A 144179-nucleotide genomic window follows, 5' to 3' on the forward strand; every position below is an offset into this window, starting at 1 on the left:
GCTCAAGGAGGACTCAAGGATACTATTCACAGAAAAATATAACAAGCATATCATTAATTTCAATTCAGAATTATTAACAAAAATTTCAAATTATTTCCCTACTATTCATGACCTCACGTGAGAACCGCAACCAAACTGAAGCATGGTCCCTCAATAAGTCGATTTATGAACTATATTTAACCGTACATCTCTCGGTATATCCCCCGCTTATACTCAACATTCACTAACATCCGGCCTGCAATAGCCGCTCAGTTAGGGCTGGTGATAGGTGACCAAGCGACATGTGCCAGTGGAGGCCACTGTCCTTATTAGAGGGCAATTGGCCTGTTGCCTTAAAGAAAACCACGTTTCTACTATGTTCTTCGACTCCCACTGACATTACTGTCCGCTTTAACATCGTACAGCGATGTATACAATTGATGACAGCAATGTTGTAGCAGGAACACGAACGTGAAGCATGCACTCAGGATCATGCTGCGGCCGGGTTGTGCATTCATTGAGTTTACACGGGGGCACTTTTAAGATGACGGGTCGGCGAGCTTCCGCTGAGTCAACGGATGACCTGGGATGTCCCGGTTTCGGACTTTAGAAATTAAGTGAATACAAGTGCCACAGCGTAACAGAAAGAGAGATGTGAGGAGAACAGATTGCATATAAGCTACAAAATGAAGGAAAAAATAAACGGAGATGAACGCTGAAACAATTGTAGCTCATGTCGCGGTTATGCAAACTCTGGCCGTATCAGTGTATGCCGTATCATATGTGACGTAACGAATGCTTTGTCCCGGACATTGTTGAACTCCCCATGAGGTTTTTTCTGCCTTTGATTGATTTTAAAAAGACTAATAATAGCAATCTAACTTTAATAAGAGGTAAACCTTTCGACTCACGCCATCACACTACAGCCGTTCTGATCGTAAGCAGCAGCAGCAGAAATTTCTATGAAAAAACTGACTAAGTAGGGTTACGATATCATAAGTTCCGTACTGACGCTCTTGCTTTTAAAGTCTAAACGAGCTTAGACACTTGCAAAGGGGTATTCTTAATTATTAAAAAGAAAACACGATAAAGTATCAATTACTGTTTTAGCAAGATAATGTTAACGTCTTCTAACCATTTCTATCATTGAATTCAATAATGACTGAGTATGAAGAGGTATTTAATAATCAGGGTACTTCTGCTGACCACCGATATCCTGTCTTCCAGTAATGTGCCGCCAGTTTCTTTCTGCACGCTTCTTTGCGACAAGCACAAGTACCTCCTTTGTGTCTACTTTCTTTTGCCGAAACAGTGAGAGTATGTTTTGTTTCTATACATTTTTAGAAGCAGAACATGTTTACACTTACAAATCGATTTAGAGTTGATAGTTGGTTATCAAAAGTATGTATCTAATTATTTCCCAAATAGTTGAATGTATCGCGTGGCTGACACTTCTATTTTAATGCACTTTGCCGAGAAGCTCCTGAACTTTTGAAGAACGACAAGACTGTTGAAACACGCAAGCTCTCCGATGCTAGCTACATATACTCTAGAGTTCCAGCGAAGTGAGCAAATACTCACTGTATGTGCATAGTGACCACGTATTCGCTTATTCCGCATCGGGCTGAAGCTTCTCAGTGTTACTACTCGCCTTAAACCTATGTTATATAGGGAACGGAGGATTATGACAAGGAGTATGGACCATATTTGGTAACCTTCAAAGCTCGATGGAATTGCTGACTGGAATGAAGCGTATTTTTTTGCTATTGGATTCTCTATATCAAAACTCGTGTGTTGGCGGTGGCAGCTCATCACACAAAGCTTCCTTATCACAATTGCAAGATGTATTGCGAACGTACATGCGGAATATACTCGTCAAATGCATTATGGTTCTAAATCCACGTACGCGTAACAACGGCCTCCCCCGGCTCTTCCCCTGTTCCCCGCTAAACTATACGTGAACGATGTATGTGCGTAACGATCTTCGCAATCTTGCTCAGCCTCTAGTTTTGGCTTTCCTCAAGCCTGCTTGTCTCCTTACCACTCTTTCCGTATCTTTTCCCTATACAACTTAGCAACCGCAACTTTTAGTATCATCGGAAACTGGCCTCAAAGCCAGCTTCCCCAACTTCAGCTTACTATCGTCATCATTGGTTGTGTATAAGTGCTCTATTCGTGTATCGTATATCTTACTCGTGGAGCCATGTGGCAGTATCTTTTTTCTAATATGTAGAGCAACTGACACATCGACTACTGTTATTTGCCTACATCCATGTATGATGGTCTACCCCCGTGGCGATCCTAGGGCGAGTTCCCAATTTATCCCGGCAGATATCCGCAGCAGATATTGTTGCTACGTTCAACTTGATCGCCACTGGCCTCATTCCGTTGCACTTTTTATCGCCTCTCGCACTAGCTTCTCTCGCTAAGTTGCACGGGTGAACTCGCCAGGGTGCATCGCATCGCATCGCCCATCCAAGTGGAATAGCACGTTGAGTAAACGGTCCAGCAGGACGAGCTGGAGCTGAACTAGCACCCACCATCGGTAAGCAGGAAGCCACTCAATAAAATATGTAAACATCGCCGACAACAGGCTCGGGCTTTGTTGTCGTTGTTGGTATCGTCTTTGACCGCCCCTCCACGAATGGCGTCTGGTCCTTGCAGCGCCGTCAACTATAGTATTGGTAGCATGAAGAGAAAACACATCTCGCCTATACATTCAGCCCTCTACGACGCGGCCTTAGTCGGGCCGTAGCATGTGTCGCTATGCCGGCAACGCATCATTCTATATTGCTCCAGCTGTTGGTGGCGGTGATGCTACCGCCGGTAATAGTGGCAGTAGCATCTGAGGTTGGTGGTTCCCTGTGAACCTTCTGCTCCTTTGCCTGAACTCGAGCTACGCCGTCTCAATGTTGTTGCCGTCAACGTTGTCGTACCCATCATCATCATCATCAGGCAGACAGAGCAGAAGGAAATATCGCGATTGATGCGATGTCGCCCCCTCTGCTTGCTCTTCATCGTTTGTCGCATCGTTCTTTTCTTTCTAAGGCCTCCCACTACTTTGTGAGTAAGCATACTATGATAGTCTACGATAGCTTGCCGCTGCTTTCGTCATACGCAGCTGGCTAACAAGCTTGCCCCGCTTCTAGCTGCTGCTCTTTGCTGCTTCCTGCAAGGCTCTTCCTGTTCTTTAGTAAAAGAAACGAAAAGTACTCGCGAGAGCTGGTAGGGGACGGAGTTGGCAGGCTAAACAACAGCGCTTCAAAACACGCTTGTGCGATAAGTGACTCACCCGGTGTGCGAAGGAGAGCTACGGAGAAAGGCCTCGAGGACGACAGATAGAAACGGTAGACAGCCGAGATATTCGTTTGAGCGAGGTTGTCCCCTTTGGCTACCGGGAGTAGCTCGTTCTTCCTCGATGTTCGTAGCTGATTTGTCGCTATTTTATTCGTAGGGTTTGCCATAGAGCAGCGAGGGACGGCTAGCGTATCTAACTATGAGAACATCTTAAATATTTGATTTTGATGATGACAACGAGACGACTTCGCCGGAACCTTGCATCGCTTTTTCATTCGCAGTCGTCCTTTTTCAGTCTTCTCCTCGGTTCCATCGTTTGAACTATCTCTGTTCGCAGTTCGCCCGGTGGTATATCCTCTATCAAATATTGTGCAGTGTATGCTTTCATGCACAGAGGCGGCAGCGTTAGAAACGCTTCTTGTCGCTGTAAAAAGTCGATTCCGGACACAGCTCAATAGACGATAAGGCAGAGAAAGATGGCTGATGAATAACAGTGGAGTGAAGGAGAAAATCGCAGGCTTAGAGGTAAAGGCAAGAATGAAGTTAAAGCAACTTCAGGAGTCAGTGCGGGTATACCTCACGAGTAAAGGATTTTTCGATGATTCGAGCAGCTGCATTGTCGGGTCGACGCCTTCGGTCAAGTGACAACGGAATGCCAGAGGCCTATATCTGAAGTCAACATCGAGTACAAAGATAGAAGCAGGAGAAAAGAGTACACACTGAGAAGACATTCTATGCCAAGTCCAGTGAACTTAGTGACGATTTTAAAGCGATGTAGAAGCAGACAGATGTTTTAGGGTCACTGGCCTGTTTAAAAGCGATTGTTCAAATCTCAAACTGGAGGCCACATTTAATGACTACCTGTCTGACTATCCGTCTGACCACTTACCGATACTCGCTTAGACTTTTTCAAAAGGAGAAAAGAAAACATTCATCATAATTGTTCGTATGTTCGAGGATCCGAGTCGTTAATAGCAAATGAATAGTCAAGTATGCGGCTGCGGTCTTTTTTGCATTGTGTAAACAATGGGTAAATATCTGTAACATGAAAGTACTGAGAGCGGCCTATTCAGGAGTGCAGCGTCAATTTGGAGAACGTTGGTGTGTGCCTCTAAAGTGGGGTATAAGATCGTTTGCAAAGTTCCTTTCCCGCACATCCACAAGTGCTAAGTAAGTCTGTGAATAAATTATTACTAATCATTGAGGCATCTTGAGGACACTTGCTCATAGATGCTCCGTAGGCCCTTGATAAACGTAAGCATTAGTATCGCCGCTGATAGTTTCGGCTTTTGCCCTAACTTAGAAAAGCCCAGCATCTTGAGGTATGTGCCTTTACTTTTTCGCACTTTACATGTATGAAATCTTACGCCACTTTAGCTATTGGACCTCTACCTGTATAGAATTGGCATTGTAAATACACAATGGCTCATTACCGTTCCACTTACGTAATGTGAATGAATGAGCGGCGTGGTTTTCTAGTTTGAACAAATGTAATTCGAAGGTCACTGAGCATATCCAGAACATATGTTAGAGCATATGTTATATAAACATATACAGAGCATATGTTAGGACTCCTGAACTAGTGTTGAGGAATACACTACTGTTTCCAAGGGTTCTCCAGTAAACTAACGATATATTCATGAAACGAGCAATTAAGTAAGAAGGTTATTCGGTAGCGAAGAGATCGCCTTTTACAGAAATTGTTGAAAAATTGATCTAACTATACATATATGTTGTGTTACTTATTTTGACGTATATCAATGACAAACTCTACGTAAGTTAATGTAACTTACAAGTCACAGATTATTAAAAAATGGAACATGATACGGCTAGTCATGTACCATTCATCGCTTAAGAGACAACGCCATGTTGGAATAGTATTTCAGGTACTGTTTTAAAAATGCCAATATGACGATTTTGTCAACTTGGCGGTTGGTGTTGCCATCACAGTGTGGTTTATATTCTTTGGCATAAAATCCAAAAACAGCAATTCCATTTTATTCTCAAAGAAATTTTCGAAAAGTTACCTAAAGGTCCATGAATGACAATATGTAGGCTCCACACTTAAGAATTTATAAGCCCTATTGTGAAAATACAAAATAATTCATCTGTCGCTGTTTACATCGAGATAATAGGAGCTATAAATTGGTGTAATAAATTTAAGGTATTCCTAGATAGCCTTGCAGGCTACAAAACTAGTTTTAGCTGCGATTTTTGCTCATATGCAATTACCTTTGGAAAATATGGGACCTTTGGTAACATGTGCATAGTCTAAGGCTTATATAGAGACTTAGTACCACAATTGGGTTATGGATCTTAAAAAGTTTTCGCTGGAAATACGCGTAGCATTTTATATTAGAGTATAGATTTTTCATTATCTGTTAGAGCTTTTACATATATATATTTGCTATATAGATAGAATTCACTACGCATGTATAGTACGTGTTGGTGCAACTTTTGCAAACATTGAAACTTTCAGCGTTAAAGCCATTCATATAGATTGGTATACATTTGTCTTGAAGTATGAGGGTGGTGCATTTAAATAGGAGGAGGTTTTGGTGGGCTGTTTGTCGTAACCGGCATATTATCATGCCTAGCTCTTGGTACCAGACGAAAGCCAGTGCTTTCTCTATAATAACAAGCTCGTCATGGCCAAAAATAGCGCACAATTTCCATAATTTAAGCAAAGATCAGCTATTACTTAATCTTTACTCGCTACGCGAGACGTCGACGAAATTAAAACCTTCCTCTTTTGACTTAAATCTATGGTCTTGATCGCCAGTTTTCATTTGGTTACATTCAATTAACGCAATCGTCAGGAGCGACACTTTTAGTAATTTTATTTTAAAAAAACCTTTTTAAAAAAAAGAAATTTATTTTCGTTCAAATACAATCTTAACAACAAGGTCTGAGAGAAATTCTCAATTTGGGCACGCTACCTGTCACTACGATATACGCAATGATCCAACCCGCTGAACCCAGACAGACCTGTAAAATAGGCTAACCTGCCCTAAAAACTTTGTATGAGTCACTTCTCCGCATCTTCAGTCGACAAACAGGTTGATCATGTCACGATATGAAGCTCTTTCTAGCCTGCAAGGTAGAGCGATAGCGCGATTAGTACCACGTATTCTCGGTTCCGGTATTTAACAACTCTTCTATCGTTTTAGCGAGTTGCGTGTTTCCTTCGTCGTTTGATCAGTACATACAGATTTAACTGAACGTGGCAAAACACCTGCAAACGCCCCCTGCCGTTGAGAAATGAGAAAACGTGAATGAGCCACTTGAATATGGGCACATGGACTGACACGACGCGCTTCGTCTGTAACCGGACGCCGCGTATTCGCCAGTGGTGCAATATCAGGCTGGCGGTGCGCCGTAACGTCCGAATGAATCGGATTAAACCATGGATCTGTGCAGTGATAGGTTGTTTGCAGACCAACATTGGTTGAAAGTAGACGTTCATACCAAAAAGATAGGTCCGGTCGAACATAGATGAATATTTCATCGCTCAAACAGCCATCTGAATGATCCGTCGTTCACGCATCTTACTTCTTACGACGCGCGACCCGTTTAGAGGGCAGGCTTCGTAGTACACTCTTATGCTTATGACATGCTTACATTCTTATGTACCGCATCAACTGGCTGTATGGAATTCGTCTTATGTGAGCCGGTAAAGGACAGAGTAAGGGACATTGTACTTCTGCACATGCACTGTGAAGGTAGAAAGCGTGAGAAAGTCAATGGGACAAATCGCGAGCATACCCACTTTGAAGAAATGAAATGATGATGAGACAGAAAAAGTTTAGGAAAACTTATCATGGTACTAAACAATCAACGATGAAAATTAGATACCTCGAATATTTTTTAGTGTTTAAGAACTGTAGCTTATGTGAGCGAGAATCAGCTACGAGCTTGCCAGCACATTTCGGGCTAAATTAGAGACAAAAGATTTCGCTTTGACTCAGCCTTTGCTAACATTTTCACAGCATGTTAAGGTATAAACAGTATGTGTTAGTAACACATATCAATTACCTCTCTATGAGTCAACTGTCAGCTATTCGGAATCAATTAGCAATGATATCTAGTCAATATGATCCTATCATTATTAGATGCAGAAACCTGTACGTTGAAGGGTTTGCTGCCTAATGTGACAGTCAGTGACATACAATGCATTCGGCATTTGTTTCGTTCGGCTGACCCTTGAAGCTCCAGACACATCGACCCCAAAAGACGCACAATCAGTGGCGGGCTTTTGCCTTTCTTTGGGCCGTTAGTCCTTTCGTCGGTCCCTCGAGTATAATCAGTAGATCCTCTCCGATCTGCCAGATCGTCCGATCTCTAGGGACGAAATTTTGTCGTCGTTTCCCCTTGGCGGTGGGCGAAATTTTTCAAAAGAGCGTCGTCCTATCTTGAAAAAGAAAGCGAGGTTTGAACGGCCATCCCCTTCTCTTTGGTCTTTTTCGTCCCTGTTCAGCCATCCGGCAGCACTGCCCCGGTCCGGATGAGAAGAGCAAGCTTACTTCCCAGTAGCTTCCCAATTCCTCGTGATGGGGCATAGCATTAAAGGCGTTTCGTACTTCCAGCTCTATACGATGAAAGCGCAGCAGCGGTACCAAGGAAACTCAGCTTCACGGGTGGGAATCGGCGAGTGCTGAAGGGATGGGGGGGGGCAGGAGCGCGGCAAAGGCAACTGTGCAGACAGGAGTCATTTCGGGAATTGCCATCAAAGCCATCGAGACAATCGGCCGGGGAAAAGCAGAAGGCAAAAGAGAGAGGAAAACGCGACTGTGGATCTTCTTCGTTCGTCTTCGCCATCCTTACACCGCAGCCGGCAATTCTACGTCTCCTGGTTTCGTTGGGTGGCCTGGGTCTTGCCTTCGCCTTACCCTGCAGCCTCTGAATCGCTTTGCCTCCGATCATGGTCCCACGAGCGATTCCGCCCTCTTTTGTTGACTTTTTCCTCTTTTTTTCGTCCTCCGTCCGCCTGTTTTGAAGCTAAGGGCATACTGGCAACAACAGCAGCAGAGCAGGCCCTGCCCGACTTTCTTCATGGACTTACTCTTACTGCCCTCTGCCTCTTTCTGATCCCGATGCGCTTATTTCGACGGTGCCCTTTTGCAAAGCTCTGACACCGGCTCCCCGGTGCCCCGATCCAACGGACGGGCTATACAGTTTCGTCATTTTGCCGCCGAAGGCGATGGCGGTAACGGGCGTCGCTTCGATGTTGACGTCTCTTACGAGTTGAAAGAGGTGACGAGGAAAGACGTTGCTGATGGGTGTGGGCGCTACGCTAACGGTACACATGGCTGTAGAGGGGTTTGGGGGAGACGGCACACTATAGATAGTGGAAAACGTAGCGGACGCGATGGCTCACAGAAGAGTGTTGCTGGCATTCGGGCGATGCGCTGGCGACGCTGGCGACGGCCGCAGTGGGAACGATGGCGGAGAACTGCGTTCGTTTTTCGTCATTCCTTGCAGGTTCCAGTGGTGCCGTTCCCTTCGTTCCATCTTTTTACCACCCTCTGCGTTCTTCTCAGACTATTCTTCCCGCGCCCTTCATGATCTGCGTGTTTCCCAGGAAAAACGACTCGTTCCATTTTATACCGTGCACCTTTTTCGTTGCGCCATGGTTCATCTACTTGACTATAATGCTGTAACTTTTGGCTGCTGGTATGCCTTGATGAAGCCAAACAACTAAATAGAATAGGCCTTTTCTACACTTTTATATGTGATTAAATTAACCCTGTTTATCACATAGAAATAGTCGCGCACGTATTTCCAAACCCTTAAAGCTTCTGCTATTCATCTTGAGCTTGTCATGCGCATACACATGCGTGGAATACGATCGAGCATCCACGCTTACGGCAAACTCATGAATTTCGATACTTAGCGGAAACCTTCTCGTGGGAAAGGTTCGTTTTCAGTGAAGATAATTTAATACGGATAAGTTTTTCGGTGCAATAGATGGTTGATTTTAGACAAGATTCCAGCATAAATCGTGTAGGCCTTTATAAACGCCCACGTAATGCAAGATAATCACAGCGAGGCTTTAAAGCTCGCTAAGATATAGCACGTGCCGATAGTAGCCGTCCCAGTTTAGACTTTATTGCTCTTCTTTTCCTTTATGAAGTGACCTTTGCAACAGTGACGTCATGCAGCAACTTAGCTACTTCTCTTAGCCAGCAAAAGCAGCTGAGGGTATACATTGTTTGCGCGTATGTGAGTGTGATGACGTGTTCAATCCCACAGGCGACAAAAAGAGGAGCATTACTGTAATTGAGAACGCTGTCTGCTTCGGCCTTCGTTTGCTGTTTGTGTTAGGTCTTCAAAGCGAAGCACAAGAGTCAACGATGGCAGGAATGCTACCTGTGCCTGTAGTGATTGTTCTTACGCGGCTCCAAAGAGTAGCATCTGAACGACTTGGGTAGCTCTACAACAATTACTTAATAGGATGATGTGGAAAGGGAAGAACCTCAATGGATGCAGATGTGCATGATCGAAGCGCATAGCGATGGCCCTTTCCATAGCATTACTACTTCATGAACGGGCGAAGGACTCATTACTTTGCATTCTTCCAAGTCGCTTTGTTACTTGCAGGTAGCTTGCTAGTAACACAGTCTTCGTCTCCATCCACCACCAGCAATTCATCTCGTATTGGAATAAAATTTCGAGGCCGTTCGCTAATACAACGATCATCGCTGCAACAACGGCCTCAACATCTGCGGGCTGAAGTGTCTCTCCAATATTTTAAGTCCAGGTAGATAGCCTGGTCGCCGATATTTTCATCACCACCGTCATTGTCACCGTGAACTACCTCCTGACCGCTGGCGGTTTTGAGTATCTGGAAAAATCTTCGCCAACAAAAACAAGCAAAAATATGAAAAACCCGTTACCATCAGCAAAATGATTGATATTGTGGTGTGTACTCATTAAGTTGATCATTCTCTCGATGGCTAGCAATGATTCCCGAGCTCCGCTTTGCTCTGTCCTAGATGACCCTATTTTCTTTCTAAGTTCTTCTAGTTGAGCCCGTGGAGATATAAAGTCGCCGTCTGTATGCAACACGGTGTTAAGCAAACTAAGTAATTTTGTCGCATCCTAAAGTCCGTTAGTCCATTGTCGTTCAAAGCTCTATCTTTTACATACAAAGATTAAGGATTTTTTTTTTTATATCGACAAATTTGTCTGCGTCAAATACTTGCTGTCTGGCTCCAAAAAAATAAGAATTGGCAGATAAATTGCTTGGGGGACTGAGTGTAGTTTACTAATTCGCAGTATATAGAAAACAGTCATGTATCTTTGAGCTGATGGCAAATCTCCCTGTTAGGGAGCAGGCAGTGTAGGGCGCGATCAATTCATTTTATGATACTTGTGCTATATGAAGTGATAATAAAAAGTAGTTATTGTGGTCTGCTCCGAAATAGACGAGGTTTTCAACATCGTAGGGCTCATATCGTCAGCCGAATCAACTCCTCAACAGTCAAGATCGGCTTATTCCAAGTCCTCGTTTTATCGATTATTATAGAAATCTTACCAAACAATTGTCCGTTTACATTTAGATTCTTTGGCAAGATTTCATTATCTATCTTTGATCACGAAGTGGTAATCAAATTGCGAGACTAAACCACACTACGTGTTGAACGATAACATAAATAAGTTTTAAGAGAGTTGATTAAGAAATATGAGTATCGTATGCTTTAATACTGAAAACTGAGTGCTCTTTGAAAGACAATACTGTGCATTCTGAAATTTATCAGAAAATTCTTAGAAATACCATTTATAAAGCTTTGCCATGCAAGCAGTGGTTAAATCAATATCAAACGTCAAATTGTACTGCTAATATCCGTATATAGCGATAAAGTCTGCAGCTTAATATGTATCTAGGACTCTTCTTCGTTTATGAAAAGGTATTATGAGCCAGAGGTAAAGGTTTATCTAAAAAGTGGGTTCTCGCCTATCTGCCCGTAGGATCCTATCTACACATCCACGTCGTGCGTACGTTTTAGCGTACTTCGTTATAGTAGATCTTGGTTCCTTTTCTTCAAGGTTCCTCCTCAAGTTAGGACTCTAACTGGCTAGCATAACTTGCCATCTATGTCATTAGAAAAAAATATATATTATGATATGTAATTCCAACTACGTCGGTTACATGTCCCTCCTTGACAATAGTTGGTTAACATGGCAACGTCTTTGGCTATTTTTACTGTCTGTACAATTTATCTGAATCATCAGCATATTCGGTATAGCATCAAGGTCTTGTTTCCACTAAAAGGCCTAGACGATGTTGTCTAACGGAACCGTATAGTTTCATCGGTTCTTCTTGACCTCGTTCGACCTTGCATGTTATTATCTGTACGCGCACAGGGAGTATTTATCTTCTTATCATATTTATTGTGCTAGCCTCAGCCATCTCCGAGTCTTTTCATGCTTTTAACACGCGGCAATGACAACATTTTGAATGGCTGGGCGATCTGATCGGGCAACTGTTGGAGGTTGATGCCCTGAACCGCGCCCATCACCGATAGATTCTAATCGTCGAGGTACCGGCTGTTTCACGCATCAGTTCTTTGCTTTCTTGTTGCTTTAGCCTTTATTTTTCCCTTAAGCATCGTCACTGTCTCAAGTTTTCTACAGACTTTCAGCTGTGTGACCAGATGCTTTCCCCCAGAGACAGCATGACACAATGAATAGATCCCTATCGGTAAGTTAGTCTCGATATAGTGGCTGAACGGCTGATAGATATGAGTGAGCCTTGTCTTTCGTCACTGTGTAACATTTTTTTCGTAGCATAGTAAGGTGCTACGCTCCTGTCGCTTCTCGGCTCGGCAATAATTTCATTTAATTGTTTCTCGGATATACGTTCGTCCTCTACCGCCCGCTTTTGGATAGAAAAAAACGCCGAGTTAGCGGAACTAGCAGAGTTTTTAATGCTCGCACGCAGCTTTCGCAATGTACCATTAGCTGGATACGGGAGCCTCATCAGACTTCGAGATACGTTTGCTTGAATGAGCATTTTTTGCTACGTTGCCAGTTCTCTAGAAACAGAACAATATTTGCTTGAGTAAAATAAAGTATAGAATCTTTTAACACCTATAAAAATATTGCGCTTCTTACACAAATCATAGAAGGATAGGTGTTAATTGTACTTTTACTCAACTTTTAGCAATTTGTGTGATATTAAGTGGTTCAGTACAAAATGTAATGGATTCCAGTTTTTTGGATTTTTTCGACGGACTTTTGCTTTCAATCCAAGTACGCACCATTATTATTATTTGTGACATTTTGCTCTTTGGATAATAGATTAATTATTCTACTATTGTAGAAGCCTGCCTTACAAAGGTTCATAGAATATCGAAAGGAAATTTCGGTATTATGTCGATCTGAATAATTTCGGACAGAAATTTAAGTAAATTTACTATCAAGGAATCGTCATGACTTTGACAACAGAACAATAGTAAATTACGGGACCACAGTCCGGCGAGCGTGGTGAATGACAGACGCCAGCTTTTACAATCCCTGCATTTTTGCCACCATGATTTTTGCGATTCGAAGTTGAGCGCGATCATACAACACTAGTGATTTGCCCCTGTTTACTAAGTTTGGTTGCTTAATACGAAGTTTTTTATTATCTTCTTTGATTGTCAACAAAACGCTTCAGCGATGATTGACGAACCAGAACTCGTGGAACTGTAGTAGATAACACCTGCATTAGACCACTAGACGGACAGTATAAGCTTGGACAACTATAAATTTATTTCAAGGTGATGTCTCGCCCGTTCAATTAGGTCGACCCACTGGTAAAACTGGTCTGTAAAAACGAATTACTGTTATAACGCGAGATCAAATAAGAACAAACGTTCCTTCACCTTTGTTTTTGATTTACGGCAGCCATTTGCCCAATTTTTTTTACCTTATCAATTTAAACGCAGAAGGATGGTATTTTTATATGCACAGCAAAGTTAAGCGTATTTGTACCACTTTGAGAACGGTAGGCTTCTGCTTCGAACTCTTCTATATTCATCTTCGCAGGGAGTTTTCGACAAGACTCATTTTTGAGTTTGAAGTCCATTTCTCGAAATTTTCTTAACTAACGGCTTACGGTGCCTCTAGTCTTTACGGAATACAAAGTTTATATGGCACGCTATTTCCGCCGCTGTAGGTCCACCATCAAATCCATGATCGTTAACCATTCGAAACGGCTCATTACAACTCGCTCGATAGGAGCCCAAGTGATTTTATCCAAGTAAACGGCTTTAAATTTCTGAGTACACCTCGGATACAACAAAAAAGTGTTGTGCAAATGCCGCAGAGTGCAAAAAATAGCGTTGTTTTGAAATGGTATTATTGTTTGTCACGTTTCGTACAGAATGACCTTAATCACTTTATTCTGAAGATCCTTATAAAAGAGATATATCATTACTGAACGGCATGTCTTTAATTCTAGCTTGTTTAATTGTAGCCATGCTTACGCCAATGGTAAGTGGATTTTCCATTAGTATCTTTTTGGTACTTAATGTGAAACTAAATTCTGAGCGTTTTCACGCACTCGCCATGGTTCGTGTTCACCACGATTTGCTTCTCATTTAACGTTTTCTTGAGGCCCGCGCTGTGTGCTGTGCTGGCGAGCCGCGAAGGGATGAATATGCATTGAAGCAGCGGAATCAATGAGAAATTCATCAGGTTTGGGCGTGTCTGCCCCTTTTCCTTCTTTCCTTTTCAGCTGTCGAACGTAGTAAATGAAAATTGCGTACATTTTACATGGCGTGCGCAGTAGTCTGCAAGGATATCGAGGCAGAGAAATCGGAACCTCCACTATCGCGCTGACCCCACATCCACCAGCGCCGCTGCTGCATCCAGAATAAAAACTCGCAGTGTTTCAGTTTACTTTGATATGTTACCTTCAATCCCTTTGATGGTGTTCACTATCCCCGAACAGCCACGGCAGCGACTGTAGCAAACGACCGACGAATGCAGCGGTGCAAGCACCGATCGGCGGTGCTAGTTGCAGTGGTAGTGAGGCTTTCTCTGCGGAACAACATTTTCAGACCCCAATACATAGGAGCGCGTATTGCTATCCGGTGAGCCCCACAGGCCACAATGCGGTCGCCAGCACGTGGACCACAGTAGTTGCGATGTACACTGGCCAATTGTTTAGGGTCACGCGGTACGGGTTGTAGCGATGGTAGAAAAAAGGATAGAGCCAACGGGAAGCCGAAACCAGTCCAAGCGGTCGGCTGGATGTGTGACGCAGAAGGTAGAATCAGCAAGATCTACGCAGGGGGCTTATATCAGGGCAGCAGCCAGGACACAGGACCCGGGCGGAGACGACGACGACGGCGACGGCGGCAGAGTCGGGCGGTGCAGCAGACAAAATTGAGTTAGATGCCATAGATTTGTCAGGCCTCGCTTCACCGATACGTGATCTATGAACGGGCTGGGCCTTAAATGCAGCTTTGCAGAATAGTGGCGCGATGCAAGGTAAAAGAAATAGGCGAGGTATACGATAATACTTCGCGCACAGAAATGGCTGCATGTTGTGTAACGTAAAAACTTTCGTCTGCTTTAACTAAATAATTTTAGAAAATTGGTAACGGTTTATTATTATCCATGCCGCATATTTTTCACAGTGAAAACTTAACTTCAATGCATATCACTAATGTCTGCTGCCTTAAACGTCCCTCCCCACAGCCCTGCAAAACTTATCCGTATTTCGCCTAAGTTCGGTATTTAGATATCGTTGTGTAACAGCAAAGGACGCAATTGCTTAGGAAAAATCTTATTTATACAAATATATAAAATTGAATTTCCGCTAAATTTCTGGGCCATGCAGAGATAAAGGAGTATGTAACCTTAATTAAATGCTAAAAAATAATGTGTGTTAAGTTGACATAAAAAAAAGCAAGGCTGCCGCATCCACGGGTTTGCAACGTTACCAACATAAAGGCCAAAGTTGGTTTACGGTTTATAGCTACAAATACGAAACATATATCATTAAAGACCGGGGAAACAATAATACAATATCCTATTTTTCCGCTAACTGCAGGTCCGCTATTGCCGACCGCTCATGTAAATAATTTCATGGGTATCAGGTATGAATACCTGATGCTTAGAATTGCAAACCCATAACAACAAAAAATATAATTCAGTTCAGTGATTTCAATATTTTTTTTTTTTCATAATTATCGTGTGCTGTATTAGCCAGTCCTGTCGCCATTTACCGAAAATATTGTTAGGGCCGCTTTAAGACGTACTTATGGTCGCTTTATCGATACTTACTAGTGAATTCTATATAATTTTCAGTAAAGTGGAAGTGTTTTATCAGAGCTTCTTAATTTTATAGTCTTTCTAAAATGCGCCTTTCTGTATTCGAAGTTAGTCGTAACCTTCATAATGACCTCAGGTTACTTGCTTTGTCCTTTCTTTACAGGTACCTAAATCTGGGATTGCATAACTATAACCACCTGTCTAACCAAGCTTTACTGAAAAAACAAGTCGGATAACTTGGTAGTAGTGAAGTCATTATGTACGCAGTTACGCATCATATGAGCACGTCATAAATGAGACCAACCGAGTCGTCGTAGTGTGCTCAGTCCTGACAATTTAGGTACAAACGAGCTATAACACTTCATCGTTTGCGTGGTTTCTCTATTCGAACCACCCCTTTTGAAGCTGCCTTTACGATTGTCTGTCTTCACGAGCAGTAGAGACATAGGAAAGGCCCTCGTTCACCGTTCTTCATTCATCTCTCGCTGGATCTTTCCCTCATACTTTCCTTCAGTTGCTCGCGTTTCGCCCGCCAGTTGTGGCCGTGGACCTTATCAAATTTCCATGACTGATACCGGCAGGCGAGTCGTTCCCTCATCGAGTCGCGCGATCACGTCACCCGCGCGCACAACAAGAAATAGCATATTTGATCTGGCCCTGCTACTATTCCTGGTGCCGCTACCGCTGTTGCAGGTCAGAAGCGAACAAAAGAGGAGGCTACTTTTTGCGATGGCTGCCCAACCCAGAAGCGCCCCTACATGCCCCGTACCGTGGTCGACCTAGCAATGCGCTCGCTGCTTCTGAGAGCCTCCCGTGTAGCTCAGACTCTCTTTCCAATTCTTTATGTTACCCGTAGCTCTCCGTCTCGTGCTTTTCGTATTACCGTTTTCCCGCAAGAACAGAAGTCGCTAGCCGGATTTCAAATAGAAGCAAGCAGCCAGTAGAATCTCGGTGCCATCGTATCTCGTACAGCGTCGCACTGCAAGAGGCTGCTTGCTCGCTCACTAGCTCCTAACCGAGATCGGTGCCCGATGCGCCAGATGCGTTCGCGGTATGGACGTACTGCAGGCATCGACGACTGGCTGATATACAGGCAAACTGCTGTCCTGGTCGAAAAAGGGTCGCGAGAACAACGTGAACCGGGGAACGCTGTACGAGACAAAGTGTACCGAAGTAATCCTCATGACTAGCAGCCCATCGTCCCACATACTCTTGTCACTTCCAGCCATCGTAGTGGTTTGCCTCGTTTCTTCTCGACAGGACTGCGCAGGACACGGTAATACGTAAAAGAGAAGAAAATCTTGCCGTGGACGGGAAAAAGGTTGAGGGAGCAGGTAGGGAATACGAACAAGAGCATACTCGATAAAGACTTAAGGGCTTGGGAACCTAGCAACTTTTTTGATTCCTTTTACTTCCCTTTCTCAACTCTTGTCTCTATTTTTCTCACTTCTTCATGTCCAGGACAGTGTGCCAATGACACGTGCGCCTTCATGTCAATAACGCCGACGCTGCGGCGAATGCCACAATAGTTCTGCGGGTGAATAAAATCTCTCTTGCTTTGTGGATGAAACAGATAGAGGAGAGGCCTAAAGGTCAGCCCCAACGACGCCAGTGATAACAACAGAAAAAGCAACGAAAAAAATGAAATAGGATTAATATAGCAGGTTCACTCCAACGGAGACCGGCTGTCGTAGAGAGCGCAGCCTCACTTGAAGTCAAAAAACCATTTACGGACAGTGTGGCTGTCGTACTAGCGATGTTCTTGTCGTTGATCATGCTGAATCCCTAACTGGCCAGAGGCAACGGCGAGCAAGACGTCACGAGAACCGTGTGCCGGTTTGTTTGCCTATGTGGCCTACGCGGAAGCTGTACAGAAATAGCATTGTTTGAGATACAATATGGTTACGAATGGTATAACGTTAAACGTGTACATAGGCGTTATTCAATAGACTCCAATTATTTGGTCGGAATGTATGCACTTACAAGCAGGACTCTTTGAGTACGAGATCACTTGATTAAGAAAGCTTTTCTTGTTACATATATTAGTACGTTTGGGATCATAGCGCCGTGTTCAGGTCTGAATCCACAAACTGGAACACGTTTTTAAACGGAACGGATCTGCGTAGGCTCATTTATTGTTGTCAGTCCGACTCACGTAAGGTGCTTGGTCAATCAAACAGAATTGTATCAAAAGCTTTGCCTATATTTATATATAAGTAATGCTTTTTAGGATAAGTAAAATGATATTGCTGTCAGGTTTAAAAACAACATTGTTTTATTCACACAGGTTGCCTAGTGTGTCGTCGGCAGGACTTGAAGTAGCGACCCTGATCTTTTTGAGCTAGCCATTCTGAACCAAGCCTCACCGCAGTATTCTGCTTTGATCACTTCTGTTAGTGAAGCATATTATTCTTTGTATTCAATGCTTGAAGGGGCCAAAGTGACATAGATCGGATAGGAAGAGGTCGCTGATAGTCAATACAATCAGTCTTGCGTCTAAAGGTTGGACGAAGGTGACAATGAATGACGGTGACGTCTGTTGCCCCTGTTGCATCGAGGCGTTGAGACTGAAATGGCCAAACTTATTGTTATCTAAATGGACGGTCGGACGGCGGGTTTCTTCGACAAAAGACTATTTCGGTCCTCGGCGGAGCTTGCCCATTCTAGCTAAACTTTTCTACAAAGGTCTTCGGACCTTTCTCCCTTCCTGCCGAGATGGTTTTCACGGTGATGTTAACGTGCCACACGTCCGCCCGACAGACTTTGGCGAAAGATCTGTTATTTAAGTCCTGTGAACCATTTTGCCAGCTGCTGCAGCAGTAAGTCAAGTGTTACTGACTGGCTCTGCTGTAAGGGCGTTATCGACTATAAGTATATTATATATATATATATAATGCCTTCTGCTCCTGTAGCAAAAAAACCCTATGTACGAAGTACCGTCGTTACGACTCGGTCTGCTGCAAAAGAAAGACAACGTAAAAGAGAAGTTTCTACACAACACACACAGGGCGAACGAGTCTGCTGGCAGTAGCCGTTGCCCCAGACTGTGGGGACTTGGAGACCGACCGGTTTTGACCCAGCGTGGCGTTGCCTGACTGCTGGACGGGCGACCTAACGGGCTTGTTATTATCAGTTCAATAAGAGAAGCAAGAGAAAGGAAGTCGTCTAGTCGACATCTCTAAAAAAAAAGCGTCCGGGTCCACCTCTGAACCAATGCTGCCTAGTGCCTATCGGGATTTTTCTGTGCTTTTTTGCACACGATAGTATACATGAGCCGTTTTCCGCAATGGAATGAATTGTTTGGCTGGTGAAACGACTCGAGGCTGCGAGGTGGGCCCTAGCTACTCGACAAACTTCAGTTCATGAAGTAGAAGGAACGACGAGGACTGGGTTGCTGTGGCGAACCCACCAGTTCGCGAACCAATAATTATGGCGAACAGATGTGTATAAAGCACGTGTCAATAAAGCAAGAGAAATATAACGACGGATTCAAGATAATGTAATGTAAGTGACGGAAACTGCTCTAGGATACATCACTTGTGTTATCAAGAACATTTGCTAATTGTAACTTATCAATTCGTATTTATATTTCCAGATAGCGTTTGCATGTGAATTTTATAATTGATGGCCTGATATCTGCGGTTCATTTACGTTTTTTTTTCAAATAGACGAGCATATAGAGCAAATATGGTTATCAGGTAACAAAAAAAATCATGTCTACAGCTAGTAGTACTACCGCACATACGACGAGAATACTATAACTAGAGTCTCTCTCTGGTGCTATTACTGAACTTAAACACACCTCAAATAATTCATCGTACGTATATAAACAATGAACTTCCCCAAGAATGAAAAGAGGGGGCAGGAACTAAAAGCGCTGTTTCCTGAATGATATAAGTAACATAAAAAGTTTATCGTAACATATCGTGTGTAACGATACACTATTGTTTTGCGTCCGTTGATTGAATGGTCGGGCGGTGTTTCAGACGGCTGGCCCCCAACACACACACTTAACGTCAGAAAGAGGAACGCAGGCGCACAGGGACCCCAGAAAGGTAAGTTAGAGACACATGAAAGGTGTATCTGTTGTATGGAATGGAGCGCAAAGCAGTAGTAGATGTCGTTGCCTAACGTTAACATCAAAAATAATGTTAAGAACTGATAGCAAGGATCAACGGATCAAAAATTACTGCTATACGCCTTGAAGTACGCTGCAGTAGGTTAGAACTGTAATATAAATATATCTTGTGTAAACAGAGAGCATCATAGAAAGTCGTATTTTACCCGCGAGCTGCGCAGCGCAGCGCGCTACGGTGCTACGATTTATTTCGTTAGTGCTTTTTGTCAATGTCAAACGTCGAGTCAGATAATTATCAGTAACTAAGGTTGTTATCCACGGAAGTAGGATTACCGAAAATAGCCAACCGTTGTAGGAACACGTATAAGTATCACACCGAGTATAAAGCACCTAGCGCTACTTAGAACTGTGCATCTTTGTTAACCTACGCGGGTTAGAGTGCGATATTTCTCGGAAAAAAAACTCGGCGATCATATAGCGATAAGCCAAGCAGTGCGCAAACAAACAATTGAATCTGTTCTCATTCCTATTGATGCTATCTCTAAAAACTATAAAAAAAATCAAACCCTTAACTTAAGGAAAGACACGGCATGTATATGTTAGCTTTTTAATTTATAGATAAGTGCGCTATTTGGGTAAAGGACATATGCAACATCGGTGCTGTCGGATCATGTAGAAACATGAAAGTGGGCCTGTTTTGAAACGTCGTTAAAGGAGCTTTTCGTCATGCATCCACTCAGAAGAAGAAGAACTCGCAAAACTTCTACTCCTCGTAGTGGAGATAGAGTACGAAACGAGCGCTGCATAGAACTGTGAAAGCCTGCGACGTAATAGGACTTGTCATAGCTCAAGTGAAAGAAGGTCCACTTCGCTGGCATACCGGGCGTGGCTACGAAGCACTACATCGGCCTTAGCTCGTACTGGTACAGAAACCAATTGGTCGTTCTTCGAATGTGCACGCCGATTCTTTGTCGCGATGCAAAAACGAAAAGCGCATGGTTGTACGTAGTTTACTAACAAAAACATAGCTTTTGGAAGACGCCCATTCAGCGAGGCAATCATCGTAATTCTTAAAATCAAACACAAAAGTAGATTAATGGATGTTTCTGTCTGAAATAGTGCTGCCAAGAAAAGCACGGTGGCACGTTTTGAAATTACCCATATCCAGTCCGTTTCATACGTGTTGGCGTAGAAAAAAAAGTTGACGTTAGCTGGCAGAACTAATCTCTGAGGGCTGACATTTACTAAGTCTCGGCTCTCCAGGCCAGGGCACTGTTCCAACTCTCCTATATTCCGTCTTCCGGACCCCATGTGGTCGTCTTCTGTTGCATGTCGGAGATAGCGCGTAGCAGTTCACATTACAACTGTAGCAGCAGTAACAGCAAGGAATAGTGTAGGCACTCCCAAAGGACAAGCCGCATAGCGGGACAGACATTTAGAGCGGAAGAGCGTGCCGTGTGTTCCTGGTCGCCGGGTAATGCGGGACAGGGAGAAGCTTGCAAGTGAGCGGCGAACGGGCTAGACTCAACTCACGCAACCGGTCGACTGCTCACCCATTTCTACTACTGTCGCCTGACGTGCAGGACCCTTCTGATGTTGCCCAGCTCGTTGCACGATTCGTGCACCCAAGGCGAGCGAGTGATTTGAGCCGTAAGGGTCCCGAACGGGAATAACAAAAGTGGTATGTAATGGCGATGTATACGTGAGGACGAAGCAACGATCAACATCGTTGTTGTTTTTAGATGTTTTCGCTGATGATAGTAACGCGCCTGTAAGTCCTTGTTACAATAAAACCAGCGACAACGGCAACACCGTCAATAGCAACAATAATAACGAAAGCGACACACATCGGACCCTAGTGCACGCCGAATAGCAAATACGATAAGGTCGCTGTCCATAGCGTGCTGCCAGTGGGAATGGCGAGCAACTGGGCATGGGGGCCTGTCAGTCAGCGCGAATTGAAACAGTTCTCGATTGCGATAATTCAGCAGAGCATCGCTCTGGGACGTGTTTTCGTTCTGGCTGCTGTCGCACGGGTCGCAGAAGAGTCAGTGTTGTTATACTTCTAGCTGCACTTTTCAGACGAGGTAACGAGGCCACTGCCGAGTGCAGCAAGCAACACGACTAATATCGGGCGTGCCGTAGCCGTATAGGTGCGGAGATGATGCTAGCCTAACTGGCGACAGTATTTGGCTCGTAGCGTAAAAGATACGGATCGGCGAACTGCTCGGCTGGTCGGTAGTGATACACGTTGATGTTGAGCTCTCGCCCTGATTTGTTGTTAGTGCGGCCTATTTTACCGACGACAGTCAGCTTGCGTATAGTCGCCGTTTACGAGACTGCTACGCTGAAGCAACAAGGCGGGAACGATTTCGGGGTTATATTTACTCTTTCTCTATCTCTGACGCTTGCTTTTGGTCGAACACCGGAAGTCGTACTGGATGGTGTTGTTGCTTCGGTCCTCACCGTTACGGTGGCTATTGTAGCTTCTAGCTGTTTACGTTCTCGACATCAGTGAGTGTAATGAGAACTCTGTTAAGAGGTGGGCTAGTTTTCCTCGCTACTTACGCTGCTATCTATTCGAGGTTTTACTTGCTCTACATATATGACGCCCGTGATTACAGGCTGGGCATAGGTGATGTGTATGTGAAAGAATTGCATTGAACCGCTTCTAGGTCAGACCTTATACTTGGCGTGAGTTGGAGTCAGTTTATTTTAGATGACCGTGGAAATCCAGTCAGGCTATTCCGCCCTTCCGTCTATTCATATAACACTCAACTAACGCATGGAGGTAGCTCAGGTCCAGCCAGCACCGATGATTTGAGCGTAAAAGACCAGTGACTCTATATGCAAGTAGAAATGTTCTATTTAACATATGTTTAATTCTGAAATTATGAAGTGTGTAATCGTAGAGGTGAAACTGCTGGCTATTGTAGAAAAAAAGGCTTACGCCAAGCCTCCAGCAGTTGTCTATCGACAGTTTTCTGCATTGCGATTCATTCTGTTGTCACGAACAACTTTAGGAAAAAAACGCCTATTTGTGACTGTTTTTATACACTGCACTTCACAGTTAAATGACTCTGGCCATTTACTAGTCAGTAAGGCTTTCGCACAGCCTAGAAACACAAAACCCGTCTGAACAGAATACTGTTTACCCTTACCGAAATTTGTACTTGACTTTATATAAGTTTATTTTTTCTGTTATCTTCATAAGAACAAGAAACGTTCGGGAAATCGAAGATATACTAAAAATGAGAAGAAATATTTTCGTTTTGTTTAGTGCTGAATTCAACTAGATAAGCATATCATTATTAATGAATGCTTCCTGCTGAGGAACGTTCGATCCTTGATATAGCCTTGGCATAATTACAGTCTCCGAAATATTTTCAGAGTAAGAGAACAGTGTACTCAAAGTAACTTAGTGCTACAGTTGAATGGTATAATCTAATATAATAATACTTCGTTAGTTAAGTGGTTAAATTATTAGCGGTAAGGTAGGATTAAGGTGTGTCTTAGTTTAAAAAAAAAAGCCAAGAAAGCTTATTCAGGTCTGTTCTGTGTAAGGATACTCTGAAAAAAAATCTCTACATCGTACGGAAATTATATTGGTCGTTTTTTCGCAGAAATAGAACAATCAATAAAATGGCACAGAAAATAAATTGATCGGTAACGTGCAACTGGAATATAAGTGTGCACGTTGTAGATAGAGATATTATTATAACCAGCAATCATTGAGTTCCCGCTACTAAATATTAAAGCACGCGACGCTGCGGTGGGTCAGCCAATATAAACTATCAGAGGAAGAACATCTGTGTACCCCAACTCGCTACCGAATTCAAACAAGCTACGGGCATCGACACAGCTCGTAGCTTGTTCGAAAGAAATGTTCCAGTCAATTAGAGGTCATCTTGTCTCATATTTTTACAACGTTTATAGCATTTTATGTTACATTCCTATAGAGCCCACTGCCGTTGTAACCATATCGCAGCATTTTTATTAAGGACAGCTATCTATTATCATAGACCCGACTATAATCGCACTTAGAACTTTCTAGCGAATTTTTTTTTTATGAAACGGTCCACGATTTCTGCCTAGAACTCACACGCACAAATAGGTTGAATTGCGTTAATCCTATTAACTGTTTAATCGTATTTGAGTAGCGTTTTCAATAATACTATGCATCCGGTATATACCTGAGATATTCAAGTTATCACTAATGGATCTGGCCCTTAATATGGCTGTATAAATACTTAGAGGGACATATGACACGCCATGCACGACCGGCCTGACACGTGGCAAAAAGTTGTTCGAAAAAAGACAAGCTCCACCTTCGACCACGCCTATCTGTTTTCGCAAACCATCGGTGCATCATTAATTGATATATTCTATATAATAGAGGATTTCCGACATAAATATAGAGAAACGGACTATATGTAACGACGAATATAAGCGTGCGTTTTCAGAACTGAAAATAAATAAAAAATAAAGTACTTGTATTTCATAACGCACTCTGTAATTCGTTCGAACTTTGTGAAGTGTACTTAGCCCGAATTGTGCCACGTTTATTAAGGCGCTATTTATGATGAAAAGTTTCAGGCCAAAGGAAAAGCGACGAACAATGATGTGGCAATAAGGCTCCTCCTTGGTCACCTATAAATATATCATCAGCATGTTATTAGATATGTAATTTTTTGCTCAGTGAGATGTTAAATAACTGCCACATAATTTCTGCGCGTTTCCATTGCTTAGTTTTATTGAATAGTTAGTTCTGCGATTTTTAAATCGGCTTAATTTTATCTTAAGACATCATATTCAGACAAAACGAATAACTGTTACGTGTTAAAAATTTAGGTTAACATAAGTTTATACATCAGTTTCCGGTTGAAAGCTAATTGTACGGTAACAACTTGTATGTAGCAAGAGTAGTATAGAGTATTATATGATGCGCTCTCTTCTACAACACGTATTTCTGTCGACTTATCTAGTGATCGTTACAGGTTTAATTGCTACGGCATACAGTCGGTGTAGGTCGAATATACCTTATTAGCTCTCTATGTGCCCTTCGCATGTTTGTCTAGTGTTATTTGGAGAGCCTTTCGAATGACGTTGCTGGGAACATCGCAAGGGGGTAAGGTCCATATAGGGGACAGCAGCTCTCTGCTCGTGAGGCTAGGAGCCCAACGCATAGTAACGCCAGAAACAACTCCTGGGTTGCAGGAGTGACGGTAGCTCGAGTCGAGTCGCCAAGCCGAATCCAAGCAGCCGGGCAGTAGCTTCGATAGGAATGGGTTTGGTGTGGACGGCTATGGCGGAATGATGTGGCCATGATTGATGAGACCGCCAGTAACGGACGGAGAAAGAGCTTCCGCCACACATAAGTACATCATTGCGAAAGGAGAACTCGCGTGAGAGAAACACGACAAAGAGTTCCCTACGGGTGTCTACTGTAGGCTGGATGCCAGCTGCGGACGCTGTAGGAATGCTGGAGAGTCTGACGCCGCCGGCTGGAAGGCAGACAACTCTACCCGGTCGGTCCCATCATTGGAATCTTCCTTTACCGGTTTGCCCAGTGCCCGATCTTTGGGACCTCGTCTTGGAGGTTTTTTGGCCGCTGCTGCCATTGCTACTGCTGCCGCTGATGTTTCTGTTTGCCGCCGGCAGCGGTGCACTTATCCGCTTGAGGCGCCTGCAATGACCCATCGTTGCCAAATCTTTTCACCTATGAAAAACACACACCCGGCAGGCTTGAATAGAGACGGACTCGTTCATCATACGATGGAAGCCACAAACAGAAAGTCTTTGTTTTCCATAGAGCACTATATGTGAGTATATACTATGGTCATGTCCCATAGCTCTTCAATACTGTTTCTATAGAAGCGTACAACCTGTATAAAATGCGTGTTGCTACCTAAAGATTTTTAGAGATGTTATACTGCAACGTACGGAGATCATGATAAAATTGCACGAATGTACATATTTTGACACTTATAGTTGATTCGTCTGTAACGATATAAAAGTTAATGTTTTGTTAATAATCTAAAATTGATTATTATTAGTTGACAGACTCGAAACTCTAACATTTTAATGTGAAGCATTCTTCTTGTGCCAAAGAAGAGAGATGTTTTTACAAAGAAATACCGTTACGGTTCATACATTTATAAACTTGGCCCTCGCCTACTCGCCCCAATAATGTGTCTCTAAAATATTCATATCTCGTCATAGTTGAGCGACTACAATACACCATCGCTTTCTTTATTCTGAAAAAATAACATTATTAAGTACCTTTGTGACTTTAACTTTAGCTCGATTATTTATGCAACATTTTTTGCACTTTGTTTTATCTATCGTATAAGATATATACGCTGTTCACTTTTTTATACACGAACAGATAGAACTACAGCTGAACCGTCGAGTTTTGGATCAGGCCAACGAGCAGGTCTGTAAGGAAGCTTCATTTTGCTTCTTTAGCCAATCGACTTTACTGGAATGCACAGTGGCGGCAGCCTAATTTACTGCTTCAGTTAAAGGTTCTGTTGAAGCCATTGCTGCTAGTGGCGGCGTTGCTATTGATACTTCCATTGCCTGCATGGGCTAGGCAATTTTCCCGCCTGTCTGAACCTATCTAGCTATCTATAAGTTCTTTTCTATATACGCGGCTTCACTTTGCCTCCTCATCGTGGATAAATACGGCAGTTTAACTCGCTTGCAGGGCCGGATCCGCCCGACCCCACTGTTTGCAGAATGCTTCCTACTTACGTAGCCCCCACACCGGCGCTGTCTCCCCAGAGATAGTTAACATAGAAAAGCAGGTGCGTGAACAAACGAATGAACAAAGAAGGAGTCACAGAAGAAATGAAGAGTGCTTAAAACCTTACGTCCCGCTCTTGAATCCTGCTAGCCTTCTCTATTCCAAACTGCATTGATGGTTCGCGATACTCCTCGGTACCACACTTTCGCTCGCTTGCTCTATGTGTTCGCGAGCAAAGAAGAGAACCAGTCTGCTATAGAACTAGAGAGCTGAAGGGAGAAAGGAACCAAAGCAAGGGCCGGCCTGCCTACGGCAACGGCAAGCGTGGCTGGTAGTCTGAGCTTGTCTGTATAATTCGTTACTTACTCTGCCTCATCAGTGAATCGCTTGCGCTATTCTACTGGCAGATAGGAGACGAGCAGACAAGACTCGCTCTAACTTGTCCGATTCTATATATAAGCTATTACGAGGTGTCTGTATATATAACCTTTGTCGTTGGTAGAATAAGTACAATATGAAGGAAAAAAGCAAAGGGAAAAAGATAAATATTTATGAAGACCGGAATACTTGCTATGGCTACATGAAGAAGCCGGACGTGCACATCCAAAAGCAGAAATAGTGCTCCTAATAGAAAGGCGAGCACCAATTCAAACGACCTTATTTAGAGGTTGCCGATAGGCGCCTCGAAAGCGGCAGATTACAGCAGAACGTAAAAAAAATGCCAAGTAGGAAACACCAAAAACCTGCCGCGTGTCGCCCCGTCGCTCCAACGCGCTATCATCGTAGATCTTTTCACCCTTTTTTTTCTTAGTACAGGCATGAACGTCTCGCCAGCACACACACCACGCTCTAAAGACGTGCAGTACTAGTACAAACGTCCCGGTCGCTTCAAAAACATCCATGCGGCTCAGCGAGGTATTAAAAGACCACCTCAATCGCCTACGCCAACATTAGTAACATAGCTGAAAGCAGGAGGTAGGAGATGCGCGTGTCGTTTTCGAGAATCCCAAGCGAAAAGGCTCGTGCCCAGATGAGGGTGGCGGATGAACTCTGCCTTAGTCCGGCGGGCGACGAATTAACGGTGGAAGGTTGCGTGACATCACGAAAGCTTGTAGCACTCCAGTCGACATAGCTCCAGCTATTGTTACTTTAGATGCTCTTCATTCAAGTGTTGCTGATGGTTTGATCTCTTGGTTGGAGGGGACACTAAAAGGTGAGAGTCAAAGTTTACAATGTAAGCGAAGCTACCGCCTGAGTCGACTGCTACAGGAGCGACGGTAGACGCCACCGCTAGTCGTTGCGGTGTCCTCCACAGGAGATCGTGATTCCGGAAGATGAGAAAGGAAAAGACGTAGGAAGAATGGTTGAGAAAGGCAGCGAGCAGATGATGTCGACGCAACGTCTCATTTAAGGTTTCACATTGCACTATTCTGGTTCCAAAGCCATCGATTTGTTGCAGATCGTCAAAACAATAATTGAGAAAAACAGCAAGTGACTGTAATTCATCCAGGAGTTACTGAAAAGTGTTCGTGAAGATCCATAAATAACCTCATTCCATCAGCCCGTCAAATCTTAAAGATGCGTGGTGGTGCAAGCATCTGTTTTTGCTTACGTCAATTCTCTTATCCGTTTGGCAGTTTACCGCCGTTAGATTTTGTGGTCAGATGTGCACACACGATACTCGAAAATAGCTGATAGCAACTACAGAGCGAGCTAGCTCTCAAAGATCGTGCAGTTAGCTATTAGCTGGGAGGGTATATTTGTATAATGTGAGTTTCAAGGTAGCGCTGCTTGCTCGCCAAAACCAGTCAGACGGTAATTATCTCTTTGAACCACAGTTCTTCCAGTTGGCCATCATATTCCGTCCTAGAGCTCATACAGTCTTTACTGAGGGTGGATGAAATAATAGTGGCATGTTTATCGCGCACTACATAAGCCAGGAACAAACTCACGAATTTTTGGAACTGCAATAACTCACTATAAATATGAACACAATTACAATTTCAGACTTCACTTTCTTCAACATGCTCGCAAAAATCAGCAATCGATGTACAATCTAGTGATCCAAAATTCATTGTTGAAATCTCCAATTGCTGTCGACAAGGGAGGAGGGTTGAAGCTCTTCTTAGTCGAACGCCCCGTCTAGGTACCCATTAAATGTGTTCAAGGTGAGTTTACCCAGCCAGTGTAGCCCTCCCCAGTAGCCCAATGCTGCCGTAGTTTGCAGGCTGCAGACACAACGGCACCACTGAGAAACAAATGAGAACAATGAAAAGAAAAATGAATCGACAGACCAAGCCCTCACGGGAAGGACTTGCAGGAAAAATAACAGCCCAACACAATGTCCTGTTGTTTCTTTTGCCTTTTCCTTATCTGCTAGGGTCGAAGGTCTGTTATCCATAAATATAGATGGAATAAGTACATATGTAGAAGGTTCCCTCATTTGTCTGTCCGCTCCCATTGCTCGTCGTGCATCGTTGACGAATGAACATTGTTTTTAATGGGTGTCGGCGACTCACCCACTTGCCGGCGCGGCAGACAACGGCTGGAGCGGGAGCTCTCCTGGTTTCGCGCGTGTACCGAGTTCAGCCGAAACGAAAAGTGCCCAGTGCTGTTATGTCTTGCAACTGGCCACCATGTTGTACCTGAGCTTCGTCTAGCTTCTCCCGGACACCGAACAAACCGTCCGTTAGTGCCGTAGGGGGTCCCAAGGCAAGGCAAGGCAAGGCAAGGCAGAGCGAGGGCAGCGTCCTTAAAATAAACAGTGAATTTTGCTCGGGGGCAAAAAATATTGAGGCTTGCTGTCTGCTGCTCGTTGTTTCCGGTTAGCAGGCAAGCAGACTACCCAACGGGCCCCGTCCGGGCGCCTCGCCCCGCTCATCATTGGTGCTCCTGTTTCATCGAGCCTTGTGTGCGGGGAGATTTTCGCCACTCTTGTAAGAGGAGACACACGCAGACTCTTTTTTAGTAGGGTAGTATAACCCAACGTACACCGTCGTAGCGCTGTCTTTTCGTCATAGTAGCAGTTGTTTCGAAAGGCGGTCAAAACTCAACTTCTTGAAACTTCGTCGGAAGGCTGTCCTTCTTCGTTAGTGTGCTCATTGCCGGGGCCTACGTCACCGCAGCCGCTGCAACCTGCGCCTCGGAGAAAAATACAAGAATACACAGGTGTTTTCTGTACGTACTAGCCAAGTGGAGAACCAATGAGCAAACCATAATTGCAGTTTCAGTGAATAACAAAAAACAACTGCCAATTTGTTGTTTACCATGCGTAATTGATTTAAAAAGGAGATCTGCTGCTAGTAGTACTGTCATCAAGCACATGTCCAAAGAACGTTGTCAAACTGGATAGTGCTATTGGTTAAAGAGACAGGCAGGTGTAGGTAGCTAGGTTAGAAAGAACTTCCCGTGATAGCTTAATGGGTAACGTATTTGTCTGTTAATCCTTGGGAGAGGTTGGAACACATAGATAAACCTCGTTTTGTGCTAGGAGCCACTCGTTTGACGGAATGTCTAACGGCGATATTATACGTAGTATATAAAGTTGAGACATAGGGGTTAGAAGGAGCTGTCTGAAGGAGGGTGAAGCCTGCAGAATTACCGGATGTACAAGGAATTATAAATGTGCATTGCAGGACGGAATGAAAATGAGCGCTATATGCGTAGAGCTTTGTACAGCGATAAGGAGACCGAGCAAAGTATTGTAGTCAACCCGTACTATTGAATTGAAGTGCGCATCCATAAAGTAAATTGAAATTATTTCGTTCTGCGTGACTGGCCGACCAAACCGTCCTTCAGGTCTCTTTCATATCAGCAAAAACTTTGTATTGCGAAATAGAAAACGAGTAACCGATGGTACGTCTGGGCGCGATACGTCCCTTGCCGATCGAGTTTGGCCCACATCTATATAAAACAATATAACTGATGTCTTGTTGCACATTTCTCCATCCTACGCATATCGCGTACTCTATTAGGCTCGAAACGACGACGTCAATCCATATGTTTATAAATATACATGTAGCTCGCATATCTCATACGCGTAGCGCTTTTATTTCCGTTCTATTCCACAGAAATAAAAATAGGTCCACATGGTCTTGTCGCGGTGATCAGGTTTCGGATGCTATCATGGCTCAGCTTCTACCGCTACTTCAACTGCCGCTGCTGCTGTTGACTGCTATATATGGAGATGCCGATCGGTTGAGGGAACGCAGTCCGCGTCGTTCAATCTCTGACGACCGGTTTATCCAGAACACTCGTCCGCCTAAAATTTTTTCCTAGACTCTTGTGTTATGAGGGAGAAGGCCTATACAGATTCAACGATCTGCAACTACACAATTTAGAGCGTTTCCACAATTCGCCTGAGTCCACTTCGCCTGTCCTCGTAACAAGGACCCACACGAACAGTCCAATAGTTTTCAGACAGAAACACATTACTTTTCTGTATGACTTTGCATGATTGGCTAAATCGATACGAGCGCAGCGCAGCATGCTGGAAAAAGTGCAACTACCTCAGCTAGTGTCTCTCACAGCTTTACTGAGTGGCTACGTATTTGAGGGTATTGAACACCTTGCAGCTAAGCGGGAGGCGCACTAGTCTAGCGTTCGTTCGATTCGGCAGCTTTAGTTATGACTGGTGCGGCCACTGTCCTTACAGACATCTCTTCAGGTAGTGTGTTCCTTGTTAAATGAACCTACATGAAACGTAGCGGTCACTTGTGCGAAGTATAGCTACACAGGACTACGCTGAGCTTTTACTTAAGCCTTCTTGGTAAGAAGGGCATGCAAAACGGTTACTGATTTCTTGGAAATCGAACATTGCTTCCGTATGATAGGCTCAGAGCCTACTAAGCACGCATCCGATTTAATCATACTATCATTGTCGTTATCGTTGTTTCCGGAAGAAAGGCAGACCTCTTTTACCCTGCAGAGCTACGTATGGAAGAAAGACGGCGAGCTAAGGATGACATCACAAAGCAAGCCAACTGGATGAGATCAAAGCTATTTTTACAGTAAACAGGTTCATACAATTACGTACAAGCTGAACTCGGACACATTGTAACGATATCCATTAAATACTGATACATATGTCGACTATTAGAATATTATTAGTAGCAATACCAGCTAGAATCTCATGGTAATATTAAGATAATCTAGTTTTAGAGCTTTTATTCCGGAAAGAGCTCTCTTAACAAATTGCCTACGGCTTTGTTTTGCCTTTTTTTTTTTTTTTTTTTTTCTAGTACTATCCTAAAAAATGTACGTAGAAAATTTAATTAAACCTACTCCCAGACTCGTTTCGTTTGTTCTAGTTTCGTACATACAGAGTAGAAATTGCAGGCCTTACAACGCGATTCCTATCTACATAGCAGATCTGATATGAAAAATGAATATTTTCAATAATCTGTGTGCTGTCTCACTTAACGTCTTAAGTTACTATGAATGCTGCGGACTATATATTACTTATGTTTCGAATCCATAGTCCGTGTGGCCTCTATTGATGCCAAGAGCTTTGCCATATTGCCAGAATTAAACGAACCCAAATAGGCCTGCCCGTCATTTATGCTGCAGGCCCCTTGTTATGTCAGTAAAGAAGAAATATCAGAACGCTGTTTCTTAGTTAACATGTATTTATCCTAATGCTAAACTGATTTTTAAACGATCACCTCTCACCCTGTATACCGGATGGATTACGAAATGGTATACCGAAGGCTTCTTTCTCGCGGTGAAAACAACGTACATTCTCACACTCCTAAGTACGTAATGTCCTATGCCCTTAAAACTTTTACGGTGTTCGATGTCAACTCTTCCTGGTGGCAAAAAATCGTCTTCAAATATATCCAACGATGACAATCGTCTGCACTACAAGAAGGCGCTCGTATGTATCGGTGAGTTAAATAAAAGCTGAACGTTTCATCGGTTAAAAAACACAAACGATGTTTTCAAATACAAATAGACTTTTTACAAGAGATCAATCGCTTTGACATATTGCATCATCGACCTTACCAGATGAGCATTGTACATATGAGATTACATGCAGGAGAAAATGTATCGTATTTAATACAAATCATCCGTGTTATTTATTTCGATATATCATATGTAAAAACACTAGTTAGTTCAAAGAGACCTAAAGAGTTTTTCTACGCTTGAACCAGCGATTGTTGGCTCAGACCAGGGACTCGTCGTTAGCCGTTCACGTCAGTGCATCGTAATTTTTCTGCTTCACTAATCGCTGCTAGAACAAAAAGTACCATCAATCGAAATTTATAGCCTGTTTTTTATTACACCATATTCATTGTACCCTCAATAGTCGTTCAACAAACAAGTTTCCTGGTAAGTCAGCGAACAGCAGTGCCGTATACGTATACATACACACATCCAATTATTACAGAGTGACAATAATGTCACTGTATTTTTTCAACGACGAAAATATTACTCTCTATTCAACTCAAGTTCCAGCATCTCATTTCAAGATGACAGGCCGCGTAGGACGTCCTCGATCTTCCCTGCTCCCATAATAAGATAGCTATTATCGCTACTGTCTGCACTCCTGTAAAAACCGAGTAGTCTGAAACTGCCATTGCTGTTCCTATTATGACTATCATAGGCTATGCGTTTATGACACCCCCACTATGTCCATCGGTGATATTGGCTTGGTTTTTGTTTTCATAGTAGTCTTCCAATCTCATATGGACAAACGTTGAACAGGAAAGAGTACCGAAGCTGGACGTCTAACGCCCGAAGCATTGACTGGTTTGCGCAATGCGTCACCAGGTTGGAAAGCGCGGGGGCGACAAGCGAGCTGACGCGCGCGTTGTATCGCCCATTTCTCCTATCTGCTAAAGAAGACTGATTAGGAAGGAGAATAATTCTAAGTTATACCTTTTTCAACTTTTTGTTCTATAGGCTAGCAACCGGTGGGGTGTCAGTGAAAAAGCAGAAAGACCGTGCTGGCAGCGACAAGCAGGATGGCTGCTTCCGTCGAAGCCTCGACCGTATCGACTAATCATCCAACCAACCTACTCTGAAGCCATCTTAGGAGTAAGACCTCTGCCGCCACCTGAGAGGTTGAGAGTCTGATGCCTCGTCATTGGACTGCCACTTCTGCCGGCCGCCATGCGCCGAATTGTGTACCTACTACTTCGTCGTGGTGCTCCTTCTGCTGTTCACTGAAGTCTGGCCGACCCGCTTGGCCAGTCCGGCTTGGCTCGGCCCCAGAGGTGCTGCCAGTTATCCGCCTCCGCCATTGTCGTGCTGACAGCTCGCTACCAGAACTAATATGGCGTCCTTATCTTTAATAAAGAAACGAAGGAAAAGCAAGATCAGTGGTGTGACGCGCTGTCGCACGGACCCCATGACAACCCACGCCCAGAGCACCCACTGCCCTGCGCTAACCGCCGCTATCGGTGCTGGCTTGATATTAACACTGCCATCGCGTTGTCGGCTCACCGTCTTTTCAGTCGCTCCCGGCTTCCCAGCCTCGTTCCTCTTTTTCCTATTTTCTGGTACTGTCCTAGGCAATTTTCCCACTCTGCATCTGGTTGGAGACGTCCTGCGAGATCATAAAGGCAAAAAGATCAGGCAACCAGACAGGCCAAAGCAGCATCAGCTATAGCTGATTGGCAAAACCTCCGAGAGCAGATACCCACCACTGTTGGTAAAGTCGCTAAGGTCGACGAGGCTGGCACCCAGGATTAGCGCTAACCAATTATGGGAAAAAATAAGGACCTGGAAAGAATTGGGCCAACGGCCGCCACGTACGGTATGGTATCTCGTATATATAATAGGACAAACACGAGAGACCGGGCATGCTGTGCGGATAGCGGCACTTTAGAAGCCCAAAGCCTGAGGAATCGCGAATTCGATTCTTGTACACAGCCATAGTTAGAAGACGCCTAGAACCGCCATTAGAATACTAGTAGTAAAACGATTTGGTCGAAAATAAGGCAAGATGTACGTATACTTGGAAAAGCATTGCTTCACGTACAGGCGAGTTGGGGAGAACCAGTGGTACACGAACATGAAATCGGGATGAAGTCTCTATTTTAGCCTGTTGCCAATAACCTATCGTAATATATAACGCGTTTATTGCCAGGCAGTTGAAGATGTCAAATAAAAAATTGTCAGTAGAATGGGAACTGCTGGGAAATCACTTCACAAATGCAGTACCTTAGTCTATGCTGGGTTTCCGGAGTGGGACGTAAAAATAATATTTATAATCTATGTGTAATGGCTTTATTGCTGCTTGATGTACTACGTTCCTTGTACATGAATGCAGATCAATTCAGTTATAACCTACTCTCCAAGAAAAACCGTTTTAATGAACGATTTCTGGTCAAACCTATTAATGTACGTATTATAGTTATATACCTAGAAGGGTTGCTGTTTCAAATACTTGGAACATTGGTCCTTGCTATTGTCCCCACTTCTTTTATTTCCAATTTCCGCGGCTATCTTCGTAAAAACTCTAGCTTGCTGTAGCGACTAGGACCGAATAATAGTAGAAATTGGCACATGGAAGCTAATGCAAATCAACAGGCTCTACTCGTATCAGACTACTGATTCTACCAATGTCTAGCTACACGTAATAGGTACTTTCCGAAAATTATTAACGCGAACTCCACGCCGAATGGCAATCATGTGCTAATATTAGCAGTATATGTGCTCATCTCAACTGTACTGAGCCTCAGACCCGTCAGACGTCAGAGCCTCAGACGTTTGAATATTGGTATGTGTGGACGTTGAGTCTCAGTGAGGAATTGAACTACGGCATGCCGTATCGAGCATACAGAAACATATATGTATAACCGCGATCAAGTACGTTGCTTGCATATTGTTCTTGACAGTTTCTGACGAGGTATCACAGCCTGGGGCTGCACGAGCCGTGAGGGCCTTGATGTCCACGGCTGAAAGCAGAGCCCACTGTCGTGTTCCCCTTGAGTCCATCCTCAGAGTACCTATCTGTTGGACCTGCCAGGGACAGTAAGTCTGTCAGAATTGTCCCTGGAAAATGGACATATGCTGTTGTGGCTCAGTCTGCCTTTTCGGTATGATAGCGCATCAAACATAGGAACGATCGGGCGATGGACCAAGCTTGACTGTCGCTGCAGCTGCTGCTGCAGCTGGCGTAGTCGAATAAGTTGGGTACCCACAGACCCGTAGAGTTGTTCGGTACATCCTTGATAGCTCCCAATCGGTTCTAGCAGCTCCAGCAAATGGACGAAGAGCTTACGTACGGATCAACTGTCGGTTTTAAAGTCAAAACGAATAAAGTCGTTCCCTCCAGCAGCAGAGATCACTGCTGCTTGCTGCTAGATGTGCCAGTCCTGGGACGATTACAAAGGTCGGTTGCAGTCGTATGGAACAGCTATAGAAGGTGTTGCAGCAGGCGTGGTGAACGTGTGAAAGTAGCACGGTACGCCAAACGGAATATGATGGGCTCCTCGCCGTGCACCGCTATGTTGGACATTACCCTGTCTTCCCTGGCTTACAGTTCTTTCGGTTACATTACAATTGGACAGAAGAGAGAAAAGGATAGGAAGAGAAAGAAGGCTCGCGTTGGAAATGTGGTTGATACCGTAGGCAGTACTTTGTACGATTCTTCCGACGCTTCCATTTCGTTCGATGAAGAGCGGCGAACGACGGCTCGCCGCCAGCAATCGGTGCTCCGCTGCTGTTCATCTAAATGAGGGCTTTTTTCCTTTCTTGCTGCAGCCGCTTGGAGCTGTGATCTGTTCTCCTTTTTTGCTCATTTCTTCCCCCACCCCCCACATCGGTTCGGTTCCTTCCCGCGTTTGTCTCCGTGAAAAAGCCGCTCCTTTCGCTGTCTCTCTATATGCCACCTTCTCGTAGAAGGCAGCAGGCGAGCCTAAGCACCAACAGACGAGCAAGCCAGCAGGCACGGGCCGCTTCAGTGTGCGCCAGCTTCGCTCTTTAGGGAAAGACATTGGGACAAAATGGGTCGTCAAACCATCCGGCCACTGGCTGTTGCTGCAGCTGCTGCTCATGCTGATGGCGTTGATGCTGTGCCCGCGCCCCTTGCGCTTCTGCTGCCGCCACTGCGGCTGCTATAAGAACGAACGTTCTTCGTTTTCCTCGTCGTCCGCTCGTCGATTATTCCCCTGGTGGAAGAAAAGAACATTTTTGCAAGCGCCGTATGCCACGGCCTGTTCGTATGCCGTCGGCGGTCCGCTTACGTCTAACCCGGTCGTCCAGCCTGCTTGTCCAAAGGCCTCTGTGGCCATCCCCTGTCATAGCTTTCTACAGCTAGCCAGTTAACGGGCCGCAGAGGCCAGTCTTCCTCCACGCTCACCCCTCGCTCGCCTCCCAACATGTTCCCAAGCACGCACGGGAATCCCCGTCGGAATTATGAAAGCAAGACATACGATTCGTGATTAGGGAATCGCTGCGGCAATGGCGGCCGCCATTGCCACCGCCCATACTCCATTCAGCCACAAACTCGCGGGGGTAGCCTATCCCAGGCCATTCGATGCCAGCCCGAAGCAGGCCTAGACGACACCGTCCCATATGCTGCTGGAAAGCAGAGGAAATGTGGCAGGGTTAATATCCCCGCCAAGCTTGAGCCGCTATCAAAACCAATAATACTTCAGATTCTCGTTCTTTGTGAATCGAAAGGGAAGCCAAACAAACCTCGATTGCTACTTCAGCTAGCGTACGAGTAGCGCTTTTATGAAGAAGCGTCCTTCGACTGTCTGCGAACGCGAGGCACAAATATGAAACATGCTAAGTAAGGCAAAACAAGCCAGGTAGCGCTGCATACGAGCATATATATATAATGTGAAAGGTAAGCATCAATTTTAAATCAGGCCTTTTTTTTCCTCTAGCTCGGGGTAATCTCTACATATCCGCTATACTCAACTGCTCGCTGCTGCCGTTGTACAAAGATAAAGTTGCACAATTTTATATAGTGAATGTATAAGCACTCGGTAGTTGTGATGGCGGTAGTGTAGCGGGCGATGACGACAACTACCGTTTAATGCTCTGTGTCTTATGAGCACTTGACACGTGACGGCTGGGAACTGCAACAGACGACGTCTGTAGCAGCAGTGTCTGTACTGCCAGCCATACAGTTGAGCAGTGTAGTAGGAAACGTTTCTGTTCGAGCTGTGTTGCCTTCGTGGTCGAGACGAATTTTTAGGTGCACATTAATGAGGGCAAACGGCCATATCCTACATCCTCTTGAGCCGTACATTTGGTCAGGTATTAGATTAAATTTAATGCTGATAAGCGTTAGATCACTTTGATCAGTTAATTAACAAAATGTTTCTTGTCGGACTGCGGTACAGTATATGAATTAATGAATTTCAAGATGGCGGAAAAATGTGCGAGGGAAACCAAGAGAAGATCAAGCAGCTTTTCGAATTTACAGCCAGGGGTCAATTTTACAGGAATACTAAATGATATTTTATATACAGTATTGCCGGGGCTATCTGCGGGTAGATTTGCTATATCGATATGCTGTTGGACGATCTTCTGAGTTAAAGCATCGTTTTAATTCTGTGTGTCAAGCGTAACAGTTTAGGGAAATGGATAAAGGAAATTAGACTGGCTAAGGTAAGCCTACAGAATATTTCGAAATTAATCCCAGACAAACAGCTTGTCTGACGTGTGCATTATTCTATCGCAGCGAGGATATTTCCGTTATTTATGGAAAATGACATTGAATATATTTTTTTCCAGTATACATATTATCAGCGATGGTGTTTGGCTATTCGTCAGTCATACAACAGAATTAATTTATTACAATAATTTATTAATTTGCTGACTTTAAGCATGGACCGTACGAGGACAGCCGAATTTTCAACATGGGGCAAATTCAACTTCCTTTATGTCTGCTTGTCAGCGTCCTATAACGGATATGTACTGGAATATGCCTATATCTGTTTTGACATTAATCAGTGTACTATTCAAGCTGATTACTGTTCCACATGACATCTTTGTCTACACTTAATCTTCATAAAAACCACTTTTTTAGCTTCTCTTTATTGATCGGGATCTTTGTACGCTATTGCACAAGAAACGTTTACAGATACACCAGCAGGTCCGAGGCCACACGTAACGCCGCATCGGGCACTGGGCAAATAAAATCTAGATTTAAGGATTAGGTACCCCATAACTGGAAATAATAAAGCGATCGCTTCGAACGACAAGAGGAAACTGTGCGGTGAGGTTTGCCCCTACTCATCGCTTACAGAGTGGCAAACGGATACTGTATAAAGTAGATTATCTAATGTCGTGCTCACCGCCTTTTCTGCGATGCCGTAAAAAGTATTATGTAACTGTTGATACTATAATGACTATTTAATACTGCAACGTAGGCTCCTGTATTGCCCCTATCCTATAAACGTGACACATCTAAGAGAGAAACTGACGTCATTTTACTAACAGCATTTTGTTTCACAATATTCATTACTCATTCTAACCTACACCAAATTTTCTATTCTGAATTACGCTTAAGTAAGTAAAAAATGTCGAACAAATCAACAAAGAAGACACTCGAGCTTATTCGATTAACTAACTGTCTTTCAGAGAGTTTCTTACAGAGAAAACTATAATTAATGTCTTCTTCCTGATCGTGAAAACGCTAATTCGTTCCTAACTGTAAATATGAGTTTTGTACCATCCTAAATCTATGGTTGTCATCTTTCTACTACTGCTTTGTTCTTTTCTGATGATAAGCGTACCCATACATTTACATTACCATAGAAGCTCGGCCGTAGATTCCGTATATATCCGGCGCCGGGATCCGTCGTGTAGGACCGATCGCAGCAGTTCAATTGTCTTACCCCATCTTAACAATTGCGATGAGCAGGTTAATTAAATGCAAACCCAAATAACCATCTTTCATTTCTCTTATCCTCGATGTCCTGCACATGTCGACGATACCAATACCGATTCGTGCTAAGTTCACTCTAAGATGAAGTTTCAACGCTGAAAACCCGTCGAGAATTTGGCGGACGGACGGACACACACATACGCACGCACGCACGCACGCACGCACTCACCTACACAGACAGCCTCGCCGCTGTGTACTCTACGCAGAAAGCAGACGAGCAACCTTAGTCTATAGCAGGCACAGACCGCAAAGGAGAGCGCTCTCAAGCGTCATCGCTGGCCGGCTTTAGAAATAAATGCAGCGGCACAGTCAGTCTATCATTTTAATCACCGTCATTGTCGCCGAAGCTTAAGTTTTTTTTGAAGAAGGTTAGATGGGCATTAGTCTAATACATGGCTTTGTCCTCGGTGGTTCAGTTGCACCCCGATTTTTGTCGTCGTCCTCGTCACCGCCGCTCGGGACTACCACAGTGCTGATATGTTATTAAACAGTGCGAAACCCATTTAAAGACACTCTTATGGCATCGTTTGTGTTACGACGCCTGTGCGCAGCTCCGACTCATCATAGCAGACTGGCCGTGTATTAATGCGTAACTAGTCGTCGCTTCTACGCTTCCGATGGGTGTCCGTGTATTTTTACCAGGGTCTCCTGATAATTCTAACCGGTGATTACCTCTGGGAGCGCGCCGGTGCAGTGCTTGCTTGCTTGCTGCGCGGCAAGAGTCCTTTATCGGGTCCTTCAGGACAACTCGCCTAAATTGGACCTGCATGAGTCAACCTGATGATATATCACATACGTGCTTAAATCTGCTGACAAGATGAAAATGGGTGAATGTCTAATGGTTCACCAATGATTCATATTTAAGCCACCGAAATGATTGCATAACCGCTACCATTGTCAGTGTTGTTGTTATCATCGTTAGCGCTACCTTCAGCGTGAAGCACGAGGCGTAAATTTACCTCTTACATATTACATCGAAAGTACGCTCGTGATATGATTTAGGACCTAATGTGATTTACATAGATGAAATTCTGTGAAATACCTGGTGCCACTGCATCCGCCGTATCTCAAAAGAGTGAATTTTAAAACTGGAGCCCATTAATACAAAAACTAAAACGGGAGGAAAAGCCTATAGGGTCGCACAAACACCGTAGAGAGCCTATCAGTACGCCTATGTAATCCGAATTTTAAATTAATGTACTGCAAGCATTTTTCCGCATATATAGATATATGCTAACGAAGTCCGTCACCAAATTTCTATTAACGTATATTACAACCCACAAGCTGCCACTTCGTTGGTTGCATTTTTTTTTGTCATTTGAGTCGATACCATACAAGTTATGCTGCTATACCACTTTCAACGCTTCCTCGCCACCGCCATGTCCCATTATTAGTTGCTGCTGTGGTGGCTAATAATATGCCTTAAGTGGCCTGATGCTGTCCAGCAATCTTTACAGTTTGGCAACAGCCGTGAAGAGCTGGCTCGTCGCCCGCAAGCCACGTCCTACCTCCACGTACGCCATTCCACGCGAAACTGCCTCTGCAGCTGCAAATTTTTTCGCTGATGCCGCTCGCGAATGGATTAGGATGTAAAGGTAGAGAAGACTGGAGATTGTCTGTCGATGTTCCCAGTGGGGCTTTGGACCAATTTCGGTCTCGGTCTTAACCCCTTCGGGCCCCCAACTTTCGTATCCGTAGTCAGCTTGCAATGGGCCGTGGAGAGTCCTGTTGACTCTGTGGTTGGTTGGGCAAGCAAGCCAGACAGACCAAGCCGCATTGCCGCGTTGTGCCTCCATGTGAGTATGTGGGACTCTCGGGATTGTCCTAGATAGAGAAGAGCTTTTGAGTTAGCATCGTTGCTAGATGCAAGATATATATACACTTGATGCGATCATAGCCGTTAGTAGGATTGCTAGTATAACCGGAATCGCTGTATCGAAACGACTTTCGGCGGCTCTTCAGTGGCGCACTGTCGCCGTCATCATCTTTCGTGAATGTCCTCAAAACGAAGAAACGACGAGAAAATTTAGAGCGAGCGAAAAAAAGATACGAAGGAAAGCAAGCGTGCAGAAAACCCCAAGACTCAATTACACTTGAGCCCTATTATTTTGCGAACGATTGCAGGTGTCGAATACCGTTGAGCGATAAATGCTGACGAGCGAGTGCGATTTCCGATATCAGCTGAAATTTTACAATGGATAGAGCACACGTTGCCTAATACCTAAAGCCAAAGATAAATACGAAATTGCAATAACGGCCAGATAAATAATAGCCTAAGCATTTTCTTGATAGACTGCCGACAAAAAAGCTACGTTAAAACGAATAATCGACAGGTTGTTCCCACAATGCTACCTAATGCGTTCAGTGGTTGAAGTTTACTCTCCGAACCAGCGGTGCCGAGTAATCCTTCAAGACTGAAAGCCCACAAACCTTTGCGGACTGTAGAAGGCTATGAGGAAGGCTAAAGAGCCAACGCGAGGGGGAATGCAGGCATCGAAACGGGCTGCTGCTGCCATTCTCGTCGTCGTTGTCTCAGCGAACGAAGAGCCGCAGTGGGCTTTTTCGAACTCCCCTGACGCCATCGGCACCTCGGCTGACAAGCCGTTCGGCAAGTTCATCCCAGTGATGGTAGCGGTCCAAGAAAGCCAGGAGATTCTCCTCGAGGCTCCAGGAAGCTTCGCCAGTAAAAACCAAATCTCTTCTAATGACATCGGTAACAGAGAGACGCTCCAACAGGCGACATGGGGGACCACATCACACGAAAACATCGGCACATCCCTGGGTACATTTTGTGTAGGGGAAAAAGAAGGCAGAATAGTAAGCAGAACCCACGCGCAAAACAGAACATAGAGCAACAGTAGCTGACTTGCTAGGACCGACTGTCCTACGTGGGCCTATGCAGAGCTTTGGGCCAATCACCTGGAATCCTCGCGTCTTTTATGCATCTGGGAGAAAAAAACGTAGGTTTGCCCGGCGAGGAGCCCGAATCCGAATGGAATCGATTTCGATGCAAGAGCTACAGATATGTTATTCAGTCTAAACATGCTGCTTGCCTTCTTGGTTTGTTTCTCGTTGTCGGCACTTAGTATTACTATATTAGTCCAAAGCCATTTGTAGCTACGGATAATGAATTAAATATGGGGTGACAAAATTGTGGAAAGGCAGGGCAAGCAAACTAACTATACACGGCCAGAGAAAGGGAAAGACAATACAGAAAAGGGTAGATATGTTGCAAGCCTGGTAGAATGCCAGCTTTGTACAATGAACGGATAAAAAAAAAAAGTCGTTTTTTTAATCAATGACTTAAAGGTAATAGCCCGAAGACAGTGCAATAATTGGCCTTGTGTAAAAGGAAGTTAGTAAAGCAATATGCAACGATGCAAAGTCAATATGCTTTTTTTGTATATTTATTTGCAAACCTACGAATTCACCACAAACCGCAATCAGTATATCCTGTTATAGAGATTGATTGGTTATTCAAATGGAAGGAGATTATCTTCCAGCTGTTATTTGGAACCTAAACTTGGCAGCCCATAACTAACATCGCCAGATCATCATAGAAGCGCCGTCGCCACGCAACGGCCTCATAAAAGGTGAAAGGGAAGTAAAAACGGTAACAAATCCGTAATATGAGGCAGGCGCTTTATGAAACTTCCACTATTCGACTTCCTAAGAGAATTATTGGCAAACGGAAGCTCGAAAAAAACTGCATAGTTCTACCGTCAGGAAGCCCTTTCAGTGTCATATACCGAACAACTACGCCTACTCCCCATTTGCTTTACTTTCAAACTTCTTGCCGCTTTCTCACATGCACCTCACGATCACGGACGGTTTCTGCTTTGACCACGACCACCTTTTGGTGTAGGTCTTTCAAACCAATCCTTTCAAACCACGGCGAGCTGGTTCAATGAACCAGCTCGCCTTTGCTGAGCCCGGCTTCTCCGCAGACTAGTACCTTTCAAGGTCTCTATGCGACCAAGCAATTTGGGCTAGCGAATTACTTAGTCGAGTTGTTATCCAAGCAACGTTGACGTCCCAATTTGGTAATATATTTAACAGTAGCCAAAGACGCCATCAACCACATATATACAACGAGAGCGAGAGAGAGCAAGCGAGAAAATTTGCCTCACATATTTTGTGTACTTCTCTACAAGGGTTTTATAAGGAAGTTTTCGAAACCATAGCCGTAGAGTCCTTTCTTACTACTCTGCTGGTAGTGATGATATGTGAAAGATGTACAGATTATAGAGAGCCTATAGAAGTTTGTTCGCCATCTTCCGCAATGAACCAAGCATGCACACTCTGCTATATTTTGCTGTGCCACTATAGCAATAGTATGTGAATGGGGCTTGCACTGAAGAGAACCCGGGAGTGCAGGATGAAAGAGGGGAAAAATAGGAGGATGATAGACGCAAAGGTCCCAATACCAGCTATGGTGAAAGTAGGAACCGACCTGAACCTATCATACGCTCATGTGTGCGCGGCAAAATGTGCAGAGAGTGAATGAGCATGTAGTTCCGTATTTGTTTGTTTCTTCCTGTGGAACTACAACAGCAAAGAATCAATACATACGGTGCGGCTGTTACAGGAAACAGTAGACACAAAATATGAAGTCTGTAGACTTGGTTTTGCCGCCCCACATCGCCCACTGGTTTACCCTCACGTTTCCGCCCGACGTTCTTCACAACGCCGTTGCAAGATCGAGAACGAACTGGTCGCTGCTGCTTCAACAGCACCAACGACGCAAGAAAAGCTGCGTTAGAGTTTAGAGGCGGAAAACGGAAAAAAAAGGTGAAATAGAAAAAAAACAAATTTCGAATGAACCGATCTGGAAGAATCGGAACCGTTCGTGCTGCCGCAGACACTTCAACTGCAACTGTTGCTACTATTACAGTAAATGCTGCCCGTTCGGGATAAACCCCGTATACCACTGGCCGTCTGTGCACACCCTGTCTCCTTTGATGCCGCGTGCCCCCCCCTCACCCCACCCCCCGCCTCCACATTTTCCGTCCTGCAAAATACCACTGTTTGCTTCACTGCAGCATCATATAAGTTGGTGCTGTTGACCCTTTGGCTAAGCGTTCGGCTGAAGCCACGCCAAATCGAGGAGCGAAATTGTTCGTAAACAGCGGCAGCAGCAAAAAAACAAGGAAAAAATGATTTCTACATAAGGTCCCGTAAAGAGTGCGTATTTACCCATCCAGGAAAATCTTTGTGCTTGATGCGGTGTATAAAAAGGTGATACAGAAGGTAACCTGGAAGGAACTGTTACCGAATCAAGCATCAGTGTTGTCACTTAACCGTGTAAACTTGCACTGCATTTATTCAATCAATTTATCTAGCCTTTGGTTGAATCGTGCTTCCATATTTAGAGCGTTAAGGCAAACGTGAGAGGATGTCATAATCGAACTAGTATCAGAAATACTTTTAATCTTCGTACTTTGCCTTTAGCGATTACCGATGTATTGAAATACTGCGAGCGATTTCACCGTAAATATATGAAAAGCAACTAATCGACACCCGAACTAAGCGCATGATTTATATATAAATTGACGATGTTTTTAATGGGTTTAAATGAACCTTAGAGGTCTCCTAGTGGGCAAAGTTTACCTTGAAAATAATCTTTGTTTTATATATATATATATATATATATATATATATATATATACACACATTACAAAGCTTAGATATTACACAAATGAGCCATTTTGATTCATTCTTGAGGTCTTTAAATTTGATGCCTATCAAGGGTCTTCCGGTCTTTTTCATAAAGGTCTTCCTCAAATTTCCCGGAAGTCCGATGAAAACAGGCAATAATACAGACTGTCGATTTCCGGTAACAAATAAATTTCTGAGTTCGCCGGGTTTTTTTTCAGCTGATTTTCACTTAAATTTAAAAGAATAACTGTTTTTTGCGATAATAAGCTCGGTGTTTTATTCTAAAACTTCCGTTCTTTTGGCGCCAAGAAGAAGGGATGGGCGCCTGCCCGTTATGAAAAATTTACCGTCAAAGTTTGTCCAAATTTAAATGCTTCACTCTATATACAGTTGCACTACAGTTTTTCTAATACGGAACCATTTTATGATGGAAGATCAAGATTATAACAATGATGATAAAAAAATTCATTTCGGTAGAGTCCTGGATTCGCATTGATCATCTTTATAAGTGGCTCTATACTATTTTACTGTTGTGTTGCATTCTGATCTAATTACTGTGTAATTTCTGTCAAAAGAGTGAATTGACAAAAAATCAATCTTTCAAGCATCAAAGGTACCTACACGCTACGACGTAAAGGATATCGACTTCTTCAAATTCGATGTATTTTAAAAGAGGGGTGTCAATAAGCTCAATATTATTGCTTTTGTTCGCTATAGGTGATTAAAAACGGTGTCTTTATTGAACACTAACCACAAAATTTGTCGTTGGGCTCTTATACGAAGCTCCGTCGGTTGAAAGCCAAACAGTTGGTTTACTTGCTCGATTAACAAGCTAGGCTTAAATGACTAGGACGATGTGGATCCTGCGTTTTATACTAAAATGTGCGACCTTTGAAAAATTAATCTTGACCAGGCAAGACTCTACCTCAGAACACGCTTATAATACACGTCTTGAAAACGTAAGTTGTCGATATACAAAACATCTAGGATTAATGTTTCTGTCCTCGGTTTTTTTCTAAGATTATATTCTTTTTCTATTATCAGTTTGTGTCTGCCCTAAAGCACAGTTTAGGTTTTTACTTTGAACAGAAAACGATTGTTAGTATTATTGGAGGTGATTTATGTCGGTCCCGATTATGTTTTGATCAGTTTTGAATTATAACGCAATGGAAATTTTCTATTATCTCGCTAGGACGCTATAGGACGCTAACCGACTAATCGACTTTTCTTCTGTCTGTTAACTGTTTTTATGTAACACAACAGCTCTTTTCTGGCCTGTTCCGCAATAATGGCAACAGTTGCGGATATATATCGGCTGATCATTCAAATAGGGTAAGCAATCCATGATTATATATCTCGATTCACGCAACGAGAAAATCGGCCGATGAAGTTAATTTACAGCTTTTATTCGGAACTACTTCGAACTGTGCAAACTACGCAATTTACGGCAAGAGGTAAAGACCAACGGCTACGCAACATCCTATCTATGTAACGTAAAAATGTTATAAGACAAAGAATTGGATATCCAATGCTTAATAATTATCTAATAGAAATAAAAGCATGATGCTTTTGAATTAAACATTCACCTACGTACATTTTTTTCAACCCAAATTGCCTGAACTTATTGCATTAGACTAAACAAAGGATCGTAGCGGTACGAATAGTAGGACTGACTTATCTGCTCGCTATATCTTTACGCTTAGCCAGAAAATTTTATATGTAAAATAATAATATATAAAATATCTAATAAAATAGTTATTAGCACTTAAGTTGTTTATAACAAGTTTTCTTGCTCTCATATAATTTGATCTATTTTCACTGAATTTGTTTACACCATTTAACTTTTCCATCTATTTCTTCGTCGTTCAACTGACAAGAATACATTATAGACCTGACGAGCTATTGTTTACCATCTCATGAGCGTCATCTCTGCTTTAAGTAAAATCCCCATATTAGGTTTATAACGATTGATCGGCCTTATAAACTAGATCTGATGCGCACGTTCAATTTTGTTACGTACTCATAGAGTGAAAATCCGTATATACGCACGCCTGGTTTTGTCTTTTTCAGTTTGATTCTTTTGCATACCTATACAATTACGGCTAATTCATCAAGTGCAGGAGGCCATCGTGGTTCAGCTATCTTGATAACTATGCATCATTTCTCTCCTATAAAAAATATATATGAAATTCCTTATACGTTAACCCCTGCTTTGACGGTTATAGTATTTATTCGAGAGTGTGGGGTTTACAACCACCCGTGGCGCTTTAGAAATTTTCGTCTGCGTCCCCAATGGCGCACAGTCTTCATTTTTCTTTCTTTCCCGCACTCATTCTTCTGCTGTAGGATAGGCTCTATCAAATGGACCCCCTGACAGCGTTCCTCCTATTGTCGGCCATGCGGTCTTTCATATGCTTTAAAGTAATAATACAAAATCGTTGTCTACAATGTAACCAGACAACGAGTTGTCTGCGTCGGCTAGTAAACGAGGGCAGGAGACAGCGAGTGAAATAATATTAAAAACACCCAATAATTATAGTTACAATCTTAAAAATACTTCATGTGCCCCGCATATTATCAGGAATAGCTATGGTGTGGACTTAACGATTTAAAAAAATGTTCGCAAAAAACCTTAACCGCCCTTTTGTAGCCGTATTATGCGAGGTTAATGATGCACTTCCCTTACAGCAAACGTATTATAATATAATGATAATTATATTATAATAGATATACGACCAATCGTGAATATTTGATGATGATAATGACGGCCTCCACAGAGGCAATCTACAGAGCCTTGCGCTGTGCACCCTCATTTATCTGAATATGTTTATTGTTTAGTGAATCGCGGATCTTCGACTATTCGTCTCCTCTTGCTCTCCTTCCAAAAAAGGACGCTTATTCCTCACTCCAGCGTTATTCGTTCACTTGCTCTTGCTCGTTTATCTGGTCGCTTGCCAGCGCGAAATGGATATTTCGACTAAATTTAATGAACTTCGCCAAGTTTGACACGCTGCTGCTGATTATTACCTGTGTTATTGCGGCGGCTGTTGCCGATAATTTCGACTTGTCGACTTCTATTGAACGATTGAACGGTGAGGGCTGCTGCTGCTGGCGCTTTTGAGATGGCTGCAGCACTGACGCAACGTCCTTCTTCTAGCGCTGGCCTCTACGAGTGTCGGCTACTGACTCTGGCGCGGCGTGCTCCTGCCGTCTGTGGAGGCCTCCTGATGAAATGACGACTTGCGCCAAGCGTCCGCCACCATCATCGCCACCAGGTGGCGCTGCCACGAACGTTTGGATTTCTATTTCCGCTGCCACCGCTATTTATGCCGATCAGACTTTCGTGAGTCGTGGGATTCAGTAGCAGCGAATAAATTTTTCTCCACCCGAGATCTCCGCAAGCGGCAATAGTATCAGCGGCAAAGAGCTGGCGGGCGTCAACAGGTGAAGTAGCAGGCTGAGATGGAGTTATGCCTAGCTGATAGCTCAGCCGGGGGGTGAGACAGAACCTTAGAAGGCCCTTAGGCGAAACGGTTAATTGGTTTATTATGTGTTCATTTACGCCTTTGTCCACGAGTCTCCATAGGCTGGTATCTATTTGTATATTTATAATATCTCTTGTCTATCTATATGGGCTGGTATTGACGCTGTAGCAGATGATTTGTTGATACATCGATACGATTTACAGGATTGAGGGTAAAAACGGTGATGACTCAGCGCGAATTTAGTTGGCCAACAAATGGAATAAAGAAAAACAGTTCAGGATGACTGTGGCTCTACGCCGAATATGACTGCTGTTTCTATGAGTAATGTGGTGCTACAAAATTTAGCCTGCGTTATTACCTACTGAATAGACAAAATGTAACGTTTGACCCACGCAGTTGTGGTAGGATAATCATAGGATGAAGGAGAAGGAGTAGCTTCGAGTTCACTTCACAGTATCGCTCAGAAACTCCGGAATTTTCGTGATTTGTATTTTTTGTACAAATGTCCTAATGGTTATCCTAATGCGTGACGGGTCGATTGTGCGAGCAGCTACGCTAGGACTACAAATTTGCACAGTAAATTTAGTCATAGCGTAAAAAATTACGAATACACACAGTAAATCGGTGTCGCCTCCGATCTTTCCAAGCTGGTAATTCGATATAACCGCCTACCCCTAGAGGGGCAATAGCAACAACAGATATTATATGGTTATCAGAAATACGATGACTATTGTAAATAATCTAGTTGAATTTTTACATTACTTTTGCTTATCAAAGATAGATAGGCTGTTTCTGCTAAGGCTGGTGTCCATCGTCGACTTCGTTCGCAGTAGTAGTGGACCTAGAAATAGCACAATGTATTTTTTTGGGTTCTTTAAGCACAATTTAAGGCAAAAGTTAACCGCGCAAGCAACCCTAATCTAAAATATGATCTGACTAGCACAAATACGCGACTCAATGATGGTCGCCATTTTTCGTCTTGTGTAACTCACTCGCGCATGGCACAACCCTGTCCTTAAGTCGTCCACAATGATCCAAATGGACCTCTAGGAAGCAGTCAGGGCAGGTATCAGTCGCGATAGAACATTCGTCAAATGAAGCCGAAATGGCAGGCGACGCTGGATGTCTTAACCGTACATAACAATGAACGACAGTAGCCGCTACGTTTATAAAAGAGCGACCCAAATCACGTGAGCAGCGGTGTTATCTATCACCATATACCGAAATAAAGTGTTTTTACGCTACGAGGCAAGACCCTCAAGCAGATTTGGCATCACCAAAACCGCAGCATGCAAACAAACTATACTCCTATGCGTTTTCCACTATTCTTGCACCCCATACAGAATAATCTTCACTAGATAAACATCATTGAGCAGCGTTCACAGTACAGTATGAGACGGAAAGCTCGGTCAATGATATTTTTTAAAAGCAAAGCTTTTTGTTGACCAAAGAGGCCCATTCCGATTACTTCTTACGTGTGGTCGCATCAGCTCATCAGCTGTCGCTGTATATGGCACGATATTCGCAGATGCGAATAGATAGCATAAGCGTTTTTTCATACACAAATCACGTTATTATCGCCGCTTTGCCCATTATAGCACGGCTGCTATATATACGTTGGGGCGTTGCCCCAGTAACAGGGAGAAAAAAAAGAAAACCGAGCAACGGTTCACCTACGTTAATATGTTTACATCATCGCGACCCAATTGGGCATAAAGTACCACGTTCTTTCCCCTCTCATTTCACGCATCCGTAGCGTGATCGGGCGCGTTGCGGCCTTTTATTCATTCATTTATTCGGTCTACTTAGTTCTCTGGATGATAATGACGCTTTTTAAAAGAGCGCGCGGAGAATTTCGCTTTTGCCTTTGTGCTTAATGCCACAGATGACGTCAGTTTTGTTTGAAGCCATTTTCCTTTTCTCAGACGAACCACTTGTCCTACGTGTTCATCCCCACGCCATCACAGATAACCACACAACTTATGGACGACGCGATAAGTTCGTCGATCGTTCGCCGTGCGCTCAGTTAGCGTTTATGCAAACTCTGGGCGATGATCCCCCTGTTTTGTTGCTGTGGACGCTTTAGCGGGATTACGCTATTAACTAATAGCTTATGCCATTTGCTTTAACCAGCAGCTCTGTCAGTTTGCCGACTTGCGAATTGTCGCGCTTCTTCGATCAGTTCGTTCCGGGCATCGTTTGGTAGATACATAGGCACATCTATATTAGAATTAATTTCTAGCTATTTAGTTGGCTGTCATTCCTTGTCGCTCTAGCTTTGGTCGAAGGAAAATTTCAATAAGACATTAAAACGTTGCCAGTATGGCTAGACGTTCCTTGAAAGCAGCTGACGAGACTGAAACGGTTGAATGACAAATGCCAGTGATGGAGAAATGTCTGTCTGTCTGTCTGTCTGTCTGTCTGTCTGCTGTTCTAACAACACACGCTAATCGCCTGTGGCGGAAAGGATTCACGGCCTGTCTCTGATTAGGACTTAGCCATTTTAGTGCCGTAAACACTTCAGACAGCGTACGAATGGAGAAACGAAGCCGAAATCGAGGATAGCTACTCGTACGAGTCGCCTGAGCTTTAGCTAAACCCTAAACCAGGCTTCGACATGCGTACGTTTGTGACAACGCCATATCTGGCACATGGCTGTTGACCGACGACAAGCAATCGACTTCAATATGACGAGTAGCATGGCAGCTCTATGCGATGTCGTTTCTGCGTCAATCGTCAAGTCGTTAGGGGTCTTCGATTCGGATAACAATAGTTATCAGTAAAATGATGGTATTTGAAGGCAATACGCGCACACCTGTATATATGTTTTGCTTCCTAATTTGCTTTTACTGATGCTGATAGAAACGATTATTTAGACCGTTCGGTGAAGTTATACCTGTGCGTCGCTTGTATGGCCAGGTTCATTTGACAAAGGTGTCAATGAATACTATTATGATTAAAAACTGAATGGTGGCTTTTGCTTTCTACAAAAAAAATTCAGTATTGCATGGCTTGATAAGTCCTGTTTCGATTAATCTCTCTTCATTCCCATCAAGTATACTTCAGTGCCATACATTGAGACCAACCACCATAAATTATCATTGTAATTGAATGTGTCAGATATTTCTCAACTGTTTTATACTCAACTGTATAGAAGAAAACATTAAACCTCATTTTTGTTAACTCTAACAATCATGGAGAAGTACGTCTACTGTACGTGTATAGCATCTTGACATTTACCAGCTGTGTGTTACAAATGCTTTATAATATGTAACTTTCTATTGACAAATCAACGTTGTCATCCATACGATTGTTGGCTGTTTCCTTTAGAAGGTTACAAGGTCCAAAACGTTTAATTCCATGCTAATCTTTTTAAATGCCTCGAATGTATGCGATTTTTGCGCTATGTCAATGTGAAAGGCAGTAAAGGATCATGGATCAGCTGTTTTGTATTTCCAGCATTTTAATACCATCTGCCCATTTCCTTAAACCTTAGATGTTGTCTAATTGTTAGCGAGCGTTTTCTATATATGTATTACAGGAAATATTATCTGTTGAAACGTCCAGATCTGTCCCTCAATACGTAGCGGCATCGCCTAACACAGTTTGACGTACAGCAACTGCTGGGCACAGAACGTAGGTGATATATAAAAACGTGGAGGATCGCAGGGCTCAAGTTAAAAAGATGGTATAGGTTATTAAATAAATGTTATCTGATAGTTCAGTACAGTTTGCGAGGACACGTGTCCTGTATGCAATAGGCCCTTCTTTTCTTTTAGCAGGAATCAGTCCCTTTATTTTCCATTTGTCGGCATAAAATCCGGTGTTTTATGCACTACCTGCAAAGATGTTATCGTCCTATTGGCCGTTTGCTGTTTGTTACCTACAATGTTTTGCTGTCTTCATTGACTGCGTTTGCACCAAGACATTCAGGACCGAAAAGGAATCTGAGTGAGGTCAGCGTGCCTCTCAGCCGCCAAGGCGGCGTTCACGCCCGGGGCAGTCGAACCTTTTCCTCCCTATTTGTCCATTAGGGAGGCGTCGACGACCTTTTTGTGTCTCTTACGAACCTTCCGTGCCCTTAACGTCCTAGTCGCGCAAGCCATGCTACCAAGCGAGCCTTTAACACACTATTCGCGTCTACTGACCGGCCGGCTGGCATTCACTGCCCTAAAGACGGGTTTGTGTGCCTCACCGGAGAACAGGCAGCTGATTCCCCTTGGGCCTACGTGAGGAGCTACATTGACCTAATAGCTCCTAGCGCCTCAACATAGTTCGTATTTCGATCTGAACCTGGTTAGTTCCCCTGCCTCAAGCTGTCCTGGCGATGTTTCCGAGATGTAGCGGTGGTGGGAGCGCGGACAATCGACAGGCCCGCGTGCGTGGACTATGCCAACCCATCTAAACATTGTAGTCTATAGAATATATAGACGCTAGTGGCATCCACGCACTTGGTGTGGTCGGCGGGCTATTCCTACAAAGAACACGCTCAAAGGAACGTGAACGCAGACCAAGAGCATGCAGGAAACTATCGGAACATTCGCAGAAAGGAAAGAGGTGGGCGACGTGGGAGTGCCAAGACTCTATTTTGTGAGGCCAGCGGCCACCACCATGGGCCTGGCAGATCGTTCCTCTAATGGTTGTTCGAACATCATCCCCTGCCGACACGACGCATGCCTTCTCGTGACCCTCGACGAAGCTTGGTACCCTAAAGCCTGCAATTTGCAGCACCTCAGTTTGATCGCCCACTTGGTCGGCCAACCTCAAATCTACCTTTTAACTATAACCCGCTGGTCAACAACGGTACGCATGCATGAAACCTCATATTGCACATACAACAAACGATACCGAAACAACACAGCCCTTTTAGCATATGATAACTTGTTGTTAACTTAGCTTTCTGAGGCTTAGGCAGTTTTCTCCTATAAATCCTAGGCGATGAAAAAAATCATAGCCTACTATCTAGAAAAGTAGACCCAGCCAGAGGTTGTATATAGTCTTAAAATCAGATATTGGTTTCTGTTTCTTTACCAATTGTCACTTCTTTCGTAACGACGTGAATGATGCAGTTGATAAAGTTGGAAGTGACAAAAGGATGTGAATAGAACTTCTAACAAAGCAGTATTTTATTGGGACAACGACCCGAAAGCCAAGACAACGTTTCGCTCGGTGGAGTTGTGTATTGCGGGACCACGCATACTCGGAATTGACACTGTTTTGCGTAGACATGTATGCTGTACTAATGAGATTAAATATAGTAGGATATTATCTATTTTCCCGCTTGTTTCCATGCTTGCTATTAGAAAGAGCGTACATGGAAGGTTCGGTATAGACGTCTTCGCCAATGTGAGAGGATAGTAAATGTTGCTAGTAATCTTTTTTTGCTTCATTATGTGATTGACATGGCACGGCGTTATCCTTAACGGATTTACCTGAAACTGTTGATACAGACAATTCTTTTTTTTGTATGATTTTGCTTTTGTTCAATTAGGGCACAGATTCAGCAGCAATATGACCGAACGCTCACGAAATTCAGGTCAATCTTTAGGTGATTCTTTAAATAAGAGGGAATCGAGACTGATATGTTCTTTTAGCGTAAACGAAAGGCGCATTAGAACGTATTGCTCTAATATGATTAAAGGTCTTTTCAGGTCGCGGCTGCCTTAATGAAAGAAATAAAACCCAATACGAGTTTATCACATGTTTGTATCTTTATTATTTTGACTTCTTTTATTTATTACTTCTACGTTTTCTATAACGAAAATAATAAATCTAAAATATGTGTGTGCTAGCTTTTATGGAAGCGTGTGCTTCGAACTTTCCGTCTGGTTCTGCCCATATCCTGTGCTTCAGACGATATGTGGTAATCCCTAAAATGCAACGCAATAGAATTTACGATATATCCATCTAAATAAAACAATCTAGCAAATGAATCTTAAACTGTTAATTTTTAATCAAGATGTGTTGTGTAAAATTCGTCTTACGCTCATTAACACAAAGTTAGGCAATAGGAAAATAAGAGACAATCTGAAAATGATCACCTAAAAGGATTACCTATCTTGACCTAACTTGAAAGCGTACTCCATATCTAGCAATTACTTAAATACGTAATACCAGATAAACACACTTTTGTGAAAGAACACGTACGTACTGTATCGTGCCTGTCTCCCCGTACGGTAAGTTGTTTACTTATTTGAAGACAAACTTATTCGATGGAATGAAATGGGTACGCTATCAAGCGGTTGGCTAAACTACGTGCAGCTTTTGTATCTGTACAAACAAACTTTTTCGCCTGCCATTCACTCTCTTGGCACATGCGTCAGTTTAGATTTAAGTCTGTGGTGGCTCGCCGGTGTCTCATCATATCACAACTGTCTTTCCCTCTTCGCACCCGTATTCCGCAAAACTCAATAACATTGGCAGGCATCAACACCTCAACTTCATGACCTACAGCAAACTAAGGTTAAAACCGTGCCCTATTCTTAATTGTCCCTGACGGAAAGTAGGCACGAGTACACAATTAAACATGTGTGCTATATCAGGGAAGAAACTGCTTTCCTGTGAATAGGACATGGTAGAACTAACGCCACTTAGTCCTTCGAGTCGCGTTAACTAACAACTGTGTTCTTGACCACTACCCATTTGTGTCGACCACCAGACACACCACTCAATTTTAGCCTGTTACTAATGGGTCATGCAACATTCTTTCATATCCAGATTTTCCCGTCGCAGTTTCCTTTTTTTCCGCCGTTTTGTTCAATCTATTTCTTGTTCTACGGCGAAGTCCGATATACCCCGAACAACGACAGTGAAGGTTACTCATGCTGGCATTGCGATTGCCGTGACTTATGCGGAAGTGACTGTGCCGCCTCCGAGTCGATGAGGTGGGCTGATCGCTAGCGAGGAGTTGACTCGTGAGTCGCTATAGAGAAGCAGTTGAGTAGTTGACATCATCAGTACACCCACCTCAAAGCATGATAGACTGCAGAAAGAGAGTAATTTGTGCCAAAGCGTCTGCCGAAGTAACTCCGGATAGTCAGTTAGCTAGCTGCTCTCGATCAACAGATATTTACACTCACTCAGTTGGTCTAAATACACAATGGCTAAAATGAACATATGTAGAGTAAGTCTGGATGTGCGCCCTATTAATATTGATTCGCCGCTTTTCTGCTTTGTTACACATTACATAAGGTGGAACAGATCTCGGCCCACCGCAGGCCAGCTGCTAACTGGATGTCCTATGAGCGACACCCTATGTGAGTACATGTCAGGTTTTTGATCAGTGGAAGCTGCACGACGGAGTGAAGCATCATCCACGTCATCATCAGTATTATGAGTAGAAACACCGTATGTGCATCACCCTATGTGCTGCTGATAGCTCAGGCGCGACTAGTTTGTGTGCTGACAGCACATCACCGTTGCTGATCATTGGCTGGGAAGTAGCTGGACTAGGTCAGCCAGGAATGAGGGTGGAGCCGCCGCTCCATCGCTCAGAGCTCCAGACAAAGAAAAGCATTTAACCCTCTACTAGCTAACTATTAGACAGTTCATCTAGTACATACTAGCAGACGACTAAGGTTGAGTTACTTATCTGTGTTTTCGTACGCCAAGCGTAAGATATTCAGACATTATGGCGCGAACCGCTTAAGTACTTAAAACAACATCTAACGATGTGTGAGCAATGGGCAGCCATGCTTAACATTAATGATTCAAGGTAGTAGCAACAGAAAGAGAGAAAATGCCAGCAACAGAAATAAATAGGGGGCTGCATAAATGCTAAATAGATAGTGATATCCTTTGAATGGTTAATTTTTAATACGTTAGATCGTTTTAAATACGGCCTTCGTTATCTTCGTCTTTATTACATGTCACTTCCCCTTTTTCTCACTTCTGCTGTCATTACGGTTAGAGGCATTTTCTTTGCTAGCGCCAGAATAACCCTGCGGACAATGCCGCTGGCGTTGCCGATGGCTATCCCGCCATTTCTGTGATAACTACTTGGCTTGAATGTCGATAACTCTCATAACAGCCATATCGTTAGGGCAGACGTCACAGGCCCTTGAGCTGTCGTTAGCAGGACGAGGCAACCAAACAGTGGCGCTATAGCAAGACCATAAGCCTTAACAACGACTTCGGTACCGACAACAACAACAACAACGATACCGGTATCAGCGGGACCAGCAGCAACAACACGGGCAACACCGAGTCTAGCGAACGGTACTGCACTCTTGCGAACAACATCTGGATACGAATGATGTCACGCTTTAGTAACACTACTGCCGACGCTGCTGCTGCTGTGTGCGCTATTGTTACTACAAGCCCTGCCGCCGCTGCGCCCAGGCCGCTGTTGTTGATTTTATCATGTAGCAACTACTGGTTGACGGCGACACGACGGCTGCAGCCAGCAGCATCTTCAACTTCAGTCTTCACTACAACTAACGCTACATCAGCGTCCTGCTTATTATTGCCGCCGTTATTTCTTAGACAAGTGAAGGCGGAGGGAAGCTATGCGGATCACGGTCGATTGCCGTACGTACGTTGCGCGTTACGCCTGCTAGTCCACCACGTTTCATTATCTTCATAGGACTAGCTCTAAAGTCGGTCCCACGCGCATGCTGTTCAGTATCAACCGACCGTTGAACTTTTCGTGAACCAATAGGTCAGATAGCGCTTTGTCAGTGGCAGAAGCGGTGAAGGCGGTACTGAAGGCGGTGGAGGCGGCCCCATGAGCGGGACCATTGCAAGAAACCTTCTGACTACCAGATGTGTTAAACAAAGGAAAAACAAAAACGATCGCGTGTATGACAAAATGAATAATAAAGTCGATTATACTTATACCCTATAATAAAAGCTAGAGGGAATAAGATTAGATAGTTGGGCACCAAATTTAAGGCGTGATTTTATGTGGCGTTGGCCGTTATGGCCGCAGTAAAAAGAGAAACAGTCATTATTTAAGTTTGCTGTTTGTGTGTTTCAGCAAAGAAAAAAGAAATTGCTTTAAAATTTAAGGACAAAGGCGAAAAGTACGAGTTCGTGTCAGAAATCTAGTACGACAAACCAATTCGCAAATACAAGGTCTCAAGAACTTGTATGCACGCAATCAGAACTGACCGGAGACCTGCTTCAAGTATTCGGCACCACTGCCTATCGCGCCCGCCAATGTTGTTCCAATTATAAGCTTCAGCTGTGAATAGGAAAAGTATATCAAACGCAAACAAACATGGCCAGCCCGCAAAAAACATTTAGAGCACCAACAAATACAATCACTAACTACACAGACTCTTAAACTAATTGCCTTTCTGATTTTTAAATTACTGCTTGTGTCGAGCTCGCCCTCTTCGTTCGACCGGACCCATCGGGTTAATCTTTTTCTTTGTTTTGATACTTACAATACACAAGGGAACCCAGATGCCTATTTCTATGCATGACTTCCAACTTTCATTGATGGTTTTAGCAGGAAACCCGATTGGATTCGTATGCCTGTCCGTGAAATTGAATTCGTTAGCATGTATAAATCGTTCATGCTGCATCTAGTGAGAGATCGAAGCGGAACTTGTAGACGGTAGCATGACTAAGGCGGGCTACGTGCATCTGTGTTTTTTTGGTCTCATAAATATATATGAAACTATCACCCGTCGAACTCTGTGCTTCTAGTAGGATGGTAGAATTTTTTGGGAAATATTAACGCCAGATAAAATGCATACAATCCCTGTTTTAAATTTGGGTGAGTAAAGCAATTGTTAAATTGGTTGGACGCCACGAGAGAGTTCCTCTGTGTAGTCTCGATCGTGTATGCCTCATCACACTAAACAATGGTTTCCTTGATTTATAGTCCACTTCGAACAAGTGACGGAAGGAACATAACCGTCATCCACCAACTTGCCAAGGCTTCAGTCGCATTGATCAATTGTACGTTGACCAGGTTAGAAAACATGTAAACCTCGGTCTAATATATACGCTGCACTGCGTTAATGTCTCTACGTGATTATTTTCGAGCCTCTTACAACGCCTGCAAAAATCAAGCACAAGGCCTTTAGACCTTGAAGTGTGCCGAAGAAAAGTACATAAAATTTTCTGCATAATGCAGTTTACTCGCCCCGAAGCCAGTGTTTCTAATTTAGTTTGGCTTCATCTTTGATTTAATGGCGAAAATCTGTTTAACTTACTTAGTGAAATCCGTGCGGCCCTTCGGATCGCGTCTTCTGCTTGGTGTTTAGCCGAAACGATTAGAGCGTCTGAGATTTCGACATTAAACATGGAACAATTTAGTGGTGCGTGAAATGTTTAGCCAATCTATCTAACCGGCTCTGAGAGCGTGATAAAAGCAAATATGAATTTGACTAACCTTGACTGATAATGCTGTATAAATAGATCACATAGGATATAATAAGAATTCTTATTATTTGACCGCTTTCAATTTAAATACTGCGTCTGGCTCGTAATTAAAAAAAGAAGGATGATTCAAAGCATGTTTTCGCTTATAAATGGAACGCTTCGTCTAGATAGATATATACACATATATGTAAAGGTGTTAACGTTCAAGTTATTTTACTCATCAAACATTGATGCTAACTAGTGATTAGTTTGAAAGTAAGTTAAATTATCCGCACTATTTCTAATATTTTCGACGTTTTAAAATTTACACCTATCGTTAAATTGCTATCTATTTCCCAGTGAACTTTTAAAATGGCCAACGTTTATCGGGACCTGCATGCAGTCATATCTATAATCGGTGCTCTCAGAAGCTTCAAAATACTCCAGAGAAGAAGTTGAAGTTATACGTATTCTGTTGAATTCAGCATTTTGTATAGTCTATCACATATCGTATTGTCTCGTCCATTTCGGCTCTGTTGTGTTCTTACATTTAAGGTCAATTTATCAAGCCGAACTTATTTGGCAGATTATAAAGGAGCGGCGTAAAAGGCCATCTTGTGGGTAGTAAAAATTGCATGCATTTACTAATAATATAGTTGTCGGTCCTAAACGAAGGTAATCTTTCCAGCAATAGAACCAACATGGTAGATTATATTTTGACAAATAAAACATTTTAATAAGCTCAGCATATGCATGACTTCTATACAACTTTCAATAGATCAGTCTTGCCATGGCTTTTCCTTAATTACGTCGCGCAATTATTTTTACAAGGATAATAGAGAATTCACCACATATCGTACTATATGAAGAACAATTGTGTTATTATATAGCACTGACTATCGACATGTCACTATCAACGCTGATCGTGAGGGAAGGTCAAGGGGGGTAACGGCTCCAATATTAAAGCATTATTTCTTCTATTATTATTATTAAAGAGCATTAAAGCACGTTATCGTTTTTAGACTCTTTTTTCCACCTAAACGCATGTATGACAAATAAATGCGTAAGATGTACGTCTTGAAGGTATGGTCTTCTAGAACAGAGCATACTTTCGGCTGATCTGGATCGCTTGATACATTCTTTTCTCTTTACGGGACATTCGTTCTTCATACTGCAATTTGTGTCGACCTCTGTCCAGGAAGGTCGTTAATAACCATATAACAATAATATATTTTACCAAGTTTCACCTAATTAGGTTTATAGCGAGGGAAAGACAGCACCAACTTCTATTCCGTCCAGGATAGGTTGCTGGTTGTCTCACAAGCGTCATTGTAGATCAATCGTTTTATATACATGTAATAGTTAAAGCTGTCATTGTGAGGCCAACTGCGGGCCATTTGCCTAGTGTAGACGAGAAAGAAACGGGCGATACAGAACGCGCAACAACGCCGCCAGGAGCAACAAGCAAGCGACATCCATTATTATATTCGATGTAACAATATCAAATTAAGGGAAAACGAAGGAATAGCGTCTCGCAAATGCAGGAGGAACGGAAGGTTGGCATAAAACAAGGAATTATTGTTGAACAAGCTAAAATCTATATCTTTTGCTTGTCCCTCTCCATGTTTTTTCGGTCAGAAATAGCTGACAGACTACAGTGTGACATTAACAACAATGGTTACATCAGTTTAGAAGTAGTGCGCGTACTAACTGATGGAAATCGTTCAACCTATTCAACCAGCATTCAGCCAGCCGACTGACACTTACGCCTGTACCACTGTAGCATTCTACGGTACATGCCCAAATTCACATTGAGAGCAAGCGTGGAGGGGATAGGAGGAAAAGGCCTGGTCGGAGAACGAAGGACAGGAAGAGACGAAAAGAACGAAAACAAAGAAACTGCAGACATAAACTAAGCAACGAAAACGTGCGAGGATGCCAACTCACGCATAGAAACAGACAGACAAACTGGCCGTCGACCGCAGAATGAGAAACATCCCGATTCCAGATGACAGCGAGGCTGTCTTCTATATTACACTGCTATTACCAGTGTAATTCGTGTCTTCTATGATTTTGGTACTACCCTTTCTTAGGTGCTCAGAAATACGGCAACCGAATTAAGCCAGGCTTCGGGCGATAGCTAGCATTTTGGTAATAGGCATAGTTGTAATAAAACAACTCAAGAACAACAATACAATGATAATAACACTACCAGTACTAATAACAGAAGTAGTAGCTGATACAATCCATTCTGTGTATTATATTGTAGTATAACGGTGAACGTAAAACATTAGCTCGACTGGATAATATAAATGGTATAGCAACAATTATAGCACCGTTACCACCGTAATAACAGCAACGACGACGTCAGAGAAATGGAACGGGTAAACTAATCGTGTGTTGTTCAGACGTCGTGCACACACACACACACACACACAATTGCCAGCCTGCCATTTAATGCCATTTGTTCCACAGTTGAAGCGTCGCGTAACAAGCAGAAGACAGGCACAGATCGGTTAAGCCTCACAGAAACCGCTGAGAACAGGAAGAAAAATAAGATGGCGGCAAGGCTTTCATACTCAGATATAACATATTCACGCTGAGGTATTAAACATGATCTTTTCTCTTATCCTTTTCATGCAATTATTATCAGTAGCAGGAGCGAGCGAGCCAGCCAGCCAGCCAGCCAGCTACAAAGGGTCATAAGAAGAAACAATGATACAATGGCATTTTTGCCAACAAACAAGTGTTACACACCAGCTGTAACGCTATTTTCGCTCGCTATTCGAGGTGGCACAAGTGAACCAGGTATATGTACATAGACAAACGCGACAGAAAGATGTGCGCAAACGGTAAGATCAACATGCGACTAACCAGGCTATAAGAGTTCGATGACAGGTCTATTACATTTAGGTGCACACCTGTGTGTGGGTAAATTCAAGAACTACTATTCAGGTTCACGAAGGGACACAGGCGATGGACAAGCAAAATCAGTAACTGTCGACTAACACCAACAGTAGACAAGGAAGTGTGGCAATATCTAAGGTAGATTAAATGATCGATGTGCATAAGTAACATTTGTTTTTGGATGGGCCAGCTACGCAATCTCCGCGTATATATGCGCCGTGTATACCCTCCTAGGGGAAAGAGCTCATATATTGGGCTACTGTGAACGAAATGCGCCTTTAAATAACAACAAAATGGAGAAAGAAGTAGTCGATCGAGCCAAAACACGCCTAGTGCCCACTAGATTGAATCTTAAGAGAAAAATGACATCCTATTCCAATTACTCCCAGTAGAGAACACGAGGAACAATGTTTTCGCAGTTACTACACAGCTTAGCATCGTATTATACGTTAGAGCTGTTATACCAGTTTAATATTAAGCATCGTTTCTTTCCATATATGTAAGTAAAGCAGGCGTACTTTCATATAGACCTTTCTTTTATAGCTAGGGTACACACTCGATAGTCCTACGCGGAGAAAAGTCTGCATTACCCAACACGAAGAACAGATAACCACTCAATATTCGTATTAGACTACTCAGCCCGGGCTGGATAATGGTGCTGGCATGGTCGGACTTTAGTTCTTTGGATCGCTCGCCCTTTCATTTTCGTTGGTTTTCAAGTTCTCAGTGAATGCCTAACCCTCCGCTTTCAATGAGGTGGGTAGCGACTACCCTGTAAGGCAACTAGCTTACCTTGCGCTTGGCTTAGAAGCCTATGGTAACAACGGCAAACCACAGCACATATACTATAGTGTACAAAGCCCACAAACGCCCCTCTATAGCTGCCGTGATGAGGGCGTACTGACCCCCCCCCCCCCCGCCTGGCGTGAAATAGGTGCAGCTGAGGACGTAAGAGCGAAGTCGATAAAACCCGTCAAAGGGGACTGGGGAGGACGAGTTTAATGTGTGGGTAACGAGGCGTTAAATATGCTACTGCTCCAAAGTGATGGCACCCACCTGGTCCTAGAACGACGGGATGGCGCAAGATTACACTGGCGACGCGTGAGGAGAGGCCTTCACAAGCAGCCATCACCACTACTACTGCTTAAGGACCAGAGCCGCCGACGAGGGCCTGACGCCGCAGTAGCACAGCGTTAAGGCCTGCCGAGGACCTAAAGGGGGGTAAATGGCAACGGCCGACTGAAACTGAGATCCACGAAATGGGAGCCCCACAAGGGGAGCTCAACTCACGAAATACGCCTGCGCGACGAACAGGATTAGCACGGTGCTCTTTCACCGCCGCTATGGACCCTTCGGTGTTGTACAGTCGTGGCTTCGCGCCACTTCGCCTCCTGCAATGCGCTCAGGCACTTGCGATGTGAACCTAATCGAAACTCTGGAGTGTAGCAGCGCTAGAGACATGGAGGGATGTGGCAGCACCGGTGAGGGCACGGGAACTCAAGCGCGAGAAACGGAGGCTTTAACCGTAAGCTGTTCCTATGTCACTAGAATATAAGAATATCTTGGAACGGACGGATCGCCATTCATAGAAACACAGGAGATTGTTGGTTTCGAGGACTGTTGTGCTGCTATTTGTGGACTTGAAATACATACGGTAACGGCACGACTAACCCCATTTCACTAATACCCCGTAATAGCCATTATGGTTTGAGCGCAATAGGTAATGCTTGTGGTCCATTGATATGCTGACGTAACTAACCACAAATATATTTAGATAAGTTTACCTATTAGACATATTACCATTGTCATAGCAATAATGATATGACAATCAGATATCGTTTATCTTATTGCTCAGTCTTGTAAACGTAAAAGAATTTGTTATTTTTCTATGAAGGAACTGGACGTAATTAAGTGGATATATTCGATGATGTCCTGTGTTGTTAACATCATTTTGCACTTTGACCTATAAAAGTATGCTTCAATTATATAATTTGTGTGTCTTACTACTTTGTTGCCATATACTCCTCTAAATCCAATTAATAGCTGATAAAGCAACTATGGTAGAAATGAGATAAGCTTTAACTGAGTAATCAGGCGATGCCGCTGTTTTTTTGTTAGAGAAGACTAGTGAAAAGCCATCATGAAAGTTTAGAGCGCCTCCATCAAGTCCTTCATTGTAACGGAAAAGCTTCATTGCCCAGTTTCTTTCCTTCGTTCTATATCTTACCTGTCCCAGGTGCATAATGCTTTTATTAGGAAATAAAGAAGTTGAGTCTTAGGCACCCAGAATAGTGCATTGCGGAAAACGTCGTTTGGATATGCCTTCAGGTAATAGATAGGCGGTGATCTGCATAAAGCTTATTTCGGGTATCTGGTCGTCTTCGATACTACTCAAGTGGTGTACTGGACTTATAGCTGGGCTCATTCTAGTGAATTACTTCGATGTGCTGGACGCTGCCTGGGTAATATCTGGATCTATTACATGTCCTGTAAAGCCTATGCGTGTTTTTATATGCTCAAAACCTTACCTGCATGATTTTCCTGCCAGAAATCTCTCTATGAAAGCAGTGCACTTAAATCTTATTATATATATCCATACTCATAAAATAACGATTTAATTTGGAATCCATTCATGACGAACTAATATTGGACAAACGGCAAAATAGGTGCTGAAGATAGCTATTGTTGTTGTTGTTGTTGTTGTTGATAACTGTGACAATAAGTAATGATGCAAACGTTGTCGATCCGTAATGTCGATCCGTAACAAGTGGACAGACAATCCTAGACAATGTATACGAGTATATGTCACTATCTGTTAATTATGTCTATATAAAGGTCATTATGATTTAGACCCGACTCTTTTGCATCACTTCTCACCGACTGGCTAGTAACTCTCTATAGCGTCTCGTCCGGACAGTAGCTTCTGTAGCATAATCGGACGATCTACCTATTTCTGGTGACGTTTTCGTGCCATCGTTACGTACATACAGCAACCCATATACACGAAGACACGCGTGCGTCTACACACGCAGCTACAGGGTGCTGCAAACCCACGTAAACTATACTTTCTATATAAACAGCGCCCGCCTTACGAATGTTCAAGCACTTCAGCAAAAGTCTAACGATTATGTGCTTGCGGACTTGTTTGCTCATATTTGTCTAGTGCACATACTCCGTTATGCAAACAGCAAAGCAGGCCGATAGGACGAGACGGCATTCCGGATCAAGTGGTAGGCACAATGACGGCTTGCAGCTCCAATTCAAAGAACGTTCATCATGGGAACATCCTTACTTCGACCACAGGCCTCCTATAGCTTACCCATTCATACTTAACCTAAGAGAAAAAATCGGGTTATCTTTGTTGTTTGCAGAACCACTGCTGTTGTTGTTGTTGTTGTTGTTGTTGCTGTTATCATCGTCCGCACTACGTGAAACCGCAAAAGTAACTAACGGCCAGAACTATTGCAACAAAGGACATTTATCCTGGGTGTTCAGTCCTTTCGAACTGTGCCATTGGCTCGACTGTGGTCATCATTTCTATCGTGTATGCCTCAATACATGCATGCAATTGGTGCCATCTTACGATACTCTACGTTATTGTTCTAATCGTGATAGCGGACGCACTTACACCCACGAACATACACGTGGACGGTCAGACACCTCAACAGAGTTTCCCTCGTTCAGCTCCGCCTTAGACGAAAGTGATACAAAAACAGAAATTGAGACATTAATCTAAACTGGTTATATACGGCTGAATTAAATATGTACGGAAAATTGAAAATTCGATACGCCTATAACTTTCCTGCTTGGTTGACTGGCTGGCTGGCTGGACAAGCAAAAGATTTACCAGATAGAGGAAGCACGTGACCGATGGTTACCGCACGAAGTTGGCTTTCCCCATTTATAGACTTCAGTCGTTGTCGTTTTGTGCAAATAAACATGAAGGACGCTTGTCCAATGGTTTTGTGCCATTAGCAGATACGCTCGATCTTTATATTAGTCAGCTGACATTGGATAGTTCGGCGAAACAACTGCGATTCGATGATATCAATGAATACCGCGTATTCCATGCTATGCTGGTAGGATTCGAAGTTAGCGTCCGGAAGTTTTTTGGATAAATGGATAAACGTGATACACGTGAGGGGCATTAGAGAGAAAGTAGAATGATCCCTTGGCTAGCTTTCCATCTTTTCGCTTCTTTTTCCGCTTGGCTAAATGAATTTGACTCGCTGATATCGTACCTAACATTCGGACATACGACAATTCCCTCTCTGACTTCGATTGCTTAGTTTTTTTTTTCTATTTAACACCATATCTATACAGCTCAGCTCTCCTTTTTTAAGCCGTCTGGCTTATTTTTATACGAAAATCCATGCCGTGGTGGTCGAGAAGCCGTTATTTAATAAGACGAAACTAGTTGTATTTATTACATTCTATATTATGTCTTATTAAAGCCTGCTGCGGTCCTTAACTTGACAGAGACTTTTCATTGCTGCCAGTAAAACTCTTTGCCATAAACGGGAATTTCGTCTAAAGCTTTCTCGGAGAACGCTCTTAGCGCTGATCTCATTAGCTCCGTGCGGTGACGTCCTTTTTTCCTCGGGCAGGCGAACAGTCCATGTTTTATTTTCAATCCTAAGTATATATGTTTGATAAGTTTTTGCACTGTTTTTAGAACCGAACGTACATCTTTGCATAAGACGCAGGCGACTATAGAGAAGCCTTTTACAGAGCTGCGTTCCTCACTTAAAAACACCGCAGTGTCGTCCTTCACAAAACAAGTTAAACAGAGTTCAACTGAGCAACTCAGTTTTAGCACTTTGTCAGCACAAATAAAACTAAAAAATACTGGTATAATGTAGTAGAATAGCAATCTATGGCAAGTTCTCTTAGCAGTTTGCTATCTAGCATCTAGATAAGCAGTGATTCCATTAAGGGAATCCCTGCTGGGTAGGCCAACTTAAAGCACTTATGTCCTACTAACATATTAACTTGGTAAAATCATGCAGTTCTTAATAATGTCTCCCGCTATCAGATATGCAGAGCATTCTATTCGATTGCTTTACGTCTCCACACGTATGGAGGGGCTTTCGTAGTTTAACATGTTACACCCACGATTACATACCTTTTCTAAATGTGTTTCCATAAGGTCAGTGGTTTGAGTCGTTTACACAAGTTCCACTGACCTCAGGCTTTAGATGTTTCAGCTGGAAACTCCTACAGGTTTTAAAGAGTATGGAGCAACCGGTTCAATATATTAAGTGTATCTTTAAGTAATCCTCTGTCTTTATACTTATTCCCGCAGTGAGAAGTACCTAAAAAACCGGTCGTACCTGTTTTTCTCTCCACAGAACCACGACAACCTTCTGAAGAATTCTCTATATCCTCACGCGATAATAAGTGGATAGATATGAATACTACATCATCGGATAGCAGTATCCGGTGTGTTTTGACCCACGATTTAAGCCGAGGTATTGTTCTATCCGGATAGGCGTAAATAAAATAAAACCAAACAAGACAAACTTTACTTATTATCAGCAATTTCTGCACAGCTATATTTTTCAATAGTGAAATGTGAACGATCCTTGATTGAATTTTGAGAAAGAAATAGGTCTTATATCTTTTACCGGTAGCGGTTACCGGGCAATGATCAGTCTGTGTAAAATTACCGCTAGGCCAATCGGTGGCTAAAAGACTACCTGATCAATTATAAAACGCGGAATGAAACTCTGTCATTCATCGAACAATTAGATTATCGCAAGCATTGTACATGGGGTGTAGTAAGTTATAAAAGCAGTACACAGGCAGGGGCTTTTACTTTTACGTCCAAGACATTGTCATTTTGCTTTGAATGCGAGCCGCACGAATGCCTTTTAGTTATGCCCTATATACATTCAGTAAATGATTCATTTATAATTGCTGTCGTTTCAATAACTTTGACAATGTAGCATAAGAATTTTCTTCTATTTCTCTCATAAGAAAAAAACACTACTCCTATGAAAATTCTAGAAAGCGAAACCACCGTTTATGGACCATTTTATCACTGTGACTATAGCCGTAATCGCTGACTACTTTTATATCGGAAGAGCTTAACAAGATCAGAATTTGCTTTTTCTGTATGGGGAAAGCAAAAGCTAACTTTAATATTTCTTCGGACAGAATCGAAACACAGCTTATACCATAATCGACACCATATCATACGTCGAAACTTTTCTGGTGTACTTACTGAACACGTTTCCGCGTGCGGAAATCCCATGGCCAACAATGCGATGACAACGCCTGTTGGTTGACTATATTGATGATTTCATCAATTTTGCCTCTTTAAGTAACATAGTCTAACCAGTCCTATGTCTATCTATGGCAACCACTGAGCGCAGGCTTGTCCGATGTGTCCACACCTACCCTATTTGTGCCTCACATCGACTATTACCGAGACTATACCCGCAAGCGGCGCGTGCTGTCTTCTCCTTACGAGGGTTTCACGGGTGTTCATGATACGACAGTAACCAGTAATCACACAGGTCAAAGCTAAAAAGATAACTCTCACCTATTTACATACATGTATATACCAGTTTGACAGATTGTCCACGACTTGTCATACAGTCGGCGTTTTATCATCGACCTCGAGCTTCGTTTTTATTTCGATTCTTTTTGCTTTTGATCATTATCGTCTCTGCTTCTGTGAGACGAGAAGTCATCACTCATGACGAAGGTATCTTCTAGTAAATATGTGAAACTCTTGGTCTTTTTCCGTTGTTAGAAAATGCCAAAAACTCGTCTGCATGCGACGCAGCCCTGCACCGCTTTTCACCCAATAAGATCGTTTACTTAGTCAATTTCATACAATTGCTGAATATGAATATGTGTCCAGAGTAACATCTACTACCTCTGGAAACCTCTTACTTTTTCGTTTTTTGTGGCAAAAAAGTGGGGGCAAAAAGGCAAAGGCGGGATACTAAAAAGCGACAGAACAGAGAACATTCATAAATAGGTAATTGAGATGCTTCTGTGGCCGCTTTGAGCGACGACCTGTGCTGTTTCACCTCGAGTAATTTTCTCCTTTGATTTTCCCTATCCATTTCTCGTTGTGTTGCTCATTATTAGATTTTGCCCCGGGTCCTCCGACGCTGGACCTGTTCCAGGATCAGAATCGGTGATGGCACCAGAAGGCACAACGACATATCAGAGGCCAAAATTGGCGAGCGAGAACTATACCAAGCCACCATCTCTTTCTCGGTTATTTCAACTTTTCTGTGTATTCCTACTGTTGCTGTGGCGCTATGACTGCTAGAAGCAGAGGGTCATCCATCCACGGAACTGCCGATCGAATCGATCGTTGCTTTTAGCTTCAGGCGGATGCCGGCAAAATTCGTGCTTCGGCTGTGTAAATGTGCGGTCACAATTTACATTGGCATCAACAACACCAGCACGGGTGGACTTCGTAAGCAATACGGGTGTCTCGGTGTTCCGCTGTATTGATTTCAGGGTCGGTTCGCTATAGAGTGATATTATTGCGACATGTCTAGCCACAGAAACTTTACATCAACAGGCTGCTCATTGACTGTGTGACTGTCCGTTGACTATCCCCAACTCTGCTGCAGCCATTGCTCTCTTGACGGATAAAGAATAAACGAGTAGTTAGATCTTGCTGTAGATGGATCATCACAAAAATGTTGGTCGGCTACGCTGATGCTGTCTGTCGCTCTCTCCCTTCGACCCCTCGACGTCGCTTTAAACCCCCCACGCCCTCCTATATCTCTTACGTTCTAGTCAGATCGAACGAAAACTAGTAAATCAAACGAAAGCAGAGGAAGCACTAACAATCAACTGCTAGTCGAAGATTTATGTATAGTTAACAAATATGACGACGACCCGTGTTTGTTACGACGACTATTTGAATCTGGTGTCTAGTGCTTCCGATAGATAACTATCCCCACGCGGCGGCCACGGATGAGTGAGAACGAATCGGCGTTCAGTCAACTTCAGATGACTCAATTTGGCGTCAACGGACCTCTTCTTCACTGCTAAGGCAGTTCTCTGTCGTGTGTCCGTTAGCGGGTCCGGTGTCTGCTAACTATTGTGCATCGATCGTTGACGACTGAATAGGTTTGCTAACTGAGCGTGCGTGCGTGCTTGCCTTCTTTCATTCTATACCACCCTATCTCGCCTAGAGAAGAATCTCTCTCTCACCCTTTCTCTCTCGGTTCAACATGGTTATGTCATTCCTCACGCAGATATCTATACGATCGGATTGGCCTGACCGGCAGAGCCTGCATCAGTAACAGTAACAACGGCTAACACAGCAGTGTCGTCTACTTCACTTGACAGAGATATGTGACATTGGTTGAACAACGTCAACTCACGTAACTGTGGGAGCAGAAGTGGCAGCGAATGCCACACCCGTTCGTGAAGGATTTCCTAAGGACATCTTTATCGTCCTTTTCTTTTGTTATTTAAAGGGGCGGTGATATGCAGAATGCATAATAGTTAGCTTGCTTTCAGCAGTTCGAGTTCTATCTTATTTTCTAGTTTTGATGATGATGAACGAGTGCTGATGCGTGACGTTCATGAGATATATCAGTGTGTGGATGTCGTAAACAGAATTGGAATCGACCGTTCCAAATACACGTAATACTGTTCAGTAACTATGACGACTATGACAAGGAAGATATTTCTTGTACAGTCGCATGAAATCTGTGTATTATTTTTTTTGTCTGTTTATAGTATATTTATGTTAAGAGATTTTTGCACGCCCCTGAGGATTATACTTGACAAAACACAGCGTAGGGTGGTACATTGAGGTGAAAGATTAGCAATGATATTGATTAGTGATGATCACAGGAACGGGTACTCGTGCATGACTGAAAATAAAGAGAAAATATAGATATAGAACGATGTGCGTAAAAAATAATAAAAACAACTCTGGCGACAAAAGGCTCCTAATTATTGATTACCGGTTATAGAATCTGCTGTTATTGCTTCACAAGTGCTTTACTCACCATTTACTCAACTTCAGCACAGTCTTTGTTTCGACAGAATCGGAAGTTTCATTATTATAGTAGAAAATTAGATAATAACATAGTAATTCTAATAGATCTCAGCCTAATAACATAATTATAAGCTTAAAAGAATAAAGCTAATGATTAAAATTAAGATATTTTTCTTATTATTACTGATTAAATAATTTTTACAATAGTGAACTATATTAGAAATAAAATAAATAATAAATATAAATATCAATCAAGGATAATATAAAAATTAAGGTCTGTAAATATGAAACTGCTATTTAGAGTAGGTTCAATAATAAAAAATTGAAAATATTTTATGCATAGAAAGTTTAATATAAGGTAAATTGATAAAATGTTTTTACAAAAAATCTAAATGAAAGGAAAACAAAATTTTTATAGGTAACACTTTTTTTTTTCTAAGCCTTATAAGATCTCATAGAACACGTATTCTTCTCTTATTTGTTATTTATTATGCACCATATACAACGTGGGACGTTTAAATTAGGCCAGGCCTTGGCGGGTTGTTCGTCCAGCGGGCCTGTGCTCATTCGCCATCTTTGATACCGGAATAGGGCCAGTTTTTTTTATGGAATAAAACAGCGAAGTCATAATGACGAAAAATAGTGCGTCGTTTTTTGAATTTGAGAAAAATTTGAAGGTCAGCTATTATCCATTGTGTTCACGCGGGACGAACCTCTACCGAAAAGGAGATGAACGATCGACGTTGTTACGGGTTTTCAGGTGGTTTTTAAGGAATTAAGAGAAATTTCCCAGGAAACAAATCGGAGAATCCTCAATGAAATTTAGATGAAAAGGACCCGAAATTTCATTATAATAGGCAAAAAATAATTGATACACTTACACTTTTTATATATAGATCAACGTGCTATAGCACCGAACTTTATTCAGCTTTATTCAGTTAGCGAAACAACAGACAAGATATGATCGTTGTTGAGCTCGCTGACCCCGTAGCGTCGTAAACATAAGCGGAAACCGGGTTTCAAACTTACATCTGGCATAGCATCGTGTTCTGTTGACAGCGGATAGACGCGGATTGTACAACGGAACGCGACATGGTTGTAGCGGGCATTAGTTTCCTGTGCATACCCGTATTCGTACGTTTAGTTAAAGCGATTCCAAGCTATCATGAAGGGATAGACGCAGCATTGTTCTCCGGGGCACAGCGATAAAGCACACTAGGTGATTAATAGAACAAAAAAAACAACACGCGGTCAGATCTGATCTGATATCCGCGTTGCCTCCGCCGAGCTGCAGGTTCTGCAACAGTTCCAAATACGATCTGAGATTGGGCTGAGTAAAGCACATGGCTAGATGTGCTTTAGGAAGCCTAATCAAAACCACAATGAAATATGAAGTGTGCGGTTCATCTAGTCAACCGCAATACGTAGTTTAAAACAAGACGAACGTTCACCTGACCCGTTTGGGATGCCCAGAGGCAACTAATGATGGTCATCCTCTAAAAAGAAATACGCGAACACTGCGAGACTATACGTATTTGATCGTGCTCCAATCCATAACAATATCCTACTTTCAATTTAATAACCATTAATACTGCTAATGTATCTGTATTTTAGATACAAGCTTGTATTATGCTAATTGGGTTTTGCGCTTCGTTTCATCACTCATTCGTTACAACCGATACGAACGACAACGAGTTCGGCCAAGGTCCAGTTCCTGTTATTATATATTTATTGTATCAATGATTATCACTTGTTCGACTATAGAAAAAAGTTTGGGTTTTGAGAGATTTGATCGTAAAATATAAATGAAAAATGCGAAAACGCAGAAAATTTTCAAAAACAATCATAGCAATACTTCTGTGCAAGGCGCTCCTTCCTAGGCTTGTTCTGTTTTTATAAATAACGAAAATATCATGTAGTAGATTCGAGCGCAACTTACAACTGGCTATACTTTTCCTCGAGAAACGCGGCGGGTCCTTTCGGGAAAATTGATAGGCGTTTCTAACCTACAACGTCCTGTCCCGCGCGCCATAGATGCCTCTTGTGGGTGAGAATATCTATTCCGCGAGATTTTTTACGCCGGTACCTGAGAAGTTCCCATAGAACTCTATATTTTTATTATGCATAAATAGTATATTCATTTTATAGAGACAACGGTCACGAATAGCAGCACGAGGAAAGCATGAGATCAACTTTGAAACATCACGCAGTGCTGTGTTATGTCATACATCAATACCACATTAACGACTTGAAAACAGTAATCCTCATCTGTATACCATTACCTAGTGTATATATATTAGAACTTATCTATAAGTTTTACAGTGAGACAGAATTCGAGATGCTACTTTTCCCGGATTGATATTTTTATCAGCCGAACGAATATATCGAAAGTACCGGCCCTAAAAAAGCAGAGCTTAACTTGAAATTGTCATATAAAGTTTGCTGCAGTTACTTCGTACATGCAGCACAGAAGCCTTTTTGACTTTTACTATGTACGATAGTTGAGAAGTTACTAGAACAGATGCCGCTAAATGGTAAAGTTACCATAGCATCGTAATCTACAGCTGCCTCTAGGCGTTACTGTGAATTGTTGGATAGTACTTAAATATATGTAATAATAACCAAATAGCCTGCTGTAATTTTATTATTGCTGTTAATTTCGAATTCCGTATTTCTAGACCGATTTCAGTGAAAATACCGAACAACTTCAACTTGAATGATGGCCGTACGTAGTTCATAGTACTACGAAATACCGCTGTTATTAGTTGTCATCTTTTGCATTAATGAGCCTTTTTTTGGCTGTTAACTTTTGCAGTGGCCGTCGATACTTTAAGATGCCCAGTTTATCGTAGTCGTGACTACCAGCATGAAAAACACAACTATAATAAAATGGCAGATTTCGTTTGTATGTTGTTTTTATTACGCTGTATGGCGCGATTATTTTTACGTAATCATATGACACTATTGTACGGGATGATTTAATGTATCACGGTTTTCTTAGTCTTGGAATGAAGTTCCAGTAACACCGAGTTAAGTCTGAAATGATTCCAATTACGTTCCTATTAGCGAATTGGACGTTATTCCTAGCGGCGAACTTATACTTTTATCAACTTCACATTAAACCATATTAGACTGGACTCTCGTTAGAGTGTTGAGAAAAGAGTACGCTAATACCTATTTTTACTATTTCTGAATTTCAAATCTTCTTGTCTAGCATTGTCTAGCAGTTGTACAGATAGATAGGTAGATACAAAAGGTGGGTCCAGTTAATCTCGAGCGCGCCAAAATAGATTTGGTCCTCTTTAGTAGGCCGTTGAGCCGGTCCAATGTAAGTGTATGTGGTACGAGTTGACTATATCATAGAGGCCGTTTCGCCTGATTTTCTAGCAGAAGCCTATAGGCAGACAGTCAGTCAATTTTTTTATTGAGCATCGGATAATTTGCCTTGATGGAGTTTCTCGCTTCCCTTGAAGGACGGTCTACACAATGTCCCGTATGCCGTATAGGTACTTTGGTTTCTAAACAACAGAAACACTTGTCCTTGTCCATGACCGACGTGAGCAGGTCGGCGAGAACATTTTTCTACTGGTGCTGTGACAGAAAGGACTGCTTTTCTGTTTGTCAGAAGAGTCAAATACACGATGAGAGAATTCCAAGGTACCCGCACACTTGAGATATGACATCGTGTCGTTAGCGTCAGATGATGGACATAGATATTGGCAAGCTGGCTTCGACTTCGGCGTCTCTGGCAGAACGCTAAACTAAATGACAGAAGTCGTAACGCTGCCTCTGGGTCTCTGCCGGTGCGAAATTTGCAGTGATTCAAATTACGATATGTGTTGGGGAGAACTCTGAGACGAAAAATATAGGAGTGTGTCCTTGGGTATAGCTGTTAACTTAACAGGCGACTGATAGAAGCCTAGAAAAGCTAACTGAACGTCTATGAGAGCTGTATAAGTTATGTATGAAGCGAGGAAACAACGTATCTTCGTGTTTCACACTCGCCAGTCGTAGAGTCTAGTGTGTAAGGTGAAATTAACAGTCTAAAAATAGGATATGCACGATAAAATTAACCAGAGAAAGGACGCACCCTGCACACACCTTAGTATTTACCATTTCGTTATATCTGCGCTGATATCGGTTTGAAAAAAATTATGTTTAACTAGCTCTTTTTTTATGGCCTTCTAAATTTCCACACAAAGTTCGTATGCAGAGACCGTGTAAAAAGTTATCGTTTTTAGAGGCAAACAAGTATCCTCTTCAAGCTAGAAATCGGGAGACAGTCGCTATCACCATCGAGATGTGTAGCTTACTCAAATAACGCTTTAAGCTATTTTCTGCAATCGCCGAACGCGTAGTAAATACATTATTCGTCAATGCAGATCAATAATTTTATGGCTCTACCTTACATCAATATACAGCCGTGTCATTATGATCCGTATCAATAGCGTTAACGATCCGATCCCAAACGAAGTCCATCCACATTTATCGGAAATTCAAAACGTCAGTAAAATCACGTCTATAGCCGAAACCAGTCATGTTATGCTATTATGGTTGCACGCCAATGACGCGCCAATTCTACCTCATCAGTACTTATTTTTTCCTGTCAGATTACTATTATTATTATTATTATCAACGTTCCGTATATCTCGGTCGCGCTGAGTGATTTCTCGTAAGCACAGAAATAGCTAGACGCCTAAGAAGCGTCCGCAGCCGCTAGCTGCCTCGTCAAAAAGGTAGCCTGTCCCGCTCTTTGCAGGGAGCCGTAGCGGGACGTTGGGTACGTAACTGTGTGGCACGGACGCTAAGACGGCTCTTGCTGGTGTGGCATTAACGATGGATAGGTTGCGTGCTCTGTCGACCGAAACGTGGGCAAATGCCCGCCGTTACTGCTAGACGGAGAACACGAAGAGTCAGCAAGATGAAAAGTTTGAAACGGAAAATAAGAGAAAGTTCAAAGGGAACAGTGGAGAGAAAATGAATTAGAACGGGTGCTCATTGATGGGTCACTGCTGTGGCTACCTGACTATAACACTTCTGGGTGACTTCGGCCGCTACGTTTGTCTGCATGTCACTACAGTTGAATCGTGCCGTAGATAATAAGCGGGCAGTTGGTCTTTTTTCGACAGGCATCCGCAACGGAGACAACAAGGATGATGGCGGACCAGCGCAGCGTCGAACTCAACGAAGCGCTCAACCGCGAGCAGGTCGCGTTTCCTCCAGTCGGTTCCCTCAGCCCATGACCACAACCATGACTCGACTACGCCGCGTCATTATTATCGGGGTGTCATGAATTAACTTCGCAAAAATTGGCGTCGTTTTTTTCATTTTCGGTCTTGTTTCGCTTCACTTTCGTGTCTGCATTATTTGTCCTTATGTTGGTGTTGCCTTTCTTTCTGTCTGTTGTTATTATTATTATACTGTTTCAATAAGATCGCCCACATTGTCAAAAGGCCATAATACGACAGGATGGCACCGATGAAAGCTTTCGCTTGAGCGTGCTGCAATCTTCTATAGAATTAATGGGGTCACTGAGCGACAAAGGTTGACCATGTTTTTGTGCAGTTTTCCTTACCTCGTACAGTTATACGAAAAAAACAACAGATAAGTTGTTTTTTAATCGAATTTTCAAACGATATAATTGAAACTCGTGATTCCGACGGGCTAGCTGTGAGTAGAACGCCAAATCGTGATTGTTTCAGTCGGCAATCATGGTGAGGTTTTGAAGTCTGTCGGAGTGGTTTAGAGGCGTGCTCCCTCTAGGGTCCTTAGCTTCAAGACGTCACGAACTCCAAGATAAGGAAGTAAATTCACTGTCATTATGCCATTTGAGAACTATTGCTAGATACTGCACCTATGAGTACCTAGTTGTCAGGTGAGCGTAGTTAAAAAGTTTCACGAATTTTCTATTCACGAATATATTGTAATACTTAAATCATCAAAATTTGTTCACAGATGCAGCGGTTTTAGTTAACGCGAACCCGAACAGCCCGAAATCCGGAAAATATCATAGATAGATAGATAGATACAACAAAAAAAAAATACACCGCAACTTTAGTTAGTTAGCGACGACGATTAGATAAGAAAAAATTCAAGTGTATTTTTCCAGCAGACACTCGCCTAAAATCTACATACTATGTACGTAGAACACATATAATATGCTTAGTTATAATAATAAATTTAAAAAAAACTATTGTAGTACCATAGACAGTAATCCATGTTCATCAAACTATATTATGATGTATAACAATTATCCCTACATAATATAGTATCGATAAATATATAGCCTATAAGTAATTATATCAGTCAATAGGTAGTTTACAAACACTTGCTTCAAGCAAGGATCAATTAGAACTATGATAGCTCTATTCAAATTATTGCTGTTTCGTCATTTTGGTCGGTATGATCATTCTATTTACCAATGATGAATTTATTGTTTTTTTTTTTCCAAATTTATGCCTATGTGACTTCTCCTCGTCATTTCTGTCGCAGTGGTTTTCCTCCCAGGCCGTTAATGGTAGCTTCGCATTTGGACCAGTTCGCACGGTTGCCGCAGGTATTCGTGCCTTATTGGCCCCTGTCAGCGTTTTCGGAGCAGGGCGCATTACCAAATAATAAAATACCAGAAAGGATCATTACAGACTTGACCGTTATGAGACGGTACCACGTCGTTCGTATAGGTCGAAGGTGCGCACTAACAGCACATGGTGCAGTATTATGAGTATTTATTAATTCCGCTTAGACGTTTCGGACATAAGTATATGTGGCCAAGAGAGTAGCCTCAGTTGTTCATACGATCCGCTGTTAAAAAATAAAAAAAAAAACAAAGGGGCAACCATTTTTGATTAATTAAATTTTAGCTTGACTCTATTACTTGGTAGATATTGAAAACGTATGCAGGTAAGTGAAGACGCCTGGACGGGCTTTCGTTTAGGATAAAATGCGACTTGAATTACTTTTTCAAAAACAAATGTAACCGTCCTTAAGTTACTAGTCCTATAATGGATCTAGCAGCTTTAGCAGTAGGCCACAATGAAGAACATTACCACCTGCTTGAGATCACTGGATTTTTTAATTAAAATGAATCGGTCATTTTTTTATATTGTCTTTATCCGTAGCCCTGTATATTTATTCAAACAAACTCGATTTTTTCCTAATTAATGCGCAATCATGTCGTTCATTTATTCGAGATATTCCGATCATTTTCGTTACAAAACGTTCAAGCGGATAACAAGCACAGGTATAGGGTGGCATTAGCTATTAAGGACAATGATTTGTAATAGCTGCGTTTCACAGCTGGTAGTTAGTTGGCCGCTTTCTGCTTTCTTGGCAGGACAACTTAAAGCTGTGGACAAGATCAAACTGAGGCATCGCGTCAAAGTGGATCTATGGGCAATCCGTCGGAAAGCGTTCCGTTCTGTCCGCTCTTTTAATGAATGGTGCGAAGCGAATCTCTACTGAAGAAGAGATATATCGGCAGAGACAATAGGGAGATGTTATCCTCATTGTATTTTCAGATCAGCTTGTCCACTTGACCGGGCGAGCAAAAGAGTCACCAAGAGCTTCTAAGTGTTGGCTCGGTGTGGGTCGGCTAAAAGGCAGAAGACAACATGAAGTGGGCTTTAGTAAAAGAGACATAACTGAGCCACCCTATGACCAGCCAACAGCAAAAAAAAAACGCAGACAGTGAAACGATGAGCTTAAGGCTAGGCAGCAGTACTACGCCACTTGTGGCGTGGCTTGCTTAGATGCACTGCTCCTTTGCACCGAAATGACATCGATAGCGATCCTGTCGTCCTAATCCTGGAGCTTTGTTGTCCAAGCAAACCGTCGGGTAGAGACCGGTGTTCAGAGATCTCCACTGCCCGCGCGGTTTGAGCACTAATACCCCAAGTAGCCCAGCAGCTGAATTAATAGCAACAGCATCGTTATCAGCGAAAACAAACAACGTAAAATCATCATGATCATCGCACAGTGGCGGTTATAAAACGCGAAGAGCGGTAGGAACTCGACGTTAATGATATTTTTTTTCATATCAGTAATGTGGCTTAGCCGTAATCAAATACTACAAAAGCATTATACCGAAGTAGACCATCAAACACTACCAGTCCATCTAGTGCGGATCGGCAAGTATGGGATTCGACCCTAATGGCGTGCTTCTACCGAGATCACTATCCACTAATAACTGCACTATTTTACCTGTTTGCATTAGCTGACGCTTGCCAGCCCACATGCTAAAAGGGACCGAAGTTTCTTGGTAGTTCTTTACTGTCAAGTTCTGAATTACGTTCATGTTGGACGTGGTCGGCGCTAGCCAAGAACCGCCGTGAATAACGTTTCTTACCATCAATTGCACAAATATCATATGTCGCGACGCACGTATAGGGCGAGACGATCCGTTCTGACTGGCGAGTATCGCGCCCTTCAGGAGGTCCTTTTCTCTTTCTGTCCCTAACACTTTTGACCAATAACATCATCGCATTATAACATGATTTGACTTTTGCTAATTCTGCCCTCTGCTACGTGCTGTCTTTACACTCTTGCTGTGAGAGTCATTGTTGTCGGGCTCATGACGGCGGAGACGACTCACTGTCCATTGGCAGCTATTGCAGTCCGCTTAGCTACCTAGTCACCTTCACAAGAGTAGCATCTAACTACAAAATGCCCAGCGCACGGTGGCATCGACACTGCATGCCTTCCATTTTATCCATCAGCCAGTCAGTGCCAGGAGAGACGAACGGTTATAGTGCTGTCTCTCACATCAACGGAGCAGCCGCTGACCGGACTGACCCTTGACGAATCTGCCAAGATGTCAATACTGCTACCTAAGAGTTGTCGGCCACAGTGAACACTCGCCAGCGTTCGTCCGTCCATCATCTGCGACAAACCTCATAGTAGTAGAGCCTTCAGCGAGGTTTCAGCTTCCTCAACGCGTACACCGAAAGCAGCAGTATTTTCAGCAGCAGCTTCAGCTACGACCGCTTTGCTTTGACCGCGAAACCTGCGAAAGCAGCACAGCCAGCCCAGATGATTTCAACCGAAGAAGCAGAATGAGAAATTGGGGCAAGCGGCTCGGCCAGACTTACGATAGTTCTGTTGTTGCCCAGCCTTTGTACAATGCTTGACGTTACCACCCGACGAAAAGAAGCGGGTGGGAGCGGGCGGGCGAGGCCGATACAATGGTGCACATTTGAGTGCCTACTGTTGGCAGACAACAACAGCAACAGCGTTAGCGGCCACAGTAACCGCAGCAGCAGCAGCAGCAGCAGCAGCAGCAGCAGCATAACCAAACAGCTAACCACGCATTACGTAAAAACTGGGGGCGGGCATCTTCTCTACGTGTCAGTTTGCGGGCCACGTAAGCAGGCATCAAGCGTCGGACAACCTCAACAAGCAGAAAGATGAGATGGACACCTGGGATGTCTAGTTGTCACTGCTACTGCTGTATGCCGACTGACCTTTCGAGGCGCTCGTCCTGTTGTCATTGGCACGACTAGTGACATCGACTTATTTTTTCTCGAAAAGAACTTTGAGATGAAATGAAGAAATAGAAAGCGACAAAAAAACACGCTGCGAGGATGACAACGACGACAATGATCGTCGAGGGTCGTTGTGACGGCGGACAGGCCGGTCGCCGGTTACGAAAAAACGTAGACACTGGAGCGCCTACGACGCCACCAACCCCCAGCGCGTATCAAGTACCAGCATCAAACTACTCGTTGTTCAAGTGGGCAAGGAATGAAATGAAATATAGCTACTGTCTGAAGTTTGTTAAGTACTGTCTGAAGTCTGCTAAGTACTCCTGAAACAGATGAAAGAACAGTTCCTTCTACATGGGCCTGTGACTTCGCGGCGTGTGATGTGTTACATTGCTGTTGCAATTATATAATATATAATTACCATTAGAAAGCTACGATCCGAGAGGGGTCGACACATGTCGAAAGGCTGGCGTAAGATAAGGACAGTTCTCTCTGTTATTACTTAGATGGTTAGTTATTCGATTATTTTTATTTGCATCACAAGTGTTGACTTTTCTTACCGTAATTTCTTTTATTGCGATTTGCTAAAGCCATTGTCACTTGTCATGTTTGAATGGAAAAAGCTTGACTTAAAATTGGTAGTATTTCCGAAATCAAATTGTGATGGGATAGGACATCTGGCAATTTTTTTTGCATACGCTAAAATGGAGACATGCTCTATGTCAAAATGCGCAGATTCACCGTCAGAGCTTCAGTATAATCGGGTTCGACCCAGGACCAGAAACAGAAGAAAATATCAACCGAGAAAATCCTATGCGATATATACTGAAAGACATGCCCTTTTGCTGTTCATAAAATCTATATCGACACATATATATGGATTTTTTTTTTAAAAAAATCCGCGCAGAACTGTGTCACAACGAATGGTAAATAAAGTCGTTACCTATCGGTTTACGTAGTTCTCGTTATTCAAAACAGCCTTCCACGATTGTCACACAGCTGAAATATGCCTATTTTACGCGTGCTGCCTAATATGTACCTGCTAATATATATATATATATATATTGTATGAATCGTCACAGCCTCACGATACTCGCCCGTTGATACAACTGTAATACAAATTCTATCCCAGCGGCTTCTATTATCAGCTCTATTGGTAAGACATTATCTACAGCGTATCTACTGCTATCTGTGCAGACACACCACCTAACAGTTACGTTCAGAAGGAGCATAAAGACCTTAACGGGCGTTTTAAATGGCGCTAGCAGTCGTAGACAAACAAAGCAGCGATCATTTTCGACTTTACAGCTTCTGTAACAACATGAAGATAGACTATCGGTTCAATAGCCAAATTGAGAGAAAGATCTCTGATGGAACCGAGAAAGATACTAAAGAGATGAAGTCAAAGGGAAAGAAAGAAGCAGCTCGTTCATCGCATTACAAGCTAAACGGAACCGAAAGGGCGGATGGTCGGACTGAAGTAACCGACCCCGCCCTTCTCCTGCGCCGAAGCGATAGGAGCGATACGAGCGATTCTTCGCCATGTACCGTTTGATTTCAGACTTAAAATTGAGGAATACCGCAAACGTACCACAATGGCGTAACGGCAGAGCGACGCGCGCTGTTGGCGGACTCTCATCTACTGTGGACGGTGGACTGATCGCTGTAACAAAGCACTGCAGGCTTAAGATTGCTGCTATAGTCACTATTGGCAAACCAACTTCGACTATTCGAATTCTTTTTCCTTTCCTAGCATTCTCTGTTCGCATTTCATCCTCTTCTTCGTCGTCGCATTCTCAGTCAAAGGTGACGATTTTTGTACCGATCGTGTAGGAAAGAGCGTTTTGTTTCTAGAACAGCCTCTGCCTGTTTCAAGGGGGTGAGATGACTCTCACGGGTCAGACGCTGTTGATCTAGCAGTAGCTATTTTGGTTGGTTGGTTGGTTGATAGGTCGGCTTCGTTTCCTCGACGCTTGTTTCTCCAATGATTCTCCATCTCTTTGTACGATTTGGACGGCGATGGCTTGAGAAACGAACGTGGCCACACAGCCTCACTAGGCGAAGGCCCACTCTTTGCAGGGGTGCCGCCTTCCTTATCCGAAGGTTTTCCATCTTCTTTCAACTGAGTGTACCTCCCCAGTCGCGTTTGTAGAACTTCGGGAGCTCGCAGCGCGGCGCTCTACGCTACATACCCCTACCATCCCCCGTGTTCCTGTGTCTGCTCATTTCTTCCTCCTTTTTGACCGTATCGGACAGTTTCATGCGCACGAGAAAGCACTCACCGCGTTCGATGTACAAACTTACATGTTCTGTCGACTGCTACTAATTCGCATCTCGTTCCCTATTCGTTCGATGTCTTTTCATTCCGGTTTGTACGGCGACCACCTCCAGCTATATCTAGGCCCAGCTGCGTACAGGCGCTACCAGCGATTATAGACACAAATGATTGTAGGCGAGTAGGCGTAAGAACGACAAGGGGCAAGCCGACAAAATGGTCAAATCAGCCGCCCGCGGTAAGGAAAGCCTAAAAAAGAAAGATAATGGAACAAAAGCCTGTTATGGATTAACGCTTGTTGATTTTAGATTCGAATCTTACGAACATACCGGTGCAACGGCACTCAAATCACAAAATTCTAATGTCTTCCTTCTAATGTCGTTTCCCTTTCTACGACTGACTCTAGAATCGCACAGTAAATCGCTGCCTGATTGTCGTCAAGCTATTGAGCCGTCTTTGGGTCGCGAAATCCCTTAGGCTTTTAGTCGAATGAACTGCCCTATTTTATCTCATTGAAGCAAGATTTTCTCTATTTGCCTCCGGTGCACGCTTACACATCGACGCACGCAGGCGGGAATACGTTAACAGTGGCTTCGCTGGAACGTACGCCAACTACTCAGGGTTCGATCAAGTGAGAGCTGCGGAGATTATTTTTCTCAATACCCTACCTATAAGCTAGTACCACCGTAGCTTGGAGCTAACTTCTCGATCAAGGGGTTCGTAGTGGTTGAATTTGAAAACGGATCGAAATGATTTGTAACCCGAGTAAAAAGAACATTCCAGGGTAGCGCGAGTGAGGCGGCAGATGTGTCGACCTACATAGAGGCGCATGCGCACACCGGCATGTACCTGTACACGAAATGGAAAACGATTGAAGTAAGCAATAATTAAGGTCGATCAGAGAAAGATAAGACAGTTTAACTAAAGGAGATCTTATCGTTATAGGTACACAATTCAAAGAGATCAGTATGACTAATCGGTGAAACGCCAGATCAACGTCAATTCAGGTTGCCATGCTTTACGGATGTGGACGCGTGCGCACTTTCAGGTGTGCAGATTGGTGTAATGTTCTGATATTTTTCATACGCCTACCATTTTAGTAATAAGGCCATACGATATATATATATATATCTATTATAAATGAATCTTTTGAAATATATTACAGATTGATGTAGTCTTGTATATGCAATTCGTCAATCATGTTTCATTTACTTAGAAGGCAACAAGGGATATATCAAAAATACAAAACGAAAATTACGAATCCTAGAGCGTTTGCTCAATATTATAATTTAACATAAAATGAATATTCTACCATCTATTTCTCTGATCTTTCTATTATCTACTCTAGCCAAAGTTATTTGGTAAACTCAACTAATGGCTCCTTTTGTCGTACAGATAATCCTGTACTGAAATTCAGAATTTTGTGCTGTTCTATTAGAGTAGTGCTGCAGTGATAATACCGGCAAGACGTGATCATATTGATGTGCCTCTTCGTCAATCGTTCCGTCGTGGACGCCGGTCATACTGTCTGCCCCTTCAGTTAATAGTCACGGACGAGAGAATAAAAAAGCAAGCGTGCCACAACGAACAAACCCGATGTACATTAGAAACAAACCACATTGCATGCATATTGTCACATGTTACTACGCAAGACTGCGCTTTGCAATCTGACTTCTGAAAGGTTCGGGAGATGGCGATGACGTACGCATTGGCGAGGAATATCGCGGGAGGACCCTGATCTCACATGCCTGCGTCTCATGCGGTACTTAGGTTACTTCGCTTACGGATTTCGCCATCAGCTGCTGTCGTAGGCCATGCGAGTGGAGGAATTCGCTGTGGCCAGCCGGAAAAAGCGGTCGACTGGCCCGACCTGACCTACCAATACCGGAGCCAATCCCCTTCATCAAGTCATTACACAGATGATACTTCCACGTATGTACGTAGACGGCGTATGTGGACGCATATAGCCCCATGCTCCGTGCGAGCAGTTACGGATAAGGGTCCATTCGCAAAGCTCGCGACCCAGACCTTTTTCTGTTGTCGTTGGTGGTGGTCGTGTTGTTGCTGTTGTTGTCGTTACTGCTTGATTTTATCTACGTATAAAACTGACTTAATCAGTCAATTTTTATTATACGTGTACGGTAGCGTTGACGGCCTCGCAAGGACAACGGCTAAGCCAAACGATATGCATGTTTGCACTGCGCGATGCCTGCTCTCCTGGGGCAAAGTGTTGTGTTTGTCGCACCCAGATACTTGCCTAATGAGCCTCTATATAAGTACAAAAACGTATATGGCGCATGTGAATGCATGTATGTCTGTCAATTGACCCTATCGAAGATGTTGTAGATCGGTGGACGTACCTGAAATGAACTTTTCGAACATACAGCACATCCTCGTCTGCGCATATTGAGGTCTATGAAAACTCCTATAGAAAATGTATCCATATTAGTTTGCATGCAAACGCTCTATCCTGGTTATAGCTCTATCTACTTTCTACGCATAATTTAGCAGTGATTATATAGGGTAGAAAGAGACAATTTAAAAGGCAATTTTTCGTTTCAGCGTCCTACTTTTTTCCATAGGTCCGCATTTGGCAACGCCTTGAAAATTTCTTCTGCGTCGGTCCTAAGCTGAAACAATGTGTTTGTAAGCAGATCAGTGGACTAACTACTATCACTAAATTCTTTGTTATCCAAGGCATCTCCGTATCGATTGAGACATGTCGAGGTACGGAGGTACTGTTTGAAGTAAAAAAGATAAGATCGGCTTCGCTTATCGATGCCGTTTACGAACAAAGCGAGTTGCCTATGCCGCCGTGGCTCACTCGTTACTTATTTTTATATTTCATTTGTAGCCATATATTTGTACGTTTTTTCCCTTTCCCTCTTTTTGCTTGTCTTATTTTTTCGCTTTATTGCGCACCTTACTTCAAGAGCGGCACCGTTCAGTTGGCGTTTGTTGAGGGCCTGCTCTAGCTGTAGCTCTGGGCAGTTGCCGCCCTCGTCGTCGTCTTAGACCGCTGCTAGTACTTCACTCATTATATTCTGTGCGTGGATGCGCTACGAGGTTGTCCACCACTTCGTTCATTCAATGTCAAATGAAAACTCGCATATCATGCCGCGGTAGAAATGAAGCAACCCCATCGACAAAAAGTGAACGAACTAATCACTGAATACGCAGGCCGTCCAGCTCCAAATGATAGGGCGGCTCGAACTACTAAATGTGCTAGCGGCATTCTTCCCTACCTCAGTTTATCGGTATAAGACTTTCAACGATCACGCCGCTTGCACTGCGGAACGACTGACTGCGAACACCGAGGAATGTTAACACAGAGAGTTAAAACGGAATCAACCTGGGATCTAGCAATGGCCGGACCACCCCTCAACATCGCTAGATTTAAACACTCCAGTTTACCGACTCACATCTCAAGTACCCATACGAGGTAAGACAGCGGACCGTTACTATATCGATCAGCTTGTATTTTTCGGACTCTCTCTTTTCCTCTATGTGTTACTCTATTTTTCTGTCTAGTTTCGGTTTGGTTCAGATAAAAATCTTAAGGCTGATTTTTTTGTTTTGGTCAACCATCTTCAATGTTCTATTCTCTTGTTTTACGCGAATCTGCAGATCTTCATGCAGGACGCATTGAGTATGTTGTAACATCTTAAGGCAGACAGACAGACATGTAGACAAAGCAACGAAGGGATGAACGTTGGAGTGGACCAATGTCGGAGCTGTCCATGCGTGAAAGCGTCACAGTTTGGTGACTATTTCCTAGCAATGTCGAGCCGTGTGTGCACTTTGTCGCCGTCGATGCTCGTTATGATCCACCGATTGGCCACAACGGAGGTCCGACTGGATGTTGGCTAACTGCCTTTTATAGACACGCAACCCTCAATCCGAGCTGCAGCTCGAACAGAATCAACGCGTTGATTTCTCTATCCCCACTAGTACTATTACAGGATACTACGGAAGAGGGCTGTGGCTATAACCGGTTAGGCGTGCTACTCTATGACGTCTGATGGCAGCGTGCTCGCGACCAACGCATCACTTATAAAAGGGCTCGAACGTGCGTGTGAACAACCGTCTGTCGTGCGTCTATGTTTGATCGGATGCGGCTGAACGCTAGTTGTTTTCGATAGCGTTTTCCTCATCACCTCCTTTTTCTCTTGCAGGCTACTCTATCCACTATAACTGGCGTGTCACTACCACTGTGGCCTGTCTGTGTGTGGCTGACCAGTCCATAGTAACTAAGGGGCATTTTATTTGAGTTGCCTCACGTCGTCTACCCTCACAAAAAGGCGCTGGCCAACGGTGAACGAACCAGCCTCTCTTGAAATGTTGATATCATAATAAAAACGAACGTAGCACCTCTGGCCACAGTAACCGACTACCCAGTCTCTCAATGCGTTACCCCCCTAGGTAGTGCTCCGGGTCGGCCATTCACTTCTGCACGAAATCTCAGTTATCTCTAAGCTCGCGCTCGTAGCTAGCAAATTGTACTTTTCCGTTGTTACACGGCTACTGAATCGCCATCAGTAGCCGCTGCTAATGTTACTGCTGCTTTTGCTATTGCCACTGTCGCTGCAGTAGAAGGCAAAGCAGAAAGCATTATCGGCACCTTTTTGGCCACCAGCCACCGAAGGCAATAACAACAAAAGCATTTGTGCGTCTCTATACAGCTGCTGCTGCTACTGCTGCTGCTCCCGCTATAACTCTCGCCGTATTAGCACTAACGCTACGCTGACCACTAGCTACATTCAGCTTTCTGGTGTTCTTAGACTTTGCGAGGGTCACGCTGATTTTATTCCTGCTACCGTACTGCTGCTCTACTGCTTCGATTATTTTAACTTCTATCGCCACTACCGTAGTCTGCTAATAGCTCACGAAACTCTGGGGTGGTCTAGTCCTCGCCGCTGCTAGGGCACTCGTTCGATCGCTGCGGCCCTCGCTGTAACTGTTGCTGTTGTTGTTGTTGGCTTTCATCGCATGATCTTCGCAGCCGTCGTCTGACTTATCTTCTTTACAGTGCAGACGACGGTAGCGATACTTCACGCAGGCCACAGACATCGCGTAAATGCCAGCGGCAGCAGTAGTTCTAGTAGTGATAGTGGCATCAGGGGGTCACATCGCAGTAATGCGAAAAGGCTCTTTAGCAATAATAGTGCGTTCGCGCTTTTCTTAAGCGTTTAACATGAGACATTAAGTTTCGTCTCTATCGTTTCCGTTGTTAGAGATACCGTCATAGCTGCTGCTGCTGCTGCCGCCACTGTTATTGCCAGAGTTGGCTATACAGGCTCTCTATGGCTAGCTAGCAGACATGCGCACATATGTCGACTTTTCCTTGATGAGAAAATCTTCAAGATCCTTCACCTGCACGTTACGGTGGGTTGAAGTGAGGGGAAAGCTAAAATGGTATAGTCAGTTGTTCGCTGCACGATAGGTACGTACATGATTGTACGATACATTGTAGTGCAGTAGAAATACGTCCACATCTCATCACCTCTGGCTTCTGTTATTCGCGCTCGGGGTCCGTCGGGCTGCTTCCGCTTAGCGCAGTCGCTGCAATCGCCGCAGACGCAAAGATGAAGACCTGCATGTTCAGCGAACGAGTAGAATCAAATTGACCGAAAGGACCGCTTGAAGATTAGACCTAGCTTATAGTCTTGCCTTGACCGTAGCACAATTAACGCACCGTTTCACCACTACGGACATTGATCTGAGCCCGACCATCGCAGCAGAGCGCATCATCGTAGTGACCCAAAAAAGCTGTTTCTATTAATTCCTCTTTTTCATACAGACACATAAACATGCAGGCACAGACAGAGGTTTTCTGTGACTTGTGCCAGTTGACTAATACAATTTCTCAATGGCTGTACGCGAAGGTTTTCATTGACTATTATATAAATATGGTCTCGGCCAGTACCTGCGCTTCGTGCTGCTATCAGTGTAGATTAAGCAACAGCCTTGAGAAACATATGCTCTGAATATTAGCTCCTTTTTTTCTAATTGAAATTCTGTTTTTTCCTGATTTGTGTGTGCGCTCTTATTGCTGTCTCCAGTGCCGGCTCTCGCGTTATCCACCGCTCTTGCGTTCCATGTTAATGAACGATTCGTATTGATAACAGATACGACGAGTGAGATAACAATGAAAGGACAGCGAACGAAGAACGGTGACGTAGCTGAAAGTGGACAACTAATGATTAAACTACGCTACGACGAGATGGGAACGTTGGGGCAGAAAAAGCCAATATTGCCGACGATCCAATGACGCCAAATGATCGTGAGCTACCGCTAGTCTCATTTACAGAATATTAATCCGTCCGCCACGAACCGTCGCCAAGGTTGTCTTCGTAACCAGTAGCCAAAAAGAGGTGTTCGTCTTAAATTGTTGCTATTGCTGTGGCTTTCGAACGCAGCTAGGTCTAGCAATGCTACCTACATACTGACCAAAACGCTTACCGATAACCTATTAGCTACCTAAGACGGAGGGCCGTCCGGTTGATAGGCCACAGCTGAACGTAACCGGCAGTAATTTTTATATAAACGTCTCCATGCGTCGAGTTGCCATAAAGGTTTGGCGAATGCAACCAAATGGCTGACGAGGGAGGCTTTGTGAGCTAGTACGAAGAGTCTTATAGATATATCTACTGATGGGTCTTCGTGTGGTTGAGTATTACGACCGTGATGGACGGGTGAATTGGCATCAGTCGAGGTGATAATATAGAGAATGGTATAACGCTACTGAAAAACGCACTGGCCACTCGACTTGCTGGTCGCAGTAGCAGAAGCAATAACAGCCATAACCTGAATCAAGTATTATTAATGCAAATGTCGAAGAGTAGAGGAGTTAGGCTGATATGGAGCAGAAGGAGCTTTCGGAGAGGACTGCGTACTGTCAACCAGCCTACGCGCTTACAATATACATATAATAAGGATAACAGTAACGTTACTCGCCGAAGTATTAGTTTCAAGGCAGGGTCACCACATTCTATTTAGTTAATCGCTTGAGATAATTGCCAATAGAAAGGGCACGTTAGTTGCAAACAAGGGAAAAAGCATTGCAAAAAAACAAACGAAGCTTTTTCCTGTTGGTCCAGTGGTCGCGTCTGGCAAAGCAGACAGCGTACTAGCAGTAGGGCAGTAGCGCATTGATAACGAAATTTAGGCACATCCGTGGCGGTTTAGATTTGAAATCGGGTATGAGCACATGATTAGCTTAACGCTGGAAGGTGTCAGCCAACTGGAAGAATCCTTAGCGGTAGCACCCGACATAAAACACGAAAATATTATTACGGGTAACGGGAATAAACGCAGAGCGAACTATTTAGTCCAATAACGAAAGATATCAATATCAGAGACCTTGAAAACGATTGAGCATACACACATCTCTATAAGGTACCAAAGTGATGTAGTGAGCAGCAAAAAACAGGCCGTATTGATGTTTTCTAAAATTTTATGTGTATGAGAGCAATAGAAATGCATGTTACGTAAACTGGGTAAGGATTATGTCTTTTCGTGTGATTTCAGCCATTTTTACTGGCTACGTCGATGTAAAAGACCGAATGCAATTTGGCCAGTTGGAAAAATTTTGGGCACGACACCTACAGGGAAAGGTTTGAAGTATAATTTCATATAAAAATTTGCTGTAACCCTGGTTCGCTTTATCTTTCGCCCTGCTTAGTCTATTCTCATGCGATAAGCACAAGTCCTTTTAGATATAGATAAAATTACTGGTTCAACTAACGCTGAATTGGGCTGAGGTATCTAGCGGACAATTTAGAAGTGTACTTGGTGGAAGGTAGGAAAGGTTTATAGTAAAAGCTACATTTTTCTAATACGCTTTTAATACAATATCAATAATTTCGACAAAAGTACGCTACAGCTCACAAACACTATTTTCACTTGACCATCTATTATGTATAGACCTGAGAGCAATTTTATTAGTGAATATCATAAATATACTATTCGTTCAAAAAACACAATGTACAATAAATAAATATAAAAACCTGTGATAAACCACACCAAAAACATAGGATACGCTAGATATCGCTGATAGCACAGTAAAATGACGATACCTTCACATTTATTCGCCTCCTTTCGTATGTGCCAGCCTCGTTCTACTCTTAGTCGTATGTATTTATTACCATTATGGTCTTCTTTCTTTTCTGCTGCTTCTGAAGACCATGGATTGCTTAGCCACTGGCTACATTTTCTCCGTGTTTCTCTGCCTCGAACCATACGCAGACCTAGTCCCCCCAATGGCTTTCCCGTTTTAGTTTTCCTTCGAGGCCACTCTGCTGGCAAAATTTGCTGGCGGCACGTCTATTGGCTAAATACTGACAGGGCAAGTAGAAACTCAGGCCGACGTGAGACGTCAATTTCTCGACTCAGCAAATTTGCATATCTGAGTTGAATGTATGAAAAGTTTTCGACACGATGACCGACCTCGTTTTCCTCACTTTTACTTGCGTCTTAATCTTGTAGGACTGCTGCCAGTAATAATAGCAGTAGGCGTTTGTGGCTGGCTCAGCGCCTCGTTGTTGGCTTCGGCAACGACGGCGGGTGCTATCCAGTGTTGCGCACAGACGGCCTGCGTTTAACTGCCTTTCTGGGCACTGCTGTGGTGTGCCAGCGGGAGAAATTAGTTTACAGAGCGATCCCCATATCATCTAGGAACGTCCAGCCGGGAAACACGAATGGACAGCGCGTATCGGGTGCCTTACCCCTAACCAACTAAATACAGCAAAAAGAATTATTGCATGACAGAAGGCAATTTTGTTCGTTTCAAGGCTCGATACGAGAGCATGGCGATGGCATGTATAATAGTCTGCACCGCGCTGTCTGAAATAGAAGTAGAAACAGTGTTTCTGCAGGCTTTCCCAGTTGACACTCGGCTGCATTGTAAAGGTTACGAATATCTGTCATTCTTTCACGTTTTCAATAAATAGAAATTTAGTAGCCAGATGGGGTATGCAGTCTTTAACATCATATCGCATGCGCTTTGTTCTAGACGACCCCTTCAACTACTGATATGCTTGTTATATCTGCTGATTCAGAATGTGCTTTTGCCTAGCAAATCGAGGCCAGTCTCACTCAAATGCTGAGTGAATCCTACTGAATACCACTGTGTAATCGAGGCCGTACAGAAGAGCATGAAATCTCGGTCGGAACATCTTCTCCATAACGATGGGTCGTCTGTCGTATATTGGCTTGTCCGGTAGTGCTGTTTCACGCAGCCTAAGCGTGTCCAATCGCATTTACAGGACAGCGCCTCTCTCAACCGATACCATATATATTCAACTTCAAATATCTGCCGAAGTGTAAGTATTACAATAGTAGTGACGGCGATTTTGATCGGCTGTCTTGCCGATGATCGCCCTTTTCATGTCCGTTTCATCTGGTTGTCTACGTCATCTCACTGTCTCATGGATGTAGATTGCTACACCGCTGAACGGTACGCCACGAACGATGGCTATGTTGGTTTACTTCAATACCTGAGACCTAGGAACAAGCAGACCGGGCCGACTACATACGATATAAAGGTGCCAGATGCCGGAAGGCCGGCCATTCATTTGGATTAAAGTCTCAGCAAGCAAACGCGGCTATTCATTGGATGGTGCGATTCCGCGTGACATCATGAGGAGCTAGAAGTCGGTAGCACCTTGTCCATAATGTCCTCCGATTCAGAAAGCTCAGAGGGTAGCGAGCGAGCGAAATCAGGCTACGCTTTGACCCTCGATATGAAGGACGTGCCTGTATCTCGTAGCTTCTCGACACCAAAGACCATCCTCAGAGAGCACGATCAGGCGCTAACCAGGACTTAGTCGGCTTAGCCAGCCTAACTAACCACACAAGTGACGCCTATAGCTACTATGATGATCATTGGTTTTGAGTGCCATTATTACGTCGAACAAGCCGCGACATACAAAGCATGTAAAAGCAGGTCCAACTTCGCTGTTTGCGCTGGTATTCATAACTCTAAGCTTATATTGTTAGCTTAGGATTTTGTTTGCTCATCTCAGGGCCTGCTAGAGAACTAACGAAAAAATGTCGGCCTATCATAGCTAATCAGTTTCGCTGTTCATAAAAGGCGGTTTGTTTAATTCTCATACAAGCAGCTCATATAAGAAAACTTTATAAAGCGTTCAGTAGAGACAAAATATGAGTGGTATATATGTGCTAGTTATGTTAGTCGAACGCGAAATGAACAGTTTTTAGCAATTAGGACAGCACAAGCCGTACTGTTGCAGTGGATTATTCGTAATGTTTTCATTTTATTCTTAGCCTTAACGCCTTTGCAAACAATTTATATATCCGATCAATTGACTTGATGATGTTATGGACGCCCCCGCCGCCGTCTGCTACTACTAACATCCTAGACCTGATCAGCAGGTATTGCCAGATCAGTATGCTACCACACGGCGAAGAGAGAACGGCATTCTGCTTTGCATGCTATTCGGCTTCGCTAATGCCCCCGCAACATTTCAGAAATTGACAAACAAAGCCGTTGATGCTCCGAAGTACCAGATGGCGCTCGTCCTTCTCGATAAGGTTAGTCTACTCATCTGATTTCAACACTTGCACGACGCACCAGCAAGAAGAACTGGAAATCATGAACTTCGCCAGCCGATCAAACATTGGGATTACGGTCAAATGCCTCGATCCGGACGTTGGAAGCTGCACAATGCTCCTTCCAAAGTTTTGGCGCCGTCGTGACGGCAGTGCACCCTACTAGACTACTCTGGGCGAAACCACATCGGACACATTCAGATGGCTGTCAGATACTCTCCATGCAACGCGATAGTCAAGCGTACGATTCAAGCGGTCACGAAGCGGCTGAGTTTCCGCTATAGAAGGACGCAGCTTACTCCAGTGGTTGCTGCCTTGGATAGCGTTTTCGCACAATACATTCGCAAGCGAAAACCCGGGGAGGACACCATTCGGGTTATTCTTAGTCTATTAGATTGTACGGGCCGAGGAGTTTTCCGGCTGTAAAAACGCCGAGGACGGTATGCCGTAGAGCGCGCAGAAGTGCGCACCGAGAGCCCAGGAATCGACAATGTTACATGAAAGCACAGTTCGAGTAGGGCGCGTCTGCCCCGCAGGAAATCAAGGACGGGCAACACCGTGATTTTCCAAGAAGTTGCAGCTGCGTTACCACGGATCATTTACTATCATGAGCCGAGTGATCTGAAACTGAATCGCAGCCGGCAGTTTACCGTGAACGATAAAGGTATATCGGAGTATCTTGAGAAACATATTCCGATGGCTATGCTTAATGTTGAAATGCGCGATGGGAATATTAATAACTTCTAGGTAAATGAAGTGTATAAAACGCTGCGTGAACCCGATTGAATTGGTTCACTGGTAACAGCATTACTTTTCGCAATAATAGATTCATTTGGCTGACCGTTAAAACGCAGCGAACATGCCATTCTTGGTGTCAGAGTGAAGTCAGTTTTTCGCAAACGCGGCGCATTTTTTTTGAAGTTTCAGTGCGAATCATCTGTCATTACGCAGCGTAACGTGTACCCCCCCCACACCGAAGTTATAAACTTCCCTTTATTTCCGAAATGTATATCAGTTTTTATGCGGCTTCTGGAGGATCTGAAGGACGTCTCTAAAGAGGGAAAACGAAAAATGCAGGAAGAGTCTACATTTAAAGGGCTTGAAAATTTACCACAATGCCCCCAAACGCCATTTTTGACCCCCCTGAAGTTTTTTATATTGATATTAACGGCACTTTCAAGGAGCAAAATACTCATTTCTAATTGGGTCGTCTAGACAAGCTCCAACAGTGACTCTTTTGAAGATTTTCCGCGCATTTTTTAAAAACCTTCGCTCTACTGTCATCCGGAGATTTCATTAAACGACACAAACAGTGGATCACTTACCAATATCACTGACGCTGGGTTGTTACTAAAGGGTTGCGGATCAGGGAACAAATAAAAATTACTATCGATGACGATGATGGTTTAGGTCCTGAAACGAAGACGAAATCACGGTGAATTATTAACCATGATATTTAGGAATGACTTTTCAGAGCAGTAAAAAAATTCGCTGATATATATATCAATTCTTTTTTCGTTTAAGCGGTTTGTAGAACAACATGTAAAAAAATTTATATAAAGATATATGTATATATATACGTCAATGAAACATGTGCGAAAAGGCAGAATAAACATAGTCTCACAGGGCGGAAATAACCTCTTGGGCATATGAAATTCTATCATAGTCATAGATAAATAGAATTAGATAGTTCTCGAATATACGCTATGCTAGTTTTTTTTTTTTCTATGAAAGGGATTATGGTAAAAATACAGTCTATTAACAATACAGCGATAAAATCAAGCACAGTCGGGATTACAGTTAGGTTTACGTTGAAAAATCAAAATGCTGATCTTTTTATCAGCATCTGACGTACGTTAGCGGAATGGAATTGCTGTGGTCATCCTGGTTGATTGTGTTTGCCACTGAAAAAACAGCGACAGCTGATAGCAAAGTGCTTTGGATGTTTCAAAGAGCCGTTTGTCAAAGCGTATCAATATCACGTACCTTTTTACGTATTCGAAGATAGGATCGTGGATGATTCGAAGTTATGCCAAGAGAGAAAAAAATATAAATACAGAGCTGGGTCCTGTCAACGTCATGACCTTATGCCACATACTCAGGAGAGAATTTGCTACTCGTATATTTATATTTGCGAAAAGTAAAACTGGACCTTCACTCGTTTGAATTTGCACTGAATCTGTGAGTTGCTTGATTAAATTATTATCTAGATTGTCCTTTTCAAACTATCCATATATTATATGGGGGTAAGGGAGTAATCATTTCTCGTCAGAATAGGAAAATTTTTTATAGGTGGTTATAACCTGTCGTATTATAATTGCAAGATATTCTATTTAACATTTTTTTTTTTTTTTTTACAATTTTCTTACAATTTCCAAAGGTACATATACAGGGACATAGCATTACGTATAATATAATCTTCAAGGCCGCCATATCTTGTAGCAGGAAATATGGCTACGATGTTTTGCGTACATAACCCGACTGTGAGCCTAGGGTGATATTGGTGTTTGTTTCCGAGCTATAACCTGGTACCACTTAAGCGTCCACAGTAAATAAATAGTCTCGCCGTAAGGGGTTTGTGTTTGGATACCACAGATGTAAATACATCTGATGAATATTAAGGTAAAACTTGTTGAATCCATGTTCCCCTGTCTATACTGGTTTTAGAGCAAACGAGGCCTCCTTATCGTATGGGACAGATATATATTGGAGCTACCTAAATACGACTGATGCAACTGACGATGACGACCAGTACGTCTCTGGTCCCTTTTTTATCTTTATATTTGCGTCAAATACGAATCTGTTCAGCACTAACACCCTGCTAAGATTTGATTGCGGCTTCATAAGTATAGAAAAGCACATAAATATAGAAAAAAATAAGCTAATGTTTCCCATTAAATCTGCTACTCTGTTGAATTCAGTCTTTCTCTGACTGTCACAAGCATATTATCGATTTTTTCTGAGGTTTTTTCCCAACTATGTTCTCCTCAATTAGGATTCTCATAACGACGAAGATTATCCTCGCCCTGCACTACATGCTACAGGAAGCTCCTTTGACTAGAAATAGAATAACAATCACATCTTTCACGTTTCTCATCAGAGCTTCCGAATGTCGTGTGTAGTCGTACAACACTGTGAAGCAATATGAAGTATATTGGCATAATATACACGAAATATAGTGATTAACGTATCATAATGAAGCCGTCCGGTTGAGCCCTGAACGTCTTGTTGTGTGTACTTCATTATATCATACTTTTCTATATCGCATAGATCAGAAAGTGGCGTCAATTCGTCCTTACGTGGCTCGAGCTAAGAAGAGTTATGGCGGAAAGAACGCGACATCATTCGAGCGTATCATCAAGCAGATATTATCAGCGACAACAGCCATCGTGGTCCGAAAGAAACAATTACCTAGACTGCAGCAATCTTGTCCCCACTAGGATTATGATTAAGATTCAAAAGAACCGCCAACGGCACGATAGGAAGACCCTATGAAAGCCGTTTTCGCAATGTACAGTCCTCTTTCTCTCTTCTTCTTTTTTCAAAAGGCCTGCTAGTTTTCTGCCGACCAGTTTGTAAACCAACGGCGGTTAGCTGATTGCGGGACGACTGATGTGGACGCGCAGTTAACGGAACAGTGGTGGACTAGCATATTCAATGCTCGATTCTATTTCATGAAACTAGGAGAAATCTGTTTTATATTCATTGAGACAGATAGCTGTGCGCTGGAACGATTGATGGGTTCCATTGTCCATTGATAGTAGTTGTTTCATCTGCGTATATTTGCCATTATTGAAAGGATAGATCGTATTTTACTCGATTTAGAAAAAGCAGAAGTGATTGTACAAGTATGCCGAGCAACCGCATGCGTCGACGAGCCCAGCTTGAAATCGGCCAACAGGGAAGTTCCGGGTCATAACATCCTATCAATTATCATTCAGCTCCAAAACGTTTATCTTGTCCTTAGAATATAAACTGAACAACAACCAGAAGCTGGGAGGTATCAGCTTGGAACAATTTCGCCTTGGTTAAGCATTACGATTTCCCCACCTGTGTTTTTTTTAAACTGTTCGAACCTCTAAACGCTTACTGTCTAGTCACAAGTCGACAAAAGATTGATATAAAGACGCAAATAGTTACATTCCGCCTTTTACTTGGTCTACGCCGGTATCCGAGTAACTATTTATAATAAAAGTATCCATCACATACGTCAGCTCAACTGACGCGGTAGCCACTACCAACTATGCAATTTGAAAAGTAACTCAATTTTCTCTCGTGATCGTAACCGCTAAGCAGGGCAACCACTGCAATGTTTTGTGGCAGTTACAGCTGCCGAGGTTTTTAGCGCCTGTCGATATTTTCGGAGGTATTGTTAGTGCGTTCTAGGTTGTAGCTTATAGCCTATAGGATAGCATTGTTACGCGGCCCCATTATCACAACCACAAAGTCTGCCATCATCTCGTCGTGCGCAACCACGCCCAGCGTCTTCTGCCTAGTAGTTTCACTTCTGTACGGCTTTGCACTTCAGATAAGGTGACACTACCCCCTGTAACTGTCCTACTTTTCTTCTGTAAGGGGGTCTTTCTTGAAACTCTATAAGTTCTGTGTCCTTTGTATACGACGATTGTGTTCGAAAAAGCGAGCATCTCACTGGACACATTTGGTTACAAACTCTTCTTAAATATATAAGAAAAATCTTACAGCATTTTTACAATAAGCGTACCAACATAGATTTAACTCGCATACGTAATCTTCACCTTAAGCTAATGTTAAAAGCCAGATAGCTCTATCAGCAAACGGACGGACCCTACACGTTCTAACAGCAAACAAGAGTACGCTCTTCTATGAGAATTGTTGTACTTCACAGCGCAAACTCTATCTAGATTACTACTGGTCTATCTCCGGGCAGAATGTTCGAAACGAAGTGGTCAGAATGCATTGCTTGTCTACCAGCCTATCTCACCAGTATCTGGTCCTTCCAGTCGAGCGCGTTTCATTGACCGATGATACGCCAATCGCCAGCAGCTTTTGGCCGCATCTCGATAACCTCAGCCTCTTTCATTCTTGCTGTCACCCTGCCTGTTTTTCATTCCAAGCGTACTAGTGTATCTGCAGCTTGATTTCGGCAACTGTGTCACCATTTCATTTAGCCTTTGGTTCCGCTCTATAGTCACTATCGTTTTTCTGTTAAGTTCAGCTAAGTCGGATCTTCAGTCTGCCGCCAAACTAGAACTAGCTTCGGTTGCCAGGGCCTCTAGCCTGAACCTTCTGTTCTTCACAGTCGGCTGCGCACAGCTCGAAATATTCGAAGCTAGTCACCATGTCGTCACCCATTTCGCCATCAGCCTCTGGTGCGCTAATGCGAACCTAACCAACCGATAGCCGATCCATCTTCATTAAAGCTATTTGCAGAGGAGGAAAGGAAGGGGGCGGGGGAGAAAATAAGGCGGAAAGAGATAAGTATATGTATAACTTGCCGCATACAAATATGGTGTCACCTTTGCATCTGATTGACTGCCAAGTTCATTTGCTATACAATAGTAGCTATAGGAGCGCCCCGTTCGTATACCTTCACAAATCTACTGGTAGCAGCAGCGGTGGCGGCAGGGGCAGGGGCAGCGGCAGCAGCTCGTCTGCACTGCGCTGTCCCTTGAGTGCAATATCCAACGTTTGATAGTTAATATGGTCGTAGTCGTGTGAAGTATTGTGTGTACGATGAAGGCACAATCGCCGAAGACCTTTTGGCGTAACCAGCACGATCTCAGTCGTTATTAAGGTTTCTTCGTCTCGAAACGAATCAGCGTCGTGGATATGTGTGAACAAGAAACCGCACGATGTGGCTGTCGGTAAAATCACGAACGAAATGAGAGCTCTGTCGCGACGCATGGCGCCGCCGCTAGTAACGGCCTTTACAGCTTTTTCTAACTACCGTTTTACGATGCAGCGTCACGCTTTTTGGAACTTTGTCCAGGGACCGATCATTGTCTAGCAGTGACATATAATAGGCATTATAAAAGCACCTAGGGGAAATGTCGAACGCGTAAGAGATTAAGAAGTCGTTTGCTTGGCTGGTTGATTGTCTAACTTCACTGACCGTTGCTACGTCCGCTGGCCGTATTGACCCGCCCTGTGTATCCAACTAGCCGGCCAAGAAATATGTCCATGCAGACTTTCCATATCGGTGAATAACGCTTGTGGTTGTACTTATCTGTTCTTGTATTTATTTCAAATTGAGTCTTTGTGCTACCATTGAATGTCACTCACATGGATTGGGGAGCGCATGGTCAGCGGTAGATGCCGTCCATCTGCATTCAATGCCGTTTCTATGCTAGTTCTCGATTTGAAGCAAGTTGACAATCGTTTGCCATTACAAGAAGCCGTTTTAGAAGAAATCGCTTTAGGAACAGGACTCCGTTTTCATTATCAACATGGTCTTCTCGCCCGCTTTTCGCCTGGAAGCCGAACGGCAAAGCTGCAATCCCGTTGTTTAAGGCCAGCCATCGCTACCGGCTGTACCTGCCCATGAGCAACGACAACGCATGTTCGGCGCATCCTTCAGCTTCATATATTTTCCTCACTCTCCCTTCAATCTCGCCTTTTGTTTGAAAACTTTTCGACTTCATCAGAGCCAAAGAATCAGCCTATTTTATATTTTCAATACGCCGCAGAGACAGCAATACCAGCCGCGGCAACCCCATCGTATTCACTTTCTTTCATTGCGCTCCTATTCTTCACGTCAGTGGAACAAAGGCGACTCCTGCGAGCCTGCCAGGCTCTTGTCCATGCCGTGGCTCACCGCTCGCCCGCTATGCTTAACCACAGTTTGTCAACGATTTAACGGTGAGCGACGCAGCTGGATTTCAATTTTAGAACCATTTCACTCCGCCTGTCTATCCGTCGATGAATCTCTGCCCTTTATTTCTTATCCTCTACCTTTCTCCTCCTCTGATTCATCTCTAACAGCTGCTTCCGGCTTTGCCACCAGTAGCGTTACCCTGCCATCGGCCTTTGTCTTTTGTCTATCCATCGATTTATAGAGCAAGCTAGTTGTTTTGAGCGGCACCAGCCCTAGGACGCGCTCGTTCGTCACTGCGTTACTTAGTATTCAGCGTTCAGCCAACCGAATCCAGCAGTCGTTGGGCATCATTCATTTAGATCTGTTGCTAGCTACAGCTTAGCCCTTCTGTGCAAGCGATGCCCAGCGGCTGTCGGGTACGCACAGTAGTGGTTGTGGCCATTATCATCGTGTTATTTGTAATGCTTTATTTGCCTCTATTCCCCGCGCTCGCTTTCGGGTGTTACGACCACCGGTCGAAATGCATTATCTTTACGATTATTGTATGGTTCCGCGTTTTAGGGAAGAGGGCACGATTAGTAATGGTTCTATTATTTAATAACTATCAGGCAATGAACAAGTGGGTCTTACGGCGGATCGTTGATTTGTCGATCATATAACGTGTCTGGCGTCAAGTAATATAGTAATAGATCGAGACCAACATTCGTATACCCGTAGTTTGAAATAGTAGCAGGACTAGCTGCTCTCCCTATTAGGCCGTGACAGTATAATGGTTAACGGTGATGTACTGTATACGATACGGACTACGTTTCTGATACTACCGAAATTCTAGTGTCGAACGAGTGGCCATCCTGTGGGGGCTATTCAAATAATAAAAAATATTCAAAAATAGATGCATAGCGTATATATGATACTCTCGAAGAAATGTTCTCTATCCTTATATTGTTTGGCGGATGAAAATTTTGAATTTGTAGGGGGTGATGTAAAGGCGATGACCATGTCGGAGCCGACTCACTGCCGAGGAAGCCCACACATGCTGAAACGTATAAAATAGCCCATCATTGAAACAATTATGACCCTGCTACTATTCTTAACAGGAAAAAAAAAGGCTTCTCGACCAGTAACCTTTTCGAACGCAATTACTTCCTAGGCAAAGCTTCTTGAAAGTATGAGCAAAACAAAGTATACAGCGGGCACAATGCACCGTTAACAAACGTTCGAAACTCCCGCCACTCTATCGTGCTACTTTTTCTTAGATACTCTTCATACCAAATACTACCCAAGTACACTGACCCGTAGATTCACAGAGAAAGTGTATCCTGAACATTTTATCATCAGATGCGACGTCGTTCATTCTGTCATTTGGTGTTAGCCTTATCTATGAAAAACTTGCTGTATCTAGGCTTACCGTAAGAAAATTTCTGCTTGCTATAGCAATACTAAAGAAATACGCTCCCTCTGAATATATTTCTCTCTATAGTACTGGCTCCTCGAACCTGTATGCAGCCCGTTTTATCCCATCCATGCCCGATATACCGTTGTTATAATCACATAACAAAAAAACTATTTCGTTTACGGTTGGCATTTACTATTACGCCAAATAGAGACATACGAACGTAACACTCTACCTAACTTAGAATAATGAAATGTTGTGAGCACACCCGTCCAGACTACAGTATCGATAAATTTTTGCCATCTTCAACCTAAACAATCGTATTTAGGGAATTATATATGCGATTATTAGATGAATTTTTGAACACGGAATAAATCAGTAATACTAATAAGTACCTACTCTATTTAAAGCAGTTCCTTTTTTAGCTTACCAGAGGAACCTACGCCTTCGTATCGTCAGCGTAAAGTGTTTTTGCTTAAAATGTTTAATCGAGAATAGGCTGACATTTCCATAGATTCGTAAGTAACTGTTTCCTTTTTTACTAAAAAATTGAACGAACTGATTATATATTGGGCACATATTATTCACACACATGCAGCACCCATGATGCGGTACGCAGTATTCCGTAATGACCATTTAATACTCACTTCCAGCTTAATCATTCGAAACGTAGACCTTTGGGCCTACAGTGGCGAGCAGCAGCAGGAGCATCACGTAAAAGCTCCCAAGCTACAACACTAAAGGTCTTAAAGACCTTGCCTTGGGCCTGAATGGCTGCTGAGTGATGCCGGGCAACGGTAAGGCAGACTACGCCACGTTACTACGTTAGTTAATGTAGTCCATTTGGCCGGCCGCTGTCGCGGACAAATGGTGCCTATCCCCGGCTTCGACCGGTTGGGCCGTGCTCAGTTGAAGCCAGTCGGGCTTCACCTCGAGTCGGACTACGAAAACATGAAGCCACTTCGATGAAGTGCTCAAATCAGCCCGCAACCCGGCGGCAACTTGCACTATCAGCGTGCAACGTCTGTAGTCGTCGTTGTTCCTGTCGCTCTCGGTCCATTGGCCCTCGGCAGCAGCTGAGAGATGCTCTGCAGCCCAACAGAGCAGCCCCTTTGTAACCGATACCGCTCTTCAGAGACCGACAAGCAGCGGGCGCCACACGATAGTACAACGATAAAGCAAACGACGAACCAAGCCGCCGTCCCGAGTGTAATGCAAGTCTAGGATACCACTGGCGTATCCTGGAAGGAGGAGACAGCCTCATAGGTTTAGCAGCAATAGCGCTAGCAATAGCAGCACTCCTAGCGAGTTGCTGCTGCTGCTACCAGTACGCCTACGCATGGCCCCTTTCCTGCCTCGCCTAACCCTGGCAACCCCAACCTAGTTGGCTCTTAACCGGCAGGGGCGGAAGTCACGGTTCAGTCGCGTTCCTATCCGACAGCACTAACGGTAACTTAACCCCGTCACTTGCCGTTTCGTGTCGTGTGCTTAGGTGGTCCCTCGGGAGAATCCGTTAATCACTCTCTTCCAGTCTACGATACTGCCCGTCATGCCCACCCTGTAGCCCCGCTCCCTTAGCGACACCCACCCGCCCGCCCTGTCTCTTCTCCCCACGTTGCTTCCTCTCTTCTTTTCCTGCTCTGTTTCTTTCTGTTGTGCACCACCGCGTCTAGCGGTTCAAGCTGTTCACTGCCTTCAGTCCCATTCGACGCCACAACCGGCATCAACAGTAACAGCAACAGCAAAAATAGCGTCAAGCTGCGCTCAGTGGTTACCGTGTACTCTTGGTGCTCAGCTACGCCTTTGTTTCTATTGTCGCCGCCATAACTGCCGCCTCTTCCGCGCCGTATTGCTACTGCTGGCAAGCGGGCAGCAACAGCAGCCGACTGCCAATCCAGTGGCGTTTGTAGTTCGTCCTACGTTACGTTACTCCCAAGTAACTCCTGGCACTAGTTCATCTACCGTGAAAGCAAAACTCTCTACCCATAGAGAGCGGGGAAGTAATGGCTGCGTTCTATCCTTCCCAGTGTCCCTGATTCCCTCTACCAGCGCCCTTCCGCTGGCAGCATACAGCCATATAACAAACGTACGAAAATGCACAGTTCTTTCAGTTCTTTCTGTTGTTCTACTCCAGTTCCAATGCCGACCTTGCTCAGCCATTTCGCCGTCCTGCACGTCGCCGCACCAAATATAGTCACAAATGCGGTCGCTCGTCTGCATCGTTTAGAAGCAGCAGGATAATGAGAGGTAGTACCGTCTAATACTTTCCGCCATCTTTGTCGTCGTCCGAACCTAAATACCAGTAGCAAGACCACATCTAGTAATCGCTTCCAGCTCCGTCAGTCAGCTCCACCTCGGCTTGGCACCGTTTCAAATAAGTCCATTTGTAGTCCCTTAATCCGTGCCTGTTGTACCCAATTGTTCCCCTTTCACTGCCTACCAATTCCGTATCCAGTGCTCAGGGAGTAATTCCCTTCGCTCTTCGTTTGTTTGGTGGAATTTGTCTAGCGTAGTTGCCAGCGCGATCTTTTAAAAATGACGCGCGCTCTCTCTGCCCCACGTTTCTTCATATTTCTCGTTCGTTCTGTACAGGTCGCTCCAGTTCATCTATACCTATCTGCCACCTCCCTTTGCCCGTGTTGCGTATAACAGGTTCTCTCTATTTTTCTAGTTTCGTTTTTGCCTTTCCGAGCTTCGTTCTATTCACCCTTATTTGCGCGGCGCCGTTGCCGACGACTCCTTTTCTCTCCTCGTTTTCGTCTGCGTCAAGACGGTGACGGCCTTTCAGTCAGAAGCGGTAATAGCGGCGGCAGTATTTTCTCCATACGTTACGTTTTTTGTGGCTTTGCTTTCGCCAGTAGCAAGTAAACAAGGAGAACGCTATACGGAGACCTGCGTTCAAATTCCAATAAATCAGACGGCAGACCTATCGTTTCAGTCACTTTGCCTCTATCCTTAGTTCTACTTTTTTCCTGACGTCTGCTCTGTCGTTAGGCCCTTTCCTAGCTTTCACCTTTTCTTGACTATTTCAACGGCTGCGCACCTTATTCACCTCGCTTCACCCTTTTTTCACTGGTCCCATTTCAGCCATAATTCCTGATTCCAAGCTTCAAACATCCAAAACGCGAGTCTTCTTAGCTGTCGTAGAAGCTGCAGCGTCATCTTATGCCGTGCACATAAGGGGATGCTTGGCAGCGTAGGAAGAGCTACTGTTTCGCGTAAAGGGTTTTCTAGCTTTTTTTCATCAGATATAGATTGCAGAACAGCCCCAGCCGACGCAGCGAAGCACTCGAAGATTCCAGCCCAACTAAGAATAGTGCCGTGTGTGCCAACATCACTAGTGATTGCGTGACTGCTCTGAGAGAAATGAGCGGTACAAGCGCGATTGAGGCTTTTTCTTTTCTTTCATGCAAAGATTGTTGCTCTCTTGGACCGGCTGTAGAGGCAACGACAGAGCCTGCCCCTTAGCTGCTGCCATCGATTTGGCGAAACACTGTGGCTTCTAAAAGTTTTCAAGCCATTCCACTTAAGGTGTAAACATCTTGAGCGCTTTATCTGCCGGCTTTAGAGCTGGCTGCAGCCGTTGACTTTATGCCGACTCCAGTAACACCATACAATCTTAATGTTATTGTCAGCACAATCGTTGCAGGAGCAGAATACAGAACAGAAGCAAAACTGAAAATAGATGAATCTGCAGACAGCCCTCAATAGCAACCCCGCGTTCGATGGCCGGCACGACGACTCCCGCTTTGTAGTTATTCAGAAAGGTGAGCGCATGCAGATCCCCCAAGAACCAGCTATCATAGAGCGATGTGGTAACTTACAATTGTATAGTTTGTTTAAAGTACCGTCGAAAATAGAAAACAGAGATTTGTGGAACGGTGCAACGCACTTGTTCGAATTCATACTTCAATGATATATCGTATACATAATTATAAAATAAAAACATACTACTACGCTACATGATATGTACATGTTCTCTCTGTATAGGTTTATGTGTTCTAGCTGCATTTGTTACAAGATCCATTTATTAGAAATAATTGAAACTGCTACAAATAACCATGGCTATAAACGCCGTCCAGGTTTGCCCTATGAGACGTTCCTCATACCTTTCTCTGTTTACTTTTACCCGTTTGTGGATTATTCAAAGAATTCGCTGCATAAATAACTTCAAAGACTTCTGTGAAGTGGATCCCTTGAGGTTAGAGATCTCTGATTCTTTTGCAGCACGGCACGTAATGCGCGTGGTATGTTCGAATCCCATGAAAGCTACGAATTTAATCATTTGCGAGTCATCGAGCGAGGGCTCACAGCTATAGAAATAAATTTTAACTGGCGGCTTGCGTCGTACGCAACAATTTCGGTCTAGGCCCTTCACAGGGTTGCTACCTAATGGCAAGCTATTACATTTGCAAACTTATAGATGATGAGTTTATAGCCTCACGTTAGCCACCTACAATAGAAGCCGATATCGATTATGTGGTCACAACAATTAGAAAGGCGCAAGAGACAGACTACGTGGATTGTATTGGTCAGGGCACGCAATGATGCTATATCCGCCGGTCGCTTGATCACAGTACAAGTTTATTGCTATTACTAATAATTGTTATTAAACTGCATTACGGCCTACAACATTGTCTAAATCAGGTCGCGATCGTATATTTGTGCTTATTGTACAAAACTTATGGAAAAATTCAGTATTGATATTGATCGCGGCGTGCGACGCGACACAGATAATTAAACCAAGGATGGATTATGACGCAGAGCCAAATTTGACTACTTGACCTAATTCGTTCTATCGTAAAAGCGATTGTTGATCGGCATTGAATAACATTCTATTCATAGCCGTAAGCCGCGATCATCTCTGCTTCTTGGCCTAAAGTCGAGTCCACATCAAGACCAACGTCTTTGTTTGGCTTTAGGCACAGGGCGCAAGAATCTATTGATACGGATATAATCAATCGTGAGCTTGACTGTTTTTGCGGAGCATCCTTTAAAGCTTTGGACCTATTCGAGCAGTACCGGAAGCCCGAATAGAGGTAGGTCCTAAATTGACTAGCAATCCTTTTCCAGTGAACAGCGAACTGCTTCATTTGCCGACATGTTCGACAGATTCGAAAGGTGCTCACAGGGTTCACCATCTGGGTCTGCTGTCAGCTATTACCGTGGGTTCTGTATCTTGAAGACAGCAGAGAATCGAGCCTTGTTCCCCTTTCATTGCAAGATCCCAAGGCGACGACAAATAACTTCAAATTAAAAATGAATTAAACAATTTTCAACTGGCCATCTGTATCCTGCCAGTTTTCTCGTCCTGTCTTCTATTCTGTCATATCGCTCGTTACTTTTTGTCTATACACACATTTATAGGCTTGCTCGAATTGCTGCCGATCAGCTAGAAGACCCTGCAGATTTTGCTAGTCACTTCTCCCGTCATGTGTAAAATAATCATGTAGCACATACGACACGATTCCACAGTGACCAGTCATAAGAAAACGACATTTGCAATCTCGTACGATTAATGTGGGTGTTAGGCTTGCTTTTAACAAGTCATACATACGCACAGTTGCAAAGGACAGATACGGCTATATGCACTACAATGAAGTAGACGACAAAGTCCTTTTATCGGCCCGCCATCACGATTGCTCGCAGCCGGGGCGACGGAGCAGCTTATACTCGAACAAATCAGGCAAGCATTGTTCTCTCGCCACGGGACTGCTCTTACTTTTGATTCTGCTAGGATTTTGCAACTACAACAGCAGCTATGGTTATTACGGCCAGCTTGAATTTCTATGCTCTCAGCAGGTCTCTTTGCGTGTCTCGCCGCCAGTATTTGTATACACTTGAGACCATGTTTGTATGTGTCTTTGTCTGTAAGTGAGTCTTTGTATGTTTAGTACGTTGCGCCGCCTTGAAGGTAGCAATCGCTACGGTCAGTAGTAGCTAGTTCGCAACAATGGAAGGAAACTATAGTGGTTGGCCCTCGTGCTCGCACCGAAAACCGCTTCTGTTCACGGTTCAAGATGTAATAATGTCTGTACAGTGTTTTTTCTGATCGCTCAGTATACAGTATAATCTACCAAAGGCATCTGGTTCAGCACGTCTGTTTGCTACATCTGGCTATCTATCTACTTTGTAGGTAAATAGCCTACGAGGCCACAACTCTGACTCTTGTGGTTTCTACAAATCGACACATTTACATCTTGGTGTAATCTCTAGCCACAAGGTAAGCACTCGTCTGCGGTCTTGAGTCAAGGATTCGTGAGGCAGATACACGAGATGCAGGAGGACGACGTTGGCGATAGCGACCAGAAAGGCAATAGCAGTAGCAACGGCTTCAGTACTGCCTCAAATCAGAGATAATTCCTGTTCACTGGAACTGCAGGAAAATCAGCAACGAAACAGATAAAACATACAGCGGCTGATTTAACAATACGCGTCTGTCTTCCATTCAGCAGTAGCTTTCATCACTGACTCTTGAAGTTTTCGTTCCACTTGTAACGGTTAGAGCTCTTCGTCACAGCAGCAGTAGCTACAAAATTGAGACCAGAGAAGCGGTGACGACAAAGTGGCGACCTTTATAGATAACATTGGAACGCAGGAGTTTTCGCTCGTTTCTCGTCTCGCTGGGAGAGGTTTTACTATTATAGAATCGACCTCTAACATAGTTAAGCGACGACATCTGAAAAATGCAAATATAGTCTCTATCCAGAAAGCTGCATCAAGTACAAAGAAGAAGAAAGATTCGTTTTCTTGTAGTTCAGATTCCCCGAGTAAGGCTTCCCCTGTCCAGAGAAGTTAACTTAACTTGAAATCGGTAAACGACCTCTGTGGCTTCGAACGATTTATGATACATCTTGCTTACGGAGATACGTTCTAATAATAATAATAACGCATACTCAAGTTGCGCATAGTGCGCAACATATCCTTGAAGTACTAGCTGTGCTGCGAGCTCTCATATTCACTTCGTAGATGTGCTTTAACCATAGTGAGGTCTAATCGACTTCAAAAAAGCAACTCCGATAAAAGATTTCGATCGACGACACTTCGACTTTTTAACGACAAAAACAGTGGCTCTTTGCTGCAGTGTATTGCGTGCGTCTAGGAAGCAACCAAACTTATATGCATTTGTTCAGGCCATTGCATATCTGTAATGTGCGAACTCATCTTAATTGCGACATGCAGGTACCGTGATATTATATTTGTGTATATTATATATATACACAAATATAATATCAATACCGTGATATTATATATATACACATTTATTTGTGCCGCATAAAACCAATTCAGCACGATCTAAACTATGTCATTTTGCCCAAAAAAGTAGTTATGCGTAATTTCTACACTTACCAGTCTTCATCTTTACGTGCCTCCTATTAAGTCGGATAAATTCTATTTTCAAGCAAGCAGTAAGCCCGAGCAGTGTAACTGCTCCATTTGCAGCCCATTTTTTAAAATGTCGCAAGCACTCCCAGCTCGCGTGACATAAACCGCGAGAAATATTAACAGTCATAGCTTGATGAAGCCCTCGATATTCCCGATGTCTCAGCTGAGGTCGCTAAACGAGGCGTGAGCAGTGACTCTGAAAGGTGGAGTAGGTATCGTAATGCACACACATCTTCGAGGCTGGAGCAGGTGTTGACGCACGAAGCTGAAGTGCCGGAGGCTTTGTACCCTAGTACTACAAACTTTTGAAGACCCCGCCTTAAACGTCGAACCGTGTCAGCCGCCTTACGCTCTACCTTAGCTGAGTATATAATGCAAATTCTATTACCAGCATTCTCTAGCGGATCTGCGTGGTGTGAAGAAACACCCTTTTATCCAGCCAAAACATCTCATAACTTCGAAGAGAGCAGTCTATTCGAAGTGGACCACACATTGTTATTTATCCTTAAACATACAGATCTATATGTATATGGACGTGGTGTGTTTGCAGGTGAATGTTGTATGCTACACCTCGTCATACACTCTATTCGTTTGATTGTTAATAGTAATAAGTACATGGTCTGCAACTGGAAAATCACTTGCAATTTTTGCTACTTTACTGTAGTATCACAAAAAATAAACAGCCAGCTATATCACCTACTATATTATAAGACACGAGTTATCAAATATCTGCCAGTAAAGCATCATCTAAGTTAGCACACTTGTCGTGTATCATTTTATAAAGTTAGTTTGTACATTTGTTTGTCTCAAAATGGTATCAAACAGTTTTTCTAATCAACTGTCTATTAATACATGTTCACAGACACTAACTCATTAGCTAGGTAAGATAACGAGTCCAATCACTTTGGCTAGATTTACAAGAGGCTTTCGTTTGTCTACCCTATAGACTCTATACTATATCGTATTTGATGAAAAAGCACTTAGAGGCGACGAGGTCTAGGGAACGTTGGGTGAAGACCAAATCTAATTTATCATTGACTTGGCATTAACTAATTGAATTCTAATTTTAGCCAACTCAACATGCACAACAATTCAGCATACGCTTTCGTTCGTTTGGCGCCTCCCCATCCTTCTCAGCCTTGCCATATACCTGGCTAGAACGAGCTGTCGTGGCATTCACACGCCCACTATTACCCAAACGTCCAAAAGCCAATAGCCAGCCAGCTAGCTAGCTACGCTCGAAGGTTCTACTGCTCGGTAGCCATGCTGCAGCACCCTAGGTAACGTTTGCCAACAATCTGTAATCGGCTTAGCACGTCTCTCTAGCGTGTTATATTTTCGGAAATGTAACAATCCCATAGCCAACGCGGCGCTGCCACCCGGTAGATAGAGACGGTAGCGGACAGAAGCACGGTCTTCTACAAAAACGCGTCTCGCCTCTTGGCAAAACGCCCTGCGCGCAAACTCCGGCAAAAGCAGGTCAAGTAGGACGCTCATATTCATGATATAACAAGTTAGGTGCCTATGGCCCTTCACAGTGCATTTACCTAAACTCTTATCGTGCCAATGACAAGAATTTATTTTATGGTGATGCAGCGTTGAAGACTCATGACTCGCTGCTTCAGGATGCACTGTAAATTTAATATTAATCCTAATGGAACTTAGTCCCTTGATAGGGCTTCCTTATACCTTCATCACAATAGTTACAGAAAAAGAGAAAAAAAGAGAGAACAAAGCAAGAGTCATATGTAGACTCTTGCTTTGTTCGACCTTCCACACTTCGTAGTGAATAATAAGATTTATAATTTTCTTTCGGTCCCTCGCATACATATCGGCTTGGAACGGCACTAGAAAATTGCAACTTATAAAGCTTGGTGCTGATTAAATGATAATAGAAAAAGGGAGGAACACAGGCATTAGGGCGTAGATCGTTCTGACGGTAGGAACTCAGCTAAAATGCGACAAAACGATAATCTTTACACATTTCAAAATTTTCCTAGGTTTTATAACGCTTGACATGATGTTGCTCATTTTATAGACTCTTCACACCCAATTCACGCGTTCTGTCCTTTCGCGAACGTTTGTTTTGCCGCAAAGCCACGTTGCTCCTATACTCTGTACCTACATAGGCTGTTTCTATACCTATAATGACATAGGTATAGATGACTTTTCTGATGGCCTGCCTCCCTCGCCCTTTTCCTTTGCCCTGCTTGTTGGAGTTCGCGTGAGACATTTGACGCCCGACGCACGGACGACCCGCTGTTTTTCCTACATAGCCCACGATAGTGCGCCTAATGAAAGAAATAGTAATGACTTCCACGCCATTAGTTTTCGGCTAACTTTTGCCTTCTCTCTGTTTGCAAGCGTAGTCCCACCGCATAGATTTCTGCACGTTCGAGCCCACTCCCTAGTCTAGCACGCTGGCCTTGTATTGCTTTTCTATTGCAAAAAGCGCCATGCCAAAGCACAACCGCTTTTCAGGCAAGCAAAAAACTTGCGCTTGGTACGTATCCAGCGTAGCTTCCATAGCAGCAAGCATGAAAATAACGAGAGGATAGGCCTGCAGCAGCGAACTAGTTACACAGATAGACATAGAACCCTCTTTGTGGCCACTATTGCAGCAGTACCACTAGCATACGTCACTGCTTCGATAGAGAGGCGCGGGTAGGTGGGGTCGCCTCGCCAGGGAATAGAAGGGGGGCAGATTGAGCGTGCAACGGCCGGGTTCGCGCTATCTCACAGAGCACCCCTACACTCTTTGGTACTCAAATGAGGGGGCAGCAGAAAAGAACATCTTCTACACTCGCATCTTCTATTGCCGATGTGCTTTACTTCGATATAGCTGTACACAACCCTTTAGTCAATGCTGCACGTGTAACAACAACTGTTTCAACTACTCGTACATGAGTAGTACTAGCACAAAGCATTTGTGACAGCTTGTTCAATTTTCACTTCTGTCCCTTCTTGCTCGAGCCTGGTTGCTCACAGATAGTGTCCTGCTACCCCGGCTATCATTGTTCTTAAAGTGTTCCTACCCTAACGGGTTTGCCTCTCATCGAGTAGAGATACCTGCATACATGTATGCCTGCAGGTATGTGTGCAGACGATGCTACTCGCGCTGGATTCCCGTTCTTACAGCTGCAATTACGCTCGACTTCATCTACATACCGAAAAAGACCGGTGAGGTGGTGCTTACAGATACTCTTTGTTCGTGGACTCACTTTTCGTAGATGGAGGAGCAAGTGCGTGCCCTTTTACTTGTTCACCATTTAAATAGCAGAGGACAATGACAGTCGTTATTGTATGGCAGTAGCAAAGACTATGCTTAGCTATTCCAATACCAGCCCAGCCATTGCTTAACCAGGAGCGCAACATTTAGTATACGTGCACATATCGCCAAGGATCGGTGCACGTGCGCAGTGTTGTGGCCTAGTCAGCACAGTAACGGGTGAGCTAATGCTACAAGAAGCAACGAGAAAGAGAGATAAAGAAAAAAAATACACAACGAAAGATAGGATATACACGAAGCGACATTTCGCCGCCCCAGCACGACTGCAGGGCAACAGGAAGGACACTAGCTCAGTTCAGACTACTCCCTTTACATACTTTTTGTTTCTTTAACTCTCTCAACTCCTCGATTCCTCCGTTTTATCTGTAAACGATAACGGCAGTTCAAGGTCAAACGGTGTTCCGCCGTCGCCCAAGCTTCCTTTTGATTGTGTCTTCGAATTTGGCTTTCGTTTTTCGACTGTCAATAACAGCTTCTAACGGCGACCGGCTTGGCTATAGCCGAAAACGTTCCGCTCGAACGATCTTCACGCCACAAGTTTCTGAAGTCATACGCTATAATGTAATAGTTGGGCAAGGCAAAAGATGTGCTGCTATGTTCGGTCTAGTGAAGGCGTTAAGTCCGCGAAGTCTGCGCCGAGGACCCCGTTAGGATCAAACCATGGTAGGCGGGCTGGTCATGTGTCGCACGTGGGGACGTTTATGCTAGCCCTCATCGATGCACAATAAGGAAAAGTCAGCGTTCTGTGACAGTTCAAGGAAAAGAAACGGTAACAGTGTAACCGCAGAACAAAGTAAGTGATTTGACACATATGAGCAGCTGTAATCGTGGCAACTATTGCGGCAGGAGCTGAGGTAGTTGTAGTAGGTGATAGGATCTATTGTAGATAGACGAGGGAAGAACGCAATTGAAGAAAGAATTCAGCCAGGACAAGTGCGTGGTTAAGGACGGCCTCTGATGGTAAAGATGGATAACGGCTGACAGTCGCTGACGTCACCTAATGAAAGATTTACTGCAACCGAAATTCTGGTGTATTCAGAGTAAATTTCAATATAGGCGACAATGTTTGGATACATGGGTGGTTGTAATGCATTTTTGTATATGTTTGCGGAGAGCGTCCGACAATATATAGGGAAAAGTACAAGCGGTTAGGGCTGGGGCTTGAAGCGTAGCAGAATTTCATTTGCTAAGACATAACACAGGACCCCGTTGCCGATTGAATCTATTACAACACCTGCTGCTATTAGTTATGTTAAAGGTAGGTTGGGGAAATGAAACGCTCAGAGAAATACTTGATTGCATTGCAATAGTCATCATTCACAGTTAGTGACTGACTGCTAGTAAACTTGTTACTAGTCGAAAAGCGGAGGTTAACTCGTTTTCAGGAAACTTATAGGTACACACGAAATTTCTGAGCTCGTATCGGTCACGGTTCCTATTTTATGACCCCACTTAATTAGACATCTAGCCGCGAGCGAACTTGGACAGTAGACAATTGAACCCTAAGCAAATATTATCGAACAAACCACGAACAGATAAATACCTAACAATGATAACAACAAATAAATACAATTGCTTTTCTACGTTTGCATGTGCAGGAAATCTTTATTGTGTATGAACAGCCATTCCTTCGTCGCGTCAGAATTCTATATAACGACCCTTCTATAATAGTTGGAACGGAAAACGAAACATTGTGTACATCCTCAACGACGTCTTACAGAATCACATCGTTCATCGTGCACTAATCAGGCCCTCATTCGTTCTTTCGCACCGGTCATTTTTTCTGTTGAGTTGCTGCTAATGTCCTTCACTAGCGCTGCGGTCAAGGCCTGAATCTCGCTTCTCGCTCTACAATCCACAATGTTCTGTAATTCTGTGCTTCGATCTTCGATTGTAGCAGCCTAGATTTACCCACAGTGTGCTCGTTAACCGGAAATTGCACAACGAAATAAAGAAGAAGCCTCTTGGTCAGCGAAGCCAACGTGCGTCTATGCTCTCCGCGGCCTGTTTGACTAGCAGGGTCGCTTGCCATTTGCCAGCTAATAATAATTGTATGATATCCAGTTGCTTCCATTGTAGCGAGTGTTTAGAAATCGATGAGAGGAAAAACGACGGTGACCACTGCTACTACCATTACTACTGCTGCTGGTAGACGGAGTACTGATGAGAACGAAGAGGTGTCGGGGCTCGAGAGGTCGGAGTGTATTGGAGGCAAGCGGCATTAGAGCCAACTGTGCAAAGATCGACATTGAGGAAATAGGCTGCAGAACAGTAGGCACCGAACATCGACCAGTAGAAGACAAACACTGCCGCTTGCTCCGCCAGACAGCGCTATGCTGCATAGGCAGATTCAACTGAGACAGTGGCTGTCGTTTTCATCTGTAGCAGAATTTTTTTTTTCTCAATTTCTCTTGCTGGTTGCTCGGTGAGAGAGAGTCCGAATCGTGTGAAGATGATCGCTGTCGACGGCAGAAGCATTGGCCATTAATTGTAAGCGGGCCACATTTATTGAGTCATCCATCCTGCGAATGAGAAAGAAAGAAGCATGCAAAAAAAAAAAAGGAAATTCTGATGAGATGAGCGGGTGACGAGCTGGACATGGTAGCAATGAAGCCCAGCCAAACAGACGCACCCATGTACACGGACTGAAGTCCGATCCTGTACAGGCATAAGGTCCTTTGTTATGTATCATACAACGAGAAGAGGTATCTACCTTGCGGCGTTCTTTCAATTATAAGCGGTCGCGGATAAACGAACCAAGTACTTCGATTCAACCGAGAGCAGCGGAATCAGCTTCTTTTCTATTAATAGCAGAATCCTGCTGAGCGAGACTGCGTTCAATGACGAATAGAACGTTCAACCTTGTCCAAGCAAAAGGGTACACCTCTGCCAGCATAGTCTCATGTTAAATGTGATTAAAAGCCTGCTCTTATGTGTAACCTATTTGATAGGGTTTAGTTATTGAATGTAACAGTAAAAAATTATTATGAAATACCAGGAGACCTAGTATTATTGAAATTGATGTTTTTTTTTTTCGATAAAAGAAAATAACGAACTTGTTAGAAAAATTCCTAGTATTTATGGAGCGTATTTGAGAAACGGTCGTTGTTGTTTTACGACCGTCGTGGTGATACGCCAGTAATTGCAATGGCCGTACTCGGACAATTCGATCAATATATTCAGACAAAAATTAACGAAGTGCTCTTAAAGGTAAGCAGTGCTAGTATTATCAGATAATTATGCGTTTTTCGAGGACACGCTTTATGAATATCTGTCTTGCTATACGGGTAAAGGAGCGGATATTTGCCTCTATATTCCCTTACAACCTGATATTAGGCAACACATTTTTTGTACTCGTAGAATCACCAGTGTTTTCGCACGGACTCTAACGTGTCGCCCTCTATACAGCAATGTTCTGTTGACACAGTCCAGTGCGTCTCTTTCTAACGTCATCATTCATCGCACCGATTACCGAACGAGGACCAAACCTCACAACGTTATATCTTCATATGTCACACTCATGTTAACCAAGACGCGCCAAGGTACCCTAGCCTATGATGACAATGCAGATCCCTTGTTTTTCTCTGTCTCCATATGCAGGCTCAAATTCTACTCTCGGCATCGAACATTCTTTCTCTCTCGATTTTTCTCTGCCACTGACTGATCACTGTTCGTTGTCCATGGCTAAGCTGGATCCCTATTGCATGGGCCTTAGGGCAGTAGGAGCTGTTTTCAGTGCATCCGTTATAGCGTACAAATACGTGCGCGCCGCATACAGTTTTTAGGGGATCCTGTGCTGTGTCTAAGAAATATGTTCACATCTAGTCGCTTTCTATCGCGGCATCGCGGCCCTCCTGGCATAGCCCCTCCTTTACCCCGCTCGGTCGACAGGCTAGCGTCCGTCCTTCCGTGCACCGGCTGGCTCGCCCGGAGGCAACTAGGCCGAAGCGAACTAAACCAAACCGGCCTTCCTACTATGTTCCTTATGCTCCTGTTTTGTCTCTAATGACGCTAAATTAGAGTCCGCCCATTTGTCTAATAATTATGGAGACTAATGGTCGAGGACATGTAGTAGCCAGCAGAGCCAGTGCCATTGACCCTAGTGTAACACGCTTCCGAGTCAGCTGAGGTTGCAAAGGGTGCTGCGTTTGTTACCGCAGAGCCAGCACTGCCATCCAACGTCGGAACGGAGTTTTGCTGGCTGGTTTGAAGGGCTATGAAGGTTTGACGGATTTAGTCCTGCTGAGGTGGTCGTGGTAGTGGCTCACCAGTAGTGGCGGTCCTTTCTCAGTTGTTTTTTTAGCTGCTAGGCAAACGACCCCGCTGCCGTTGCGGCTAGTCTGAACTGACTGCCTTCCTAGCCCTAGAACCTAATAGAGCAGCATCTGCCAGCTTCTTGCTGTGTCCCGCAGCATGGCCGGCGCAGCCATTGCTTGCCGGCCCACTGTATCTGAGAAGAGAGATGATTCCCTTATTGAGGAGCCCCTCCCTCACTCCGGGTTGAGCTGGGTTTGCTCCATAGCCCTGGGGCTACGAACTCTTCCGGAGTTTCCCTGATGGTCCATCTTACTGCTGGTCGTTGCCGGATCACCCTTGCGCCTCTCTCAGCTCCCATTCGACGCTGCGAATCTCGAGCGAAACATGCGATGTTTCGTCTGTTCTTTGCCTACTCTCCAGTCCTTCTTCTACTTCCGCAAGCTAGCGGCAGCTATATACACGTAAGACGTTTTAGCAAAAAGTGGCCACAAGACCTAAAAACGGTTGACATTGCTACTAGCAAACGCAGAGCAGCCGAAAAGCGATCTGGCCAGCCGCGCTTCAGCAAGGAACGGTGACTGGGGATAACAGCAGCGCGCAATCCACCGACAGGCCATCACGAAAAAAGACGAAGCGAGAGAAAAACGGGTAATGGTCTCTCAGACGCTGTGTCGATCCTTCCTTTTTCTCGATCATACTTTCTCTCGTTTGTTGCTTTTCCTACTCAGCGTATGTTGGTGTAAACGTCGTTTTGCTGCACTCAAGCATTGATATACAACGATCCGCTGTTTTCTCGCTGACCGCTCAGGCTGCTAAGGGTTAGTGGAGTGCGTGCCTAGTTCGACAGGAAAAGCAACAGCAGCAGCCCGAGCGAGGAACGCTAAGTTGACGAGTAGCTGCCCCAACGGGTAAGCGTATGACGCTAAAGAACGGTGCCAACGTTAGCTACACCGCGACGCCTCACAAGAGAAAAAAAAAGCTTCCAGCAGCATACGGGTTGCCATCGAAAGAGATATGGCCGAAGAAAGAGAAAGGGCCTACTTGCGTGTTTGTCTGTGCGTGCAACTGGGCAAATGCCCGGGAAAGGCCAGAGGTGAAGACTGGACGGTAAAAAACGTCATGGGCTGGGCATGTTGTTTCTTGCTAGTAGACTTAGTAACTTGTAAACTCTCTGCTGCTGCCGACGTTGCCACAGCGCACTGGCAAGCGACGAAGGGAAGGCACACAACGCTAGTAGTAATAGAAAGGTCACAATAACAGTAGCAGCAGCACTCTGAAAACTAAGGAGGCGAGTAACTGTAGACGGAACCACTTAAAAACGACAGACGGCAAACCTCGTTATAGGTCATTACAGCTAAGCTTAGTTGGTACGTTCTTTTTCGTTAGTACAAAAAAACAGCAGTGACAGACACCACTGCGAAAGTGACTGAAAAATGCGTTGCAAGATGGTGAACAAGGTGACAAAGTGCGCCGTAGAAAAATGCTCCTTCGAAACATTGAAGTTCTCTTTATTGCACCAAACCGCTGCGACTTTACAATTGTGAAGACGGCCGAGATGCCGATGCCTGAGGTTTGTGCAACATAGACATAACGGAACTGAGCTATGTATGAGTTGACTTAATACGAGAAGAGGGTTGGGTTCAATAAATCATCCTTCATGGTACAGTGACAGCAAACAGGGAAGCCACATGTTCGTAGTGTGACTATTGCTATTGCTGGTGTCGTCCACATGGCTATCAGCACTGCAAGATTGGCTTGATGGAAGCGCGGGTGGAAATGACACCTGACCAGCTAATGTATCTAAGAAGCGCACCAGTTTCAAAGCTGAAAATGGGGCAACTTTTAACTGGGTTGCTTGAAGACGACGAAGAGTTGGAGGGGGCTTTGCTTCGACGCTTTTAGCACTCAGTTGGACAATGGCTGTACAAAGAAAATGGGTGAAGACAAGCAGAGTCTAATCGAAATAGCTAGTAACGCGTCCACCAAAGCCACATCGGCATGAAACGACGGTCACAACCTTACACGTATTAGCCACCATTTCGTAAGAAAAATGGTTGAATCAGACGAGTAGCAGCGATAATGTTTTAGCTGGCCATATGACTCGAAAGAGTCCCAAAGATGGGGGAACTTCGTTGTTGGGTGAGCGATGTTTCTTTGTGTCGGACGCTTGACCCGAATTTCGTTTAAAAACGAGGAAAGTTTTTAACTCTAACATTAGACAAAAGGTTATCAATATCACATCAGGAATCGGGGGCAGAGATTTGCAAGTATAGTTGAAACAATAGGGAAAATGATGGAAAAATTATTTAATAAAGTAATAAGAAAGGAGAACGATCAAAAGTACGGACTAATTTTCCATCGTGAACGCTTACAGGGAAAAATCAATGGTTTCAGCCTACCAAGGGCATGGCTGGTTCGAACACTGACGATGAAAATAATCAGATCAGAAGACCAATTTGGACACGGTGATTCAATACCGGGTTGACACACTGCTGCCGTTTAAAACATTCTACAGATTTTCACGGTATACAATGACAAGTTCTTCTGGTTTCTAAAGAGAGTAGTGAGACTTTTTATTGAAGCATTGACATGTTACAAGCTGCCATCAAACGTTAAAACTGATCACCCGCTTAGACACAAGGATAGCACATTCTGTATACTAAATTATTAGCCTCCTACTATCTTATTAAATAATGTTCCCTTGATATACACTCATATCTACATACGAAGCCTGCTGCTAATACCATTTTGGCATATATGTAAAAAAAAGATGAGTTTGACGTGTCCCTTTGTTTTCCGCTAAGCTGCACAGTCGGACTGTAACACTTTGCCTGTGCACGTATAATGGGATGTCTGATTGATGCTCTAGCCCGTGCTGGATGTTGACGGGAGATACGTAATGGATCGGGCGACAGTTATTTGAACGAAACCGACGACCACTTTAGCGATATGCTTTCAGACCTAGGCAACTATGGTTTTGACCCCCAACTACGTTTGCAATCTGGGTACTCACAAACGAAGCATAATTATGCGTTTCGGTAGTTCCGTTGACGTTACGTGGTCAGGGGTTGATCGCTCTGAGCTTGTTTATTTCTCTATGATCCTATCGGTCTCATAAGCCAAGTGTTAGCAACTAGACGAGTTTGCCGAGCCCACGTGCTTCAGGTGTCGATTGCTTTCTTTAGGGGATTCTGATGTCACCAACAACATTGTAGTCGTCTGATATTATATACCATCTGTGTTACCATGCTGTCGTTAGCTCTATGCTTCTCGCTTAGTATGATAAAAGATCTCACGAACGTCTCAGTCCAAACAACCACCTCAATCGAGACGTCAATTTCGAATAATAATACGCACGCTTACATATGTGAACATTTTTGTAGGCGTTCTATTAAAGAAATCGTCGGACTTGCCTGCGAATATGATAACGATGAGAATACGTTGAAAATATATATTCTAGAGCAGACAACGGTACTTGATCAACAAGCTGGAAACCACCATGGAGAACACTCAGTGGCTTATTCGGGTTAGTCTTGTAAAAGCAATGTCAAAAATTTATGCTGCTTATTCAAAGTATAAAGATTTTTGTTTTTAAAACCCTTTGTGGTCACAACCAGCCGATAAGAGAGCTGTTTTCAAAATCTTACTCACAAATCAATTAATCCCTGCAGCTGGACTCATACATCGTGGTCAACCTACGATATAGTCAAGCAATATCTTACATGAATCTATTAGTATACAGAACTATCTCTTAGCGATTGAATAAATATAGGTTTTGGAATTTGAATTTGTTTTTTTTGCGTTAGCACAGAACCCTAAAGCTACCTAGTGAAATCCATCATGAAGTTTTGCAAACTGTTGCGGACGAGGTGAAGATAGATGCCGCAATGGCTCACCTTCCTTTATACCAAGATATCGCCTCCATGGGAAATCATGCAAGTATGATACTACTATATGCATGCATCTCTTCTAAAGATATCGGTTGAAACTGGCCGAGGCTTGTACAGAACCTTGAACCTGTGTGATCATCAGGGCTTTCTACGTAGAGCATCTATCTACGAGGATATAGCGCGGCCGTTTTATTACCGATATTGAATATTCAATAGAACCAAAAAAAGAAGCTTACTCGTTTATCCGCTTCCGTCGACATAATCTGACACAATAACCATTTTCATCATCAATTTTTGGGACACAATTTAATGAACGGCGGCCCAAGTTGCAATTTCCTTTTACCTCCTTTTGCACGATCCCCTATTCTTTTCTTACGTTGTTCCGTCTTTTTACTTCTCCGTTGCCTGCCAGTCCTCCTTCCATGCAGCCGGCATTTTCTCCAGAGGCTTCGTTTAGCTTGGTATTTCTTCAAGCTTTCCTATTCACGGCATCTTCGTTTTCTTTGCTTGGCGCCCTCTGCCTTAGTTTCCTCCTGTCGCTGGCATCTTCATTAATATATTTTATAAAAATGCCATCAGCCAATATTTTCCCAACCCTCCCATACCCAGACATTTAAACCTTGAGCCAATTTGCGCATCTCCCCCTTACAGTCCCTCCCCCTGGTGTTCTTACCCTACGCTCTCCATTCCCAGTCAAGCCCCCCATCTCCTTAGCGAAGACATTTTCTTTCTTTCATGATAGATAAAAAAAATATCATATCCTGAAGGAGAGCAACTATTAATCTCAAATATATAATTTTTCCAAAAAAAAAGATGATGTCGTCGAAGCATGGCTTGCATGCCAACCCCGTCCTCTACTCTCGTTCTCATCCTCTTGTCTGCCAGCGACCGTTTGAGACAGCGGATGTCAAACGAAGGAGCTGGTCGATCTCCTTATTCTCCTGCACCATTCTCCTACCTTTAAGACACGGAGTAATATGGGTCGTACTAGGTACAGCCGTAACAGCAACCTTAAGGGGCCTTACGGGAACGGGCGTTTTCCAGCGGTCCTTTCTCTTTTTCTGTGTCTTGACATCGCTAGCCCGCTCACCTCCCTGAACGACAGGACGTAATGACACGCGAGGCGGGAAACCTTCTGCATGTCTGTGAACTTGTGGGTCTGAAGAGCAAGCGAACAGAGAGAAAAGGCGTGGAGAGAGAGATCTGGAGCGGGACAAAGCTGAGCAAGGAGAACGAAGACATACCTTGGCGGAGCAAGACCGGGAACAAGAAGCGGGTTTCAACGAGGAGAGCCGCTTTGCGGGCAACAGCGCCTTTCTAGTAGGCGGCCGTAGCCGTGAATGCTGCTGTCGTTCTAGGTCTATTAAACTTTTCAGCTGAGGCAATCCAACGAACGACTGAGCGAGCAGGCAAGCGACCACGCAACGGTGAAAGGCTCGGGTGCTGGCGGGTGGCCTTAGGTTCTGGATTTGTCCTGTTCTCAGTTATACTGCTGCTATTGCCGGTGGTGCTGATGATAGTGGTGACTAAAAGAAAAAAATTAATCTGGGTTGACATTAAGTTTAATTTTGCCCTTCTCTTAGTAAGAGAGGGTTATGAGATTTTGTAACGATAGATTTTTGTTTCCTGCTTTTCGAAAAAAAATCTCCTTCATTCGTTTTCTCCGTGTCGCATCTGGTTCTATTGCTGCCGTCATAAGCATCTTTTACATTGTTACGCAATACGTCTTCGCCGCTCCCCTTTTGTCCCGAGAAGATTTTCTTGTAAATGATAGCCCTAGCTCGCCAGTTTCGCCTCGACCAGCATTACTCATGATCCTAGAACAGTCACTACTATATAAGGTTGTAGGTGATCGTGTTAAAGGGGTTCGCTGCAGAACTATCGGCGGCTACGTTGCTCTGGGTATGACCCGCTTTCAGTAAGGATTTCTTACGTTATTCATTTTAGACGCGTAAAGCTTTTAAGTTAATAACAACGAGACAAAATTTGAATATTTTAATTTTATGCAGATCATCTACATATGATCAGGCAAATGGCAACAATTTTCAGGCGCCATAGTTCCCTTTTAGTGTCTGCCCCAAACGACATTTTTCTAGATATACCCACTATGTCCACATATGTTATGCGCGTAGGTCAAACGTGCTCGCAGCAGAAAAGTCGGCTTGTGAGAACCCAAAATAACCAATAATGCTTTTTCACGGATTCTAGCGTAGTTTATTGAATAAAATCTATTACACCTGTGGTTATTATTATCTAGAACCAGTTATCCTACATTTTATCGAATCGAACGTATTCTTTATACAGAACGACGCATAGCCCTGCCTTTACGGCATTTGCTATAGGAGCGCGCACTGCACAAATCAATTCTATCCCTTTAAACAAAAGTGGAAAGGGAAACCCTTTGCTAACGGCTAATAATGGTGTCGTTCTCGGCCAGAAATCGGCGGGAATTTTGAGTACAGAGACATTCTCCTGACGATAAATAAATTGAATTTCGAAGAGAATGAAGTAGAAAGGAAGCATTGAGGTACTCGCCCTGACCATTTAGCCAGAACGCCTCCGGAAACTGCCTGGCTTGCTGTGGCAGCGCTTGACTTGGCTACCCTCAAGCACTCTCTTTTCTTCATTTAATTGTATCCGGTCAATGTAGAATATAGTCAATGGCAAAGATGATGAAGGTCATCGGCCATCAGCAGTCCACAGGCCTTCTGGTGTAGATAAAGGCTCGGTCAGTTGGCAGACGGTAACCGCTGTAGGAACGTTCTGGCTCGTAAGTGAATGAGAATGAGAAAGGTAGAAAAAGAAAGTGGCAGAAATCAACAAAGACACTGCGCTGGAGAAAAGACTCCCTGCAAAAGGACCGCACGAAAAGTACTGTTGCCTCTATGAAAAAAGAAGAAGGCAGGGGAAGTTTTCTTCTTAGAAACGCCATTCTCAGTTTGTCGGTCCGGCTTTCGTTCGCTCCACGCAAAGGAACATTGACTGCAGATGCCCTAAATTCTTCTCCTCGTCGTGTTTCGGGTTTGGCTGGACGGCAGCCTTGCAGCGCGTACTTGTTCTTTGCCCCAGTGCAGCAGTGCTTGTGCCCGCGTTCCCTTGACATCCGTCTTTCGTTCAAGCGATACTAACGGAACTGCTGGAAGAGACCAGACGGCTTGAGGCACTCCATCGCCGAATGCAAGCTGTGGTTCGACTATGCATCGTGCGGTGGCCGTTGTCGAGGCCGGGATTCCAGCAGCAGAGGCAACAGCAATGCTGATGGGTCCGTTCGTCCAGCCAGTGTTCGCATTGGTCCTACTAGCGCGAATGGGGTGGCGAAGGGGAGGGGGGTGAGAACTGATAGAACTGGTTGGTAGTTTCTAGTGATGTCGGCAGTAGGGGTAGATTTTTGGGGGTGCTTTTGGATGTGCTCTGCCTTTGTCGGCAGGAGACTTTCATTCTTCAAGGACCATCAAGCTTGTTTAAGAACTTGCCAGCTTCTTGGTGAAGACGAAAAAAAGATGCGACGGCAGGAGTTCGCTGCCGTCGGGAATGAGACTCTGAGGGGAGTGCAAGTCCTAGGGCAGAAGATGGGACTTTCGTTCGACGAATATAAGGAGTGACAGCAGCAGGAACAGATAGTGAGTCCCGAGTATGCCGCCTGAGGGGGAACGGACTGATTATTTCCGCTAGCTGCAACCATCGCTGACGTAGGGGTAGCTACAGTGAGGGGACCACTCGTAGCGGCGCAAGAAGAAGCGACCAAGACCAACCCAGTCAACAGCAAAGATGCCAGTCAAGGAGCTACGATTACTACGATGACGATAACAACGATAGCAGCACTACTATCATCGTTGCTGATGGAAGGAGCGAAATGGCGACGATGGCTGCAATGGCAACGAAGAAGATGGTGGCGGCAGAGACAGCGATGATGACTGGCGTAAGATCATGGAAGCAAACGTAGCAGCATCGCCGAGAGTTCATTTGTCGACGAGGATTGCTCGGAAGAAAGAAACGGAAAGGAATAGGGTCAAAAAGAGAGTTTTTTCTTCCTTTTTTCTTCGTATGCATTAGCTGGCTGCCTTCGGGAGAGTTGAATTGTTGGTCGACTAGCTAGGGCTGCTTTTTCAGTTGCCCCTCTGGCGTTCGAGCATCAGCACCGGGAACAGAAGCGACCGAAACGGAGCAGTAGCACAAGGTCGTTGTCCAAAGATCGACGACGTTTCTTGGTCGTTGTCATTGGTAGCAGTAAAGCCAGCATCGGTGACAGTGATGTTAAGTCAGCAGTGGCAATAGCGGCGATCAGCTTTGAGCAACGCCAGCAGAAGCTCGAGGCGACGGCTACATACAGGCACTCTCTAGCAAGAGCGCTACCCTTGAACTACTGTACTACCAACTCGTGTGGCGCATTCCTCTCGAAGATAGCAAACAATTCAACAATTCTTCTGACCGACTCCTGGCAATCATGAAGTTGCAGCGACGGCAGGCCCACCAACACACAGCACAAACAGCTCAGACTGTCTGGCTGCTGTTAGCAGGCAACGCTGGCATTGCGCGCAGCAGCAGGATGGACAGCTGAAATATGGCGGACCAACACGGCGTCTCTGATAAAAAAGGATCTGTGATTATGTGCTTCGTTCGTTTAGCCGGTTGTTCGTCCGACCACCCGGCCTAGTGGGCAGGAAACAGTAGAACTCTGGCTGCCAGACAGGGTAAACAGGACAAGAAGACCGGCGCATACAAACGCGTCGGAGCACAAAAGCAGACCAACAGCTCGGTACGGGTAGCAGTGGCAAGAGGTGATTCTATGTGCACACTGTGTATGTAATGGTGGCCCTTTGAACCTCTGTCAGATAAAGGGGATATGGAATCTATGGATAGTAAAACTGGCAGGAAAGTGGCAGGGCCAACAGATCCAGCCACCCAAAAGCTATCAACGACTTGAGCGAGCATTTCTTCAAAGATATCCTCTAGCTAGCTCGCCCTCACAGGCTTAAGCACCCCCACGCTCTGTACCACTCTCCGTAGCAGCCAACGAACGAACAGTCCAACTAAAAAGACTGTCAGAACAGGCCTTTTCTCTATCGCTCTGGAGTTGCTCTTTATGCGGCAACCAATCGCCGGCCATGGCCTCGCAGGAAAGTGGCCCCTGGCCCAAATCTCCGATCGCTTAGATGCCGAATAGTGGGCCATGACCGCCACTGAGCCAACGCCCCCGCTCGAATCAACACTACCACTAAGCGTGCGGCTGCACCATTCGCCTGACAAAAATAGATGGGGTGGACTCGGGCAAGGGGAGCCGGAGGCAAACTCGGGGCCTCTAGGAGGCACAGGAAACTGCACCTTCTTGGCGGTTCTTGGAGTTGCCTCCGTTTACGCAGTCTTCAGCGTCACTGATTTGGCTCTGTGCGTCTGTGCAGGGCGGTGAGCAAGCAGCCACTTCAATCTAAGCTTTTGGGCAAGCCCGCTTCGCCCATTGCTTTCGTTCCTTGCTGGAGGCCTACTCGGCCGACCAGGAGTCAGATCGCACTCAGTCGGTAAATAGATTGACAGCTTTTTCAATTCGGATGCGGAGACCGCCGTAGAGAGCAATGAACGACGAAAAACGAGCGACTTCGTTCAGCCCGGGCGACTATTCCCGCTGCGCTCGAGGCCGCCCATGCCATCGCGGCCGCGACTGGGATCCAAAAGGCATTTGAGTGTATTTTTTTCTCATGAGAGCGTCAGCAATGCATGTATTGCTTGTCCTTTTGCCCATACAGAATCTGCCAGCCCGACTACCCAGTGCGTGTGTATGTTCGTACGTTTCTGCAATCGCCCGTAAGGTCTTTTTTTGGCCGCTCTGCCTCTTTTCGCGCAGCGACACGTTGAGACGTCGAACGCAAAGACAGGCATCGAAACGAGTCTTCTGCGACGCATACCCGCAGCAACTGAAAATGAGAATGGGAGAAGACCGCCATCGCGTAGTCAGAGACTTCATCGGTTGAGTCAGAGCGACTGGTGGGGAAAGAGAAGTACAGAAAGCCCGCCTGTCACTCAGTTGTCTTGACTGAGCTGTATACAACTGAGTCTACTGAAGACGAAGGTGTACACGCGCGAAAAAAGGCCTTAGCAGAGGACAAAACCATCAGCGACGACATCAACACAACGATTCCACTTCCATCTTCTAACCAACCGCTGAAGGTGTCGCTTATCCAACGACGAGCCTAGTTCGAATGAGGCGACGACGTTCGTTGCAGATAAACGAAGCGCGCATTGTGTAAACGTCGATCGGAGCACATGGCGTCCTTTTACAATGGTGGGGCAGTCGCTACCTTCATCCCGTTCCAAACTTTTCTCATTTCGCACCACACAGTTTTTTTTTAGAGTGATTTCAAGCGCGGTAACTCCCTTTTGAAATCTCTACGCCCGATATATCTGTAGCTGGCTCGAAAGTATAATACTTTCGATTAAGGATAAAAAGATTTTTGCAGTTAGAAAAGCGTCCAAACAACGGAATTGGACGGACTGTCTGAAGGAAAAGATATGGAATAGTGCAAAATGAGATACTCCTTCAGATATCTGTAACGAAAAAGAATCCTGTACCAAAAGGAAGAAGGCCGGGTTGTCTGACAATGGAAATGACTGTAGTGAGGAGACCAAGCTCAATGTTGAAGTCATCGTCGAATTCCTAATATAGTTTCATAGATGTTTGTAGACGAATAGCATTGGATAGTATCTCTGATATTTTGTCGTTGACACCAGCATGCTGTGGATGTATACGCATACTCCTTTTTTTCCTGAGTCACCGTTCCAGTAAGCAGTAAACGGCTTGAAATTATATATCGCTTTAATATTGAAGATCTAATAACTATTGGTGTATGTGCGTAAGGGAAGTTCATTGCACAGAATCTAAGAAGTTGAAGACTGGTTTGCTTTTTTCGGCTATTATGGGTTACACTGCTCACAACGAGTTATTTATATCTGTTTTCTTGAATCGGGACCACTTAGCGTTGTCCTAAGTTATTTTACCGTCCTCACCTAAAAAGGCCACAGGAGCGGAGCTCTCTGCAGGACGACACCTCTACACCGCGATTCTCTGAAACCGCTTGTCGTTAGCGAACACGAAGCCAAAAAACTACCACTGCAAAATGATAACACGACAAGAGAAAGGGACTCGTGGTCAATGTAAAAACACATTGCGTGTTATGCTCTTCCGCTTATACTATCTATACATCTTCTACGAAGCTTATCCAAATGAAGACTTCCAATCGTCAGCACTGCTCCAATACCGACTTCGCGCTCATCCCTTCGCTGCCGACTTCGCGAAACATCCCTCGCCGCTGCTTCGTAATCAGCAGCGGCGAGGGATGTAAACCGACTTTTCTGCCGGAGCAAGAGCGCACAGCAGCAGATCTACCGAAGACGCTGCCCTGCACAAACGAGCTGGCACCATACAGGAGCACACACTAAGAGCCGACTCCAACCTGCTAAAAGTCAGGACCGGGTCGGCCTCATCCCATCGGCAAGATCCTGTTCGTGTAGGTAGGAACCATAAGGTTTTGCTGGTGAAGACGGCAACGGCTGCAGCGACGGCAGGAGTAGCTCGGAACAGAATCGGTCCCCCCACGCGGGTGTACAGCATGGCCAGTAGCTTCAACAGCAACAGCAGTTGGTTGGCTGTCCCTAAAAACTTCTAAAAACATCATTTTCAATTTCCTCTTGTGATGTAGAGGAAACACGGGACATCCCGGATTTCGAGCTCGCCGTTCTTAGGTTCAACCTAGAAGTACAAACAAGCAAACAGCAAAAACACTTCAGTAACGCATAGTACGGAACAGGAAGTCGCACTAGTCAGTTATTGTGGCTAGCAAACAGCCCCGGAAGATCTTACAAACAGACTGCAACGGCTATAAGAAAAACTATATAGATACCACAGAGATATTAGAAAATGTGTATTAACGTTCACTTGCAGACGCATCCTCGTTTATTTCTTTTGTGCTGATCGATTACACTGACATGCCAACTTAAAAATCTCCGCGACCAATCTTACATTGAAGCTATAGCAATATAATGACTATAGCTAGAGTACTACTTGATATATTTCGTTTAGATACGTTCGCGCAATACATTTACCCAAGTTAGTACTCCCTATACCCAAAGTAAATGCCAATCTCATACGTGGCGAACCTCGACGAATAGTTGAACAACAGCAAATCTTAACAGGCCAATGACTTGAGGACGGGGCCAGTATGAGCAGAATTTTTTGGCCATGGGGACTGAGCTATGACTATTTTAGGTGGGGTGGATCAAGAAAGAAGGGACTAAACAATTGTGCAATAACTTCAGTAGCACTTGCAGCAGCAGCCGAGCAGTCGCGGTAGTGGCAGATGCGTTTACTGTCTTCTCATCGTTCGTCCTGGCTCAATCCTCTACCAGTGACGTTGTCCCTCCAACAGAGTTACCCTAATGGAATAATAAAACAAGCTGAAGAAATCTGAACGAAAGCGGGCGACGAACGACTGAGAAAACTACTGACTGAAGCATTACCATGTTTTAAACAGTAGAGCGCGCCGTTGTGGCACCGTCGACGTCGAGATGCAAAGGAAGTTTGCGTATCATCTATAATCAACAGTTTGATGGGCAACAATGCCCAGTTAAATTGATAATAATCGCAACTGATCAGGGGCCAGACTTGATTAATTTCTATCAAAACAAGGTTTTCTTTTAAGACCTATTACAAAATATCCGGAAATTCCAACAATTATGTATGCCCATAGACTACATATAATAGATCCCTGCATGCATTAACCCTTCAGTGCACATGTTAGGAGTTACAGAAACACGTCATAGAACGAAGGAGGACCGATGAAAAAAAATCGAAGGACTATGTGTCAGTAAATGCGACTGGGCATTTACCAAAATGGCACCTTAATTTTGAATCACGCAGACACAACATTAAGGCAAGAATCATGATCACGTGTCTGCGCTTTATATTTTCAAATGGTCACCCTGTTTTCGTAGGTTTTTGTTTTGCAAGCGATATGCAGACAACGCCGTTATGATTATTATTATCGAAATGGCCCGCGGAGCTATGAGAGGCCCGAACTCCTCCTTACTAAAATATAAAGGCTGAAGGTTGAAAGCCAGTTTGTTGATCCTCTAAACGACCTATATTCAAGTGTTTCCGAAAATATCGGACCCAGTTTGTCCGATAACTACCGACGACGCAGCTGCAGTAAACCGTAACTGTTTCGCTCTTGCCTTTTTCACTGCCTGATACGCAGTCTGTTCTTAACCATGATGGAGGTTTATCTGCCTCGCTATCCTTTCATTGTCGAGGTTTTCGAAACCTAACAAGGTAGAATCGACAAGTTTAAGTATTTTGTCATGCATTACCTAAGCTCCTCGTACGTCCAACACTACTATGGATCGTCGAGAAAGTATTGATCGTTTTCTAGCTAGGTGGCTTAGAATCACATATCTCAGATTGTATCGGGTCGAAAGTTAGCGTCGTTTGAAAGCCAAGATTTAGCAGTAATAGATATGCTAAACTTGTTCAAATTTTCTGTACTGGAAATTAAGAGAGAACGCCTTGAAAGTAAATGAGATCCCAGCAAAAATATGCCACAATTCACGACCTAATTAGGATAAAGCGTACATGAAGAAGACGTCCTAGGGGTGGTTCTGTCGCCTTCGTTTCGGAAATTTTAATGCGCAGAACACTCTTTGTAGCGGTCGACCAATAACAAAAAAAAAGAACTGACCAAGTTATTTCGAAAGTTACGCAAGACCTACATGTCCGAATCGTTCCATTTTAAACTAGTTGAAGACAAGTTGACTACAAAAGAAAGCTCAAGGTTTAGGTGCCACATGAATTGACGCAAAAGAGTTTACTCAGTTGCTTTGTCGCTATGGAACTTTACAGAAATTACAACGAAATCGAGCTCTTTCCACAGCGATCGGTCGCAGGCAGCAATGAAAAAGTCGATCGCAAACGGCAATAATGCGCAGATTTAAAAAAAAAATAGAAAATTTGCTTCACAATCTGTAGCAAAGCCCAGACTGGCGCTAAGAAAGAAGGTAGTCCTGTCTGTTTTATGAGATTGGAAGCGAATCGTGCCTTGTGAGTTGCTGCCACCTGGCAAAACGTTTATTTGGATCTTTAGTGTAAACAACTAACTGGACTACAATAAGCCATTGAAAAAGATCGAACTAGTAAACAAAAAAGACATTGTCTTTTTCCATGACGATGCCAGATTACATGTACCTTTAGGACCAGCAAAAATTGAGAGAACTTCGATGGGATATTCGAATGTATCCGCTCAACTCCGTACAGTCCAGCTCTTGCATCACCAGGCGCCCTACTATTCGTTTCGGTTCCTGCTGAACCCCCTTAGTGGCGTTAATTCCACTTTAATGGCACATTAAAGTACTATTTTTTGCCCAGACGGATTTTTTCTACAGTGATGCTGTGTGTTATGGTGTTAGCAGAAAAGGGACAGATGGTCGTCAATCAAAATGGCCTATATTTAGTTCAGTGGCATGACTTTAAAATGCCTTTTTTTTTAACATTAGCTTTATTTTGGTTTAAAAACGGCCAGTACCTCTTGGAAAACTTTGTATATATAGCGGGCGTTGGTATAATGATCTCATGTTTATTCCATGTAGTATCGTCATTGTGAGTATATGGACAACACTTCGCTTTTTAGCCTTGGCAGCCTCTTTTTTGCACTAATCGTCTAACCAACACATGGATTTCATAACGGAAACAGAAACAAACGTATAGAATGTTTTTGTTTTATGATTGCTTATTCAGTCTTATTCGGGTCTTCAGCATTAACGACGAGTTTTCAATGTGCTAGACTCAATGAAGCTTCCGAATATAGAAGCAGTAACTTTGGAGGGAGCTTCCTGTACAGATGGCATCGAATTGTCAGGGGATCTATATGAAGCCCTTATGCTTAACAGTGAAATTTATTGTTGTCACTGCCGCGGTCATTTGGAAACGCTCTAGCCCATATTACTCTACCAAAGCCCAAGATTCTCCGAAGCTTTGCCGCTCTCTGACTATTGCTTACAGCTTGCGAGTCCATATTGAGATTCCAAACTCTGAATGTAGGCTTTTTTCGCCTGCAAAAAAGCAAAATGGATCCGTATAAAATTAAATTTTGCTTACTATAATGATTGTGCAATTGAAAAACAACGATAACATAGGCTTAGGACGGTGGCGAGCCAAAGTCTATGTGGATGGATTCGGTGGGTTTGAGACTCGTCAGAGAGTTGGAGAGAAAACTATAAAACATACAAATGTTCACAAGTACAAGCACGTACCCCCACAGACTATCAAATAAATCTAAATATATATCATCAGGAATATAATTAGGTGGAGCAATTAGGTGTATTTAAATTGCCTTAAAAGTCGTTTCTGGCTCGTGGAATGGAACGATCGCATCAAGCAAACACGGTTTTTCCGTTGAAGTATCACTTTGCCATGGCCATATGTAGTTAATTATCTTAAGGCGGAATTATTTACCTTTTAAATCGCACCATGTCCACGGTAATGTCAACGTATGCGCGGAAAATTCCCCAGCTGAGTTAATTGTATTACTATATGGAGATTATATGGTTATGTGGAGATTTCATTGGAAGTTTTTCTCCGACGCGATTTTAATACAGATGTTGACATCAGACTGATACATTCAATCGATCTGCGGTCAAATTTAACCCGTACTAATAATCCTGTCTAATTACTTTGTTCACTTCGAACTAGTTTGGCAATCCTTATATGGATGTACTTGTGCGTATATTTCCTATAATCTATTTCCTTCCAGTGAACTTCCTCGCTAGATTCGTCTGAGATAATTATTACGTTAAGGTGACACGGTCGAGATATTCTTATAGTTCCGAACTGCGTTTAAAGCCTTGAGTATGTGCATGATACAGTAGCCTACAATTGACTGAATGAGTATGTATACTACTAATCCGTTTTTAGTGGCCAATTTTTTGGTCTGAGATCCAGTGGACATTCTATGATATATATAAATAGATACCGCAGCTTCTGCCAATACCAAAATAGTACTAACATGTGGAATGGATTGATGACCTGTAAACGCACACAGCGGAGGACGTAAGTTTTGGTCTCCGCCTGAACGTATTCTGAGGTGATCTATTCATCCGAATGTGCTTCTTTGCCTTTGGCTGATCCGTCGTAGTTTTCGAACATAGATCAGAGCAATAGGGTAAGTGCAACCAATACGCCAATGTAAGGGTTAGCTCCTGACTTAGCAATTATTGGTAATCTATTTGTGGAATACTTACCTCGATACTCGTAATCTCGCTGCGATCGCTCACCCCATACGGCAGTGGCTTGCGTAGTAACCACAATGGCACATCTATAAACGCGAACGTTTTTTTTTTTATCAGTACGATACACTGTCGTTACGACAATAATGATTCGGTTTCATCGCACTTATGTTCAGCGTACGTGAAGCTTCGTACAAAAATGTTTGTCCACAAAGCTAACAAGTGAAGTCGACCATCCAACCGATATCGTTTTCCTGATTGACGAGCTTTTGATACAGATGAAGTTTATGGTAAGTATCGGGGCCAATCTTTTTGCTTAGAGGATGAAATTATGCTAGTCACAATGTAACTGGGACTTATATGTACTTTCTCATAATATGGGTATCTACTGCATCCATGATATACTAAAGTCTGATACTATATACTTTCAATAACGTGTGAAGGTGCAGGCCCCATTTTAGGATTTTTATTTTAGATAAGACAGATTCTAGCTTCAGGTAACCTCGAAGTGGTTTCCAGCCAAACTGCTAAACTAACGTACAAAAAAAGAGGTGCACATTGTATATACTTGTTTATGTCTGGACGCGTAAGCCTGCCTAAATCCTTAAATAGCGGATAATGCTCAATTGACTGCCTGACATAACAATAAAAATTTTAATTATAGGCATTGATGTTTATAATGGACAGCGCAATATATGTTTCCTGTGACTTCTGCCGCTGATGCTACACGCCGTCGTTGGAAAACAAATCTATAACAGGAAAAATAATGGTCTAGTAATAACGACTGGCTAGACGTAGCGATGCGCTATAATCCTCCAGGTACGGGGTGAACGTGTTGGGACGGGATCAAGGTGTTCGATCTACTACTACTGCTGCTGCTTTTTCTTAAGTTTCTAATCGGACACCTCCGACGTACGCCCGCCAAAATCCGTAGATCTCAGCGAGCTCCCTAGGTCGGTCGGCTGAATATCCCGTGCTTACCCCGAACACATGTATGGTGAGCGGTGGTGCCAGATTAAACGTTCTCTGTACTTCCTGTAAGTTCCAGGGTACGAAGTGCCTATGCCAGACGATGAAGGGTTTGCGACTTCCTCTCTGTTCAACGTCTAAAAAATAAATTTTTGCCTGCCAGATCCAGTCTAATACAAAACAGTTGCTTCTTGCCGAAAAAGTAGTTGTGGGTTAGCAGACCATCGTGAGCATCATAATCGTGGCCTAGATGGCCATCACGGTGCCTAAACTTCACCTGCATGAGTCCAGCGCTCGAGTAGTAACCTCAGCCTATTTTCCATAAGAAATAAAATGCGAATGTAGTATTACGAGACGGTTTTTAACACCTGAGTTCACTTTGTAGTTTCTCTGTGTACGATTTCTGCTCTTCGGCGTTGGTCAATTATTAAATCAAGTTAGTAGCGAATTTCCAAGATATGCTTCTTTAAAACTTTTTTTTTTTAAAACCTTCATGCAAATATGTACATGCTAAATATACGTATATATTCGCTGGAATGAGCATATAGAGACGAAGTTCTTATTAGAAGAGTTCAGATAATTATTTCATTGAGTTTCTCTTCCTTGAAAACTTCTATGTGAATTAAATAGTCACCGCACCGTTCTCTGCACGGAATATCTGTAACTGAGATACAATACGTTGCAAGGATTCTCTACCGGACGCTGTTTTATGTCAAAGGTCTCACAGTTATGGGGTTAATCTAAGCTCGTTTTGCTTAAGGTTTGACCACCTTTATAAGACTTGCATTTCATCTTCAGACGATCTTCTTAATTATGCATTGGATGATGTACTAACATATGAAATCACACAGTCTTAGCCTAATTTGTAACAATGTATTACAGTATTCCTCATAAATCCGTGGGGATTTTGTTTGAACGTAGAGAACAGAGAGAATAAACTGGCCACTCTTGGCAACGTAATCAATAATTCTTCAAAGCTTCTTCAATTATTAATAAATGAAAACTGAGTCTGGAAAGTTCATTTACGTAAAATTCCCGTTGAGCCTATTGTTGTGGCGACATCTACCTGTAAAATATCCATTCATTTCAAGCGTCACGCGGGCCAAGATTGTTACCGATTCATCCGTTCGCTATATGTAACTAAATAAATCGCGAGGCGTTTAAGAATCTGGGCGACTAGGCAAACGGAAATAGACTTTGTCGTCACTATCGTCATGTGGTAACGCTACCACCGCAGAACTAGTTCAATGGCTACGCATACAAGTGGGTGCCCGAAATTTTGCTCTGACTGATCATTCCGGCGGGCTCTCATACCGTTGTCTCCTTAACTGGTTCGCGGCCGCAGAGGCACTTCGCTCCTTTAGTAACTTTATTAAATCGAAAACTGTAGGCAAAATATAACAACATACAGACGCAAAACAGTTTTGTAATATAATGCAACACATTAAGACGTCAGCTATATGTTATAGTCATTATTTTCAAACACTCGTACCTATCATATCTGCCTCGAGCTGTGCGAACGAACGCCACTCATTAGGCATATAGCCAATGGCTAGATAACTCGTGGATTTTATGCGTTCGACACATGCATAGGTGTACAGTTAGTGTAAACAGAGTAGTCACCGCTTCTTTCTTTCATTGATGTCACTGGCAAGCGTTGGCTGAGGTCTGGTTGATTGTCTCGCCATTTTTGACTGGTCTGCCTCACCAACCATATTTAGACACGCGACGCACGTGCTTGACAAAATTTCTTCACTTCATCCTGAGCAATTGTCGTTCTACCAGTGCCTCTCAGAGATATATGTGCACATTTACCTCTGTACCAATCTTACCTCTGTCTTCCTCTTTAACTCCTTCTGGCCTTCTTTATCTCACCTCTCTCGTTTTACTCTCACTGATGGTATTATCCAGTTTTTTGCAGCTGCTGCTGATGCTGCAAGCCAGGCACATTCTGTAACCATGTTTGTTCCATGGCTTTGCACAGGAGCACTCAACCACAGTAATGACTACGGCTGATTTCGATTGTTTGCCCTGCTCATCTCAGCATAGCACCTTTCTGGCTTACTTACGCGTGTGTTTGGATATGTATCTGTGACAAGCAGCGCTAGACAAGAATAGCAGAACTCCCTGTCAGCTGCTATTAATTTCTCGATAAGTTCAACCCTTTAAGAGAAATGAGAGGGAAAAGGAACATTGAGCAGTATACAGAGAAAATGTAAAGATATGTTGTTGATATTTGCACCCACAACATATACACAGATATTCACATTTAGCATAACCTTTTCTAAACAGCCACAGCCTTTTCGGCTGAACTAGTACTTTGCGCTGGTGGTGATAATCATTACGAAAGAGTAGTCCCATCACTGCTCGGCTGTCACCGATAGCTTTTGTCGCATTATAAATCACAGAGGTTGAGCTACCGGGAAAGAAGCTGGCACTTGCTCAGCCAGTTAAACCAAGTGGTGCATTGGCGGTAGCAAAGGTTCGATCGGAACCGCCGAACCGCGTAGAAAGTCAGACCGATCGGACAGGGCACCGTCATCAGCGCAATACCTTGCTGGCTCAATGTGGGCGCACGTGCATAAAATAAGTCAAAACTCTTCCACCTAAAGTGGAATCTACTGGGGCCAGTCGAAGCAGCCAGCCTACCAGCCATCTACACTGCCCTCCCGTCCGACCGGTCCTGTTCGGTGAACCCAAGATGACGGCTTCCGAGACGCCGCCACCTGAAGGTATCGACCCCTTTATCAGGCTTATATATCACTAACCCTAGCCAGCCATTACGGCCGCCGCAGCAGTAGCACCAACATAACAGGAACGGCTATGGGTGGTAGGAAGGCCCAAAGCGACCAGTGGAAACCTGGCCGCACTCGGTTTGCCTCACATCGTGCCAGTCAGGCAGCTAACGATCAAAGTAAAGCCGTGAGCAGCACGCCTCAGCGACTCAAAGGATAACCTCAACACCCCAACATACATACAAGGCACTCTTCTCTTCTCACCCCTTTTTCTCTCAAAGATTCCCCCTTGCTTGCCATCGACAGGTAGATTTCGAGATTAATACAGTTCCTCTTCTTCTTTTCCTTCTTTAAGAGCATTGAGTGTCACGTGCTGGCAGGCAAAGGAGTGGTGCTCTTCTTCCTACTCCCCGAAAGCCTCGACCGGCTACGGTGGAGAGAGTGCGGAGGTGAAAGGCAGAAGCGGCGCGACGCAGCTTCAGGATCTGCTCGTTTGAAAGATCTGGCCATTGGCTGCTGACTGTTTGCTTGAATGATGTCGACTGACGGATGCATGGGCCTTAAATTCTAAACTTATCAAAGGGCCTAGGCTTCTTTCAGATCACATCACATCTAGTCACAACCCTTACCGCATTACATAGCGCTGCCAGCCGAATTTGATTAGGTAGATAGTCGGTCTAACAACGACCGCTGAAAGAGATTAAACGGACATTTTTTCACTTTCAATATATCCCTGTCCAGTCTCTCCTTTTGTCTATCCCTCATCGGCTTCGTCGCCTTTCATCTTCCAGAATGTCTCATCGTCTCTAGCATCTTCTTCGTTACTCCATGGTGTTCATAGGATTGAATCAATAAAGATGGCCCTCCCTCCATGCAAACCACCGTTAGCGCGTAAAAGGACTGCGGTCTAATTATTACTGGAGACATAGTAGAAATGTATTTGTTAAGGTGTATGTACTAGAAGCGCCGATTGTCTAAAAAGCAACAATGTCTAATAATAAATGCAATTGTTTGCATGAGGATCGGTGTGGAGTCTGGAAGCACACATGACGAGATCAGCTTCAATTGATTCTATAGGAGAAAAGCCCGTTAATTGGAGTTGCTCATGCCATTGCTTCTACCATTAAGAAAGGGTATCACCGGCTATATCGGTCACAGTATCGGTTGTAACTAGGCCACGTAAGCGATCTGGTTTGAGCTTTTCAGTTCAATAGGACGCTTTTGCTTGGTGAAATACTGCCTAAGACGCAAGCAGCCAGTCGAGCCATCTGGTTAAAAGGTGAGCTTTAATGACGTTCATCAATTTATGTTACGAATTTCGTTTCGTTATTTAGTTTAGGCTAAATATCTTTGAGCTACCCTTGTTGCATGGGCGAATTATGGATAATTTAGATTTCATCAAAAATGTCGTCGTTACCTCCTTTGCTTTTTTCTTTCTGCCCCTTTTTCCCCTCTCCGTCTCTTGATTTTTCTCTATAAATGTATTCTCTCTATTCTCTTTTATTTTCCCTGCGTAGTAGCTGAAGCGACAGCGAAAGACGACCAGGAACGAACGAATTTCGGGAACGAACATGCGGGAACCGAGGTCTTTTCCTTGGAAAAGCGAAACCCTGAACGGCAATGGCCCTCCGACCAAGTAGTCCGTACGCCAAGCACGTAGCTTTCAAGTAAAGCTCAAATTTGTGTCCGCCTCCATTCCCGGACCAGTTCAGCCTGTTCGGTTATCCGCTGTCCACTTTTGCAGTAGCACACCGCTTGTGCGTAGCGTAACCAGCCTCCGGCCTCTATCCTTCTCTCAGAAAAACCTTCTCATCGCCTTTGCCCCCTCGCTCACACATACACAGACTCACATCTTCTTAAGTCCCTCCGTCGCTTGATGACGATTATGACCAGCCGGTCGTCGACGATTTCTGTCTTCAGTATTCGGCCTATATCCCCACACACCCCGGTAGTCACCGATCAACGTTGCAGCACCGGCTGCTGCTGCTGGTCACGATCTGCGAGAAAACGAATTTTGCAGGGTCGACGAGAAACGGTGAATCAGAAAATCTTGCCTAACTAGCTTTCGTGTATGACAACTAAGTAGGCTACGGGGACTCGTTATAGGCTCTGTTTCGACTCTCCTGCATGGACTGTGGCAATATACAGGCGGCACAAACATACGAAGCGTGTAGCAAAAAATCACTAGAGAACAGGCAAGCAGGTATGCGAGGAAAGCATGGGCGTACTTCTTATTGTTGCCATAGAGAAGGGCACTTGCTTGCAATCGAATGACCGAATCAGGACGTCGTTAGCTTCTACCGATAGCATCGAACTTCACTGCTGATCCTGCCGCCACTGCAGAGCTTGATAGAGAATGCGAAAGTTCCGGCGGTAAGGGAGTATGACTAAGAAGTAACCTCTACTTTTCCTGTCTTCCTTTTGTGCTTTTCCGCCTTGTGCGTTTATGGGCCACCATACAAGTAACCCCATAGTAACCGATCATTGCCGACCGTTTATGAAGCTTTTCTTTTCGTTCGCTTTCTGTCACTGCCTTATATCTGTGCCTGTGTTTACCATTTCTAGTATATAGTCAAATAACCTGACCAAGTGTGATATAGGTTCAGCCGTAGATGCCGTGCAAACCTGTGAAACTAATGAAAAAAGGACACCGAACGAAACTAGGCAAGCAAATGAGAACCACCAATCTGAATCGATTCACTTATTTCTACCCAGACGTTCAACTCCTCAAGACTCTACTATACTAATGCTACTGTTAAGTTTTGCTAACTCAGGCGGCGGGTTTTGTGCCCCACTGAGAAAACCATAAAAAGAGAACGAAAGTGATGAAGGTTTGCACAAAAGAGCAGAGGAAGAATTGAAAAGGTGAGAACGACCGCGTAGGGTATTTTCCTACGGTAGAATATGCGCCGGGACTCTCTATAACATTAGCAACGCTACTATCGTAGGTTTCTCATAAGGTTTCACTTTATGGACACCTTAAAGTTGGTACCCAAGTATTTCTGTTGACTATACTGATTTGTTAACTCGCGTCTACTGCCAAAGAATGTGGGTAGTTTTCAAATAAGATTGAAAATCTCAATTTTATGTGCTATTAGTATCTCCACATACGTCAAGAAACGATTATCTCGTCCTATTGAAGTTTAGAAGTTCTAGTTTAGCAGAACCAGCCATAAATTTTAGATAAATTTGGAATCTACGGTTTAGCAAGTCGGCGCAAAGAGAAACAGCGGACTGTGTTGGATTGGCCTGATAAATACATAAACTAGAGACATAACGCACTCTGATAGACACGCACAGCGCTCATAAAAACAGCTGCCTGAACCATTAGGCTACTGGGCCAATGGCGGCGTGCCCTACGCCAGCCTTCGAGTGCTAGCCCGTTGGCAAGGGACTACCATGAAATTGAGGCAAGCTTGCTTGCTAGGTAGCTAGATAGATAGATAGATAGCTGCTGGCGATTTTAAGCAAAACTCTTCTTCATTTTCATGTCTGTTTCAAGCTTCGACGGAAGTTTTAGGTTAGGGGAGACGACGGTGGAGATATGGTAAAGCATGCAATGGGAAGAAGGTGCTGTGTGATGCGATGCGGTCTTCCTCTCACAACGGGGGCATCAAGGAGCTCTTCTTGCTGTTGCTGCTTTTACTTGTATAGCGACCGAACGATAGTAGAGCCGGCGCCAGCAAACGCAAGCACTCAACAGTTTCATGAGATCGGCGGAGGAATGGATGAACAGACGGACGGGACGCCGAGTATGATGTGGAGTCAAACGGGGTTCTGAAGAGATGGCGATGGCAGCGGTCGCGAGAGTAGCAGCAATAGCGGATAGCCAAGAGGGTGTATCCTTCAGATGATGCGAACGTGCCCCGATAGCCAATGCCCCATTCCCTAGCTGTCCCCGTCCGGAGTGCAGCAAGCCAACGAGACCCTGACCACCACTCGTCGGTCCAACCAGGCCACGCTTCGTTTTCTTTCTTAGGCCTGTTTTCGTCTACCAAGCCTGCCACCCATCCTGCTGGCTGGAGCGCTACTCGCCTGCTTCCTTTTTGCTCCTCCCTATAAGCTAAGGGCTCTGTCCGTGGAAGAACAGCAGCAGTAGAAGAAGTAACAGCAGCAGTAGAAGAAGTAACAGCAGCAGGAGGACGGTGTGGACCGCAGAATTAGACCAAACGAAGAGAAAGACGACGGGAACGGGACGATGGGCCAGCTCCCCGATCGGACGCCATCCCTACACCCGAACATAAGCAGCAGGAGTAACAGCGGCAGCAATCGTGGCGGTAGCAGCAGTGCGGCAGAGGTAGAGCAGTGGCTTCTATCTTCTTGTAAGCCGTCATCCTCCACTCATACTCCCTGCCCCACTTCGCCTCCTGCCGTCTCTCGGGACAACTTTCGAACCATCTTCGCGTCCGTTGCCACTGCCAGTGCTGCCTCCTCCTTCAGCTTCCCGTCTTTTCTCCTCTTTTTCGTCGTCCTGCTTTTTTTCTGAAGAAGAAGGAGAACCAACTCAACCATGGTCCTTGCCTTGATCGGCTCTTCTTGCCGCATACTGTCTTTGGTGAATGCGGCCATCATCTCCCACCCTTCTTACTCCCAACCTCCTATACCAAATACAGTGCCAACTGTGAGCCTAGATCAACCGGCCAGGACTTAGCCCTGAACCTGGATCTCTGCGGCTTCTTGAAAACGGCTTCGAACGGCTCGAAAGATGTACGCCGAGGTCGCAGCTAGACGATGGGAAGAAAGAGAGGACCTTCAAAATACACTTCGCCCCTACCAGTTGGCTTTACTTCAGTCAGACCAACGAAAGTCTTTCTTACCGATCGCTACGTAGTCTCATGGCTGCTGTCTGATATTAACCTTGGGGAGGAGTTGGCTCGTTGCAGTAGCAGATGCAAAGATAAGGGTAGACGCAAAATGAAGACGGCACAATTGGACTTTCTTATTCTTTCGCTTCATTTGAATGATTTACTGCCCTGATGCTATTTTGGCTAAGCTACAGACGTAAGCTGGAATATTTATCATTCGCTCATAGTGGCCTATTAACATACATTTGGAGGCTATATGTATGGGGTGGAAAATCCTGTGTATCTATTTACGGAACAAACTTTGAATATGTTTTGTAATGCTTTTAAATATTAGACTAAACTACACCCTTTGCGAATAATATGTTCTGCTTCATTAGCTGATTCAAAATCCCACAAAACACAGGCGACCACCGTGTGCCATGGCATTCTATGTGATACTTAGATGAGCGCGCAAAGATAAGTGCACATAAACTATCTTTGTTCATTAACTAATTTTGAAATTGTGCGCGCATCTAGTCTGTGCAGCTATCATTGCGCTTGGTTCACGTCTGTCAGCACTGGACAACAACACCGGTTAAGGGAAATTCATTATCGTAATAGGATATTGAATAGCCGTTCTCAAACTGATTAAGCCTGTTCTCCATGGAATCGCCGCATCTTTGGCTGAACGTGTGTGCTCATCATTACATTCGTTTTTACTCGTATTTTCTGCAAGGTTGTCCTGCCGGAACGTTTCAACTCGTTTTTTTCACTGCCAAGTGATGCGATACGGTAGAGCTTCTTTAACATCGCCTGAAGTAGTAATGCTTCTTCAAAGCGACTTCATTCGACCCGACCCAGCACAACACAATGTAGCTAGTGTTTAATTCTCTTTATCATTTCGGGACTATGCCTAGTATTTGAGCAGCAGCGACATCGGCTACTACACGCGTCTTCGCTGTCGCTGCTGTTCGCTCGCGTCTCCACTGCCACTCGAAGTGTTCGGGTCCCTTGTTCGTTTTAGGCACGAGAACCTTGTTCGGCGTTCATCGAGTGGCGCCGGGGGCGCTTTCGAATCTAACTTCTTCAAACAATGTAAAAACCTATCGTAGCGTTACAACGTTTCCTACCTACTGCTAGATCTGTTGTAGCTGCTTCCTTGGCCTAGTTGGTGGATAAGGCGCTCTTTCCCCCGCATGTAGCTTCTGTCGGCGAACCGCGGCAAGTTTGGAAAAGCCGAACGTCAGCATTGTCGGCTGCCGCTGTTGTTGGAAGCGCTAGGAGTACCAGTAAGGCAATGTAGCAAGAAAGCTTTGGCGGTGCAGCCTGGCAAACCTGGCAAGCCACACACAGGCGTCCGTTCGTTGCTCACAACACACATGCAGACACACAACGTATACAGAGAAGCGGTCCGGGACTCTGTTCTGTTCTTGCGGGTCGGCTAGCCGGCTGGCGCCGGTTACAACAGTCCAGTACCCTGCAGCTTCCGGCCTACCGTGGCTACAAGTTAAGTAAGGCTAGCAGCATGGCGGACGTGGACGGAGTAGAGGCTGCGGTCCTTTTTGTTATGGTGAAGGGACCAGGTTGACTTCGGAATCGCCACCCGTCGCTTCCACCCACTCTCCTGGATCCGTATTCTGCCGATCGTGTGTAGATACGACGACTACAACCGCGACCCCTTGGGGCCTTGACATGAGGTTAAAGCAGCATATGAGAAAAAGGGATTCCAAAGAAGCACGCAGACAGCCTGTCCTTAGTTCATCTACCCCCTCTCTTCCGCCCAGGCCAGCGTCACTCCCAACGTCCCCTTCTGTGAAGGCCCCATCCTTCGTTTACTTCAAGCCTAGACTTTGGAGCCCCACTCTCCTTCTCCATCCGCCTCGCTGGCCACCCACTCAGCCGGTCGGCTCCTGTAAATGCTGTGCGTGAGTGTCTATGTGTGCCTGTATACGAGAAACCAGCCCGGGAAACCGACCCAGTCAGCTAGCTAGCTTATCGCATTCAGTCTATTTTACCCGATAAAGAAAGCGTGAGAGGGGTGACCTGTTCTACTGCTGAGAAGCAGCGAAGAACACTCTTTGCGCCAGAGACGCAGAGACGGCAGAAAGCAGCGGGGTTCGCAGAACGAACTAATTTCCTGGCAGCTTCCTTATTAGACCCTCTAACAGCTACGGTGTACTACCTCTGCTGCTGCTACTACAACCCACTCTTTCCCGACCATATACCTAGCCGTTCTCCGGGACCTACGTAACTCACAAACGATCCGTTTCCCCACTAGCGGCGAAGGCTGCTTGCTAGAGCTGCTCGAATTTGCTACTTTGCAATCGTTCCTCCAGAGCTCAGTCTAGATACCGTTCCAAGTTCATTGGTCTGGCCTTCTATAAAATGGCGCACATAGTGCCTACCGTACGTTTCAAATAATATCGCTGCCGATTCAAATGCTACTCATATATATATATATATATGTAAAATTAACGGTTATATTGTAGGTTTTTGGGGTTAATGTGAGCTTCCTTGAAAGCCATGTCTCGTGGCTGGGGCATTCTAATTGTTATTACGTCATTGACAAATTATCTAATACGTCCACTCAGTGCGTTGCCAAAGGATTAAATAAACACTTAGTGTTCTTTATAGCAGAAGTGAAAGATAAGGCCTACAGGCGTTATCCTTGGTTGGAGACTTGGAAAATTTTGTTTAAATTTAGATTAGATAAACTCTCATCGGTCGTTATTCCATGGATTATAGCCTCATACAACTGTGAGAAAAAGAACGCAGATACTACTTACGTTTGGCTAGAAATAGACTTCAACGAATTCGGAATACAATCTACCTTCTAAGCAGTAAGGGCGTGTGATTTCTACGATCCATTTAGCATACTGGTAAAATTCGTGATGTTCTTACCATAGGTATAGCGTTATTTCCAATAGTCATGTTCATCAAAGCTAGGTATTTTAAGTAACCTCTTCCACTAGATTGAAGTGGCTAATATGAAGGCTTGCCAATCACAATACTTCACCTATATTTAGGTATATCTCCTACAAACTATTTCTCAAATTGCAGTTGTTGCTGGACAGACAGTCAGAATCCAACTTCTTCTTGCGCTTATTGTGGCCAGGCCATTAGCTATATCGGTCCGATCTCTTTAGATTGGATTTTGTATTGCTTTGGGTCTTGCCTATATTTCGACCAAATACCGAACCTGCCAATAGTGGTTATATCTGATTTTAACAATTCGTATTGCAGCATTAAAGCTGCAGTGCACGACCCTTCATGCGACATACTTGAAACATCAAAATCACCATATTATGGTAATAATAAATAAGAGAGATGTTTTCTACTACATATGTATATTGGCGGTACAAATTATAAAGACATTCGTTTATCTCCGGCTTGTTGTACGCCGAACAGCCGCCGCACAGAGTTGGATGGTAAGAGGTCTTGGATTTTCCGATAATATTTAGGTCTTTAAAATAGAGAAATAGGTGAGCGTACGTTTGTTAACTAACACCTTGTTA

At 43.9% G+C, this 144179-nt stretch overlaps 3 long non-coding RNA genes across 6 annotated transcripts; 2 read left to right on the forward strand and 1 right to left on the reverse strand.

Annotated features, from left to right (window-relative positions):
• Positions 1-71458: 71458 nt before the first annotated feature.
• On the reverse strand, positions 71459-98965 carry LOC111251824 (uncharacterized). Of its 4 annotated transcripts, XR_015328326.1 has the most exons (6): positions 98471-98965; positions 97865-98303; positions 94227-94314; positions 82359-82578; positions 72515-72661; positions 71459-72289 (listed from the first exon to the last, which is right to left on the reverse strand). It is a non-coding gene; the product is annotated as an uncharacterized LOC111251824 (long non-coding RNA). The 4 variants fall into 4 exon arrangements; XR_015328325.1 differs by lacking the exon at positions 82359-82578 and adding an exon at positions 76151-76364 and having other exon boundaries at positions 71459-72661; XR_015328324.1 differs by having other exon boundaries at positions 71459-72661; positions 98471-98898.
• On the forward strand, positions 98945-110541 carry LOC147755394 (uncharacterized). The gene is made up of 3 exons (XR_015328327.1): positions 98945-99741; positions 104726-104857; positions 107227-110541. It is a non-coding gene; the product is annotated as an uncharacterized LOC147755394 (long non-coding RNA).
• Positions 110542-110547: 6 nt separating this feature from the next.
• Positions 110548-114783, forward strand: LOC147755395 (uncharacterized). Its single transcript, XR_015328328.1, has 2 exons — positions 110548-112558; positions 113364-114783. It is a non-coding gene; the product is annotated as an uncharacterized LOC147755395 (long non-coding RNA).
• Positions 114784-144179: the final 29396 nt, after the last annotated feature.

Source organism: Varroa destructor, unplaced genomic scaffold, assembly GCF_002443255.2.
Source record: "Varroa destructor unplaced genomic scaffold, Vdes_3.0 BEIS01000005.1, whole genome shotgun sequence".
In the NCBI taxonomy this organism is placed as follows: domain Eukaryota; kingdom Metazoa; phylum Arthropoda; class Arachnida; order Mesostigmata; family Varroidae; genus Varroa; species Varroa destructor.